Source organism: Phaethon aethereus (assembly GCF_964289735.1).
Source record: "Phaethon aethereus genome assembly, chromosome: 6".
Taxonomy (NCBI): Eukaryota; Metazoa; Chordata; class Aves; order Phaethontiformes; family Phaethontidae; genus Phaethon; species Phaethon aethereus.
The window spans coordinates 21,068,461-21,212,639 of record NC_138580.1 but is presented as its reverse complement, the minus strand read 5'-3'; the positions used below and the strand labels follow the sequence as shown (position 1 = coordinate 21,212,639).

The window sequence follows — 144,179 nt, the reverse complement described above, 5'->3', positions numbered from 1 at the left end:
ATAAATATTTATTACTCTGGCCACAAATATCTCAGTTATATGGATCATTAGTCATAACACTGAAATGCTATACTTTCCCTTACAGATTTTATTAAAAAACTAAAGTATTTATTCTGTCAGCTACAATCAAAGCTTATCATTACATGCATGTATTACAAATTCCAAGTTTCTCCCCTGAATTACTAGCCTCCTTTGTATTATCTGTGTATTCACAATAAAATTGTTGTTTTCTATGTGGGTGGCAATGACTGATGTAAAAGGACTGCTTTCATTCTATGATGAATAATCACCTAAGTTCTTAAACAAATGCAAAAGCTAAAAGATCAACATGCATATAATATTGTCACCAAGCTATTTCTTAATACTACTAAGGAGATTTACTGGGTCACTTACTCCTTTGCGGCATTTCAATAAAATAGGTCCCTACTAGTACTGCATCTTAAATATAACATACCACATCAAGATTGCTACATGTAAATACATTTGAAAAGTTGTGCCTGTGTAACCCTTTGCACAGGGTGTTCCATACTAGAGCAAAGAGGATTTGGACCCTCACATCCAAACCCTAGCTCAAACTGCAGCATGTGGTGGATCAGTTGCAAGAACATTCATACTGCATGCTACAAACATGATTTCTAGGCACAATCTAAACCACATAGTTCTAAGGATGACATTGTATATGGGCAGTGATGAGGAATCCCACCTACTCCTTGGCCCACAGTCTTAAGAAAACAGCTTTATAGCCACTAACTCCAGTGGGGAGATCTATATGCAACAGAGTTGAAGGAGGCAAACCCCTGCTTTTTCAAACACGCAGTTCACTATTAAAACAGTATAACCACCTAAAACAAATATCATAAACTACAGTATAAACCATAAATTCATTCTTCCTAGATACATATGCTGCATACATAATCTACCTAGCTTTGCTAACTTGAAACCAAATTCTTATCGATACACAAAACCATTGCCTAGTACAGAGAAGTCTAGTCTCCTACATGAAGACTAGAACTATTGCAGTAATGTATCCCATACACAATGTTCCTCAATTCCAAATAAAAGAAAGCTTATTATTTTATTTGGAGAAGAACTCTCACAAATACAATAGTATAGGTAGCTGACAGCTACATTACACTTATCTACGGAAAATAAATAAACTTTCCCTACAGTACCTGTTTGAAATACCTTCAGCACAACTCCCAACATTAATTACAAACAGCTACATAATTCAAATAGCAAATAGGTAGGGGCTTCCAAGTGACTTCAAATTTTTACAATGACAAATAGCTTTATATAGCTAACAAAAAGGCAAAAGTGTGCAAGTTTGCTAAGTCATTTTGAGCAAAACACAAAGTGAACACCAGAGTCCATTTTATCACCTGGTTCAATTTAAAATCATCATGCTTATCTAACCATAAAATTTATCTTCTTTTGAGGAACGGAAAGAATTCTTTACATACTCAACTTTAGTACTTACGGGTAAAATGATTAGAAGTGGATGGATTGACACTATCACCACTGTCAGCACTTTCACTGCTAGAAATGTCATCATCTGATTCCCGCACAGAGGAACAAGGTGAGGAGCCATCAACTTCTTCAAACTTCCTCTTTAAAATGCCACTCATCGCTGCAATGCTGTCACATGCACCTGTAACAGGAACAGAGGCAATGAGGCACTGAAACGTCCAACTGCAGAATATGCAGTCATAATCTCCACAGTAATTTTTATTTAGAAGTACCAGTAAGTTGCCACTTCTGGTCTTGAATAACCATTTAATATGAAATTAAATACAATTAATTAGGAGAGAGCGAAGCCATAGGAAAGAAAACAACATCAAAAAACTCTAACTTGAAATGTGTGGAGATGGTTATTTTGCTAGAATAATGTGTAACAGACTGCTTTCAGGGAGTATTTTCACCATTTTGATGTCAATAGCACCCCTGATTTCTATGTTATGTTGTGAGATTTCAAAGAAGGAAAAAATGGGAGTTTCTTTTCAAACACCCTCGCTCGGTCCCTCCCTTGGCTGCCACAGGAATAAGAAATGTTCACAATCAGGGATGAAATTAAATAAGAAATTCTGAACACTACGGTTCTCATTGCCAAAATATGTTATCTAATCAGTGTTCACATCACTCCTATAAAAAAATCCATCTGATAATTCCAATATTGCAGACAGATAAAAACAATAAAGTCACAAAGACCAAAGACCAATTTAGTGCTCAATAAATGCCTGAAATTCAGAAACTGCCCACTCCAGTCAGAGATACCAATTGCCTCCCAAACTCTCTCCTTCCCACATAAAGAAATTAGGTGCCTAATATACTCCTGAGGTTGAGTAGAAGATTATAAAACAATGTATTCAAGCAGAAATTTAGCATCAGAGGTAGAAATACAACATGAATTGCACATAATTAAGGAGAAAGTGTATCCTTAACTAACCGAGAAGAGATCAAGGACAGCTGGAGCTTGCTCAGAGGACACACGGCTGCCACCATGCCGCCCACAGCACTGCAGAGCAAGCAGTGCTGATACTTACCCAGGCAAAAAGTTTGTCTAGGCTTGATGCCATGCTAGACTTGCTGAGTAGGACACACAACCTAGCACCACCAACTAACCACAGGGCTTTGCCAAATCCCACTGAAAGCAAGAAAAAAAAAATTTGCATTCCTCACTGAAACAGAACAAGGGTATTTATCCCTAAATACTTTTAGGACTCACTAATTCCTAGCCAGCTGCATTCTGCTCAACCAGGAAGTTGGACTAGATAACCTCCAGAGCCCCCTTCCAACCAACATTTCTATGGTTATATGTTTAAAACAAACAAACAGTCTGTCAAGAAGCTAACAGACACTGGGCTAAATGACTACTAGTAAGTAAGACAAGTTCAAGGCAAAGACTCCAGTACTGGCCATACTGTTTAACAATTAGCACATTTCAGAGTTTTGGCCCAGGCCACCTTGCACTCTCCTGGATAATGCAGGATGAAGCAGGTGCCAGAATCATTCCCAGCAGGCATGCTGGATGAGGGCACCCAGGTTTTGGCAGAAGACTGACAGCTTAGCTACTGTTGACAAGAACCGTACCCTGCCACTTGGCAGCAGAAGCCAGAGAATGCCATCCTTAGCCTGCATTTTTTTATCTTTTTAATTAATATAGAGGTAGTCTCAGTGATGTAGCTGCTACGTTCTGACCCTGTAAGCACTGCACTTCAGGAGATCCTCTGGTATCTTTACTCACGCTTGGTCTAGTACCAAGTAGTTTCAATGTCTCTTATGCATCCAATGGCTCACTTCAAGCCCCAGCATCAGTTTCCTTCCTGGAAAAAACATAGTGACAGTGTGAAGAGGTTTGCAACCAGCTTTTGGCCTGATACGAAGCTAGAACAGGATAAAGGTGGGTATACAAAGCTGAGAGCTACAAAAAAAAAAAAAAAATTTAAAAAATGATGGGCTTACCAGGTTACAGAGTCTGTAGGAGTAATTCAAAAATCATAATTTAGCAAACACTGAAGGCCGTCTATAGGAAATCCTGGGAACTGAAGTGGCAATAATATCATGGTTTCATCACAGTGCAACAGGAAAGTTAGTTCTAATTACTTGTTTTGCTTTGCTGACAAAGCATTTTACATTGTCTGCCAGCTCCTAAGCACAGCAGGAGGGAGTAATGGGCAGGTTTAAACTTGCCTTTAAGTCAAAACTAGAAATTATGGATATATTATACAATATTTTTATGATATTATTTAATTACAAGGACTAGAACGGAAGTTTTATAATAAGGGAGTTCATTCAACTCTTAGGAAGTAAAAGCTCCAAGAAGCACATACACGATTGCACCAAGTTTAATATCCTGTCTCCAGCAGTAGTCAGTATTTAACGCTTCAGCAGAAAGCAATGGGATGAGAAATCCAGCCACAACCACTGCAGATACATGGCTCTGCTTCCTCATCCTTGCAGTCAATTTCCCCTAAGCATAAGGCTGAAATGTTGCTATATAAGAGGCTGCGCACTGTTGTAAATTCATTTGACTTGCTCTCCTGAGGCAACAAGTTTCATATTAGTTTATTCGGGGGAAAAAACCCACAAGAAAACACATCTCCCAAAACTTTAGCCACAGACCCTTCAAAGTCACAGCAGTTCCAGTCTTTACAATATTTTGGACAGTAAACAGCAGCAGAAACACACCAGTGTCTAGCAGCATGCTGTACTAGACAGAACTCCACACCTACAAGTACTCCCCATGAAGTGGAAATAGCAGAAAAGAAGTCACTGAGGTCTTCACACTGTTTTATAGTGGTTTTTCCGTTTCAATCGCCAAAAGCGATTATATTGCAAGGGAGGTGCAGTGCATCTGCCGATCCTGAACGGAATTAGGAAATGCCTTTATACTTGGGAGGGAATAGCAATGGAGACAGAAATGGAACTGCAGCATCGAGTTACTCATCCCAAAGCTGAAGAGTCTGTCTGAGTGCTGCAGTTGCCAGAAAGCACCCAGTGTGTTACTGCCTACGCTCTCAATCTCACAGCTGTGCAACCCTTAGCAGCCTGCCTCTGGGGAACTCCCCAAAGCAGCATAGCCTCTTGCTGACACTATTCCACTTCTAACGTCGTAACTAAAGTGTTCATCAGCCAGAACAAGGAAGAGAAAATGAGCAAAAAACTGTGCAGGTCTGAAAATACTTGCGCACTCAGTTACTATGCAAACAGATTCTTCTCAATTCTGAGTTAATGATTCCCAGAACAAGACATGAATTCCCATCAGAAGGTATCCAACTCTTGTGATTAATGTACAGGGAGCACTGGTCCCCAACACAGCTGTCTTGAGTCTGCTCTGTGAGCTGGTGCCAGATTCCCTAGGGCCAGAAAACAAAAGCAGGGGCAGTGATGTGCAATCTCAACAGGTATGCGTTGCCACACAACACGGTACAGCCACCACCAGTTGCAGTTACATCTGCTCAGTCTACGCCCTGCAAGGGCAAAGGGGCATACAAATGGTTGATTACTGTCTGATGACTAAGAAACAGCTGCTTTCAGTTGAGAAACCAGTAACTTTTAAATTACTCCAATGCCTTGTCTTTCAACAGTCCTCAGATCAAAACCCCTTTCCTAGAAGGCTCTGGACACCCATCATCAAACTGTCTTCTTCAAAGGCATCTGAGCTTTTTCAGGGTCTCACTTTCTCCCTTTGAAGTTGCTCTAGCATAAAGGCTGCTTCTGCACATACCCAGCAGTTACAGAGACTTGAGATGCCTGAATAACTTCATGTCCAAGTCTCCCCAGGAGCCTGAAACTTGGTGTTCTTCCAAGTAAGGTGTCTAACCACAAAAGGAAAACGGAGTATGAGTGCAGAGCATGTTGAGAAGGAAAAGGGACGGAAAGGTTGGGCCAGGCCCAAACCCATGAGTGACTCTTTATGTACCCAAAGGCTGGTTAATACGGTACAGCACTTGGCATGCTACCTGTGCACGCTCTCTTTGGACTATGAATCTTGGCATTATTTTCTATACAGCAAAATGGTCTCCATCTAAGCAGAGGACTAGGGTGCTCTCCGCTAAGCTATAGCTTGGACGCAGCAATTACTGAACAACAGGTTCAGCTCTCCAGCATCCTGGTGAGTTCCTTAGTGGTTAAATTACTATGTAAGTTACAGGAAACCCATTCAGCAGCAGATCTTTACAAGAAAGATGTTTTAAGAGGAAGAGTGGCCTATGCTCTGTTCTTGAACAGGAGGGTTCATGCACTTGCCTTCAGCAGAGGGCACCAGACTGTGACTGTGGAGCATAGGGAGCTTCAATAGTAAACAGCTGAGCTGTAGTTCCATGCTGAAAGGTAGCCACCCAGATGTTGGGGATTAAAACATTTAACTCTCAAGCATCTAACCTATAATTGCCTTGCTTCTTATTTCATTAAGGGGACATGACTCAGGGACTAATCCTGAAACCTTACTCGGAAGTAAAAGACTTGCAGTCCTCAATGACCACAGCCTATCCTTACTAGATTAAAAAAAAAAAAAAAAGCCACCCAAAACACATTTCTGCTCAAAGAGAGTCATTGTAAGGACAGGGTATTTTACAGACATCTAGGCATTGCTACGGAACACAAGCTCCTCCCTACAGTATGTTACTGGACCTCTGCATCAGTAAGTGAGCTCTGCTGGCACTGTTAATTTTGCCTTGTCTTCAAACACAATGGGATTCTGATCAATTCTATAACACTTCAAAAGGAAACGTTTGAAAAACAAAGCAGATGTATTAAATAATAGGATCTCTGGGGGAATAACAGCTTGGCCTGTTCATTTTCAAAATTCTTTTTGTGAACATTGAACCCTCTCCCCTTCAATAAAAGGCAATTGGATTCCTTAAATTTAACTTCTGGCCACTTTAAAATCAACTTGGCTCTCTTAACACCCTTAATTACATCTTTAAAACATTAAGCTTGCATATCACAGCTAACATAATGTCATGGTTACAATCTAAATATTTAGTCAGAACTTCCCTATGAGGGAATATACCTTATACTACACAATGCTTGCTTTAACCGAGAAAGCATTAACACTTGGCATTGAAGTGACACAGTATTTAGCTGTAGCTTACACGCTTTCTTCCAAAAATATTTCCAGCCATTATGATTTCAAATGTGGAGGAAGTGAAGTGTAACTGTCAACAATGGGACTGCCACAGGGATGGTCAAAAGAAACGGCCACAACAATTTAAATGGCTAAATAAATACAGGCTAAAAGTCAAGTCAAGGGTAAAGATATAAATTCATACTGCCTCTGGCAGGAATCAATTATGCTGGCTATTCTGACCTCTAAATATGTTCTTCTGGAAAGGGGAACATGAAGAGCTTGCTCTTATTCTCTCACTTTTTGCCCATTTTTTTCTCATCTCCTTTGCAATTTTTATACACACCTTCATATATGCTTAAACTTGGCAAAAATATTTAAAAAGTAAAAAGACACAAACTGCTTTATCTGTATTAAAAAATAATGATAATTAAAAACATCTTCCAACTACAGCGGTTGAAAAGCACTCTCACTCCCAAGAACTTTAAGGAAAAGACTTGAAATTTTTAGTGGCTAATTTTAGTGACCAATGTCAAAGATGTGCCTAAGCATGTGAAAATTTTCCTAAATTAGTTTTTGAGAATGACAATAAGGACTGGATAACAGGACAATGGAAGAGGTAAAACTGGAGAGAGAAAAAAAGATGAGAAGGGATTGAAGGCTTAAATAAAAGGTTATAAAAAAACCACCTTTCCTACAGAAGTTGGAGTCTAATCCAAAACCAGTCAGTTTCAAGACTCCTTCACTGTTTAAGAGAAATATAAGTGAAATGGCAAAGCCATGCACTGTCATGATCACTGGAGGCCGCTTACAAAGGAGAAGGTAAACAAAGCAGATATAAAAAAACACGTGTGTCCTTGAAGTTCAGTGTTATCATGCAGCAGGTATTCATTTATGCTATCTATCTGATCATATAGCTGAAGATTTGTACTAGCTCACTTTGAACAAGCCAGCACAATCAGCAGAAGCAGATCAATTGTACTAATACACCCAGCTTCTCAGCAGAACTAATTTGTGAAGCAGAATGCTACCCTAATACAGTTAGACCACTTGCAGTATCCTTGTGAAATGTATTCTTAGCTTCAACAGCCATCTCTGAAGTGTAAATATACATTGCTTTGGATATCAAAATAAATACACAGTAAAGGGTCATACGATTGCAAAAATTACGCTAACTATTCATTGCTTAGCTCTGCAAATTTTGTTGCTCTTTCTAACATAGGTTTTTTTCTGTCACACACTGATAAAATTTAATTATGTATATATGTTTAATGTAGATGCTTAATATGCCTTAAAAATACTGTTAATAAGAATTCATCACATAGATAGCATGAAAAATGGTCTTAGCTTATTATGCATCAAATCCTGAGATATTAAAGAACTGCCTGTGCACAGCCAGCAGCCATTTGCGCTTTAGTATTTGCTGCAGCGTTATACAATAGGCATGCTCAGCATGTTCCCTAATGGAGACTGTTTCAACTTTCCTCTCCTTAATTCAGCGTTCAGATTCCAGATTGGCAGGTGATTTTGTCCAACCCGATGCCTTTGTCTTGTCACATCCACCCAAGAAAAGGCACAGCTGCATGAACACCTTCTCCTATGTAAGCCTATACAGGTGTGGAGCCCCCCCATACTACAATGGTCAAATCACATTCTTCCAGTTTCAGTAACAAGTAATTTAAAACTTACAGTATGAGCTTTGTTCTTTGCCTCTGACAACTTAACAAGCAACCAATCAAAAGATTTTGGGTTGATGGGCTTTTTACTTTTTCCTTCCTTTCTCTTTTTTTAAACCCCAAAACCATAAAAATCTGCCAGACTACCTGTTTTATCCTTGTAGGAAATATTAAAATTAGAAAGAACGTAATTAACCCAATTCTCTAATATGCTCACAGGGCTGTGCGCATTTTTAAGATACCAAATAAATATTTGGCACAGCTATCAGTAGCAACTTGGTGCTAGACTGGCATCTCTGGTAGCCTAAAACACTCCTTGAAGAGGTTACTCTCTGACTTTTTTTCTACTGGGAAACTAAAAGAAAATGGTAGAAACTAAACAGCAACTCAAAACTACCATAAAACCTATTATTTTCTTTAGCAGAAATATTTGAGGAAGAGTGTATGAAACGGGCCCTTATATATTTGGTCAGCAGGAGCCAACATTCAATTCCCACCAATGAAATGGATATATCTCCATGGCACGAGAGTAAAATCATGACTACATGCAAGAAGGCTTGGCCTCAAGTGAAGCCAAAATTAGTAAAAAGATGTTTAAGTGCATCTTTCTCCCTGGAGAACAGAGTCAATAAAACTATTTGTACTGGAAAATATCAATTATTAATATCTACTGGAAGGCTGTGATGTTTTGAAACTACTGTCTTCAAAAATAGCTTTATGGCTATAGTATTTCAAGCTTTCTATCTAAATCAAGGACAATGCACAACCAACATATAATGCTACAATCTGCAGGTTTAAGGCACACCTGGGACAGTTCTGAGCAGGCATTCAGGCCCACAAAAAATGACACCTAAAAATAAAAGAAATAAAATTTTGTTTCTATTATTCGCTTTCTGACTTTTCACCATACAAGGCGCACCTAATTCAACCAGGAAAACCAATATGTTTATATAAAAAACCCTGGAGATTTTAGCAATAATATTATTTCAACAATAAACAGTGATGGGGGAAATATGCCAAAAAAACCCCGCAACATGCACAATTACTGAATGCAGGAAATAGTGAATTTTTACAACACAACAACCGAGAAGATTCCTCCTGCCGCTGACACTTATGAGAGTGTTGACAATTCACCTTCTTTTCTAAAAACAGCACAACGTAAAAATAGGTTACTCTGTTATTAGCTAGAAACTACAAGTAGAATTTCATTTCAAGTATACAACAAAAAGTATTCTGAGAAACCAATGCAACTTGATTATGGCATTGCCTCTTCTGGATGGATTACCTGAGGCACAGTAGGGGGTGTGGTTCACTGATGCTCTTCCCCAGGGTCACGGTGTTTAAGTATTCCTCTATGCAGTCACTTTGATAATCAGGGATTTAGTCATAGTGCAAATTTTTTTTCACTGGTGTGAACTAACAGTCTCTCTCTTTTCCATCTCACCACTCACGTGCACCATGCTTGAAGATCTACTACTTCTCATTCAAGCTCAGCTGAAATGAGGTAACAGGTTAAAAAAAGCTAGCATGGAAAATCTGATAGACATATCAGACAATATCATAGGCACAGAGAAAGCGTAACTGCATAAGCCTAATTTCCTTAAGAAATCAGTCAAAAAGATCAGCTACACAAAGATTTCAAATCCCAAATTTAGTGACCACAGCATCACAGAATGAGATGTTGATCTTTATGAAGAGACAAAACATACGTAGTCAATAAACTAAAACATTTCTCTGTAAGCCAGTAGTCTTCTCAGTCATTTCAATAACCGACAACCTCGAAAATGTAGAATTTTTAAAGTACATATTCAATTACAGCCAATCTTTCCAATAGTAACTTCACACTTTTGGCCAGCAAAAATTATGCATAGGATCTTACCCACCTGTGCGTGTGCACCTTTGTGTACTCGACACAAAGGCAGAAAAAGGAAGGGTATATGGTGTTATCACAACATGAATGTGTAAAGCTACAGACCGCAGTAAGACTGACCTAAAATAAGGTCCCGATTGTGTTAAAATTGAACATTGACTCTCTTCTCTTTTCTGTAATACTAAAGAAAATCTGGAGTTTATGGCTGTAGTGACTTGGCATCATAATAAACGTGTCTAAAAATTCCTTTCTGTTCACTTCATAATTTAAAGCTGAAAACTCTTCCAGAAGGCTGACAGAAGAGCTTCAGGTCTAATAATAAGTATGCACCCATCCCATTCCCAAGGCACTCTTGTCACCGAGACAGTGATGAAGAAAAACTAAGCAGCTAGCCCATTCCCATAGCATTACCTGTCTTGTAAGCAGCTTATGACCACTCGATGACTTCTCAGCCAGAGGACTCTGCTGGGACAAAATTAATCACCTGCCCTACACTCTCCTGAAAAGCACTGTTGTGAAGGTATGCGGCCTACACTTTCAATCCAAGGTAGTTTTTTTTTATTTGATATATTTTATCATATTTTGCTTTATTAAATCTCTGATTATTCTGTCTTTTCCAGAGGAGCTGAGATAAGAAGATTAATACTTCACAATTTTCACTTTTCCATTTTCTTGTTAGAAGAAGTTTTTTTTAGAAATAAGAGTGAATGACGAGGGCATAATGGTAAACAACTGAACGACTTAACTGAAAGCTACAAAGTTAAACCTCGAGCTACTCTGAAAGTGAATCCTTCAATAAAGATCCTGGTGATACAAGAAAACAAAACAATGGCAGCTCTCAAGTACTCCAAGTCCCCTCAGAGTCATGGGGTTTCCCTCCCCCCTCAAATAAAATACTTCAAGACAAAAATGTTTGCTTGATAATAGTCTGCTCAGCTGTCACAGTTCATGTTGGAAGTAAGCAGTGCTATTGTTTGTTGTCTACACTAAAAACAATGAATAAATACATTTTGCAGCTTTCAACATTTTTTTGCTTACCCTTTCACCCCCACACAAACGGCATTTGCTAGAGATCGCTATCGCGTAGGATGTACAACTGAAAACATCTGCAATCCAGCTTGCTTTAACATATTCACACTACATTAAAAGGAAACTTTGTCCAATTATAATAAAGAACAGATTCTAAATCACTGAGAAGTTCATAATCAAATTCAGATCCCTATTCAAAAAAGCCCAACCTCTTTCTGAAGTCACCTCAATGTCAGCCTATTTCATCCTCCCAGAAGTACCAGCCAGCTGCTCCTCAGGTGGGAGATGCCCACAGGCACCGGAAGAGCCCCGGCCCCCACTCACAGGCAGCCCAGGGAGAGGAGCTTCCTCAGCTGCGACCCCCAGCAGGGAAACGTGCACTCGGTGCTGGCCTTCCCTTCCACAGCTCCTGTGGTCGTGCGACACCGGTTGCAGAGACACCACAGCAGTTCCCGCTGCTTTCGGCGGACAGCACCTTCACTGCACAGTGCTACAGATCCCTGGGCCAGCTAGCTGAGGTGCTGACACCAGAACAGCTGCAGCAGCATGGAGCTCAGCACAGACCAATCCACCCTGATTCGCAGATGAAAAACATTACTTATTTATAGGCATGCACAGAAATGATTTATCAGTATGAAATAAATAAATGTAACGTGACCCCAAATTCCTCTCGCTGCCCTCAAAGGGGCAGCGTGCTAACAAAAGCTACAATTACCACAGAGGCTTACTTACTCTACAGCCTTACCCTAAATAACAGTATCACTTGATTGCATTTCCTCATCAAAATCCAAGGACTACACGGGATGGTGAAGCTACGATCAGTAAATGATGTTATAGTTCCTGCCCACATCCCTCAGAAAGACTGATGAGGGTCAGGCTCATACCACGTAGCCCATATTTCTTACTTCACACTAGACAATAAAATAAATATGCAAATCCCTCTTGCTTATGAAAGAGCAGGGTACCAACCAGCCCCAAAATGAATCAAGACATCAAGTTAAATATTTGAGGAAATTATTTATGAAGCAGTAACCAAAAGTCATCTATCTTTTCATCAGAAAGCCTAAATGCAAGTAGTCCAATGCATGTCAATGTTAAGTTTTAAGAAGTATCTTTATACTTTTGCATTTAAACATACAAAAAAACTAAAAAACTCAAGCAGCTCCTCTTCCTTTTACCTGTAATTTTGCCTTTGGAGAATTACATATTAAGCACATTTTCCACCCAATTTTTATGGTGATACACATTTATGTTCCTTTTCCCATTTTCCCTATTTCATTGTGGGGAAAAAGGGCATGAAGCGATATGAAAACTGAAACAGAGGTCATAGAAATGCAAACTTTTTTGGAAGATGGGGTAGAGGAAGGGGAGTTGTTGGAGACAATTATATGTAAATCTGAAAGAGGAAAAAGCCTGTAATTTTCCAGGTTGTGTGGAGGTTTTTTTGTTAGCAATTATTCACAACTCCCATTTATCTCAGGTTTCATTAGAATACTGTATCCATATTTGTGGAGAGATGGTGAATTAAAGCAATGCTATTTATCCCAGAGCTGTTTTAACCTCGTAAATATTTTTGGCTTGTGTGCATTTGTACATGAGTCATATCTGTCTTTTATCTACATTCAATCCCTTCTTCAGGGCAAAAAAAACCTTACAAAAGAGCAACAAATCAATAGTGATGAAAACTCACTGGTAGGAACTTCAAATGGCATGAACATTTTAAAGATGTGATATTGTTTGGTGATGTTTTACTGAGGGAATGGCATGTTTATAATCCAGCTTTTCTCAGCATCATAGCTGGTTCAGAGCAAGGACAAAGACAGATACTGACAGACTACATATAAATTTATCTTTCAGACAGCTTTACCAATCTTGCCATAGATTATTCCTGCCTTGCTTCAGCATGATCTTCCAGCTGCTTGTTTGGGGGGAAAAAACCCTAAACTTCAAGGTTCAGCTACGAGAAGTACCTTTTAAGAGCAAGTAAGAGTTTAGATGGCAGAATCATCTGTTGCTATTTTAGGGAAAATATTTAAGCTTTAGAATGAATTTCCAAACATTTAATATTGTGTTCCCCAAACCATGACTTATATGTCTTCAATTAATATTAAACTTTATTTTTCTACTATAGCATCTGTCCAATGTGTTTTCCAAAAAAAGTAAATTCCCCTTTCCAATAAACAAATGAGACCAAAAATCAAAGATACACAATAAAGATTGTGCATGCTTAAACCAAAACATCACATGCCAGACTCAGGCTTCTCAGATTTAGAAGTAAATTAAGTTCATTAACACTGAACTTCAACAATACTGGAGATGAGAATCATGTCTGTCTCCAAAATGTCTGATACATACAGAAAGACTTAGTTCTATTTAAGGTGCTTAAAGGAGCTCAACATCCAGCATTTAAATTGCACAAAACATTTATGTAAACCATAGTTTCAACCGAGTTTAGGTGGGGAAAAAAGTGTATTTCAGAATTACCGTAACTTGGCAGCAACACAGAACACCTGTTTGCTTCAGGAATTCTTTGGATCTTTCTCTTTAAAGGTCTTTAAATAACTTAGTACTGGGAGCGCTTTAGGACACGAAGTACCTGATCCACAGGAAAAACGTTTCGTTTTCCGTTTCCTGCATGCATATACGGAACAGGCAGGTGTATCTCAAAGTTGTGATTCCATTGTAACAGTGGGATGTTCCTATTGTTATTTTGGTGCACACTATTAATTTTATCTATGTATGTACTTACTGTAAGTACCTAACTGCCTCATAAATCTAAACTTCAAAACCACTGTACTCCTTTGAGAGTGGTAATTATATGACAGCAGCATGACTAAATGCTGCTTTATTTTCTCCATTTAAATTAGTATCGAGTGACACGTTCAGTGTATCTCATCCAGTCCGATGGTAAATATAGCAGGTGCTACTACAACTCTACCAGTGTTCTCTGTTAAACAAATTGTTGGTTGCATATGAGAAGTATGACAAAATACATACTTTAACACACCCTTTCAGATCTACTGTCTAAACCACAAACAATCCTGTTGTCTGAGAGATACCAAGCTGTATCTGTATTTTGATATAGCATTACTTATTACAGGAGAAACATTTTAATACAGGGATTGTAAAGTGCCTTACTTTAGTAATACTTACAACTGGAAAAATTTTGCACTTAAAAGACACACCAAATTTCTGAATCTGAAAGAGCATGGGGTAAACAGCCCCCTGCCGCAGAGGAGCCATACAAAGAGATCGGTAAGGGTAGTGGTTCTTTCGCACAGCATCCAGCAAGGCGCAGGCCCGCACCGCTCCCCCGAGAAGCAGCAAGGCCCGAACGCCAGCGTTCCACGTTCCTGCAGGTGCCTCCCGCCCAAAGAACGGTCCGCCGCATGGCTGCCGCGGCCCGCCCCCACATTTACATGACCCCGCCCCCGCCGCACGGCATGCCGGGAGCGGCGGGCCGTGGGGGCTATTGCACCACCCCCGCCTCGGTGTACCGGCCACATCCCCCCCCCCCCGCCCGGAAACGGGCGCGAGGCAGGCCGCCCGCCGCGGCGGTTGCCAAGGAGACACCCCACCACCACCCCCCCCCCGTTCTGCAGCCCGCGGCCGGGCTTCCTTCTCCTCTCCCCCCCACTTTTTAACTAAAGAGGGAAGGGAGTTCGGGTCCCATTCACGCAGCGCTCCTTTCAACTCACCCACGTGAATTAGCATCCCGCACAGACACAATAGCCAACCGCCGCTGCGACGGCAACGGTGCGCGGGTGCCCGCGCGCTCGCACCCGCAACAGCTGCGGACGATGCACCCGAACACGCGCCCGGGGCCGGGGGCCGCGCCGAGATGTATTACCCGTATTTACACAAGAACAAAATAAACGTTCTTAAACTGTTCAAATCGGTATTTACAAAGAACATTTCTCAGCTGAAACGATGAGTTCGCATGAAAACGCCATCTCGTTCTCTGCCGTTTATTTTTTGGTTCTTTATTTCCCCAACCGCTCCCTACTGCTGAAATAGCCTCCAAAAATCAACAGCTCTATGTCTCTGAGGCACTGCCAGCATACCTAGTTCCCCATTTCTGAGTGCTGAAGAAGAAAGAAAAACACTACTGTGAAGAGATTTATGGAGAACAACTTCTACATGGTTAATTTCTGTGTGGTGTGATGCGATATGACTAAGAAATTAAGTGTCTACCCTCTGTAAGACAAACAGGCCACCAAAATGTTTGGGGGCAGTTTTCAGAAATATAAATATTATGTATAATTAACTGGAGAACTACTATGAGAAATAAATACTTGCTTGAAAAATAACAACGTATTTTGCATTAATATTAGAGTGAAATAAATTCAGAGGGTTATAATGTATCATTCCTGTGTGTATACAATTGCATTAAAAATAACACAAAACACCACTTTCAAAATTATCCAAGACACATGTGGAGGGGAAAAAAACAAATGTAAGTGCACTGTTAGATATGCTCCAATGTTAAAATTATATTTAGCCAAATCCAGACACTACAAATTTCCTACTGTGAAAGAATTAGTCTTGAATACATAGCGGAATAATAGATTGTTGTTACTAAATATTTTATGATATTGGTAAATGATCCATCTAGCATAAATTTAATTTTACTTGCTATCCAGATTTTCATGCACAACTGAAGTTTGAATTGCATAGGAATAATAGTAAAAGCATTTCTACAATGAATCTGATCACAGAACTTAGACAATTTATTTAGCTCGGTATCACATTGATGTGATGCATCCTTCCAATCCCACCTTACGAAATGCAAAAAACCCTGGCTTTACTAATAATACGGAAATAGCAAAAATCCCACTTATATTTAAAATACTGAAGTGTGTGAAGAATCTATAAAACAACTGACCTGTTCAAACTGTTGTTTTTCCAATCCATGCACTCTTTTTATTAATTAGGAACCAAACCAGATTGATCATCATTTTATAACGTTTGACATATTCACTGTCTTCCTAGTTCCAGCAGAATCTTCTTAAATTTCCCAGCACTGTGTTTTATTGCTGGTACCATATGCTTTATTGTTCAGCCACAAGAGCTTTGCTCTGCACAAAGACTCATTACCTACTGCTTGCTGAGCAGCTTCAGGCTCACTGAGGCTGCCTGTGTGATCACATGGGAGTTTTGTCTGAGAAAGCCAGGCATGCCTCTGATTTCACCAGCTATGGATATTTTTATCAGCTGAGGTCTACTATGAGGAAGGAATAACAAATTCTAAAGCTCTTCACTTCATTAAGAGAGCAGTCGTTATGGAAATCCCCTCAACTTTTTTTTTAATTATTAGGATTATTATTATTATTACTCTCATTGTAACATAGGTTCAGGTAGAAATTCAAAGGAGTTGTTAAAAGTAATGTTTTCTTGCGGGGAGTGGCAAAAACCGTGCATTGTCTGCATCGCTCCACACACAGCGCAGACTGAAATTAATATTCTGAAGTGGTAATATTTTGCCAACACTTAAATCTGCCAGTGTTTATCCTTTACATAGAGGACGAGCTTCTGAATGAAAAAGCGTTCCTAAAAAGCAGCCCCTTGATTTAAATTTGTCTTATCAGTCAAGGACATTATCCTGTAATCTTTGGTCATAAAATTAAGTTTTGCTGGCTTCAGTGAGACTACTCAGGTGAATAGGAATTGGCCATTTGAGCAAGGATTAGTCTCAAATAAAAATGACAAATTCTATAGTACAATGAAGTCTAATCTCTTCTTGATAACAGCTGGTCATACTTGGGGGGAGGCTGTTGGAGGGGGTTGGTAGGTTGGTTTGGGTTTCGGTTTTGTTGGATTTTTTTAAACACAAAATTAGAAATTTAAATAACATTTCATATAGATTAAAAACTTAATATTTACTTAAGCATTTTATACTACAGTAAGTGAATATCTACATTCAAAATTACAAAAGCACTTATATAAAAAGATAAATATTTAATGATTTTTTTTACTGATACATTATCAGTATCAGGGATCTATTTTGGAATATTTGAAGATAGCTTAACTCCTACTGCAGAATGAACTCCCAGAATATTCTAATTTAAAACTCTTAACATACAGCTAGTGATGACAAATGAACATTTCTTCTCCACGCTGAAAACTGGTACTGAACACGTAATTATCCGTAATATTAACATTGCAAAGATGCAGCTTTTTTATGAAATAGTCAATTATCTCTGGAATAATTCATAGCATTTTGAAAATACAAGATGGCAAAGAAAAACTGTTTTCTCATTAATGTCCCAAAAACAAAATACCTACTTATTCTACTTAAGATCTCCCTCATTAGAATAAATGACAGCTTGTTGCTCATTGTTGTCATTATTCTGGTCCTATGGAAGTCAGTGGAGGTTTTGACACTGATTTGCATGGAGGAAGGGACAAGCGTGATGAACACAGATTCATGCGCTTTACTGTGTCGTCACGCAAATTAATGACAAAACTCCCTGTTTCTTTATTGTTCTCAGCGTCTCGCTCATCAATTATTATTAAGGTTTTCTAACAGTTGATATGCGGTCTCTATGATTACACTGAATTATAAAAGATGGGTAGTAAAGGATTCAGAATTACCCACAACTAAATCCAGCGATAAGTATCTTCTAGACTCTCACATTCATTTTGTTTAATAAAAAATTCCATCACCTAGAATGAGGGCAGTTTAAAGTGCCACCATTTTTATCTACCCAAAAACACAGACTGAGCAGATGGCTCATGGCTGAGAGCCTTCCACATCTCTTAAGCAGGAAGCACTACCATGTATACGTTAATGAGAAGAAACGAAAGCAGACTAGATGGGTTGCTAACGAACAGCTGGTTTAGATACAGCTATGCATATTTTTTTCCCCTGGCGATATCACTGATGATGTCATGATGCTAGTGTAGGAAGACATAAACAAAAGACAGGCATTTTTGCTGCAGTAGCACTAGGGGAAAAAAGAAAAATGAAACATTTGACAGATAGAAAGAACAAAAACTGATCAGGAAAAGAGTACTACAGTCACGTTTTCTGTGTGTCATTATATATACTATGGAGCACTTCTCAAATCCTGAAAGGAGATTGGAGGAAAACATGTTCAAGGACACGATACAGTTAAACCAGTTATCAGGAAAGTGGTGTTTCTGCAGGAGACAATAGCAGCAAGCAGTCTTCATGCTGTAGGAAAGGCAGCCTCCCTTACTCAGTTCTTCAAGGGGGGGGAAGACGGGGGGGAGGGGAGAAGCTTCAATCCTCCATAGTGGAATTTGGAATTTCCTAATTCTAACAACATTTTTAGGTAGCTAAATTATATTCCATCCCACACTCTCTTCTTACAGGTTTACTAAATAGAAGGAAGTCTTTGTCAGAGCCATTTTAATGAATTTCTGCCCAAACATACTATTGAGAAAGTGCTTTTCTGCCACCATGAAAGGAGTTAAAGATCACCCAAGAGTTTCACAGTAGCCAGAAACCCAGACCTCCCTTGTCTCTCCATGGTAGGAAGAGCTCCAAAGGAGATAATCAACACTTTCTGGTATCCCTCCTGTAACAGAAAGAACTTCTTCAGGAGAATCCAAATTCACCTCTCTGAAACAATAGTGGGAGAATGATACGCAATTGCTTAGCAGTCTCTGCCACCCAAGGTCTCCCATGGGAGTGGAGGTAAGCAAGGGCTCTCTCTTCTCTAATAAAAGGTTCCTTGTGAACCCAAAAACAGAATCAAGAACCTGCTGCTGACAAATTGCAAATAAGGGTAAACTGTCAGATCTTGCATCTGCTTTGTAGGAAAAGCAACTCACAGGAACATTCTTATGCTTTCCCATTCTACAGAAGCTACAGCAAAAGGGAACTGCTAAGGAAATTCAGACTCTGAATCATCTCCATCATTAGTAAGGAATAATTACGTAAAGCCTGGTTTATTCTACCCTATATGCATTTAAACTTTGTTACTTTTACACAAGTTATATGCACTGAAATACAGCTCTTGCACAGAATTAAAACACAAACAGAAAACAAAAACAAAACCAAAAAAACCCACCAACACCACCGCCCCAAAAACCCCAAAAAGAAAACCATCATCCCCTCCAAAAAAAACCCTCAAGCCAAACCATAACAAACATCCAAACCCAGCCATATATTACAAAACAGACTAAGCCTATAATTTGAACTTCAAATCATTCCCACCTTACACAACTAAATTATTTTGTTAGGTATTGAGCTTAATCTGCTGTTCAGTATCCTGTATCACAGTTGGATGAATCAGATATGAATCAAAACAATTATTGGGACAGCACTGTTCAATTTCATTAAACAAAAAGGAGCAACTTGCACTCAATGCTTTGTTACTCCAAAGGGCTGAATCCTGTACCTGGCAATAAAATGCAAGGCTCCTGTTTCTCCAACTATACCAGAAATGCAACAACTTCCACGCTAGCTGAGAAAACAAGGATTTTGCTGGAACTCTTTTGCGGTCTAGTGCCAAAACAGATCTGAAGTCCAGGATTTATGAAACGTGTTCGGTGGACCATGCATGCTCTGCTCCAGCTCTTAGAAAAAACATGGTTCATATGCCATGGTTTGCATCTCATGAGCTACAGCAGCAGCAACTCCAAATGCCTCAGCATTGGTTTTCAGGTTTGGAAGTAGATGGCAGTTACTGTCAGTAACACTGGGAGAGGATAATCTTAAATATAAATTCCACATATTTCTTTCCAGACCAAGTACAAGTTAATCAAATAAATTTCCTCACCCTGGCTCCAAATGTCTTGCTTTCTCTGGATACATCGCAGCCACAGCTAAACTATCTTCAAGTAGTGCCACATTAACTACTCAGTTTCAAATACTGGGGCTTGATGGATTTCAGTAGTCTGCCAGGAATAACAACATACTTTGGGTTCCTGAATTATACAAATACGAAAAACTTACTTATTCCTAAATTACATTTTCAACAAAGTACAACCATATTTTGAAATAAGAATCTAGTCAGTGAAATGCAGGAAAACAGACAAAATCTATTTGAAGGGTAAGACGACATCCTCAGCTCAACAGATGGATAGAGAAAGCAGCTTATAACTGAAGGACAGGCCTGGGAGAAGCTGTTCTCATTTCTGGCACCTTAACAATCTCATCTCCAATCTTCATACAGTGACCCCTAGCATGTCAATGTAAGGCTGCCAGTGCCACTCTTCACTCCTACTTCTGACATATATGCCCTGTCATGTCAATATGAAGGACACCGTGTATAGTTTCCTTTTTAAAAAAAGTATCTCCTTGACCAGGAGCAACTTCCTAAATCAGGTGGTACAAAGCAGACACAGATTAACAGTAAATTCTCTTTACACATACTGTGAGGCATACAAGAGCATACCACTTCCTAACAATTTTTAGCACAAGAGCTCTCAAAAACAACCTCCTTTTTAATGATACATTCTTGCTACATCTTACAATACTTGCATTTTTCTAAGATAAAATCTTCGCACCAGGGTGATATCTTAGAAGAAAGTGCACTTCCTTTCAGAAAATACCATTGAACAGTACTATGCATTAGAAGACCTACTCCATGCAAACAAAAATACTCCTCCCTAGTAAACATACAGGGTTTCTTTCTCCATTCACAACCTCTCTCAAAACTGCTCTCTCAAAACTACCAGACCCAAAAAAAACATACTAACTTTGGCACACAAATTAATGTACTGAGAAGTGTACAGCAAGCGGCCAAAGAATCTCTTAACTGCCGTTGCATTAAATGATGTGAATAATGAAAGCTATTGATTTTGTGTAGCTGTAATGCTTGATACAGCCATTGTTGGCCTTACGCAAGGTCCAAAACACCAGCAGAGCATGGAGCTTCTCCGGTAAAACGAAGTAAGTTCTATTTTAAAGAACAAACTTCTTGTTATCTGTTTAAGAAAAGAAAAAAAAAAAAGATCTAGAAGGCATATACTTTAAGAAGAGAGATTGCCTGTGCTGTCTTGTATGTGCTTCTGTATTTGCTGCAGCCAGTTTCCATGACAGCTCAGACATAGCAACATGATCCATGCCGGGGAGTAATTCACAACACAGAGCTATGCTTGGTGCAGTTACAAATTGCAAGACAAACAGAAGAAACAAAGGTATTTTTTCATTTTTAGTTAAATGGCATACTCCCTATTCCCTGCCTTTTCTCTTGCTTGGTTACTAAGCACACCTCTTCTCATAGCACCACTTTCCAACTTAATAAATTTCACTTGACTGTTGACCAGCAAAAAGCTTAAAAATAAATAAGAGATATTTGAAGCAAGCATAAGAGCTAGTATTTTCTCTTTTTCTTTTTTTCCAACTACTTGGTTCTTCTAGTCTCCCTTATACCAGAAAGTTTACTGAGTCAATGCAGTTGAAACAGGAGTAAAATCCAGCCAGGAGCAAGCAGACCAGCTCTCCTTACTGGACTTGTCATCAACAGAACATTCTAAAGCACCACTGTAACCAGCAACATTGCCTCGTTCCTCGCTTTCCTATTTCCATAGTGGAGCAGACAAGCTCTTTAGTTTCGATCTCCCACTGGAAGATGAATCTTTCATTGTTACAGTCGTCAAATTTGTTCCTGTCTACCATGAACACAAGTATTTTAATTCAAGCAGAGACAGACATAAAAATATAATAAACACACAGATCTAAGCAGCCAACTGAACAATTTTTTACATTTTACAGCAGTTAGTAGTTTATGAAGCATCCCAATTTACGACACAAGACACTTTCAATGCACTATTTAGAATAAAATAGATAGTGAACTTTTAATCTTATAGACAATAAGGTATCTAAATTCTAAAGTAAGGTGTCTGCCTTGAATTGCTAAACATCAGTTTAGGATCTCATTCCACAGGACATGAATCTGCTGCAACACTTCTTCCCACCTTTGTACATCCCACGTACCACCTTAGATCTGTCATTTAAAGCTTAAGGACACTGAATTCTAGGTTGTATGGTAACTTTCCACTGTTTCAAACAGCGTTTAAAGTCTAGAAACTGATTCTCCTTTAATAATTCTGTCCTTTCTCATTTGGCTGCCATTGATTTATTTCCCTTCTGTGTATCCAGTAAAGCTTTGTGTACCAGCACCACTGAATATGTCAGCACAACACTGGGAATTTTATTGCTTATGTTGAGTCTTCTGACCAGCAGAACAGAACACATTTTTCCCCAAATGTTCCATGATAGCAGACTACTTTAAGAAAGTAAAAGTATTTTGCAGAAGAGTGCCCTCCTCATATACCCTAAAAACATGGTAATGATCTTACTTCCCCTGAAACCAGTGTTAAAGAAATTAAATGAAAAATCCTATCATATCTTTTAGCATCCAAAAGAAATCTCATAACATATTTACAAAATCTTCATCAGTGTAAAACCTGAACCACTCTATTCCTACAGCAAAATTTTTACTATGTCATTCCACTGTTCTAAAGCTTCAGAAAGTAAGCATCTCCGATTTAGAAATATACTTTCTTAGGAACACTGACTGCCATTTCTTTCATATAGGAAGACTGATTAGCAATATTTAAATAACCACATTCATATTAGCAAATCAGCAGACAGTTCGAGGATGCACTGGTATAAATCCATTACTTCAATGATCAAAATAGACTGCTAATTTACAATTTGATTACACAGTTTTCAACTGGTGTTCAAAGATACACTGTTTTCAGCATAACTTTCTGAGAATACCAAGGATAACTGCAGTAGTCACATGCCCTGAAACCGTGCAAGGATCAGCATTTCTGCCAATGTGCTCAGGTTTGGAAGTTCTTTTGTGAAGTGGTAATCAAGGGATCGCTTTATCTAGGAGTTCTATCTAAAAGGCATCAGGACTAAAGGCTTTTATTAAAGCAGTTTTATAGCCCAAGTGTCTTTCAAGATTTCAGCATTTCAGAAATCTTAATGAATTTTTTTTTAAGTTAAACTGCTTGATACCTACCAACTGCGGGACTTAATGTTCCAATTAGATTTTTATTCCCAATATTAAGTAGATGTACTTCAGTTGGAGTGATAAGTGTAATAGTCATGGGTTGAGTATGTCAGTCTACAGTCCCTAAAGACTGCATTTTTTCCAGGCTTTTTTTAATTAAATCATTATTCAACATTTTTTATAGTGAATTCATTAAAAAAACATAAATAAGGCTTCCAACCAGGATTATATTCAAATACTTTGAATAAGGCTCACCAATTTAAGACACAGACAAAACTTGGACTGTAGGGACCACTGATACTACCTGATAGGAAACTATCAGATGATGCAACTCCCTACGTTGCAGAAAAGAAGCAGTAACTACCTCAGTGTGATTTTTGGCATCCCTGCAATGAATGTGGTTCCTCAAGCAGATTTATCCCTTTGGTCTGGCATTTTTAAGCACTGAGGATAATGTTGTCTCCATCACAACATTTTGCCTTTTAGGAACATAAGGACTCTGTTTATTTCTGCTATAATAAGTGAAGATAATACTAGTCTTGTCAGATTTTTAGAAAAAGTGTAATCGACGTGTCTGTTTTGACCTTCCAGGTTACAGCAAAGGTGCAAGCTGACAGGGCCAGCTGTCATTTGCTGTTAACAGATATTTAGCACATCAACAGCTCCAAGCTCATAAAGGAACTCACCAGTTTTGTGACTGAAGAGCAGGAAGTCAAGGTCCCATCTCCTGGGATGGACGGATTTCAGTGACCCTACCACTGTTGTAGCTGCATGCCTGTAACTGCTCTCCTGCCCCGAGTCCACCGTCGGTAAGCAGTTATGTAAGTCTCCAGGATACAGGATCGTAAATGCCATTGAAGAGTTCAATAAGTATAAACGTTCGCCAGGGCCAACTGTTCTACCTTTCTAGAGCAAAAGACATTCTCACTGCCCTGGATGTCTTGGATTGAGAGACAGGAATGGGCCCATTTACATGCAGAAAACATATTTTCTATCATTCACAATAGCAATGAGTTCGTAACAGTGCATTGTGTATCCTGTGGTTTTCTTATTATTATTTCCAGTACTGTGAGAACTCCTGAAAAGTTGTCATATTTAGCTTGTTACATACTTAAAACAACAAATTGGTACATGCTCTATGCTGATCTTCTTATTCTTTTCCTGCAGTTACAAACAACTCTCAAAGAAATTACATTCATAATCACAGCGGAAGAGACCCAGATCGACAACTGCTAGCCTTGTCGTGACATTCAGTGTGTTAAGAAATGACATAAGCAGAGCTTGCAGAGAAATGCAGTATCTTCAAGTAGACCAGCTGAGATGACTAGGAAAACTGAACCCTTTGAGGACATGAGAAAGGGGTTCTAGATACAAAAGCCTGCCAACTTCTCTAACTGTAGAAGTTAATCTAATTGAAAAATACTAATTTCCCCCTGCAAACCTTGCTAAGAATCTAATTTTTAGATTATCATAGCACAATAATGACAGTATTAACAGCCTTAAAAGCTATATATAACCTGATATACAGCCTTAAAAGGTTATAACCTGATATACCCTTGGAAGATAAATATCTTAAATGTCAAGCAGGAAACAAAGGTGGATTCAAAGACGTAGAATTGCAGAGAAAACAAAGAGATATCACTTGTCATCTCATAACAGTTACATGTACTTGTATTTTATACATATAACAACAAAGGCAAGTTTTGCAAAAGAATGTAAAAAGACAATGAAATACGTTTGCAGGAACTGCTCCAAAATATTAGAAACAGTATGGGAGTTGAAAATTTCAAATTACCAATATTAATGAATGCTGACAGGTAAGTGGAGAGTAAAAAACCAAGAACTTGATTCTATTTCAAGAGGCAGGGGCAAAGAATATACATTTATGACAGTAAAAAAAGTGTGATGCTAAGGGGAATTCAAAGAGATGCATCAGCAGGTCAAAGAAACATCACTTTTGAAGCGCTGTTAGATATACATAAGAACACAGTAAGAATGTATTCATTAAGGCCAGGATTTTGTGATACTTGAGATGGAAAATGCTAAAAAGTCTGCACAGGATTTTTCTGCTTTACAGCTGAGTTAACTACCTCGGAGGGGAGATAAACTGTTCACTGGAAAATGATCTTACTGTAAAAGTCTAAGCGGGATACATCTATTGTTAGCACAGACATCATAAATTAACTTTTTTTTTTTTTTTGCCAGAGAAAGTACAGATGTAAATGAAAAGGCCACTAAAAATATAACTGTATAGAAAGTTGTAGGATAGGGAAAGAAAAAACGAAGTGCCTCTTAAAAAATAAAACTGAGTAGCAATTAAGGAAAAGAAGAACCAAGAGTGGAAAAAAGTACAGGCACGTCAACATTTCAGAAGATGAAATATGGTAAACTCTTGAAGATGAGTTGTGGAAGATGAGGCCAAAATGTTTATTTTGAGATCTAGGAAATACATTTGTATCTAATGTATTGTTGTGGTTTAACCCCAACCAGCAATAGAGTGCCACACAGCCACTCCCTCACTCCTGCCACGGCAGGATGCAGGAGAGAATCAGAAGAGTAAAAGTGAGAAAACTCATGGGTTGAGATGAAGGCACTTTAATAGGGAAAGCAAAAGCCACTCACAGAAGCACATCAAAACAAGGAATCCATTTGCTACTTCCCATCGGCAGGCAGGTGTTCAGCCCTGCCAGGAAAGCAGTGGCTCCATCATGCATAACGGTTACTTGGGAAGACAATCACCATCACTCTGAACATTCCCTCCCCCCTCCCCCCCAGCCCTTCCTCCTCCTTCCCCCAGCTTTCTATGCTGAGCGTGACACCATATGGTATGGAACGTCCCTTTGGTCAGTTGGGGTCAGCTGTCCCAGCTGTGTCCCCTCCCAGCTCCCTGCGCACCCCCAGCCTGCTCGCTGGTGGGGTGGGGTGAGAAGCAGAACAGGCCTTGACTCTGTGTAAGCACTGCTCAGCAGTAACGAAAACATCTCCGTATTATCAACACTATTTCCAGCACAAATGCAAAACATCGACCCGTACTAGCTACTGTGAAGAAAATTAACTCTATCTCAGCCAAAACCAGCACACATATATGCAGAAAAGGCAGTACACGGGTCCTAAAGTAACTGAATGACAGAGTGAAGTAAATGAATGAGAATACCCGAAATAGCATACTGTGACACTGACTACCAACACTTGCTAGGAACATAATTCTATCCATTAAAAAAGAAAAAGTAATAAAAAGCAACTCCCTTGCATCCAAACCCTCCAGCAAATAGAGAGGCAAAATTCACAAAGTGTAATGTGTGCTGAGCAAAAAGTGGATGATATGAAAGGTACCACTTTGCTACACAAAATCAGAGAATTTGGTGAAATTATACCAGTCACCTCAGACTACTATGGATGGGGTTGGGCAAGCCAAAACCCAAAATACCAGCCAGGCTGACAGCTGAGTCAGATCTAGCCTGAACCTGAACTGGAGTGAAAATTCCTGCCTGTCCACACATCCAGTGTTTTGTTCAATCTAAACATACAAACAAGGTGATTCTGTCGGTCGTAGGAGCACTGGAACCCTCTAGCCAACACCCAATCATCAGCCAAAACCAAACCTTCAGAAAACAAAGCCAAAAATTTGGAGGCCCACATATACCTTAAATGTCGAGTACAATATAGGGGAATTTTTACTAGACAGTGAGTAACCAATGAGGACTCTCAAACCATAGCATAATTGTGTACAATCCAAGAGTAGGAATAAAAAATAGCAACAAATAGCACACATTCTTATTAGAGAAACATCACAAAGAAACTGCCAAGCACTTATTAATTTATACACAACTGTTATTGTTACTATACAGGTGTTATTAATATGTCAACTATTGGTTAAATTTCAAAATTTTTCTCTGGATTGTAAAATGGAGAACCTATCCAACTGCTAGCATTGGACTGGCAGCAAAGACCTGAAATCTGTTTCCATAAACAGTTAAAACCCTGAAAGCTATTTTTAGTAAGTCATTTTGTGAGACCTTGAGCAGTTTAATTATTCCATGTCTAGCTTCCCCATATGAAAAAAAAAAAATTTCAAACAACATCTTATTGTTACTTATCCCGTAATTGTGCGCTTAGTGATTAAAAGGTATGCCTCTAGACCACCACTCAGAATCTGTCTCATTGAACAAGTCAAAATAATTAGAGGAAGAAAATCAATCAGGAGTTATTTTGCACTGTTGTCAATAACAAAAGTTAAAGAAAAAAAAAGGAAAATTATAGTGTCAAGTCTGAAAATTTAAGGCCGATACAAGCTTTACAATTCTATTCCTAAGTAATAGCAGTAAGTGGATGGGAAAATACCATTCCTTCTGATGCAGGGTGATATTCTGTCACTTGAATTTAAAAAAAAAAATATTCTTCAGACGGGAAAAATTTAAGCCATCTAGCATTACTTTAGTACACACAAAGCAATTAAAAGCCATTTATTTCTCTTCTCAAAGATAATCCCTACTAATTGCTCCAGTCGTAGAAATACATTCTGTGGGAAAGGATAATGAAAAACTACTTGTCAAATCGGTCATGTCATTATTTCGCTGCACAATCCACACAGTAGAGCCTGACCCATTCCCAGCATGCTGAATATCGGCCTACAGAAAAGGACCCATGCATAAGCCATCCTGACCTTTCTTGGGAGTTTCTTCTGACCTTTCTGACCTCATTAGACTGCTATAAAGAAAATAAAGGAGCTGTTGGGTACTCTTGATGGATTAAAAATAACAGGAAAGTGTCTAGGACTTAAGTACTAAACTGGACCACTGAATTATAATGCTTTTCAAACAATCAAAATGATAATAAGGATGATGATCAAGAAACAGAGGTAGGGAGAAATAGATTGTTAAAATATTTAAGCATGAATAATGTGCTCTTTTTGAAATTGTTCATCAGTATCATTAACCATTTATTCTGCTCTAATTTTAGAAGGTTGAATTTTTAGGGCCCCAGTTGAGTGAGAACAGATATTAAAAAACAATGGTCCCAGCACAATTATTCTCATTAAGCATGAATATAACTTAAGCACCTTACTGAAAGAGGGCTTTAATCTCTCCTGGACAGATTTATTTAATGAATTCTTCAAGTTCCCAAAGGAAAGAAACTCTAGAGCCTAGAATACAGAATACAAGTCTCTGAAGTCCCTGTGTCTCATTTCAAACACTACATAATGTTATCAACAAAATCTTATCTTCACAGAGAAAGGGTAGAGATAGTATGAAAGTGCTTATTCTTTACGTAATACACACCTTCTCCAGTGGAATTACTTAAGATTTTTAAACTGGTTCCCAGTCCTGAAATAGACAACTCATGCATTTTTATAGCTTACACAGTAAAAAATACAAAATATACAAATTAATTTTGCTCTCTAAATACTGGGTTTTAGCCATTCCCAGTAAATAATTTTTTTTTAGCTAATACTGGTATCTGAGCAAAACTCTCAGAAAGGAAACCACACCCCAACAACTTACAATACAAGCCCCTAGTACTACAAGAGAAATTTTACAGCAGTTGTTCTCCAAGTTGGAACACGGGACACAAGCCCTTTTATCTTTTCATTCTGCATTTCTAGCTGTGGTGGGTTGACCTTGGCTAGGTGCCAGGTGCCCACCACAGCCACTCTATCACTCCCCTCCTCAGCTGGACAGGGGAGAGAAAACATAATGAGAAGCTAAGGACAGGGAGAGATCATTCAGCAGTTACCATCACAGGTAAAACAGACTCAACTCAGGGAAATTAGTTTAATTTATTGCCAATCAAAATCAGAGCAGGATAATGAGAAATAAAACCAAATCTTAAAACACATTCCCCCACCCCTCCCTTCTTCCCGGGCTCAACTTTTCTCACAGTTTTTCTCTACCACCTCCCTCCCTGAACAGCACAGGAGGACAGGGAATGGGGGTTGTTAGTCCATCACATGTTGTCTCTGCCACTCCTCCTTTCTCAGGGGGAGGACTCCTCACACTCTTCCCCTGCTCCAGCATGGGGTCCTTCCCATGGGAGACAGTCCTCCACAAACTTCTCCAACATGAGCCCTTCCCATGGGCTCCAGTTCTTCATGAACTGCTCCAGCCTGGGTCCCTGTCACGGGGTGCGGTCCTTCAGGAACAGACTGCTCCAGTGTGGGTCACCCACAGCATCACAAGTCCTGCCAGCAAACCAGCTCCAGCATAGGATCCTCTCTCCGTGGGTGCACAGGTCCTGCCAGGAGCCTGCTCCAGCACAGGCTCTCCACGGGGTCACAGCCTCCTTCAGGCATCCGCCTGCTCCACCACTGAGACCACCATGGTCTTCACCCCAGGCTGCAGGGGAATCTCTGCTCCGGTGCCTGGAGCACCTCCTTTCCTTCCTGCTTCATTGACCTCAGTGTCTGCAGAGTTGTTTTCACATATACTCACTCCTCCCTCTGGCTGTAGTTCTGTTGCACCATTTTTTTACTCCCTGCTTCTTAATTACGTTATCCCAGAGGCGCTACCACCATTGCTAATGGGCTTGGGCTTGGCCAGTGGTGGGTCCATCTTGGAGCCAGCTGGCATTGGCTCTATCAGACACACGGGAAGCTTCTAGCAACTTCTCGCAGATGCCACCACTGCAACCCCCACCACCAAAACCTTGCCACGCAAACCCAATATACTACCTTCTAGTGAGAAAGTGCTATAAGGAAGTTTATAGCCACATAAATCTTCCAAGTTCCCATATATTGTGATTTCTGGTTAAAAACTCTTGTACTGAACCACTGGAAAATAGGAAAAAGGTAAGAGAAGATTTTTTTTTTCCTTATAGGCTCAACTATTCCCAAAAGAATACACTAGTACATAGGCTGACCTCAGCCAAAGGGTTCAGGCTTTTTTACGCCATGCATTAAAATGCAGGCACTGTCACATAAAATAAAATTATGTCCATTTTAAAAATAAGAGTATGCCATTTGTTACTGAAATATCCTCTGTTCAGTTGTCCTGCAGTTTTATAGATCCTGGCATGGGAAAACTGTTGCATTTGTGACAGTGGGGATCATCCCCTTCAGAAATGTATAGCCTTTGGTAAATCTCTGCGTGTCTCGCATCTCTTCTGTGCTATGTGAGTACACATGCTAGCACCAAGCCAGCACCACCGAAGAGGACATATATACTGCATTTGTGCAGTAACTCACACCAGGTTTTATCACCACCAGCTAAAGTGTCTTAAAGCAGCCACTGGATCCAGATACTGTGATACAGCACGTAGAGCTAAGTTAGATGACACAGTGCTCAAAAAACAATTTAATCAGGTTTCTACTACAGATTTCACAGTTGCTATATCTGGGCAGCTGTTCCAGCACAATTAGATTAGTGATTTATGCTGTCCTCTCTACTCCCTCCCCCCTTAAGACAGTGGATTGAGATTTCAATATGTACATTTTTCACCCCCATCACCACTCAGACCTTGTAATTGCAGAGTCATTTCAAGAGTTGTAGATAGATTTTAGTTTGATTTTTGTTTTGGGGTTTGTTTGTGTGTCCCGCCTCCCACCCCCCACTTTGTTGTTAGCCAGAGATTGGGGTGTGGAGATAAATAGTGCACAGGAACTTTGTGTGAAAAGGAAAAAATAAGATACTCAAAATCAAAATTGTTATCACCTAGCAATTCCTCCCTTTTATGTATGGTAGAGGCAAAACCTGTTTCATCAAAATTGTATTTGTCATCTTACAGGTATGCAGAAATTTCTATCACCTATCTGTCCTATAACTGAAAGTCAAATCCAGTAAGATACAGACTGGGCAAACCACTCCAGAAATAGAAAAATGGCTTTGCTTGATGCATCGAAGTGTATACCTTAATACACTTGCTCTTTTGAGGCTGTGATGACTGTTGACAATTCTGAGGAAGGCTGATCCACAGGGAGAAATTAAGTAGAGGCTGTTGTGACACTGTACAGGAAGGGAAGTGTAGAGGGGGTTGTCCACAAAGCATGGAAAAGATAGCTTACTGCCTGAGGAAGAAGGCAGAGAAGTGACAAGGTGCTTGAACTGGCAGACTGCAGTCTGTCACAAAACAACTGCAGAATAAACACTTCTAAAGCTACTTTAAACTTAACTGGTTAACACAAAAGCCTTTGCAAAAACTTTTCATTGTAATTCTGTGCAGATCCCACATATCTGAGGTTAAATTATTTATTTTCCCAGCTTGTCCTTGGTTTGGAATTCACTTATTCCTGTGAATTAGCTACAGCAGTTACCCTGCCATTAAAAAAGCACATAGAATAAAATTCCCTTTCACAAAAGGGCAAGGAGGAAAAACATCAAAAAAATAGGTAACTTCTGTTATGTTGTTTATTCATGCTGTATTAGATAGGTTACTTACACTATTTACTACATAAAAGCTGGAAAAGGAAACTCTTGTCAACTGCTCTCTTACATACAACCCGGTTCAGAGTACCAGAGGGAGAAGCGGGGAGGGGGTGGGAACTTTTATCCTTCCTCCTTTCAAATCAGAATAATACGACAAAAGCTTGGCTTCACACTGCAGGATTACAACAGCAGATATAACCAGAAATTAGTAGTAGGCAGTAAACGTCTTCCAGTGTCTGATGATGACCCAGAATTTCAGATACAATTGTATTGACAAGTTTTGCAAGTTCGGTAACATTTAGGCATCTAAGAAATTAATTCCAGAAATCTGATGCATGTTTGCATGCTTACTGAAATAAATGAAGTATTTTGTTTATGAAAAAAACAATTTTTAAACAAGTCTAAGATTCTTATCAAGTTACATGGTAAGTCAAGAATCACAGGTTCTCCTCTTATATGCATTATTGGGAGAATTAGTAGAAACAGGAGGGAGAAAGTTGTCACCTTATCTAAATGTTTATTCGTGGCAGTAAATGAGAACACAAGCCCTATACCTGGTGGCTGCAGGTTAGTAGCAGGCAGGCAGACTACAACAGTCCAGACTGCTACAAGAATCAGGTGCTCCTCTACAGGGGCGGCTTAAGGTCCTTCTCTGTATCCACAGATTTGGCAGTGAGTGAAAAGCTCTCCTGGATATTACCTGTACAAAAGCAGGTAACAATCTTTCTTCTTTGCAAATATTTTGCAAGTGACTCTAAAACGCACCGAGTCTGCAACACAGATTTTCCAAGTAAAATGGCAGCATGAGGCCCACCTGTCATGTGCAACTGCATTTCACAAACAATTTCACTGTTTGCATTTGGTCTAGGTTGCTTTGCAGATTTTTTTTTTTCTTATTTCCTTTTTCAACAAAACAATGCTAAAAATATGATAAGCAAGATCAGGGCAAGTATTATCTAGTAAACTGAGGTTATGTTAGACACTGGTTCCTTTACAGTACCTTTGAGCTCTAAAATACGACTCTTACCAAGAAAAGATTGAACAATGTGACACATTATTTTACAGAAATTTGATAAAGTACACAACTGAATGACAAGCCTCCATTCTATTAAAAGTGAGGCTTAGATTCCTAAATCACGTACTTTTAAGATATCCTAATACGTTTTTCCTTTTATGTAAATATTAAAGATTTGAATTAAAATGAATTTTAATATAAAATTATGTTACAGATTGTTGACAGAACAGAACGTAATGCATTGGTTTTGGTGATTGCCAGTGTTATGCTCTGGAGGAACAATGCAAAGGATTCTATATGTTTGCATATCTATTAATTGCTAAACCTCTTCACAGATTTGTTATTGCTAGTAAGTCCTGGCCAAGCTTCCCCTGATCTCTAAAACCCATTAAGGATTAATGAAGTCAAGGGAGGGGAGTGGGAGGGGAGAGGGTAAGGGGAACCACCAGAACCCTGAAAAGACAGTTACACATACAGTATTATCATGTAGGTATTAAGCCTAATTTTCAACAGTTTTTCTTCAATAATGATGGTATGATTAAGCCTTATGTTGCAAGATTTATTTATATGCCATAACTTAAGAACAGTTGAAGTTGTTATTATTATACTGCAACACAAACATAACACTCTTCTGAAGTTTTCCTCAAAATTTTACATAGATAGAGATATATATATCTCTCTAGAAGGGCACAAATTAACAGTGAACTATTCAGCTTGTCTTGATGTAAATTACTTGGTACTTGAAAATTCCCCACAAACCCCCTCTCTGATGCAGTCACTAAAGGAATATTGCTCTATTACCTTTCCAAATCACATTTTTAATTGCACCCAGCAGTGGAACAACAGTAACACCAGGGATCATTTGGAAAGTTTTCCTGCAGCACTGACCAATTTAACTTCATAGGGCACCTCTAAAGTCAGCAGTACTGTTTTCTGGTTTGTTTGGGTTTTTTCATTGTAGTTCCACCTTACTGCTTGCTAAGCACACAAATAAGAGGAACACACTTCAGATCACTCCAGTATAGTGACAAAAAAAAAATATTTTGATATTGAAAGTGTTGTTCTTTCTTAAATTAGTATTACGCAAAAATTTTAATGAATTCATCTTCACTTATGCACTAAAAATGAGGAAAGTTGGGCCGAGTGAGCCTTCATTAAGCAGTGTGCATCCTCCTCTTCACTACAGAAACTCATCAGATAATAAAAATCAGACACAACATAATATATAGCTTAAGCTAGTTGGCTTAAGCTAGTGAAAGAGAATCCACTGCCAAATGCCTTCAGTAATGTGCAATAGGGTAATCCAGATAAGGTAAAAAGAAATCATATAAAAAATTCATTTGAGTCAGGCTATAAAAACATTCAACAAGGTAAAGAGGAATAGGAGAGCAGTAACTCTGTGGTCATGGACTATTACCCTACATGCGTATATCCACACAGTGCTGTACATAACCAGCGTACTACTACATTTAGACCCACAGCCATTCATGAAAAGCCAGGTTTAATGTCTGCATTCACATCATGCTTAACCCATAATCCAAACAGACCCTTCAGTATAAGAGTTAACTACACTCGGGCTTTCTGTTTTTTCCTTCATCAGTACATGTAGCATTTAAAAATAACATTCTAATAACAAACACCTAAAAGATAACAATTATACACGTCTTCCAGTATCCAAGCAAGGCTTACAACAAATTATGAACATACTATCCAAAAGAAGATGCCATCATCGTTTTCTTGCTGTTTATCAATAATTTTAAATTACTCTGTGATGTTTTAAAATATCATATTGATTACACACAGTTCTCTGAACACATATACTATTTGAGATGTGTTGGCTAGCTCTTTGTGGATGAATAAATCATATCCATCTTTGGATACGATTTTGGAAAAAATATTCATCTTTGGAAAAAATAAATCACATCATGATGTGACAAATTAAAATACAAGCTTTGGAAGTACTTCTTCAGATAACTTTGTGTTCCCTTTTCCAAACTATTAAACAGCTTATACTTTTGCAAGCAAGTGAAGAAAGATGCAAATATGCAATAATTTAATTCATTTACAAACACAGGCAACAAGATAGACACATTTTTCCTGTATAAATCTAATTACACTGTAAGCTCCTGATGTATACTAATCCAATAGCTTTTAGCATGAATTTTAAGCATTTTTAAACATCAAGTTGCAGCTGGAAATTGGAATTTTTTTTACTAATGTTGTTCTAAAGTTGCTCATAAAATCTCTGCAGAGATGTAAAATATAACATCATGTTTTGTACCATCAAATGGTACAAAATTGAAATTGAGCCTGAATAACTGTATAGATATATGCATGTGAATAACTGCTACTGTACTACTGACCTTGTGATCTCAAAGAACACCAGTTTCTCTCAGGAGATTTTTAGACTCTGAAATCACGTTTTCAGTCTGTAGACATTTCCTTAATCTGTCCTTAAAAAAATGAAATTCTTGTCTCATTACTGTTAAAATGGTGTTAAAATACTGTTAAAATTCTACAACAAACTTGTAGAATGTCTACCAAAGTATTAGCAATGCCTTATGCATGCTCACAGAACAACCACACAATTCAGTTTGCTTGCAATGAAACCAACTGGGGGGGGGCGTGTCAGAACAGCATGAGTCACATGTATAAGCCACAGAAGTATTTTACCAAAATATTTAATTATTGCAAACAATTATTGACTAACTTATAAAATATTTTATATTTCAGAAGAGCAAACCTGACTTTTTAGTATAAATGATCATACAACCTTTGAGCACATAGCCTGTATGCACATTTGGTTTCTGGTACATGAGCTACTTCTGCTCCGACACAAAGGGGATTCTGAAAACCTCACTGAAGAGAACAAAATTCAGTAACAGCAAGGACAATTAAACTCTAATCCTGCTTACCAAGGCAGACAGACTTGCCATCTGTTGAAGTCCTTAAAGTAAGGTTTGGTATCTTTCTAAAAGACATTTTTGGATATAGGTTTGGAAAATAACATTTGAACCATACTACACACTTACGGATATGGCTGTGGTAAAGGGAGAAGGGACTGGTGGCACAAGCCAGCGACAGTTCTGGCTTTGCCATTACAGATACCTGTTTGTGCCACTTGCCATTCCAGCCCCCTAACACTTGTGATATTGCTTTAAAATAAAGTCAAAATCTTATCTTGGTTCAGTATTCAGCTCAACTTGCATAGAATTAGAAAGGAATATTCATTTCAACATTCCTGAATGTAGAATCTGGTTTCTACGGTTTGACTGATCATTTTTCACCTTCTTCTGTGGCACTGAAAATTGAGCACAGCCGGAGACAGTCTTATGGCCAGAAGCAGTACAGAGACACTTCAGATGTGCCTGGAAGGTATTTTGTGCTCACAGCTAGTTCATAACAACATGATTACAAAGAAGCTGTGGTGCAGACTCTAGTTAGACCTCTGGCAATTTTCATATCCTCCTTCAACACAGGCCATGACTCTCTGGGCATACAAGTCCTACACGCTGTCTTTGCTATGATCTTAAGCTTATCAGCAGTGCAACACTTGCTATTGAGCCACTTTCTATTTAAGGCATGCCTAAGATTTTTTAGGATCAAAATAATTTGAGAAAACAAAGTTTTTGATCATTATACAGGAAGTTTAGGCAATAATTAAAAATCTGCATCATAAAGGCAAACTAGACCAACTCCCAAAAGCATTTAGTCCTGGCTGCTTTACACAATTAATATTTCTTGCCAATGCTACTGCTGCTATTTGCATGTATCACAGTGTAGGCAGATGGACATAGTGCATACAACTCGAGCTTTCTGGAGCAAGAAGAAGGTAACAAACAAAAAAATGTTTTATTTTTTGAGGTATACAAATAAATGAGTTGGTAGGTAATCTAATAACACAACTGCCATGCAGCACAGATCACTCTGAGCAGGCTATATGAACTTCAGAGCAATAAACAGGACTACAAAAGAGGCATGGGCAGAGAAGAGAAAGTGGGAAATATAGGAGAAATCAGCAGGTAATTCCATTACCAGCTGCAGGATGCATATGATCTTGTACACGTAAACAGTGAGGAAGGACTGCAAATATGAGCAGTTATGGATTTGTATAGTCCCACCTCAGCCTCTAGTAGTCCCACCAAACGTCACAATAAGCTCTGATGGCTACAGGAAAGGGTTTCAGTAATTAGCAGATGGTCCATAAAGTAATGAGGGAAAAATATATTTGGTTCCAAACAAGTCTATATTTTAATTTTTCTCTATCCTTAATTTCTGTGAAACCAAAAGATTCCTTCACACTACAAAAGTACAATAAAAAAATCAAAGTAGAACAGGTTTTTTATCTAAATACCACTAAAGCCACCCAAATAAAAAACATTAGGTGTATATCCTTTCTCTGAGAACCTGTTTCAACAAAATTTTCTGAAAAGCAAGGCCTGGCTCATCTGCAAGCCAAAGTTCTAGACAAATCACAACATTTAATGACTTCATTAAGCACATACTCTAGCCCAACACCCTTCTGTGTTAATCTCAACTGTGAGAAATGTATATTTAAAATGCCAACTCAAGCTTTATTTCAAACATTACACATTGTCATCTCTTCTGGCTGCTCTTTCCTCTAACAATGTCTGCAGTATACTTTCATTTTTTGAGAAAATTCTCACTTCCTTAAAGGCAACTACAAGCTGAATTTACTAAAGCCAGAAGCATTAGGCCACACGTCAAATACTGTGTTCAGTTTTAGGCCACTCCAAGATGGACATTGAGGTGCTGGAGCGTGTCCAAAGAATGACAGAGAAGCTGGTGAGGGGTCTGGAGAACAAGTTTTATGAGGAGCAGCTGAGGGAACTGGGGTTGTTCAGTCCGGAGAAGAGGAGGCTGAGGGGAGACTTCATCACACTCTACAACTGCCTGAAAGGGAGTTGTGGCGACAAGGGTGTTGGTCTCTTCTCCCAAGTAACTAGTGATAGAACGAGAGGAAATGGCCTCAAGTTGCACCAGGGGAGGTTTAGACTAGATAGTAGGAAAAATTTCTTTACGGAGAGCGTGGTCAAACATTGGAACAGGCTGCCCAGGGAAGTGGTAGAGTCACCATCACTGGAAGTATTCTAAAAACATGTGGACATGATATTTCAGGACATGGCTTAGTGGGCACGGTGGTGTTGGGTTGATGGTTGGACTTGATGATCTTAAAGTTTTTTTCCAACCTTAATGATTCTGTGATTTTTGATGATTACTCAAAGTCCAATAGTTTGAGTAACTTTATTCATACAGTAGCCTACTGACTTGTAATGTTAGCCAAGTAATTCACAAGAATGAGTCTTCCCACTACAAGCCATTATAGACCATACACTGTTAGGTATATAAATAATACATTATTCTAATTCACACTGTAATTAATTAAATTGTGTTACCTTCTTCCTAAGAACAATTAGACATGACAAAGGTAACAGATTCTACTAATTTTAAATAGTAATGTAACAATGAAATGGTATCTCTGCTCTAAGATTTGTGTGTCCATTCCACACTCATCACTCAAAACTAAGAATAGTACTTGAGTAAAACAATGTGTAAAAGATGAAAAACAGTAGTAGAAATCAATAGGTCTGCTTCCTTTAAAAAAAAAAAAAAAAATCACACAAACTTTATCACTTTTCGGTAAAATGTAGGTCACCTAAGGTTTCCATAGTAACCACTGCTGAACTACAGTTCAATTGGTCATCGAACATGACCAATGCCTATGGCTGCTTTCTTTGCTAGCAGGTGATGTACAAATACAGCCACGCCTCAGTTAAAATACGAAAGAGCTGAAGAAGCACTTGGAATTGCCATTTGTTTACTTCCAAACATAACCCCTGCTTTAACATTTCCCTTGCATAGATTAACTACTCTGCTAACCAGTTAGAAACACACAAAAACTAATTTTCAGTACTAAAAATCTACTCTTCATCTGCATCTCAATCCTAGAATCTCCAAAATGGAGACAATCAACTTCAGAAGAAGTTGCAAATAAGAAAAATATTTATACAGAGCAACCCACTAAACATCAGTAATACATAATTTCAGAAAGCACTCACATGAGGTTAAGCTGTCTTTGATAAGCACACAGCGAGTTCTGCGACGGTGTATTCTGTACATTCATTGTAAGTGGAGTTAATGGGTTGGCTTATTATTATTTTGCACACAAGCACGCAGTGAAACCCAGTCATGTAACAAGGCTGGAGCCAGGGATAACAGCAGTTAAAGCCTCACTTGGGAAGAAGGGGTATAGTTTTCAGTCAGTCTGATGGTGTAAATCCCTTTCTCACCACTATGACTCTAGGGCATACATAGTTGATGATGAATTCATTTAAATACAAGAGATTCCGCATTACAAAAAGACTCTAGTTGGATTTGATACTGAACTGGGAAAAAACAGGACAAATCAATGTCCTTGACATCTGCTAACTGGTTTTCCCCTTTAGACAGGTTCATTTCACTATTGTATGAGTTTACATTAAATCAGCTACTAACCTATTTTTTTTACAAGTATTACAAAAACTCTGAAATATAATCTTCAAGGTCTGGATGCTACACACACAGCTTAATGCTATTAGTGCTACAAATATATTGTGGTAGGGCAGCATCAGTATTCACATACATAATCAAAACACCAAAAATTCTACGTATTTAGTGACCAGAAGATTGATAACCAATAGCTTTGATTAGCATCAGTGAAGAATCATGTCCCCTTCGCTTGCTTTAAACCCTTGCAAGCTCAAAACCACTGCTAGATGAACACAAACCACCACAGCAATATTGCTGGGAAGCTAAACAGACAAGTTGTCATGGTATGGAGAAAGTTGGAGAAAGCTGTCTGGTTTACATCAGAGCTTTAGCCAAAACCAAACAATCTGTATAACTGTTTTTAATTCACTAAATTGGCAAATTCCAAAGAAATAATAGTTTGCATATATTCTCCTAACTGGAGCTGCTGAAAGTGTCACTGTGGTATTTTTGGGGTGATTGACATTCAGTTTCTTTATATTCCTGTAAGGATCAGGATCTTCAATATATTTCATGCTTGGTGCACACCAGTAGACTGCCATGAGCACGAGGACATCTCAGCAAACAGCAGGACTAATACACGAGAAATAAAGCTGGCCTACAGAGGAAGAACAAAACAAGAAGCCAATACAGCCTCCAGAAGGCAGAATACTTTTCTTTTTCCCTAATGTTTCAAAGTTCTTTAATTTTTTGCTCACAGGTCAGTAATTTCCATGGATCCATCCCCCTCTACAGGTCTACATTTAGTCTTTATGCTTGCTGTCTTCTAAGACTGTAAGTTATCTCAAGTCTGTCTATATTTTCTGTATGCAGATACAGGCCTTCATCTTAAGCAGGTCCAAGTCTAGGCTCAATAGGGCCAAAAGGCTCTAGTACAATACAAATAACATAATAAAAGTGAGAATATAAGACTCCTGATCACTGAAGGTTGATAATACTGAAAACACAGACAAGAAGATAACTGTTGCATCTTTCCTGTAAGCATTAGAACAGTTTCATCATGAAGCACCAAGAAAAGATAAAACTCCTAAGTTCATCTGCTTGTTAATTCTGCTTTGCAAGCACAACTGCTAGTCCATTTTAAAAACAAACAAAAACAAAACAAAAAAACACAAACCACATAAAAGGCTGTTCCCAGCTCACTGCTAGAGACTTAGTATCTCTCACTGCATGGTCACACAAACAACAGATTTGGAAGCTGTATCAACCGATAGGGAAAAAAACCTTTGAGCAGGAACAAGCTACTGAATGGAAGTAGCCTCTAAAAGAAGATCCACTACAAGTAGAAACTGCGGCCTTTATGTCGCTGTCCTTCTAGTGTTAACTCCCCTCAGTCGTGCCTACTGCCAAATCAATTGCTTGCATGAGCCAAGAACAGCAGAGCAGCATTGAGCAAGAAGAATACCCAATGGCTCATGTATTGAGGGTGGTACATACTGAAATTAATTATAAAGTTTACAGTAATGGACAATAAGAGAATATAATTTGTTAAAAGCACTAATTCTAATTTGGCTTTAAATTGCAAAACATCTTTAAAGCCATCTTTAAAGACTGGTAGTAAAAGCTGTAAACAAACCAGTATAAAATGCAGAATATGTGCTAAACATATGAAACGAAACATGGCACTAGATAAGAAGAGAGGATATTCTAAGAGTCTTTCTGAAGCTTTATTTGCTTTGTAGGAGCACACAAAGCAAATTCAAAGCAAGCTGCTGAAGGGCCACTGGGACTCTCGCTAGGAATAAAAGCTAGTGTTATGATAGAGCAGTCTTGAGAAAGCAAGCCTGAAGAAAATGTTTCAGACAAAAATGAAGCATTTGAAGTTATAAACTGGTAAAACAAAAATCCATTTTTCCCTCCTTTATGATTTGATTCATCAATGATTTCCCCACAGAAGCTAATTTAATAGTATCAAGCCACCCGTAGATTTCACTGGTATCCAAATGTTGGACATGAAGAAGCATTGTGACAAAGAGCAGGACTGCTACTTTTAGCACACAAGATAATCTAAGGTTTTTACCCTTAGAAACACATTTTAAAATTCTGATATTATTTGCCAAAGACCATGGAGCAAGACTTCACTAAAATAAAGCCCATCTACATCTCAACCTTATGGTTTCTCCAGAAAAGGATGTTGGGTAAGATTAGTTCAAATCTAAACTAGAAGTTAGCTGAAAAGAACTTCTGGAAGGATTTTAAAGACCGTGGGCTTAGATACAGTCCTCTTTATCAAGCAAGCCATGGTCATCATGATTTTGTGTTTCTAAAACTGCATACACATAACACAAGTAAGAAAAAAGGAAACTTCACACTTTAAGTTTATAAAATAGACTGTAAAATTATTAAAATTAGATGCTATTGCAAGATGCAAAATAAAGACATCAACTGCTATAAAAAGTCTAAAACTAGTGGCTAAGACTCAATCTGGTATACCAGTCTAATTGTGATTTTTTATTCTGCATAACAAATCAAGGACAAAATCCAACCATCATGTTTAATTTTTAGCAAATCTCACAGACAAGAACTAATGAGCAAATACAATTTCATACATCGTGTTAGTATCATTCTGAACTAGGCAACCCAGATTTGCCTGCAAAAGATGGTTCCAGACCCGCTGACAGTACATACTCTTGAATACAGACCAGGATTTATACATACGTTCTTAGTGTAAGGTGCTTTTCTCTAATAAACGCAGAACAGATCCAGAAGTGCTACAGAATACCAATCAACATTTCCCAGTTCCCAGTTCCATATTTCAAAAACACATTTGCTAATATGTTTTTGAAATACGTTCCACACATATCAATGTAGTGAAAGAGGATGAGTCACTTTCACCAAGTAAGAATTTGCAAACTGCTGGAGCATTAAATTCCTTTGATCTTGATAAGCTGGCTCATTCTCATTCTGTTCATTAGCCCTCCCTCTTCTCCCAGTTATGAGCAAGCCAGTCTGTAGCCCTTTCTGCAAACTGACATATTTACTATGTGAAATCTGTTACACTGCTTTTTTTCTCTTACTGAAAAACACCCTGTTGCTTGTCAAGCTCCTCGTGTCTCAGGGAACCTCCTTCTCTCTTTTCCTTCAGAAATGACACAGTCAACAAGCAGTCTTCCCACCCTGATAAGCTATTAGCTCCTCTCTGTATTTCCCCAGTAACCACTAATTGTTCACCTGTGCATTCAGACACCTCTGTTCTCTTATAATCCAGCAAGTCATGTTCTTGTTCCTCTCACTTTTTTTTGACTCCCACCTGATGAAATTCCATCATTAGTTCCCAAGTACCATTTTCCTTATGACTTGCAAAAACTGCCAAAGAATCTCAGAAGACAGCCCAGTGTGTTGCTTTGAGCCATGCCTTAAAAAGTACATTTCTTTAAGGGTTAACATGGGAATGTAAATAGATACATGATTTGAAAAATAAGAATGCTATAAAATGTAAGTATAAATCATCACTAATTTTCCAGGAAGTTATTTGACAAATGTAATAGGGCTATCTTCTCATCTATTCTATTTGAAAAATTAGTGTAGGTAGAGTCTGCTACAAACAGGTATCCACATTTAGGCAGCAATTCAATGACACTACTGATGAGCAAAAACCATATTGATGTTTTCACTCTACTCCTTCGGTGGAAAAATACAGGATAGTCCAAAAAAAAAAAAAAAAAAATCTTTTAGCACTTTATTCTTTACCAATCAAAAATCATGGTTGTCATAGAAACTGAAAAAACTGAAGTCAGTCATGACGTAACAGGATAATGGAAAATGTCTGCTGGCTCAGGTTTTCATACTGGAAATGCTTCAGTGAATTTCACTAGGGAGTCAAGCAGTTCCCCAAATTTAACACAGTCTTATAACAACAGGGACCATTACTGTTTTTAATAATCTGGTCACAGTCTGGAAAGTAATACTATGTATTACTCCTGCTCCACACATGGGCTACATTTACAGTAGACAGACTCTTCCCAGAACATTCAGTACAAGCCTCTGGTTAAGGGGACTGAATTTCTTTGATTACACATCTGAGATATCCTGGAGGGACTTTTGGTCAGTGTTCTCAACATTCCCAAGATTCCATTTTTTGGTATTTTAAACTGAGACAAATCACTGTAAAAATCTGCATTGCCATTAGTTTCTGTGTCTCACATACACTGTTGAGAAAAAGAATTGTAATCTGCAGGCTTCTGCCCCAGCCCAAGGTGGTCCAGCTCCATACCAAACATTATTTAAGGTTCTTTCCCTACGACATGAAACTCAGCAAAATAAAACTCTACTTTTGACTAACAAAGGCTGCAAAAGCCTTTCACCCTCCGTCTCCCAGAGACAAATCATGGACCAACTCCACACACCAGAGTTCCTCCTGCTTTTTACTGGAAGCACCTGACACTTCCTAATTCCTGACAGGACTAGCTTACTGCAACCATTTGCCATTTAGGCAGAGACCATGCTGCTGAAAAGAAAATAATCATAATACACAGCAATATTGTTGGGCTGGTCTCACTGCAGGTGAGCAAACAGAGTAGCTTAACCATGAATAATATGAAAAGCAGCAATGTGGAAATATTCAGATCTTTTAAAAAAAAAAAAAAAGATCTCAGAAGCCTTGCGTTGACTTTTATGGAGAAATTTAAGGGACTTTTTTTGGTTTTCAGCTAGTTTCCTTATGACATATTTTCACTCTGTAGCTCTAATTTATTCTTTCAAATAGCTAGGTACACATATTTTGAATAGAGAGTAAACAGGTACTGGCGTTCCCTATGCTTTCCTAGAATTATCTTAAATATAAAACTGTTTTATCATGATTGCATCTAGCAGTTTCCAGACCTGTTAACTCCACTGACCACCCGCCTCCCCCCTGCCTTGCTTAAGAATTACATTTAATAGCAGGGATGAGCACAGTTACTCTGTAATACACTTCAGCAATCCACAGAAGGTGAACTGACATAACTTAGAGGAACTTTCCAGTTGCACCTGAGAAATTTTGGGCCAGCACAAATTCACCTATCATCTTCCCTAACCATTAGTTTAGAAAAAAGTTCTGATTTAAAACAAAGTGAAATCCTGATTCCAGTAAAATGACTAGCAACCAATCCATGAATGACATAGTAAACTTTCTTCAAGGAACAAAGGAACAACCACAAATCACCTCTCCTTAACAAGAACGACATGAATTAATTTGTTTCCTGCATATATTGTACAGGCTCCTTACTGGAAAACAAGTGCCTGATTCACACAAATTGCTAAACTTTAGGGGGAGACAGACAGATACATTTCTTCAGTTACCATGACTGGGACCCTAATCAACAACATGTATAAAACCCTGTAGCTTCTCACTCTTCAGTCTGTCACAAGATTTACATTCTATAATATCACTCAACATTTCTGTATGCCATTACCACATTTACTGCACTTGTACATATTTATGTACACAAAACACATATATATGCTTTTTCAAATTACATACATACACACATATATAGTTACGCTTTTTTCAAGCTATAAATATATGCACACCTGTATACACATACACACATGTATATCTATCTTTATTCATTGAAAAAGGCACATTCATTTTCATGGATGCCATTGAAGGAATGAAAAGCAATATAATGCTACTGTATTAACTGATTGGGATATGCCCAACATTTATTTTTTAATAAAACATGCTACCACAGGAAAATAAATTAAAGATTAATGTAAAATGTCAAATATTAATTATTAACAACAGTCTTAATCTACATGCAGCTTATAAAATACTGTTATAATATTACATTCCACTATCACAAAGAATTACTGTGTACTGACAGGGATTACTGGAGCTCATGGCATAATAGAGGCTTTTTTTAGATTGCTGTTGTGTGTCTCAGCAGTCCCTTGGAGAAGCTATGAATCTGCACAAGTATTGATAAAGAAGAGTGAGAAGAATTTATATGAATCTTTTTAGATTTTTCTGAACAGCAGAATTGCTTTGGGCACACAGTAGGAGTGTACAGAATAAACTTTACTGCATAAAGTGGGCTGAGAAGGAAAGAATTTGACACTGATCTCAGATGAGGCCAGAGCAAACATGTCTTACATATTCTAAAAGCCTTCTGTTATGCATATAACATATGCTAGTGAGGATACAGTTCACTGCAACAGCAAGGCCTGTTTTCTTGTTTTGCCCCTTATTCAAACATTATGCAACCCAATGCTACAACTTTATCACACAAATCATCTTTATTTGCAAATATTCTTACTGATTTCCATTTTACATCTAGAGATTTTGGACTGTTAATAAATTTGTCATTTGTTTTTTGCAGAAGCTGATAATTAATAGAAAATAACAAGAGAGGACAGGAATCTGAAAACCAGTACTACCGGTATCCAATTGAAATGAGTTCAGATACAAAATACGCAATTCCAGAGCCTCTGAAAAACCTTTAGTAAGTAGTAATCTGTTGCAGTAATCACTCCAGTAAACCCATTCTCCCCATAAAAATATAAAATTATATGTCCAGAAACCTACGGGTGCTAGTAATATTAGGAAAAATAAAACTGCTACATAAGAATTGCCAAATTTTCTTTGAGATAACAAACAGGAAAATAGCCAAAGTCCTCAGTTAATTTACATGAAATATTACATTTTCTTGGGCTATAGATCTGATTCTTCACAACCCTATACAAATACCACTGTAACAAGTAGACGTGGCTTCTATTTTGACACCACTAAATTGTACAAGATTCAACTATGGAGAGCCAATCTCCTTCACTCTTTGTTGTTTATTTCTGCTTTACAAAAATACTTGAACTGGTTTATTTACTTTGTGATTTATAAAGTCTGCTGTCGCAGGAGGAAGAGTTTGGGGTTTTTTTGTTGGGTTTTTTTTGCTTTTCCACAAAAATCTGACAAAGTACTTGCCTAGGTAGAGCTGCATTGAAAAGAGTACTGCCATTGTCTACAGAAACATGAGCAAGTAAGATTGTGGCTTTGTCCAGAATGAAACAATGAAAATTTAAAAAAAAAAAAAAAAATTAAAAACAACCCCACAAACCAACTACAAAACCAAAAAACACAGAAAAATGGAAAACAAATGAAAGCTAAGTAAAATAAATGTATCTGCATCATGCCCTGAGGCCAATTCAGTAGACAAAAGTGCTGGCAGAGTGCCAAGTTGAAGAAATCCCAGGCTGAAAATCCCATAGCTAAATTTGGAGAGTTCAAGTTCAAGAGCCAACAGCAAGAGCCTCAGACGCAATCAAAGCAGGGTAATGAGTCAGGGAGGGTGAGTGGGTGGGCTGGGGTGAGGGGGGGAACATCTCACATCTACCTGTGTCTCATTCCAGTCTTTGTTCTTCTCATTAGCATTCTAAATTCGGCAAGAGGACTATAGAAAACCTGAGCTTTTCAAAACCACTCAGTACTGGCTGCCATCTAGACTTATAGGTGAGTCAGCAAAACTGAAAGTATCAAATTGGAACATGGGATGTAAACACACGTTTGGCAGTGGAAAGGGACAAACAGATCCCTGAGCTAGCAGAGACTTGAGCTAGTAAATTGATGAAGCAAAACACAGTTCCCTACAGACTTAACAGAACAGGTCCAAAAGCAGTCTAGCCAAGGTTTCACAGCAATATACAAACTGCTTCTGGACACGTGCTTGCTGCTACCACTCTACTTACCAGTGAACTCAATTCTGAAACAAGAACAAGCAATGCTACTTCAGCTCTCTCTGAATCTCTGATGCACACAAGCCATAAAACCACAAAATAATTCCAGCTGGAAAGGACTTCACCAGGTCTCTAGCTCAACCTCCTGCTCCAAGCAAGGTCAGCAAAGTTACCAGACCTGGCTGCTCACAGCTTTAGCCAGTCAGGTCTTAAGAACCTGCAAGGACAGAGACTATGCAGCCTCTCTAGCTAACATGTTCCAATGCCTGACTGTCCCCATGGTGAAAAGTTTCTCCTTACATTCAGTCAGAACATCTCGTTTCAATCTACATCCATTGTCTCTCACCCTCCCATCACAGACCACTGGAAAGCGCCTGCCTACATTATACGTAAGCTCCTTATAGGTATTGCATGGTTTTTAGCAGGTCCCCCCACAGCCTTCCCTTCTCCAGGCTGAACAAGGTTAGGTCCCTCAGCCCGTCCTCACAGGATGAATGCTCCAGCCCCCTCATAACCTTGGTGACCCTCTGAGCTTGCTCCACTTTATCAATGTCTTTCTTGCATCGAGGGGACCAAACCTGGACACAATATTCCAGGTACAGTATAGTGAGTTGTAGTACAGTCTAGTACAGTCAGCTGAGCTGATGGTCACTTCCCTCGCCCTGCTAGCTGTGCTTCTCTGCATGCAGCCCAGGAGGCTGTTGCCTTTCTTGGCTGCCAGGGCACACTGCTGGCTCACCTTCACCTTGCTGCCTGTCCACCAAGACTCCCAGTGCCTTTGCTGTAGAGCTGCTCTCCAGCCGGTCAGCTCCCAGGCAGCCTGTATCATTGCGAGGGGTTCTTCCTTCCCAGGTACACAACTCTGCATTTTTATTTGCCGAATTTTATGTGTCTCCTGTCAGCCCAATCTTCCAGCCTGCCTAGGTCTGTCTGAATAGGGGCTTTTCCCTTAAGGGCTCATCAACTATTCCTCTCAATGTGGTTCTCCACAAACTTGATACAAGTCACTGCCACCTCCTTCAGGTGATCGATAAAGATACTAAGCAGAATGAGTTTCAGGACAGACCCCTGTGGTGCCCCCTCAAGGTGGAGTACAACCCCTTCACCACCACCCTCAGCTGAACTGATCCAAGTCCTCAGTTTGCTGTAGAAAATTCCACTGAAAGAGAAGGCAGTACAGAAGTGTCCTTTACCCAGAGAAGCTTTTTTGCTTTTCAGATAAGGACCTACGCTAACCCTATTGGCAGCAGTAATTCACAAATAGCTCTAGCCTAGCTTTATTAGGCAGACAATTAGAAAAAAAAGAAGATACGCCCTTCTAGCTGCTACATGTGAATTATTACATGAAGTCCAGATCACTTATTGCTACTCATTTACACACACGGTTTGCTGCAAATATAAGGCTTTACATAGATTCCACAAATTATGTTTCATTACTGCTAACCTCAAACTGAGAAGTCAAAAGAAAAATATGCTGTAAATTAACTGTTCATGTTCAGCTGCTTGAGTGGGAACAAGAAAAGGATTTCTGTTCTTCAGGTGTCTCATGGAGACATCACATATGTATCTAACATATTCTCAGGAAGAATTACACATTTCTTCCTCTGTTCACTCCTGTAATGTGTGGAAGAAGGACTCAGGGCTGTGTGGTTGTATTGGCTCAGGTGGCAGGATGAATGATCAGAGGCATCAGCTATTCTGTCACAGATCATGCAGGCTACTCTCAACTCTGAACAGACAGGGACAAGCAGAAGCACTAGCCTTCAAGCTTTGTTACTGCCCATTTTCCCCCTTCCCCCAAATCATGACCCAAAATGGAAAATGTTCTCCTATATCCGTAAAACATTTCACACTATCTAGATGTAAATGATCTACTGTAAAAGTGGAGTTTCCTCTGAAACTCACTCCAACATACAATTTTTTACATGAACAACTACCAGCGAAAATAGTTCTTTTTCAAAGAAGAAGTACTTTCTCACAGTGTCAACATTTAAATGTAATAAAACAGGAAAATGCTTCAAAATAAAAGCAAATAGCATACACTGTATTTCTTCCAAGAAAGATGAACCGTTCTTAGCTTGCATAAAAAGTAGTATCATGCCTTACACATCACTTTAGTACTTACGAGTAAAATGATTAGAAGTCGATGGATGGACATTACTTCCACTATCAGCACTTTCACTGCTAGAAATGTCATCATCTGATTCCCACACACAGGAACAAGGTGAGGTGCCATCAACTTCTTCAAACTTCCTCTTTAAAATTCCACTCATCACTGCAATACTGTCACATGCACCTGTAACAGGAACAGAGGCAATGAGGCACTGAAACACCTGTCTGCTGTCCAGGTCTTCAAATTCATTTACCACGGGGGAGTTCATATATCAATCAGATACTCCTACCTGTAGCTAAATGGCTCCTTACCAAGAGTTTTAAACAACTTTTCCAGGAAGGAGTAAAAATACTTATCATCAGTATATTAATCATCTCACTGACTTTTTTTTACAGGCAGTCTTTTCTTCTAAAGACAGAAGGCTGTATTCTACCAGCGCAGATAAAATTCTGTAACCAATCTCACACGTTAAAAAAATACATATATATTTCAGTTATGCAGCAAATTTGGGCCAAGCATAAAGCGTATATACAATCCAATATAACTCAGCAGAAATGCACCTTTATGAAACACCTAAAAACTTGGCCCAAAGAAACATTACACAAAAAAAAAAAAAAAAAAAAAAAAATCAGTGTTTACTAATAAATATAGTTCAGAAAGAAAATATTTTAAAAGATTTGATTTATGTAATACTCAGTACTATCAAATGCCTACATTCTCAATTAGACTTGAGAGCATGAGATATATCGCATCTTTTCAGGCCAGGCCCTGAAAACACAGTTCTGGCTACTGGCACACACGGGTGAACGGAAACAGTCTACAAGTAAAGTATCAAGGGACTGAATCTATCCTTATGAACTTGGCTTCCTAATAACACTGCCCAACAAAACCAGAGTCATGTTGAACATTCCTTATTGCGTCCCTTTCATATATAACAGCTGATCTTCTTATCTCCATTTATGAAATAACCAAGCAGAAAAAGATCAAAATATTTTTAGAGCAATTCCTAGATCATTTTAACGCATCTAATAGGCTGAAACAATTTTTTCCTCTATCTTTAATTAAAAAAGTTCTTAAAGTTTACTGTCACCATCGTTACTGATTACATCCTACTGAAGACTGAAAATTAATTCTAAGATCTTAATTTAAAAGTTACAGATAATATCTACTCTGACTACACTAATCAGTGGAACATTGCTGTAAATAGCTGGGGAAAAAGGCTGCTGTTTGATGCTTTCAAGCATATAGTATCAAAAATTCTCATTCTTCTGAATGCCACTTGCCTTCAGCTTATTAAGCTGCCAATTCAATTCACTGTATAACAAAGTTGATTTCCTCCAGTAAGTTTCATTCTACCTTTATGGATGTGTCTAATTTAGAGAAAAGATTTCAGTATAGATGTAGAATCATGACATAATACTAAGAACAGATGCTGCATAACATGATCTTCAACACTGAACTTGTTTCTATGCAGAGCACACAAAAAATTAAGTAATGAATATATTCGGTTTTAGTACTGTCAGTCACACAGTTTTAAATGCATATGTGTGTCATGGTGTTCTCAGCTTGTTTTACTATTTATGAAAACAAAACACAAAAAAGCTTCCCTGAAAGGTATTTCTTCAGGCTAAAGACATCATTTAAGCAGAACGTGCTTAGATCTCAACCTTTGCCCTTTTGTCCAAAAACTAATTACTATAAACTGCAAAGAAAACATTTTTATTCTGAGGACAAAGAAAGGAGCATTTAGCATCACTTTGTAATAATCTTTGCAAAAAATGTAAGAATACATGAAATCGTTAAGTTTCAACCTTTAATAAAAATCACACTTACCAAAAAAAAAAAAAGAGAGAGAGAAAACAAACACACACACACACTGAAAACCCACAATAAGAGAGGGGGCAGAACCCCCCAAAAAGACAGGTTCAGAAACAACTCCTCTGAACTGGCCTTCACATCCTCACTATGTCTCCTGCCAACCACCTTTTCCACTGCCTCCTGCAGTGCTTAGAGAACTGAAATTGTGAAATCACCATTATTTCCATGGCAACAGCCTGCAATATCAAAACCACAGGATTATAGCTTTACTGCAGAAGAGGGTAAGGAAGCAGCTGGAATGGGAGAAATCAAATGCTTACACTCAAACATCTCAGTGAAAAGTGAGAAACAGGCTGACAAAGAGCATGTCGTACAAGTGAGACCTAGGTCAAATGCACGTCCGAGCCCATTGAAATGGTGGCTACAGGAGTCATGAAGTTCCAGGTCCAAAGAACCTCAGTCATAACTGCACTGCAAGGCAAACCCAATAGCTGCAATCATCACTAACATGCAGACTGTCAGAGAGCAAGAACTAATTTCACAGCCCGAGATGATTTCCAGACAAAAGCCCTTTTGTCAGACATTGTCTTCTGCAAGTATCCCACACAGTGACTGGATGACTAACATGCAGCTTGCACATTAGTAAAGCCGTTGCAAATATGAGTCTCAGTAGCCAAAACTGTTTATAGCTAGTAGCAGAAACAAATATTTTTCACACCAAAAAGTTTTGAATTTGCTTGCATTTAGCATAGCCTACATTTGCACCAAGTGTCACAACCTACTAAGCAGCAAAGCCATTTCACTAAGAAGATTCATGTAATGAACCATAACAAATGATTCCCAGGATCCTTGGAAGGGGCATACAGGTTAGGTCTACACCCAGCTAGCCGATCAAGATAAGCCAAGAGGTATGGGAATACTGAAGAATACTGACTATCGCCACAACACATAAGGAAGGCATAGTTATCCATTATATATATTTAGTATCACTGTTGCCCAATTTTTGTTCTGAATTTTTTCCAGGATGATTATCAAGAAGGTTGTTTGACAAAGTAGTTGTGCTAAAATTTAGGCATTGCCACTTGCCTGAGATCTGTCAATTCTAGTCTCTCTGCTATCAAGTCTCCCCAGGAAAACGCTACACAGGGGAAAAGACACTTCCATTACTCAAGAGCTTGGCTATCACAGAGAAAAAGAGTATCTAAAACTGTTTGTACACACCATGTACCAGCAGGAAATCCCTTTAAAATAACATCTGTATAAACAGCTGCTGCTCCATAAGCCAATATCCTTCAGAAAGAGGCACATCTGCACAGTAGCACGAGGCATGTTCTATCTGATACATTTAACCCACACCTTGTATAAATAGGCATCCCGTAGTACCTTGATGAGATCCATGTCTCCAGGAACTAAAAGATAATAAGGATGGTGACACACCAAAAAGCATTATTTTGCACTCTCTGTTGATGATGTGATATACCCCAATGGAAGACAGAGACCAACAAGAAAAAGCAACAGTCAAACTTCTAGCAGCCATGTGGCCGCAAAGTTTGTGGTATCCCTAAAGGTTCCCTAAGTACAGAATCAGGGAATCAGGACAGGGAACTTGAATTGTTCTTTCTCCTGCACCATAGCTATGACTGAATCAGTAATCTCAAGTTTTGGGGAATCAAAATGAAGCAACTGCAATCACAAAGAAATCCAAATCCAACCTCATCCAAACTGAAGACTCTACAAGTTTAGAGGACAAGGCACCAAAGACTTACATAAGTCAAATTTTCAATATACGAATGGAAAGTAAAACTATAAATAAACCTTGTCTCTGATAACAGGAATGGTAAGGGTTACAACTACAAAGTGGTACAACTTTGCTAACATGAAAGTCACTTCTGGCATGCAAGACAGTACGTCATGTAAGATGGGAGTAATCTGAAACACACAGAAGTACTATAGCAACATGAATATTCTGAAAAAAAATGAGCAAGTGTGCTTATTTTTGCACAGAATCCAGTACACAGAAGTCCATGACTGACTTTTAGTAATGTGATGTTGTTTGGTTCCTATAACAAATGTACAGAGCGGTAAGTCAATATTCACGGACCTCCAGTAGGACACTAGCGAGGTTCTTCAGAGGAAAACTCTGAAAACAACCATTGGCTACAGTTAGAGAACTGCTACATGAAACCGTCAGTTTAGGTAAAAAAGGGAGAAAGTTGGCTTGAAAAGTTCAGTTAGACCTTTCTGGATAATTATTAAATAGCTGTCTAGTAGCTCAGATTGATTTGGAGCAGCATCCTGCTGATTCACACAACTGAGTAACAAGCAGGCACTGGAAGATTTCCTGTTTGTTGATGTATCCTTCACAACAAAAACTCCCTGCACAGTGATGTGATACATTATCCTCTGCCATGCTTCTCACCATGCTAATATGGCATTAATCCACAGCAAAGCAAAACCAAGTTGAAACAGAGAATAGTACTAAAGCAAAGAAAATCAGCTACACACATCGCTGTGAGCTCTAGGTCAAACACCAATTGCATGACACAGTTAAGGATTCTTCAAGGAAATGGCAACTTGCCACAGCAGAAGTATATCATAGATGTGGGCTGGGAGAAAGACGTACCTTTCTTGAACACCTCCTTTCTTCCCTAGTTTTCCTTTACTTTGAAGAAACTACTCCCACAAAGAGATCATTTAACCAGTTCTCTAGCTGCAGGTGTACTGACTGGTGAAGCAAGTCCTCAAAGCTCCATGGCAACAGGCTTTGCCTTGCTACGATGCCAGATAATTGGCAGGTACCATACATGAAAAAAGTTCAGAGGCAACATGTTATTACTAGAAGACAAAAATCCCATGTAAAATGTGGGGGATATATTTAAAACAGTCACAATACTATTTGGAACCTACAACGTAAAATAAACTGGAAGTCTGGCTGGATCAATTTTCTCTTGTATCTGAAAAGGCTGTAAGTTTTAGAAAACCATGGTAACAATCTCACTGCAGCAGTCATTTATAAAGCAGGTATCTCCAAATCCCAGTGAAAAGCCCAAAAAGAGCAGTGGTAGAATTACTGAGTGAGTGAAGGCGGGGGCTGACAGTGCCCTGAAGAAGAATCTTCTCCATAACACACAACGCCAAACTTGCTCTACAAAACCTAACTTTAAGTTGCCATATCCTCCATGTTTCACTGACAACCATGGACAGAAAAAAAGTAAAACAAAAAATAATCCACAAAACAAAAAACACCAGCACCACATTAGGGAGAGGCCCATCACTATAGGAAGGGGTAAAAGCATTTCTCCTAACATGACTTCAGCTATTCCTTTGAAATGTGCTGAAAGGTACTAATAAAACAGACAAGCTGCAATATGGAAATAGGGGACTGACAAAAATATTTGTGCAGTGACAAAGACAAATCCAAAGACATTTTCATCCTAGTCAAAATCTTCAAATAAAGTTTTGCAAAATTCAGCACTGTAGTATACAGCTCATACACCACCACATGGGAAACTGAACAAGCATGGAACATACCTGTGAAGACATAAACATCAAGTATGTACCATATGCAGTAAGCATAACAAAACAGATATAAAATAAGATAGGACTCTGCCTCAGATTATATATCCTCATTATTTAACGCAAAGCCTCACTACAAGAATTAGTTCTTGACTAAATCTTAGGAGAAAGAGTCTAAGAACACATTAGCATTTAGGGGGAAAAAATCCAATTAATGTCTTCTTTTGTTCATTTATGAAGCCTTATTTTGTACTAATTCCTCTTGAGAGCTGATCACATACCATGATAAAAATCTACCTGGGTAAAAATTCTTACCTGAAAACAAAAACAAGAATAAAAATAAAGAGGCTGGCATCAAACAAAGACTTAACCTATGAGTCACACTGCATTTTGCCTTGTCTCAAGTGTATCAGCTGAAAGTACAGAAAAAATTTAGACAAAGTCTGTAGTAGCAATACAGATTTTCTTCTGAATAAAAAACAATTCTGTGCAAATGACTGCAAACTGAACAGGAGGATGCAGAAAACAGATGTTACACACAAAACATTACTGCAAAGTACTCATCACAAACAACTCCCACCCACTAGCCAGTCAGCATGCTCTATAACATGCTAGGGAGACTTGGCAAATAATTTCACAGTTAAAGCATGAATATTGATGCTCACAAGCAGAGATGTTTGGACTATTTGTTGTGATTAATATTCTTTTTGAATTTAGATCTTTTTCTTAGCTTGCAAACAAAGCTTGTTTTTTGTAAAGACATTTTTCTTCCTTGCTGAATAAATGTCAGCAGCAGAGATGGTCATGAACTAATCAAGGTGTTTGCCTGGTTCCATATATTGCACTTAATTATTTCCCTCTTTGTATAACTGACAGTTTTAAAGCAGGGGGAGGGGTGGGAAGAGTCAAAACCAAAAGCATCTACAGTGACAACATCACTCACACAAAGAATATCATTTGCTTGTGAAAATGACTATTCATGTAAAGGACTGCATTAATGCAGACAAAAATCCATTTGCATGAATGCTTGCAAACAGTGAACAAGAGAGGTACATGAACATGAATCAAACAGCTGTTCAGAATTCAAATTAATGTTTGCAATACATGTTTTGCTGTATTTGGCAGCTCTAATCAAAAGCACCAGTTGCCAGAGGTAGGCTCTGATAGTTTCACAACTACAATACGTAAAAATTAAACACACATAGTAAACTAATTCCACGTAAGACACTGCTTTGTATAGGCACAGGGAATACCATCAGTATAACCTTACTCAAATTTGTGCTTACAGCAGTGGTCAAGTTACACAGACATAAAGTAGGAAAAGTCTTTCTCTATTTGTTTGCTTCAGGCTAGCTAAATCCATAGCACTAAGTAAATCCTGCAAGATAAAGCTGTGCAGTTCAATCTGGGGATTCTAGTCTGGCCAGCCAAATCCTGCCAAGTCTGCTCTTTGCAGGGTTTCTATACTATCACTTTACAGAACCCTTGATTTCACACTTGAGTATTAATCCACTAATCTAGACTGCCTACACATTGTTGTACACTCTAACACATGCCAACTAGCTCCACTGGCAATGAATTTTGAATGCAGAAAGGATGTTGGCATATGCTCGCCTCTGGTCTCTATATGCAGTAGAGATGCAATGGTAGTAGATCTATCTCCCTTAGTTCTCCAGAAGCATCTCATAAGGTCCTACATGCATCCATCATCCAAATAAAAAACTCCTGCATACAGCAGCAGTGAAACAGCCTTCTGATGCCCAAGTTCAATTCTTGGGTACATCAAGTGATGTCAACAGTTAAACGAAACACTTGTATAATTTGGCCAACAGAAGGAAATTCTTAGGCTAGTTTTCCTAAGTCTTCTCTCAGCATGCTCCCCAGAGAGCAAAATGAGATAGGAGGCATGGATAATTCAACCAGGCATCTAGGAGCTTAGCACTCAGGTCTCCAGTGAGAGGTGCAACCTGGTAGAAGGGTATTCAGAGGCATTCAGCGAGAGGGCTTTCTTGTCAAGATGAGATTTGCCATTTAGTTTGAGCTTGTGTTTCATTTATAACAATTTTCTAAGCTTGCTACAAGCAAGAACTGCTTCTACAAGATGAAAGATGCATGAATGATGCCGAGTCCTAGAGGCAAACAGGAGATTCAGGAGAAAGTCATGCTGAAGCTAGGTGAAACTCAGGTTCATAATGCCTAACATCCAAGTCATCTAGAACACTTTTAGCTGGGCCTGTCATGAAGTCCTTTCCAAAGTCTTCAGGTAGCACTGCTGGAGACCTGATATTGGCCACTTCTCTTCTAGGCTTTAAGCTTTGATGATGAAATTTCATCAATTAATCTCTTCACACAAAATCTCTGTGGAAGATTTTCCTTTTGCTTCTGTTAGAAGAAAAAAAAATATATAGTGCAATGTATTCGGCCTCCACTACAAAAGTATCTGTATCCCAGAAGAAATTTTTAAGTTTGTAGGCTCCCAGAAAAGACTTACTACTTCTTTGACTGTATTGCAGGACTGCTTGCAGCAGAGCTCCAGCCAGGAGATGTCACAACTCTTCATAAAATTGAATGCAAAAACATAAAAACACTGCCACCAGCCCTACTGACTTCTACAGATACATAGCCTCTCTGAGAAGAGACCGAGTATGCTGGCGTTGGGAAGAACTGGTCCATCTGCTATATGGGAGACAGTGTACTAACAACACAGCCTTACTGCACCTCCTTGCAAAAGGACAGAGAACATTTGGCTTGCTTAGCCCGCCCCAGCAACTGGAGTGAGGTTCTAAGACTGGCACTAGTGTCTTCACGTGTTTTTGGCATAGCGGCTTTGCATTATGCTGCTCCCAGCTACAAAAATGGCAGTATATATAGTGGAGATTGGAAATGCCATCAACTTACAGTGCTGGAAATAAGTGGTCTTGAATGTAAGTTTTGCCCAGATTTAGTCCAGGTAGTAATATTAATTGTCATGCTGTGACCTGTCTTTGTACTATTTCAGTACAGATCTTCTACGCTGTTCTTTCATTAACATAATCTCGTGCACTGCCTGCTAAGGAACTGCACAACATGGTAGGATATCTTGCATATCTCAGTATGGTTCTGCCAAAGTACAGCACAGTCAAGATTCCTGTATGCCAAAGGGGCCTTTACACCTCTACAGCCTTGATAGCATGCAACAGGGAGCTAAGGAGCATGTATTTAGCACGCAGCCTGGCTGCTCATTCACCATTTCCATCAAAGCCAGCAGAGAGCATAAATTCAACAGCTCTCCTCTTCTGCCCTGCGATCTCTGCATCTTTACACAGAGTCAGCCATTCTCTTCTCTGATATCTGTACTGTTTAACAGAGTTTCAAAAAACAAACAAGCCCACACACCCCCAAAAGCAACACATCTGAACTCCAAGAAGTGCAATGTGAACTGGTGACACAAACATGTACTGGAACACACTTGCAAAAGTAACTCTTAACTAGGTTTTCCTCTTTTATCTGAAAAGACAGGAGCAAACTCATACAGATAAACAGTTTATGTATGGAGGGATGTGTGCCTGTGTCTGCGGAGGGACAGGGGAGTGTAGATGCAAATTTTAGATAACAAGGGACCAAATCCTTCATACCTTGCTCTCGCCTTAATTATAAGTAGTATCATTATGATGAATAAGTGACAAGAGAAAAAAGTCTAATTTTAGGAGATCAGAGTTTAGAAACAGGACAAATGGATAGTTGGGTTTGTTTTTGGTTTTTTTGAGAGTGACAAACATGGTGAAATAGTCTGTCTTGACCTACATGGTCTGATATTAGCTGTATAGCACAGTACTCTTTCTTTAGAAATGAACGAATAATGATGAAAATTGCTGGAAAAAACCTAGCCTGGCAGAAACCTCAGTTGATCTGCCTGCAACTTATTAAAAAAAAAAAATCAAACCAAAAAACCAGTACTTTCTCCATGTTGTCATCATTATCTTCCACAACCTAGACATAATAACAGGCAATGTGCAAGCTTTCTCATTTTTCAGCAGATGAGGACTTCTGTTTCTATATCCAGAAATCAAAGGATTCATGTCAAATTGGCATAACTTGACTACTGCTGTAAAACACACAGATGCTACTTGCAGCAGCTTATCACACCTTTACTTCCTCAAATAATGTTTACATTTACTTATCTCCACAGAACCTTAAATTACATACTACAGGAAAGGAATTTTTAAAATTAAAGCACCCTGAGTTTATTCATCTTAATGCAGAATAAATTATTCTCAATAAGAAGGCCTGTTATGATTAAATTTTATTGTTCTCATAGAAAAGTTTCTATAATCCATTTAATAATCTGCCTTATTAATATGTTAATAGTCTCTTACAGAATGAAAGATGCCAGATCCTCTCCTATTACTTATTTCAATTAATCAAAACCAAGCATTCAACTTTTATTTTAAATGACCTTTGGTACTTATGTTGTCAGCTAAAAATGGATTTTAGTATTAATTAGCAGAGGATTAGTTATTTATGTGTGTAACAATACTTTGTAATATTTTAATGTTGTCTTTAAGACACTGTAGAACAGGAAAAATGCCTCATTCAATAATGGAAAAATTAATCAGCGATTTTGATCTATGCTACAACAAATCACATACATACTAACAAATGAAGAAGAATAAAAGAAGTGTATTTAGATGCAGCACTGAGAAAATGTTTGCCATTTCTTCTGTTTTCTGGGCACAAGCAGGAAGCCATCCAGTGGAAATGAAGGAAAAAAATAGAAGTGGTATTTTTCATACAGTCTGAACAACAGCTAATAACAAAAGAAGTTGTAATATGTAGAGGGAATAAAGAATAAAGAACTGGATAAAAAAGTAGTGGCTACACTTTCTTAGTTGAAAATAATTAATTATTTAAAGGATGACATTTCTTAGGAATGCTAAGTAATGTAGTGCTATTTCTCGCTTACAAGTTCTTTAATTTAGGTTTTGGCTTTTGTTTAAGGTAATTTAACATCCCACAAACCATTTTAAGTCAAATATTTGAATTGCCTACACATATAACTGATAAGGAACCATTCACTAAAGGTTCCGCAATAAATAAAAGACAAGTCATCCTTTTATTTACAAATTGTTAACTTACAAAAGCAGGGCTTAAGCATACTCTTCCTACCACTGACTTCCCTGGGAATAAGCCTGTATCCTCAAATATTACACAACACACACCTGCACCACCACGAACCCTTTTTTCCAACTTTCTACCTGCTTTGAAACTCTTAGTCTAGTTTACCTCCCACTCACATGCTCCCTTCCCAGTAGGGTCTCCAACCAAGGCTAATGAGCTTATCTGATTTCCACCAAGCTGGTGAGTGCTGGCAGCAGCTGATAGGGAATATTGGGCAGAAAATGCAAATCTGTAGTTCACATAGAATACCTGAATCATTAGGGAACTTTAAAACTAGGGACAACACAGTAGTTTTATTCAATATCTTTCATGCTGCCATTATTAAGCGGTAGATATTTTTAGACACCAAAAGCCAAATCCATCTGCAGCAGCAGCGTTTCCAAGGAGACAGAATAATTTAAATACATGTGGAACTAGATCTCTGTTTTTATCAACTCCTCTCTGTTACTGGAGCTGCTTTGAGTCAGATTTCTCATTTGAGGGGGGAAAGTGATTGGAATACATAGATTTGAGATTGTAATTCAACAGTTGTGCTTATGCTTTCGGATATATACCCATTCCCTATAAATAGCAAACGTTAGGATGCAACTCATTATTTTCCAGTCAGTGTTATTTACCAGTGTTCACATTCCAGTATAAAAAAAGATACAGTTTGTCAGTCTTTTAGAATATTTTTCTGAATTGCTGACATTTGCTCTAAGTGACTAATTCTTTTGTTTGTTTAGCAAACATATTAGGCTCCATTCTCTGAAGAAACAGCTAGGAGAAAAGGACACCACTCCAGATGCCTGCAGCTGGTAAGGTGTATAAATAAGTGGATAGAGAATGAAGCTTCTTCCAGTCCTCTTTAGGACTCAGTAAGAGTTCTATTGACTTTGTCCAGTTTTGCTTTAATAACATCACTTTTTGGTCTGCTCTAAGGGAATTAATTCAATTAATTAATACAACAAGAACAGATACACACATTTACTGATTTTAATCTCCAAAATCTATTAAAATCAAATTCCAGCATTTTAGCTTTATAAATACATTTTATTACTATATGCTCTCAAACCAAGGAAAACACTTCTAATGTTTTCCTGTATTTCAGTGGTATATAAATGGACTGTGACAAATAAATAATCCCATTATTATATTTTTCAATGCAGTATAAAGATGAACAATTAACTAATTAAAAACTATTTGTTCACAAAATAGCATTCCTAGTTTTTATATCAATGGATTAATTTAGAATACTGCATTTGAAATACCTGGACAAGAGTTGCAAGAATTAAAAACTGTTTAATATTATTTTAAAGAGGAACCTCTTCCGTAAAACACATATACTGATGATTGCTTATAGATTACATATTTCTTAATTATATATTATAACAAACTTCAAGAAATTCCAGAAAAAAAGTCACATTAGAAATATGTAATGGTTACTTAATTATCTTAAAGGAGCTACTGCAGATATTCAAGAGATTAAATACACCAAATATATACTTATCTAAAACGTAACTTTCCACCATAGTGCTATTTCCATCACTAACATTAAGTAATGCAATGTCCGATTGCTTTAAAAAAAATGTATACATAAACACATTGGCAACCATTTATAATCACAATTAATTTATTTCAGCGAGGATTTCTGCTTCAAACCAGCAAAACAGGGTCCTGTAGTATAACAATTGTTTGCTACACCTAAAATATAGAAATAAGTCAATAGAGAGCTGACACATTGAAATCCTTGCCAATATCAAAATCTCCAATTCTTTCAGTGGGGCCAGGACTTCTGCCTACAGTCCTATAACCTCAAATAATGTGGCTTGATAAACAAATCAATTTTCTGCACCAAGTTATTTGCTACTTGCCATCCCAGTGTCTGTGAACTAACAGATTCTGATAACATGTAAACTCAGCAGAACAGGTTTCATACAAGCTATTTCAGCAGTTTATTAAAACTGGTACATAACTGCTGTAGGTACTACAAGATTTCTCTCATACACATATGCATCATGGTTTTTCTTTATGACAGTTTTATAACTGAATTATAAACCACATTCATTCCAAGCCTAAAAATAATACAAAAATCCACAAAAATCCTTTAAGAGTTGCTCTGAGGAGGCGTTCTTACTGTATATTCAACACTAAATAAAACATATACAGTTCTAGAAGCAGTTAATTCGTAAGTCCTTTTCCTATCCAAACTCAAAACATTTTTAGATCTTCCAGCACTGTCTTGCTGCTGGTAGCATACACTGTATTTTCAACAACAAGTATTTCTGTCACACAAAAGACCTCTCTTCCTACAGCTTACTGAACAACTTCAGCGTCAATGAGATGCAATGCCTATACTGTCACAGGAGGAAGTTGTCAGATAACATCAGGCATGCCTATGATTTCACTGTCTGCGGATCTCACATCGGTTGAAACCTCCTAGGCAGAAGAAATAATAACCTGAAAAGCTGCTTCAAAGTCATTAATGAGGAACAAACAATAAGGTGCTTGCACAGGCATTTTTTTATACCCAAAAAATGTTGCAGCAAGGATCGAGAATAGCTATTCAGAACAGGAATTTTTTTCACCCTTACCTGTAAATCGGGCTTCTGTGTTTCAGCTCCGCCAGTACAGACTGAAAGGTTTACTCCTCCTTTTTCCATCCATCAGGCAGCAGTCATCCAATAACTGAAGTCATCCTGGCATCCTCTGGAACATGCTCTCTCCCTTATTTCCCGCTCCCCACCCCCATCTGCATGCTAGCAAAATGGGAAAACAGCAAGAAGAAAACAAAACAAAAAGCACACCTAAAAACCAGTTTTAATGAGCTACTTAGTAACCAGTGAGGACGCTCTGTACTGGAAGGTAATGACAAAATTTAAAGACAAGAAAAAAAAAAAGTCTCTCTATTAATAACCTTCAGCTCCACTAGTGAATAGCAATTTTTCCTTTCAGCTTCTTTTTGCAAGGAAAAAACAAGCGAAAAGCTGTAGGACCATACTTATTGCCTATATACAGTCTTTGAGACTGACTCAGCTATCCAGATCTTCAGTGAAGAGCACTGCTGTGCATTTAAAAAATTTTGTGATTATCAAAATAACAGCAGTGCTTTTATAGAAAGCAAGAATCTGGAACCTCAGTGCAAATTAGAGTAATTCAGAGATGGATGCCAGTGGTCTCCTACTAACTATATTTTCTTTCTGTTTGAGGCAGCATTTATAAGAAATCTGCAAGAAAATAATTACTAGATACTTTTTCTTTAAATTCTACCTAGATAAAGCCCTACCTATATAATCTGTGTGTATGCATTTATTTTACTGTATTTATAATACAGTAGCCAAATTCCAATGTGCTGCGTGAACTCTGTCCACACAAAACTTTCTACCTAAATAAGAATTCAAATGCAAAAAAATTACTGGGAATTTTTTTTTTCTATATATACACATATAATCAGGTATCAGCTCAGCTGAAGACAACAACATAAGTTTTGTTTTACAACAATTTAATGAAAATTAAGATCAAGAATGAGTCTTCAGTCTTAGCTAAGGTAACGTTTACTGCCACATCAAAGCATTTGTACTGCAGGATTTCCCCTTGAAAGGGAAATGTTAAGCAACAGACACTGACAAATACCTTTGTGTTTACAAATTTCAATCTTCAGCTATGGCTTTGCAATAAAATTAACTGTGAATTCCTTTAAATAAGAGCATCTATCCTCTTCACTGAATTATTGATCTTTAACCACAGAAAGACTATACCAATTAGCATACTTTGACTATAACATAATAGCTGTTTTAGCTTCTGAAAAAATTAGCTGTCAGTCTCATAACGAACTGCCAGCGGATCCTGTGCATAACATTGAGATTGTGTCTTAACAAGCAAAATAGGGTGTCTTTTTAACCAAGTTACTTCAGTTTAACATAAAACCTCTTCCCAGATGCCTAGAAAAAAGAAAACCCATTCCTGAAAGCACTAAAAAACTAAAATAACTATTAGGTTTCAAATACAGACTATCAATACAATTTTGTGGGGAACTGTGGGGAACACTGAGGAAAATCTAAACAGACATTTTGTCCTGATAAGCCACTGGCTGGAAGACATCTGCAGCTTTATTTTCTTTATCTGCAGAAAGAAATTTGGAGTTGAGCACCAAGGCTTCACCTCTCAACCAGTCTGACTGCTGAGGGAGATGCATGGACATACAGAATTGCAGTCTCATAACTGGATTTAATAAAAATCTTTTCAGTACAGATGCAAGGTGCAACACTATTCCAGCCCTGAAGCACTATTAGAGTAACTAATCACAGAGAAACAAGCAGTACAAACTAGTAAATCAGAATGCCTTGCAAAATCTACTATGAAACAAGGAGGTTATTAACAACAAAAAACCTCTAAAATAGTTCCAGAATAAAGCAACTCTAATACAGGCAGTCAGTGTTTCTAAAATGAAACACAAATAGCCTTGCTACAAAAAATTATTATCATTACATAGGCTGATGTTTCCCCCACACTCCACAAGCGCTACACACACAAGCATACCCAGCAGAGTGGTTTCTGTGCAATCTCTGTAACCTACACTTGCCAGTTTCTGCAGAATTCTACGTAGCATTCAGACAGCCCTTGCAAAATTTGCAGACCAAAAGTTACATAAAGCCATTTACTTGACAAATGCATTTTAAATACATGAAATTCACTTCTGCTAGTGCGTCAGGCCACTGAGGACATTCCTCTGTGCAGCGTGGTGGGTATGGCTGCCTGGGCACAAGACCAACTTACAAACGATGCAGCTGGTGGCCTTGAAAGAGCAAGGGAGCAGCAACCCTACTGTGGGCCTGCTCATCCTTCGCCAGGACGCTGCTTCCACATTCAGTCTCTTGCCCTTGGCCCCTGCCTGAGCTATGCTACCGCTCTGCTGCAGCCATGCCTGGACCTGGCCAGGCACCCCCTTGACCCAGGCCCTGAGGCTGACCACAGACCTGCCTGCCAGCCTGCCTCAGGGGGATCTCAGACCTACCCCTCCACTACGGATGGGACTGGACCACAGATTCCTGACAGCCTGGCAGCCATGCCCAGCCCTGACCCGCTCGGTACTGTTGGGCTACCCTTGGCTTCTGGCTCACCTGCCCCTTCCAAGCCGCCTACTGCCCTGACTGCTCACCGGCACAGTGCCTGAACCCAACTGTCCCTTTCCAGAACCAGCACCTGCAAAGTCCTAGCAATGCTTTCCAGCTCTGAAGTGCTATTATTGGACTACTTAATTGCATATACACAGAGATAGAAAAAGGAAAATTGGGTCCTTTCTGAATCCACGTTTGTACCTAGTGCCTGCTGTGACTCAAGTGATTAGTGGGTGTGATTATATTAGTTTTGCTGTTTCGGGTTTGTTTCCCGCCCCCCCAACTTCTCTATATGTAATACTCCTTACAACACACATTTTAATTTTTTTCTCCAGAGCTATTACATTGGACAAAAGGAAGTCTGCATTAGGAAACAGATTCCTGCAATTACTTTCTTCATTTTTCCTTTCCTTGATTATGTCTGTTGCTACTAAAATATTTGCTTCCATCTTCTCTGACTACAAAGAGTGAAGCTTCTTTTGGCAATGCCTTTATGGAAGAATAATATGCTACAGGATCATCTCCTTCCTGAAAAAAGGTTCAGAGAAAAAAATTTAGAAAGTATATGTAAATTACATCTCAGTAATCCACTCTGCCTTACCATAGAATGGTATTGACCAAGTAAATTAAAAGCATAAGTAAGTTGAAATCAGAAACGGCAAGGCTGCTGGTGTCCTTTGACTAAATCCATATAGCTATACCACCAAGGCTGAAGGCATTTCCTGACTTGGTTTGGTTCATTACAAACCATTCATGAATCCCAGTTCAGGTTTCACTTACAACTCACAGTTCTTTGTAACACCCAGGCTTATCAGTCAAGATTTTTACTTCCCAGTCCAGAGTTAATGATAAGCTAGGGTGGACACAAAGTTGAAAGGTGCTGCATGACACTCATACAGTGCAAGTTATTTATTATTAAACCATACACACTTCCACACTCAGGGATGCTGGAAAAAACAAATAAAATCTTTGTTTATCTTAACACTTCAGACAACCCTGGCTGTAAAGATGAACTGACACAGCTTAGTAAATAATTAGAACTTCAAATCTCTTGTATTTCATAACATATACTGCTAAGACTAAACATGATCCTTCCCACATATCTGCTTTCAGCTTCTTCCCTTAGCAGAGCTAATTGTTCCACTCCCCTCCCTTGGTAGGCTCTATCAGTAGTCCAGTTATAATTCTCTTTAGTCCTGCTTTTTTCACTTTTTTTAAATAAAAATAAATATTTGTAGCTGTTCTATTTTATGCGATTATTTTTTTTTCTCTCTCTCCTTTATTTTGTCCCATATCTGGTTCATACTTGCTTCTTTAGCGAACATATACCAGTTTCCTTCCTAGAACCATGAAGGATTTACTTAAAGACAGAGGAGTCAAAATTCTTCAAAGCTAAATCAATACAAGAAACTGTTTGCGCCAGTGTGTGGTATCAAAGAGGATCCTTGATTTAAGTTCTGCACTCAGTTTTCTGTTAGTGGACTTTATTTCATATTTTGGAAAAAAAACAAAACAAAGTACATAGTGAGGTGAGGATGAGAGCTTATCAGTAAGTGTAGTTCCCTATGGTTCACATATATGTTCACTTCAAAACTAGACCACTTTCTCTTTCTGAGAAAAATACGTATAGGACGTGCTGATTTCCCACCCGCTGTCATGTTTAGGGTAATGGGTAGCACCTTCTGCATTTGTTTCTCCTGAAATGCAAATTTTTGCAAATAGGAGAGAAGGAAAGGGAAAAAATGGCTGGGAGGCAAGAGGTACTTGCAGATTTGCCTATCTCAAAGAAGTCTGATTACCCATAGGTAACGTCACTCTAGATGTCCACTGTGTAATCCATGTAACTCCCAGCAGCTATCCTCAGGTTATGAAACTTTGTGAGAGTTGATCACATCACCCTTCGTTAGAAACCAATTACTGTAGATCTCTTCTGTCAAGCGTGAGATCAGCTCTAACATACTGCTTAATGAAGACGTTGGTGGAGCTTGATATTTTAGAGAAAGCTACAGGCAGACATTCGAGACTGTTAACAGTTTGTTCACCAGGCTATTGACTGCAGGATCAGGTGTTTTGCCTTAGAAAAAACATGGTTACTGTCCATCTCAGAAGCAAGAACTATCATCTCACCTATTAATGCCAGAAGACGTCAGATCTCCTACAGCATAACTTTCAGGACAGTGATTATCAGGACATTAGAACAAATTTCTCACACATAGTCTAGAAATAAGGATCTTATTCACCATTCTGCTAGCAAGATCTGAGGAAGATACGTCACATTCCACACACTAGATGTACTAAATCTCCTGAATGGAGAGAGACATTGTAACACCGTGTTTCTCAGCATCCTGGACCCACCTGTACACCCACAAGTCTATGGGGCCAGATGGGATCCACCCAAGAGTGCTGAGGGAGCTGGCAAAGGAGCTTGCCAAGCCACTCTCTATCACTTATCAGCAGTCCTGGTTAACAGGGGAGGTCCCAGGTGACTGGAGGCTTGCCAACATGATGCCCATCTACAAGAAGGGCCAGAAGGAGGATCCCAGGAACTACAGGCCTGTCAGCCTGACCTCAGTGCCAGGGAAGATTATGGATTCATCTTGAGGGTGCTCACAGGGCATGTGCAGGATAGCAAGGGATCAGGCCCACCCAGCACAGGTTCATTAAAGGCAGGTCCTGCTTGACCAGACTAATGTCCTTCTATGACCAGGTGACCCACCTAGTGGATGAGGGAAAGGCTGTGGACGTTGTCTACCTGGACTTCCGTAAAGCTTTTAACACCATCTCCCACAGCATTCTCCTGGAGAAAGTGGCGGCTCGTGGCTTAGACAGGTGTACTCTTTGCTGGGTAAAGAACTGGCTGGACGGCCAAGCCCAGAGAGTTGTGGTGAACAGAGCTAAATCCAGTTGGCAGCCAGTTACAAGCAGTGTTCCCCAAGGGCTCGGTTTTGGGGCCGGTCTTGTTCAATATCTTTACTCATGATCCAGATGAGGGGGTCAGGTACTCTCTCAGTAAGTTTGCAGACAACACCAAGTTGGGCAGAAGTGTTGATCTGCTCAAGGGAGGAAGGCTCTGCATTGATGGGCTGAGGTCAACTGTATGAGGTTTAATAAGGCCAAGTGTCAGGTCCTGCACTTGGGTCACAACAACCCCATGCAATGCTACAGGCTTGGGGAGGAGTGGCTGGAGAGCTGCCTGGCGGAAAAGGACCTGGGGGTGCTGGTCAACAGCCAGCTGAACATGAACCAGCAGTGTGCCCAGGTGGGCAAGGCCAACAGCATCCCAGCCTGTATCAGAAATAGTGTGGCCAGCAGGAGTAGGGAAGTGATTGTGCCCCTGTACTTGGCACTGGTGAGGCCGCACCTCGAATACTGTGTTCAGTTTTGGGCCCCTCACTACAAGAAGGACACCGAGGTGCTGGAGTGTGTCCGGAGAAGAGCAACGAAGCTGCTGAGGGGTCTGGAGAACAAGTCTTACGAGGAACAGCTGAGGGAACTGGGGTTGTTCAGTCTGGAGAAGAGGAAGCTGAGGGGAAACCTCATCATTCTCTACAACTGCCTGAAAGGGGGTTGTGGTCAGGTGGGTGTTGGTCTCTTCTCCCAAATAACTAGCAACAGAATGAGAGGAAATGGCCTCAAGTTGCACCAGGGGAGGTTTAGACTAGATATTAGGAAAAATTTCTTTACGAAGAGAGCAGTCAAACATTGGAACAGGCTGCCCAGGGAGGTAGTAGAGTCACCATTGCTGGAAGTATTCTAAAAACATGTAGACATGACACTTCAGGACATGGCTTAGTGGGCACAGTGGTGTTCAGTTGATGATTGGACTTGATGATCTTAAAGGTCTTTTCCAACCTTAATGATTCTGTGATTTCTATGTCTTGGAGGGATGGACCAAGCTTGTAAAGCAGCAACAAGGCTATCTGAATTTCACAGCCACTGCCAATTCCATGCAGCAGCTCAGCATCCAGTGTCATTAAGAAATGTGCCAGCATGGTCCCCAAGCACAGTAAATTCCAAAAGAGAAAAAAAGAAGAAAGTGATGAATAAACTATGTACTACTTACTGGTGAGCACTCAGAGCTGCTGTCCTGAAAAAGCCTGCATGGTCAAAAGAACTGAACCCACTGATGTTTGATTATGAAATCCAGGCCAAGGTTTCCTTAATTTAAAGCTGCTGCCATTGCAAGGAAATTACTTACAATTTATAACTGAAAAACAAATGGAAATTTGAGGTTTCTTTCTCACAAATGCTGGGCAGATGCCATCATCTACTAGCCTTAGAAATCCCTCAAGGCATGCAGGATTCCAGTAGTCTGAGGTTTAAAGAGTGAGAAGCTATCAAATAGGACGTGTGTGATACAGTTTCCAAGAGTCTCTGAACAAACCAAACTCCAGTCAGAAATAGCAACGCATTAAAATGCGGAGGCCATGCAACAAGCTATATTGGCTTCAATGCTCTACTGACTGTATTTAATGAAGCCTGAAGGGATGACTGTTCGGATTGAAGGAGAAGCTGGATAATTATGGGTGATGCACAGTGAAAACACATCACCCTATAGTTTAAAAATTGAAACTGCTTCGGGAAAGAAGAATAGGAACAGCATTCGCACATTTTTACTCTTTAATAGAGCCTAGAAGACTCTGCTGTCTCTGAAGCAGCTGTGACCATGTTTGTTCCAGTTTAAAACAGTAGCAAACCAAGCCCTTTTTGTATGGCACACAAGGATACTAGAAAGTGACCATACTGGTTAGTGGATCTGACACTTGAATATATGTTACTTTAGGAGGAATTACCTATCAAGGAGCTGTAAACATTATTCTAAGATGTTGAGAAAAAAACAAACAAATAAGCAAACAAACCAACCAAACTACACCGCTTGTTGTGCGGCTGAAGGCCAAAAGCAGAGTGTGTTAGTTCCTTCCTTAGTTTTAAGAGAAACAGTACAGCAAGCACCTCTGATATAATAGCTAAATTTTTCTTTAGTCCTTGATAAACAAAACCAAGCAAAACCAAAACAAATTCTCCTTTCCTCTTAAAAAAAATATAGTTCATGTAAAAAAAACACCAGAAAGATCCATGAAAATAGTGCCATGTGGGAACAAATCTCAGGGCAAAAACTGAGAAACATATTGAAGGTAGACTAATTTTCACTTCTTAGAAAGGCAAGTTACATAAATTTCAACTTCCTCAGACTCCCACCCACTTAACATCCTTTTGTATTCCTTCAATCAACTCAAGCGTACAGTCATCTGCTTTCAGTGAAATCGAAAGCGGTACAATATATGACACAAAAGAGGCAAAAGGTAAGCAAAGAACTTCTGCACACGACTATACATGGATTTCCATGAATTCATCTGTGACTATCTTATAAAGCAGCTTTCTAGCATGGAAATTATTTAAAATTCTAATTATTTACACACCAACACCTAAGTCAGGTAAGTTCTTCCCAAAATCAGGAATCAACTTCTCATAAATAAGTAACAGTACACAAGCCTGAAACAAACTTTAAAACCAAGTTTCTTTTGAACCATAATCTAGACTTCATGACTGAAAAGCAAAATTAAGCAAACCTGAGCAAGTTTACTAATCCAGTTTTTATTAGCTGTAAAAAAAAAAAAAGTTCTTGTTTTTCAGCCATATCTGCTCCAGTGAGGAGCATAATGCTGGCACAGCACAGTAAGAAAAAAGATGAGGTACTACCCCTTTTGGAAGGAGCACAGACAGAGACTTGACAGCTAGGTCAGGGAGGAATACCACTTTTCATTGCTATCACAGGGGCCTCATGAGATCTTACTTAGTCACCACAGCTGAGTACCTGAAAGATTAATAAGGGTTCTTTTTCTTTCTGTTTATTTTGCAGGTTAGACAAGTTTCTTTTATTTATATTCCTTCTTCCTCTACTAATGCACCTCTACTACTGATGAAACCTTTAAGCTGATTTTGAGTCAAGCCAGTTCTGACCTAGCTGGCAACTATGCATAAAGATGCCTAAAAAAAAATGTTTCCAAACACCCCAGATTGCCTGGAATTTTTAATTATTTTATTAATAAGTACTGTCATAAATACCAAAGTTCATACATGGAAAGTATATATTTCCCCCCGCCCCCACCCTTCAGACCACAAATAGGGATTTTACTGATGAAGGAACTACAACATAAGTCTTAATAGCTATATTTCCGTCATGGGATCAAAGTTCCTCTTCAAAAGCAAGCATGTTTTACATGGAATGTGCATGGTAATCGATTCCCACAGATGTTGTTAGTGAACCTGCATTTAGAGAAAATGCTTAAAATTGTATTTGAGATATGTGCATGTGTGCATATTCAAACATTTTTGGAAGTTTATTAAATAACAAAACAGACTATATAAATATTTTTCCTTTTTTGACACTCTTCAGCAGTTCTTTCAGAAATCTTCATTGCAGTGCATACTACAACATAATAAAATGTCCAAACACATGAACATGTGAAGCCGAATATTCTAAGCCTAGGCAGCTACACTGCAGTATAGACACAAACATCTAATTCAGACAGGAAAGGTGGAAAAACATTGAGAACAGGGATAATAACAAAATACATTTCCTCCAAACATTTAATGCTGACCCCAAGTTAGCATTCTGGGCATCTCTCATTTTTCAGAGAGCAAAACTAAAAATCAACTTAATTTATATATGATAGGTTTTTCCCTGTGTGCTACCATCCTGATTTCAACCATATGCACAGTGTCCTAGCCCTCGTAATTTGGTTTTCCCCTACAACCTTCTGCTCCCTCCACCCAGGCCCAGCTTCATGCATGACACCCATTCCCCAAGTGACATGAACTTCAGCCACACCAAAGAAAACTGTGTTCTGCAAACAATCCAATATGCGTCTCCACATACAGAGTTGCAAAAGAGTTCTAGAAGAGAACACTCCCTTGGGAGGGAACAGGAGTCTAGTCCCCATTTCCAAAACAATCTTGTAAACAAGAAAGCCTGGGTATCCCTCCACACAACTGAATAACCCAATATTAGAGTCTCGTGCCCCTTTTCATCCAGTGTCACGCAGAAGAAAAGACAGACCCCTGCTCAGCACTATCTTCCCCAAATAATTTTATAGCTTGTCAATTATGGTACATTTCTGGAAGATGTAAGTGTGGATCCGAACACTTTCAGGCCAAGGAAAGAACAGTAACCAAGTCTCTCACTTTCTTAGGAAGCACTCTCAACTACAACAAACAAGTACATATCTATCATTGGTAAAAGAAAAAATCCTATTACATTAAAAGTCTACCATATAGTCCTGCCTAAACTCTAAAGCAGCTCAGAAATTCAGACATCCTACCATGCTAGTACATCCATTCCAGCAAGATACAAACCCCAGTAAAATGCAGGATGACTAAATTTCTCTTTGCGTATTTTGCACAGACACAAGCTCTATTTTCTATACTAAAAACACAGTATGGATTATTTTAAAAGTTGCAGCTGCAGAGAACCATCAAACCTATTTCCTGAGTTGCAAATGCCTTTTTAATCACCTTCAGTGCAGCAGTAGGCCTACAAGAAAATCCTTAGCAGAATCATGAACTTCAAAGGAACCATACCAACAGAACGTCACAACTGGCAATGAAAAGCAGGACAGTAGAAAGCAAATACCAGCAATTATTTTAAACAAATTTCCCAATATGTGTCAAACAAGGGAAGATAAAAAATTTGTCTCTAGGCAGAGATCTCTCTTTTCAGACAAATCAACTTCTGAAGACAAGTTGTGGAAGAATCACAAAGTTATCATTAACAACAAAAATCAGCATTTCTTATACCTAAATTGTTAAGCCTTAGTTAGGAACAATTTTTAAGACAGTGACAGAATCAGCATCATTATGATTAGATAATAATTCTGGTGAAGTTAATGAGCAAATGAAGCTGGAGAACAGGCTTTCTTTCAGTGTTCAGAGGCACAAAGTCAGAGAGTCATATGCAATGAGAAGTCACTCAAACTCTTTCATATTTAGAGCTCGTTGTACATGTTTATATTCAGTATGCCTGTGTAAGGGAGAGGTGTATGTTAGACAATGGTCATCTTAATCTCTGCAGTCTTCCTACCGTATCCTGTATGAACCTTGTTATACAAGGTTGACCAGAATTTGTCTCAAAATCTAGCCAGGCAGGTAGCTGTGTCCCAGGAGAGATGCAGTGCTTAAATGTCATTGCGTGATGTCAGTGGAGGGACACCGGGATGGAAGAAATATGCCTTTGTCTGATGATCAGATAGACACTATCTGACAGTTAAGTGGTATGAATAAACAAAGACAGCACCAAAGATGGTCCTCTTGCACAGCTACAACAATAGGGAAAATACTGAAGGTCAGCCATCGAACAATCGGTATTTGTGCTACATACTGAATATGTAGCAATATAGTGCTAAACATCAGTTAAAAAAAATGTGTATTCATAACTAAACTAACTTATCTATTATCACAAGTAATAACACTTCCCTTAGAGTACCAGGGAATAGTGCTAAAAAAGGCCTCACTTGTAAATAGATTAGATATAAAAGGGTAAAATGTAAATGTTTTTACCAGTAACTAAGTGCTATGGATTAAAATAGAATAGGAAAAGTTCAGTACGAACTGGAAAATATAGGAAAACATTTCAAATATTTGCGTTTATCAAGTGAATGACTATTTCTGCTATTTTAACCTACTAATGTACAGTACTTGCCAAATCTTTCACAAACAAGATAGAAAAAAAATTTCCAACAATTTAAAACTCTGGACAAATGCTAATCACTCTATACAGATTGAAAAGATACATTCCCTAGGCATCTATCACTAAAACTAGGCTAAATATTATGACCTTAAATCTGCTTAAAGTATTTTTTTTTTTAAATCTAATATTGAGATGCAAGTAATACAAGATATTCTAATAAACATGATATTTCATTCTAGTGACAGGATATGGCAAGAGAACAAGATTTTCTTACAGAAAACGAGGCAATTTTAGCTATATTCATGGGGTTTTCCTCCACTTTGACTGACATTTACAGACTTGATCTTTTACATCCCTTACAAAAAACATTGATTTTGCTAATAATTAAGTGAATGTGTTCATGTTACAGATAATGTGTCACTATGAAAACTGTAATTTTCCTCATATTAATAGGAAATTTAGTCACACCCAGGATCAGCAGCAGTATCACCTACAGTATTTGATCAGTAGTATACCAGCTATGGACAAGAAAGCTAAATAATGATCAACACAAGGGCTATTCTAAATCTTTAAATTACCTTCATTAAGCACAAAACTTGTTTCTTTTTAAATCAGCATTTTTATCAGACTGCTCCTAAAAACAAGACTGCATTAATTACTTTTAAGCATTAGTTATTCTTAAATTTAATCCACACTACACTGTGGAGATAAAAGTAGGAAAATTCTTATTCATAAGGAAGGTACCACAATCAAAGAACACAGCAAGAACATCAGTTCAGTGTGATCGTGCACTGACACCTAGTGAATACTTGCAGTTAAGAAATCCTGTTGCTTATCTTCTCATTGCCCATGCAGGACAAATGTTACCCATATATTCATGCCAACAAGATGTTTCGCATATAGGCTATGTTTGTCTTGTAATTAGAGACATTAGGATGTGCGGTATTTCTTGTACACAAGCATGAGAACACACGTAGAGGATGCAGTATCTGATCTGCTCAAAAAATGTGTATGTCCCTGTAAATGAGTCACTACTTCATTTTATTTTTCATCCATGATGTCAGCCTAGTGACTGGTGCACAGTAGGTCAATGAGACCAACCAGACAAGCAAGTTCTTAGAGACAATATGTATTTTGCAAACCTCCATTGCCACTCGGGGAGTCAGCTGGCTCCACTCACAGCACAATTGTTTTGTTCTTATTGTGTAGCAGATGGTGATGGAGATGATCTGAAAAGCCCTTAAATGTGTACGGCACATGCTGAGGAACAGTGGAGACTGCAGCCAGAGGATTTATAGCTGAGTACAATCTGGGGTCAGTGGTTATGTCATTGCATTGTCACTCCTTCTAATGCATGGCAACAGAGATGCAGAAGCTAGCCATTTGACCTATTCATCCAGCTTCGTGCAGAATCATCCGGCTCACATCCCTGCCGTATACAATGGAAGGGATCTGACACTGCAACTCCCAACTCTTCTTATTCTTTAATTGCATTTAAAGGATCCCTGCTGCTAAACTTCGCACATTTCTCAAGTGTAAAGCCCAAGCTAGCGACTCTCTTGAATTTTCAGGGACCACTGGACAAATTATTCAGTGAAAAACTGCACTGCCTAGTATTAGAAGTGAAGCCAGAAAAACAAATATCAAAATAAACCTTCAAGCTCTTACAAATGGGCTAAGGTTGTGTTAGGAGGCAGGGGAGGAAGTGGGATGCAATGCACTTAAATCTTTGCAGACCCATGTTCAAAATTCTAATTTTCATACCCCAACTTTCTTGAACTCCCAAACATAAGGATGCCCCTAAAAATCACATACAGCTTTCTGAATGACACACTACTGCAGGCTATAAGCTTTTTTCAACATTACCACTGAACTGATCTGAAAGATGTTTTTCATGAGAAGTATGACAGAGAGGTCTAAAGCTCCATGCATCTACCGTGTTCAATCCATCTCCCTAATAAAAATTAGTTATTTCAGAGTTTCTAGCTTCACTCAGAAAAACTGATGCTGTTGCATACTTCAATGTGTCCAGGGTATTCATGCCTGAGTATGGGTGTGAAGCTCAAATTCTCTCTCATGTATATGTAAGTTATTTTGTCACAGCTATGACATACACAGATAACTTAATCCAAAAACCTGTTTGTAAAAGATTTTTCACTTGTGTTATTACCTAAAGTTGCCCTACTCCTGTACACCTCCAGCAGAACTGCATGTTTGCACTAGTAGCTTCAGTTGCAGAGATCAGTGTGGTGTTTTCTCATTTTCATGATTCCATAATAATCCTACACACGTGTGGGACCAGTGGCAAGGGAAGACAGACATCTCCCAGCCCAAAGCACATGAGGACCAGTAGGCCACTGGCAGACTTTACTTTCCACGTTTGTTTTTAATGCATCTCTAAGTTGCCTTTCAGATGAAGATATCTTAGTTGTACTATTCAGAAGCTTTTACAACATAAACAGTAATTGTCTAGTTTACCTATGCTGTTTCAGTAAATATATAATTCCCATTTTCTTTTTTACCAGGTTAAAAGAAAACGAAACTAACAGGGGGGAGGGTGGAAGGAACTTGACAAATCTAATTTGGCTTTTTTTTTTTTGGAACAAGTGCTCAAGACCACCACCACCACCACAGAAAACCTATCCAATTCAGAAGAAAATCACCCATGCCCTAAGCACAGTTATCCTATCAAGGCTTCTCCTGTAAATATTTGGTTCAAGATACATGCCAAACATCCCATACCACCCACATATTCATCTGAGAAGGTGAGGGATAGACACACACACACAAGCTTGTTGCCACTGTTAAATTTTAGTTTGTGAGTCAGGTACAGTATTTTGAGATTCTTTAGTTAAAATGTATAAATCCATTTAGAAAGTAAATATTTTATGAATGCATCTTGGAAACAAGTCCAAGCTAAAGTAAACATTAGCAGAAGCCAATGCACATCCTGAGCAACTTAACTCTCATTACTTTTTATACGCATATAGAAGGTTCACATATACACATACAAATTTATATGCATATAGAATGGCCTCCTGTTTATCAAGACACCACCTGGAAGATGACACATTTTCCATGCTACCACTACAGTAAGCCTTTGCAAATTTTCCACCACCTCTTATGTCAAAAATTAGAACTCGTAACTGTATTCTTGTCAAATAGAAATTCAAATTTACATGTAATCTTACAGACCAAACACAGATTAATACAGGGAGGGGTTGGAGGGGTGGACAGCAGGATGCCTCAGCAGCTTTCACGGATCGAAATTTCTTCTGTAATAAAGAAAATTTAAATGCCCCCAAACCATATACAGTATTCTGCTTTGCAGATCAAAAATCCTTGTTTCCATGGGAACTGCAGAGAAAGCCAGTCATGACATAGCAAGGCTATAACAAAAACACGTCTGCTGGGAAATTGCCAGTAGTCCAAGTTTTAATATCAAAAATGCTTGTGTATTTTCAACCTGAAAACAAAATGCCTCACATCTTACTTCCAAACTTTCCTTCCCCAAATATTTTGCAAGTTTTCACTAAAAATTGCTCACATTATATATATTGTTTATACAAAGTAAGGTCAGCAAATTAGTGTTTAAGATGCACTATATGCAACACAAGAATACCAACTTGCATATATGTGTTTTCCAGATATAAAGTGTGCAAAGTACACACTAATGATTTACATTGCTCAGATCATCTACACATAGGACAAGATACAGATAGTGAAAAAAAAAAAGACTAAAGCACTTGATGAGAAGCACACAAAAAAATAAGACAGACTGTATAAAGCAAGATTTATAATGCAATTGCTTAAAGCAATATTTCAAAGTTAGCTATACATGTAATTTGCCCTTTGTATCTGCATTCTCACCCGGTAATAAAAGTAACATTTGATTACAAAAACAGAATATCATGCCTTTTGAGAAAGGCGTTGGCACTTCAAAACAAAGTGAAAAATCAGTGTCAAATTTAGAGTCATGCAACTCCCACTTGAACACAAACAGTTCCCAGAAGTGTGAAGAAAAGAAACCCAACACACTGATCAAAGGATCATTATAACAACATGGCATTCATACTATCAAACATACCCTTTTCAGCACTCCGTTATAATATTACACAGGTGCTAGATTTATTTTCCTGTCAAATATACATATGATATAAAATGTCTTGAGAAGACCACATGAGAAGTACCACACAGAAATGCTATTAAAATTATGTGACCACTAGGTCATATGCTGATTTGTAACACAACGGAAGAGCCGGGGAGGAGGCGCGAGTTTTGCAGAACAGTATCTGCAAAAATTGCTTTTGCACTTTAAAGCAGTCTCAATAGGAGTGTTTTTTAACATTTTTCTTTTAACATTGTAACTACTTGAGTATCAGATTACAACAAACTACCTTAAAGAGAAACCTTGGAAACTAAGTACAAGTCTTATCTGCAGACTGGTTCATAGTTCCAGATGGGTCTGCGGAACCATTAATTAGGAAATACATTCTTTTTTATCTGTTCTAACACCACCTGCTTATCAGACAGCACATTATAAAGAACATAGTACCATTCAAACCACTTAGTTTTGATTAACTCTTCATTTCATCCCCCTCCCTGAAGCGCAGATCAGGGCTACCTACAATTTAGCCATGCCCACTATCCTTTTTGAGCTAGCCTGCATACCTTGGCACAGAACGGCACAGGTCTTGTGAAGCGCTTGGACAAATCATCAAATAAGTGAAGATACTCAGAGTAATGGAAAGCACTACTCACCTGGGAAATGCAACAAGCTTTTTTTTTTTAACCTGTCAAAGCCACACAGTAAATAGGATGATGGTGGTTGGGGAGTGAGTGATACCCACACCTTCATTACGGCTTGCAAAAAAAAAAAAAAAAAGTCACAAATGTATTTAAGTTGGGCTCAAGAAGTCAAGCAATTTACAACAAACTGAAACAGTTAAGTGTGTAATACTTTACAAAAAATAAAATTGTATACTCATGATAGTGTGGCATTATCCATTTGACAAGGTTTTAGAATTAGCAAAAATACAAGTGCCATTTCCTCAGAGGTGACTTGTGATAAAAAAGGACTGTACAGTAAGAAAGTAACTAATATAATACAAAAAAGTATACTCTAAACAGTAAAAAATGCATAGAAAGTATTTAACCTTCTAGATCATTTTATCTGCATGTATCAGTTCTTCACTTAACACCGCATCTATTTGATGAGTCATTATTTCGGTAGTATGGATGGTCTGCATTTCTCAGATTCATACAAATGTTAGGCAGACATCTTCACTGCCAGGGACGTCCAACTCTCCTTTTCCTCCAACTCAATGTTTCTCTAAATTAGTCACCCTCAACCACCTGTAGAAGACTGCCCTATTTATAGTTAGCTGTTTAGAAAAGAAACCAAACCACAGTTCAGGCCCATTCACCCCGCTCTCCACCTGGAACAAACAGATCCATGTAATACATCAGTGCTCTAACATCTGTCTGTGGTTAAAGCAAGCTGCCACTTGTACTACTGTACTACCAGCATGACAAACACCAAACCAAGGCTGCGTTCTGTCTATAGCCTCTCCGCAAGGCCACTTGTTTCCAGAGTGCAACAATTTACAATCGTGAATGTGTGTTGTAACAACACAATTACAACCTCCAGCAGTTGTTTATGGCTTGTTTCCCCACAAGCCGTTGCTATGCAATCAAAGGTAGGAAATAATTTTAAATTGCCATTAGAGTGACCTGACAGAAGCCAAAATCTAAACAGTAAGGCACAAGACATGTAACAACAATAAATTCACAGTCAGGTAACATTGCACACTGCAAACACTTCTGTCTATTCTAACCAAGGTCCCCACAGAGTGCAGAAGCCAGCCTACATTCCAGTGCTTTATATTCCACAGAACTAAGACTACTTAATTCAAACTACATAGAGATTTCTCTAGGTTCAACCAAACTTACACCACATGCTGCAGAAAGTTCTCTTTATTTCATTATAAAAGCTAGATATATCCGAAGAGCTGGGATATCCAAGAACATTTTAAAGTAAAGGATGCTTAGTCACAAACACAGATAAATAGAAACAATCTCGGAGTTCTCTAGTTTTCCTGCTCTCTATTGCATTCTCTATCTTAAACAAATAATAGATGAGATTTTTAGTGACTAGTCCTCAACTAGTGAGGTATGTTGCTGGGCTATCCGGAATTATGCTTCATACAACAAACACAACAGACATACAGACCTTTCCTTATAATCAGTTTTTAAAAGTGGTAATTTTGGAGACGACAATTACTATAGCTTGCTTTCCTCTGCAAAGACTAAATAGAACATAAGTCATCCTGGAGACACCCTGGGGTATGCCACTTTAGCATCTTTGCTCTTGTGGCTTTATTTACTTTACCACTTCCCAGGGTAAAGATATTAAAATTTACAAACTTTTTAGAACTTTATTTTTTCCATACATACTATGTAAAAAAAAAAAATCCATTCTCCAGTTTGGACACTGATGAAATGGAGGCAACAAATGTAGATGTGAAATCATTTGCAGTGGACTTTAGTTAACAAATCTTCCCCCAGTAACACATCTTCACACAGCACTGCAAAGTCAGGTGGGTACAATTCAGAACTGTGAGTGAAAGAACATGGGAAACGGAGCATGTCTTTAATCCTGAAGCAACCTGTTTGTTCTTTCGCTCTACTAGTCTGTGCCAGCCACTGCCCCTGCCCGACGGTTTGTCTTTCCTGCCTACTTAGACAAAAAGGTGTTTGAGGTAAAGAGTGAGCTGGTGTTCCGTTGTTCTAGAGTTTGCTGCGCTAAGCAGATTCAGAACATGGATTCTCACACAGGACTAGCACAGTCTTGCAGCAGCACAGGATTTATGCAGAACCACAGAAACCCCATGAAACGTTTCCCATTTATTCCGCTCTCCCAGCGGACGCCCGTAGCTACACCGGCTACCGGCAGCCGCCTCACAGCGCTCTGCCGCCACCAGTGCGGCGAGGCAGGCAGCCTTGGACGCCCGGTCTCCGCAGTCCCCAACACGCCCAGTCCCCGGTCCGGCCAGCCCAGCAGACCCGCTTCCACACCAAGGGGCTCTGGGTTGCTGCGCGCAGCTGGAAGCGAAGGTGCAGGGGCACGTGCAGGGCCTGGGGATGGCTAAAACCCAGCGAACCCTGAAGGGGTGCCCGCAGGCCACCTCGCCTCTCCCCCCATACGCCTCAGGTATCAGAAACAACAGGAAGGGCAGTTCTATAGGCGGGGATCCAGTAAACCTTTGATTTGCCGACAACTACTCTCTGGACCTCTTACAAACCTGTGTACTAGTGGGGTTTGTTCTCCTCCTCACTAACAAACGCCCAGCTCCCGAGCTAACAGTGGGTGTACCTTTGCTCCACACCCTCCTCCGCGATTACAAACACCCAACGCGATTACGGGTCCTTACCTGAAAAACTGGTATTTCAACTAATCCTGCCACCGCCCAGGTTAATGGGTCCTGCGTTGGCAGCTACGACTACGGTAAGTAGCGGGAGCGCTTGGCCCCCTGCCCTCCATCGCCAGCGGAGGGTCCGGCGAGCGGCGCCTCCCGGGCTCCGGGGCTGGGGGCCGCCGCGCGGTGCCTCAAGGCCGCCGCCTTCCCGCGCCGTCCGCGCCAGCCGCTGGGCCGGGGGCGCCGCCTTCCCGCGCCAGCCGCTGGGCCGGGGGCGCCGCCGAGGGCCCGCTGCCTCCCCCAGGAGTTCAGCAGCCTCGGCCCGCCGCGCCCTCCCCGCGGCCCCCGCGCCTGTCCCCGGCGGCTGCAGACGCGGGCGGGTCTCGAGGCACTCGATGGCCGCCGGGTTCGGAGCCTGCGCTCGCTTACCTGACCGCCCGGGAAACGACCCCCGCCCGTCGCTCCATGCTGCGCCGCGCTCGCCGTCTGAGCGGAGGATGGGGCGGTGCTGGCCGAGGCGCAGGGCGGCCGGGGAGCGGCGCTGTGCCGAGGGCTGCTGCACCGCGCTCGGCCGCGGGAGCTGCGTCCCGGCAGGCCGCGAGGAAGCGCAGAGCCGCCGCCACCACCCTGTCGGTGCCGCTAGCCTCGCCAGGGACCCCTTCCCTGGCTCGGGGGGCCCAGCCTCACGGGGTGCTCACTGCGCCGCGGTGGGCAGCGGCAAGGGACAAGCTGAGAGGACTGCCCGAACCCTCACTTCTCACAACGGGCGCTGGGTAGAGCTCCTTTTGTAACCGGGTGGGTAAAAGTGCAGGAGATTGCTGTGGCGAAAACACCTGTGCATAAGTGGTTTTCAATGTGTTAGCAGGTGTTTTTAGTAAATCTGCAGATATGTTAAAAAAAAGGGGGGGGGAGGCGGAAGAACCCAAGCAAAGACATACCTGCTTATCAGTTCGGAGGAATTTAATTACTTTTTAAATTGTACTAGCCTTCTGTTAAGTATAAATCCATGCAAGAAGCATACTGATTATTTTCTGAATGGTCTAATTCATACTAATATATTTATCTACATCTTCTTCAGTATGTTTCCCCCCACAAAACCAACCAGCCAGCCATAACTTTGGTCTGTAAATGACAGAATTTCAGATTCTCTCATCTCTTCATATTTTAGACTCTATGCTGACAACTGTTTTTTCATAGGCAGAGGTAAAATATCTAATTGCAACACTGTGGCCGAAGAGCTTGCTACATTAGCATAGCAATACTCATTTTTGGAGTAAGCAATCTCAAGTAACCATTAGTAGTTGACAACTTGCAAGAAGAGATGAAGGGCACCATCCTACTGCTCCATTTGGAAATGTTTCTCCAGGTCCGGGGTCCATACCCATAGCTAGGACATTGCATACATGATTGGATATGTCTAGTATTCCTGGTATTCTACAGAGATAGGAGTCTGCAGATCTATGATTATTAGCATTTGTGCATGTTTTCCTTAGCTTTCAATTTGTTCAGTGTATCCTACCTTCAAGGCATTACTTTACAAAATGATAAAGTGTCTTTTTAGAAACAGCACTCAAATGTGATTGCTACCTATGAATTTGGCTCTACTGCTTTCAGTGTTACAAATGCTATTTTATTTAGAACCAATTTTAGCATGTTTTACAAGATCACAGATGACTTTGCAACAATGTAAATGAAATCTCATTTTAATGCATTGAAAAGATAAGTCACATGTCATAGTCAAAAGAAAGCCTAACAACAGTTTCTTGTCCTTCAGTTTTTCAGGAAACTGCTTTGTGTCTCAAAGTATAGGAAGCCCTGCTAGGGGAAAAAGAAATACTTTGATACCAGGCATTTTTCCAACATACTTCCAAGCATCTCATGAGGGATTCTGTAAAGCAGAGACAGATTAGATAATTTGCATGACAAGACTGACACAATGAATACTTATATTTCCCCCCAAATTCAAAATTCTTCTCAATTCTACTCTTGCAATGCCTGTTCTACACCTGCCTTCTGCATTCTGGTACCAGCCCTTCCATGGGCATGTACGCATCACTCAATGTGTATGCCAGCTCCCTGACAGTGAAAAGTACTGTCCGTAAATTCACCATAAAAGTTTAAAATTATAGTATTTTTCACCTTATAATTGATTTCAGCACCCTAAGATTTAAAAGAGCCCTATAAATTTGATGCTTTACCAAAACTTCCCGCAAAGTTTCTGCCGACTGCTACCCCTCATCTTAAAGCAAAATAATAAATTATAAGCATTTTACAAACTCTGTAGCAAACAAATTTTTTTCTTATAACACAAAGATAATTCTTCACTTCAAATGTAAAATATCATTGAAATTATACATACTGCTTTGCAGTCTTGATAGCTAGATAGTTTCTTTAACATCTGTTTTTCTAGTTGTCTCACAATACCTGATATGAGGGGTTTAAGCATCATGTGTATATAAACATTATCCTACTATAGAATAGTTTTAAACAGGATTAATAACCTGAAGAGCATATGTGCAAATCATATTAAAGAACTTTATGAAAGCATACGGCTTCAATTTTTTACTTTTTGCAAATCTATTACTATAACGTGTTTTGATCACTACTCATTATTTCTAACATTTTATATATTCACATTTTATTTTCATAGCACCTCTTGATAGCCAGCAGTTTTTAGTGATGAAAACAAAGACAGAACAATTAAGTACAATAAAAAATGAAGTCTTTATTCTTTTGGCTCAACTGTAATGTGGTTTACTGTTCTTTATGGTAATAGCATTTTCCTGCATGCAGTTCACCGACACACAAGTCAATATTTTTGTAAAAGGAGGAGTCAACATCGAATTTTTGTTTGTGTAAGAAACACAAAATGTCCTGATGTGATCAATTATACAAGTTTGCTATTTAATTCCTGTGGAAAAAAAACCATTGTGGATCCCATACTATATTTAGAACAGTTGTAGTGCAGCATGAATCAACAAGAATAAGAATAGTCTATGTAAACAAACACTGGTAAAGATTCCATGAATAAAAAGACTACCTTGAAACTTCTGATGCAGGCAGTGCTAGAATTTTAAACAAGTCTTCCCCACCACATTTCAATTACAAGTTATATCTATTTGGAAGCAAGTGCATTTTGGACTCAGTTTGAAACTTATTTCACGTTAAAATGTGTGCAAAAATACAGTACTAATAAAAAAGCAGAAACCTAAAGCTACCCCATTCTTTCCTTTGTTTCTTATTTTGTGAAGTTCTTGAATTAAAAAGTGCTATGGATAGAAAGTAACAAAAGTGACAGTGACATCAACCTGAAGATAATTCTCATTTCTTATTTTATGTACAAAACGCTGAAAAATAAAATAAAATGGTATTTTTTACAATATTTATATTTTCTTAGAAAATTCTATCCATGTATTTTTCAACAGATTGAGCAGATTGCAACATACCCTGTACAGTCTGGCTATACACCGTACAGTAGTCACTTAAAATTTTAGAATGCAAAGCAAGAAGCTCTTAAATAGCTGCAAACTATTGCTTGATGTCATGAAAAAATGATGACCGATTGAACAATTTGTTTCACTTAACCACTGAGATATGGCTTCCCATATTAGACTTTTAACAGTGGAAGGAGTAAAATTACAGCAGCAAAGGCAAGATAAACATGCATCAGTGATAGCTTCCAAACTATCTATAATGGTACAGAATACTTCATATTAGCTGTTGAAAGCTTGCAAACTACACTTACTGTGGTACATATTTGATGCAATAAATGTTGTGCACGGGTCATTATTTGTTTGCTCAAACATGCACCACGGAATAAAATAACTATTTACATAGACGGTACTTTTTTAATCAACACATACAATGTCAACCTTGCTGAGAGCAGGAGATGGCTAAACGATACTGCAGGGTGAAGCAGAACAACTTTATAATCTTTAAGTTTTATGTTTTTTTGGTAAATTCAATTTCCTAAGTTCAGGTAAGCTGTTTTCTACAGAAGAATACTTAAAAATGGACTCTATGTCCCTCGGTAAATCTTTTATGTAGAGTTCGTTCAACTACAGTTAGAGGACGTATGAAAAAATAAAACATCTGTTCTATTATTGTAGACTCTATGGGACTTTACAGGCACATTAAGATTTGTCTGGATGAGATACTAGATGGATACTGTTATTAAGCACCTCAAAATATAGAGCCACCCTGAAACATGGAAGTAGTCAGACTCTGCTGCTTTGTGCGACGTCATGTTTTCCCATGCATGAACTACAAGTGCAGCATGCCTTCATGCAAATCACTTCTGTCTGTACATTATAGAGAATCCGAGAGTAGAACACCTGGTTCTCATACCCCTTCCCCAACATAAAACCCATTTACAAAAATAGTCACATATAATAGTAAACAACCTGTGAATTAAAAAATGATAAGTTCACCAACACTGATTTTTGTAGAAATATGGCAAATGTGGCTGTTGAAATGCAAACAGTGGATACAATTTTTGTACTGCGTGTTTCATGTCAAACACAGAAATTCATAGGTTCGCACCTTTTTTTTTAACTGGTCCCTACAGTCTGATCGGCCATTTTATCTTCTCTTCAGCAGTGTCAGCTGGTAATAAAAACAACAACCTCTTGTCAAGATGTTACCCTGATTTACAGAGTTGCAGTTTGATGACGAGGGGTCACTGTCTTGTTATAGGCACTGACCTTTTATATATATATAACTATATATATATTTATATATGTAAAAACTGTCAGTTTGGCATGTACCTCCTACAGGAGTCCTGTTGACTCAAATACATACTTTCTCAGGCTGTAAACAGTTTATCACAAACATAATTCTGTGTTACTTTTTACTTTCCCTGCTGTCTTTACCTTTATCTTCTTTTTCTGATTTGTCTTTTTCATATTTATCCTTCTCTGGCTTTGTTACACTATCATAGGATGGTGGGGAGGTTGTGGATGGGGTCATATCTGTTTTTTCTGGAGTGGAGTTCTCATTTAGTTTATCCATAATCATATCTTCTTTCATGGGCAGATCATCCTCATCTTTACCTTTATCCTGATTAAATATACATGAAACTTTTTTGACTTTCTGCCTTAAAAGATGACGTCTGAAAGCCCGCTGAATAATGACAGCAGATACCTCCTCCTGTTTTCGTTTTAATGTGGTTGTAATTGGTTCATAGGAGACTTTAGAAGGATTGGCTGCCATAAACCGATCTTCCATCTGTATTCTGAGGGCGTCCATCTCCCCACTTTCCCCCAAAACACGCTTTGTGAAAGCAAACAAGATGTCAAGGCAGTGAATTCTGTCACCGCTTACCATGGGTAGATCCATTGCAATAAGCTGGACTTTGTTTGGTTTTGCTATAAGAAGAGGAGGATCTAAGGAAGCTGCAAAATCTGACAACTTACTGAACTCTATGAATTGTGTTGCATCAGGATCAAACTTCTCCCAGACTTCATAGAACATCTCAAAGTCATCCTCGCTCAAGGGTTCAGCACTTTCTTCAGTAGCAACACTGAAATTCTCCAAAATCACAGCAATGTACATGTTCACCACCACCAGAAACGATATGATAATGTAGCTGACAAAGAAGAAAATCCCAACGGAAGGGTTGCCACAGTCTCCTTTCACAGAGCTCCCCGGATGGTCTTTATGGGGGTCACAGTCTGGCTCCCCACTGTTAAGAATTGGGGCTAGCAAACCATCCCAGCCAGCAGATGTGGTAATCTGAAACAGGCAGATCATGCTGTTGCCAAACGTTTCAAAGTTGAACATGTCATCAATCCCAACTTCCCTCTTAACATAGGCAAAGTTGGACATGCCAAATATCGCATAGATAAACATGACCAGGAAGAGCAGCAGCCCAATGTTGAACAGAGCAGGAAGAGACATCATCAGAGCAAAAAGCAGAGTGCGGATTCCTTTAGCGCCTTTAATGAGACGCAGGATTCGACCGATTCTGGCAAGTCGGATGACTCTGAATAGTGTGGGGGACACAAAATATTTCTCAATCATCTCAGCTAAGAACATACCTGTTGAAAAACAAGTTAAATTAGTAAAGAATATTATCACATTTAAAAAACATTGCTAAAGATTTATGCTACAAACATTGTAGAACTTGAAGAAGAACAGGGTATTTGAACAGATTTTAGAAATTAGCCATTCAGTTGTTTTTACAAAATCTTTACAGTTTGGTATGCTTTGGAAACCCATAAATCCCAATAGAAATTCTGAAGTAATTTGCAGGATAATGAAAAACTGCACCAATGATATTTGTAGGTACTAATTGTATGACTATGTATGCAAACAGGCACACTAATAACACAATCTTTTTTAGGACAAACTGATAATTAGTGTATGTAGACTAGCAAATGCTGAGACGAGAGGAAAACTGTAACAAAACTAATCTCAGTTAATCTGCAGAGAGATCATATCTATAGTAGTATTAAAATTCCGTGTAACCAAGTTGCGGTAGTCAAAGAAAATACATATGTTTGACAAGAACTGCAACTTCTTAATCACACATGAAATAACACGACCACAGTTTAGTATTAATGACACAGGAATTCCAAACATAAACAAACTGATAACAAAAAGGCTTCTTAGAACTCATGGAAGACTAGAAGAATTGAGCATTTTATTATGTGCCTCAAAGCAGAAAAATACATATATTGTGTTTCCATACAAAAATGTCAAAACCAATTTGCATATTAAGGAGTTCTGAGAAGTTAAAATGAAAGAATTTTTACTCAAGTTCTTTCAGGTTGTCTGCTCTAGATAAAGCAAAGATTAGCGGAACTATATATTTATTGCTACATCTACTTCAGCTCTGCTTCTCTGGTTGCTCAGTCTAGCTCAGGCTAAAACCTTTCAGGATCAAACAAAACTCTGAAGTAAGCTTAGGGTTTTACCGTGCTGTCTGGGGTGCTTGCAAGCTAGCCTAACAACAGTCCCATGCCGATTTTGCTCTTGGATTTTGGATTGCTGGACTCTCTTCCTGCAACTGCCACTGCTAGTTTATATCAAAATTGCCTTTCATGTATGGGTTTGTTTCTATGCTGAGGAATTTCTACTGAATTCAGAATAAACATCTAATTTCAACTAATAGAAAACTGAGAGTGTATGAAACCTATTGCTAAAAAAATTCTTACCATACCGTTCAGTTATTTTATGGATAATATGAAATCAGAAGAAAGAAAAATTGTGGTAAGACTTTCTAGTGACAACTTTGAATCAAAATATAATTAGACTTTACATGCCAAAAATGTTTCAGTTTCCACAGAATTAGCTATTTCATAAAAATGAGTTCTTACCTACTATGGAGAGGATGACAACCACAAAATCAAAAATATTCCAGCCTATAGTGAAGTAGTAATGGCGAAGTGAAATCAATTTCAGGACACATTCTCCAGTGAAAAGTACAATAAACACGAGGTTAATCCAATACAAAATGTTTTCCATGTCTTCACTCTGGTCATCTGTTTCTACCATCATTGTGACCATGTTAAGGCAGATAAGTATCATGATACTGATATCAAATGCTTGTTTTGTTACAAAATCAAAGACCATGCCTTGGAATTTGTTCTGGGGGGGGAAAATAAGATTCATTATGATATGCATTGGGTAAAATTTCTTTTTTTACATTTCTGCAGATTATTTAAATCTATTATGCAGGATATTTCATGTCTTCCATGAAGTCCTCCAGCTGTATGAATTTTCCAGTTTGTACATGTGAACACAAATTAAATAGAAATGCAACTATCGTGTTCATAAGCATTAAAGGGAGATTTCAAAACATGCATAGTGCATTTTTCTGAAGTTGCAAAGGAGACTTTGCTGCCCTGAACCAGTTCACTGTAACCTTTTGTGACGCAGAACTACTAACTGAATGCTTAGCTTGGCAAAATTTGGAAAAAAAATAAGTGGGGGTGGGGTGTAATCAGGCTGAGAGTTAATAGCACTTCATTTGCCAGAAAACTTACAAAGTTTTCAAGCCCTGAGTTCAGTGCTCTTCATGCCACCAAAATAACCTTTAAAACAGTATCTTCCATTTTTCAGCTATGGCTGGACTGGGCACTGAGCAGGTTCCACAATCCAAAGTAGAACTGCAGAGCTGGAATCACTCTCTGCCTCAGCCAAACCCTGCTCTGTAGTGCTAGGGTAGCTTTGCTCAGGAAAGCAAACCATTGTATAGGTTGTACAACAGGAATGTGAGGGGCAAAAGGACTTTTTTTCAGGCAATGATATGGTAACTTGTCCCCATAGAGAAGCTTCAGAGTTTTCCTCAATGACTGAAAAAGTCTGTGGCCTAAGGCTTTCACATATTTTGACAAATACACCGCCCCATTTAATTGTTCTATTCAAACCTGTGTTTTGAAAAAATGCCACATAAAATGTCATTGCCATCAGCAAAGAGAAAATGAGGGGGGAAAAAGGAAAGGGAAGAGTCCTCCATACTCAGACAACAAAAGAGAAAATATTTGGATTTCAAATGGATAAGGCTTTTCTTATATCACTTGGTTTTTAGCTTACAACTTAGTTCAGCCTAAGGCATAATTGAAACAATCCCATTTTAAAATAAAAGTAAAAATAATAGAAAATATTTTTATTCTTACTGCTGGTCGAGGTATAGGCTTTTGTGGTTTCTTTGAACCCAGTTTTTTCATTGCATTGTAGTATTTCTTCTGTTCTTCTGTCATAAAAATGTCTTGACCTCCAAAGTAAACCAAAGAGACAAAAACTAGTTAAAATCACATGTCTCGATTACTTATAAACAAAGATACTGAATAGTAATAATCACTCTTGTTCACATTCTTATCTGGGGGAAAAGTTAGAATACACATAAAAATCCCCTTTTATCAAGATTATTATTTTATCAAGTACTTTGGTAATGGAAGAATTGCTTCATATATCCCACTCTTAATGTTTAGGGTGTTTGTTTGAGAGGCTCTTGAACTTGCACTGGTTTTGGTAGACCTCTGCTTTTCCTTGGGGAGAGGGGAGGTGCAGAGGAAGGAGAGGTGCTTTTTCTCTGTTCTACTAAATTCCATCAGTTATTACACAGGCACACCCTAATAAAATATTCCAATCCCCTTCTCTTATTTTTCCTCTAGAGTAACTTTTAGCAACATTTCAGAACTGACATCTATGATACCAAAGGAGAATTAGAAGGTATCCACATGGTCATATTTCACAACCTTTTCTTCTCTCTCCACTGGGGCAGGACTTGAAATAGGAGATCCTGGAACTACTATGTGGAACAAGTAAGAAAAAAAAGCCAATTTCTCTTCATCTCAACCCATTTCAGCACATGGATCCAACAGCACTTCCACCACTCCAGTAACACTTTGCGCAGCCAGATACTTTAGTTAAGTTCTGCAGCTGAAACACTGATACCTTTTGAGGCGGTGTTGACAAAATACGAAGATTAAAGAGAGTACAAATAAAGATAATACAATGTTTATTATTAGAATTCAGAAATCCACACTGCTGAGCTCTGAGACATGAAGGCAGTCTAGCTAAGACTAGTCTAGCTTCAACGGTTAGCCTCTTTATGAGTCTATTGTAGACTCCATTCCCCAATCCACATCTTTACAGATATGACATTGGGTATTTCACTAACCATGGACAGACATATGTCGTCACTTGTCCATCAAACCCTCATCAAGCCAAATTGTAAACTTTAATAATTTAACATATTTAATATGCACAGCACGTATTAGTTCATCATAAAATGAAAAAAATAGAATCTTATTAATAAAGTTATTGTGTGTAGACCAAAAATAAGCATTTTTTAGCTTTCTTTTTAGAATAATGATGAAGTACTTATCTTCTTTTTCTGCTGGTTGAAATTGTCTATGATGACACCAATGAAAAGGTTCAAGGTAAAGAATGATCCAAAGATGATAAAGATGACAAAGTAAAGATACATGTACAGGTTATCTTCATACTTAGGCTGATCCAAAACCTGCAAAAAAGGCATAGAAACTAAGCCTTAGTTTAACTGTTTGCACAGAATCAAATATCTGCTGGATAGAATTTAGGGCTCTGTCATTCTAATCTTTGCTTCTTATGGTCAAGTTCTCACATATCCATCCCACTGACCTTCAATCTATAAAGTTATATTCTTCAAAAAGAACTTTGCTATCAAACTTGATATTTCATTTTTAACAAATGTAACTGGCCTGTATGAGCGTAAATAGTGAAGTCACAATTTGTTTAAACTAGTATAGTATCATCTGTCTGAGTCTATAGACAACCAGAAACACCAACTCATAGAGCTGCAAACTTTTCTGTATATCTTGTGGGAGGTTCCTGGTGTGGGCTTGTGGAGCTTTCACTGCTAAAAGCACTTAGGAAACTGCTCTGGATTATGGGAGAGGCATCCAAGCCAACTGCTCTTGATTATGGAAGAGGCATCCAAGCCATGTTTAGAGTAAGCATATTTTCTTGGGACAGCTATGCACATGTGCTACACTACAGCAGGCCTCCCGCTGTGAGTGTAGCTTACCAAAAAAGCTGGAGCTTTACCAGTGTATTTTTTTCAGTTGTCTACTTAGAACTAGAGGACAGCTTGCACCAAGGGAGCAAGTGGAAAGCAAAAGGGTAAGAAAATGTACAGGCCAAGTTAAGAATAGGAACTGTGCTGTGAAGAAAGGAGTCAGGTGGCTTGCAGAGCACAGTGGAAGTCTCAACTTTAAAAAAAGTTCAGTGTTACAAAAAATCATCTCTAAGCTGTGTACTGGTGCCTGTTTCCAAATGTAAATAATGCCTCAACGCACATAATGAGAGGAGGAACAGGCATTTCAGAGTGATAGTTAAGTCTGCTGTGGAATTGAGGAATTTTGGTCCAACTGCACCATAGAGAACATGGAATCCTTTAGGTCTGCTCCTCTGCTCTCTTTGTCTCTTGTATTTTTCCTATGGTTTCCATTTTCTTTAACCACAAAACTATAACAACTCCTTGTTCTCTCATTTTTACTGTTATTCCTGAAAGTTGTTAAAATTACATTCTTAAATCTTGGAGCTCATACAGTCAAAACAAACGGAGTCATGGGATTATACTTACATTACGAGAATCCACAGCTGCATACATGATATCCATCCATCCTTTAAATGTAGCCTATAAACAAAACACTGGTGTTTACATCATGCTTTTCCTGGAAAATGGCTTGTCAGAAACACTGTTTAAGAGCTGAAGACTAAGTGTCTTTAGGGCTCATCATAAACACCAGCACAGTGCAATGTTAATACGTGACTATCGCCTTCTATTGTATGTTTTATTCATATACGAGAATTGCAAGTGAATTGTAATACCTGACTGTAGGGGACACAGCAACTATTAAGAGCTTTTATCAATTATGAGTAATACCTCATATAAAAGTTATTTTCAGTATATGAGCAAAGTAGGTGTACTTGATATAGATTCAGTGCAGCTAAGGTGAATTAGGTTTAAATTATATTTTTTTTCCTCATAGTCAGCATAGCCTCTATGCTTTGTATTATTTCTGTGCAGATATGGATTTATCCCACACTTTATAATTCCAAACAAAGAAGTAAATTTTTAAATTTTAATAAATAAATTTAATAGATTTTAATAAATAAATTAATAAATAAAATTTATACAATTTATAAAACCCAAACCAAGAAGTGAGAAACAAGATTTCTAAATTAAAGAACCAACAAAAAATTACTTTTTACTGTTACAAGTGAAAAATAGAGCTATAGAAAGAAGAATAGAAATTAAGGAGTGGTGACTTACCACTTGAAGCAGAGAAAGGTAACCAAGGCCTACATTATCAAAGTTAACCTTCACATTCTTCCATCGGGCAGTTTCATTGTTTTTTATGAGCTCCTCACATTGACTGTAGTTGTTGATTTGGCTGATATCAAATCTCTCATCAGTTGTAGTGTTAACACAGTAGTAAAATTTGCCAGCAAATAGATTTACTCCCATGATACTGAAGATCAGCCAGAATATAAGGCAAACAAGAAGCACATTCATAATGGATGGAATTGCTCCTAAGAGGGCATTCACAACCACCTAGAGTACAAATGAAACCAAAGAAAGACCATGTAAGAACACAGGTACTAGTATCTTACAAATGCTTCATCAGCCTTTCTTAAATGTAACACTCTATTTTAATTCTAATATCTACCTGTGTTATGCTTTTTTAATTGTTCAGAGTAACAAGTAAAAAAAGCAGTATAGAGGAAAGATAAAATGTCAACCTAATTAGAAGGAATAACATACAAACAGTAGCAAATGGTATCTTTAAAGAATGTGAAAAAGAAGAAAAAGCAGGTAAAACAAACTAAAAGCCCCACAAACAGAAATAATCAGCATTTAATAATTCTTTTTAGAATATTTACTGAATGTATGTCTGCAAAACCATATCCATAATATTTCTAATCCATATTACTGAACACATTTTTAATTGAACATAATTTTAAAACTTCTTTTAAATAAAAGAAAACTCAGGGATGTATGCATGTTCATTTGGATGGTTATATATAAAATCAGAAAAGCAGACATGTTCAAACCAGGAAACTAGCTGAGTGTCTGAACACAGACAAGCTGGTAGTGTTCAGGCAAGTGGCAGTTAAGACTTGAAGAAGGAAGAGACTTCACTTAATTCCCAAATGAATTTTGGGGAAAATCAGGCTTCAGGAAAGAAAAATATGAAAGTGGGTTCATGTATGATGATGAACAATGATTAAAAACATGCCAGAATAAAATAGTAAAGAAAATAAAATTAGAGAGAAAGTAGGTCCATTACGAATGAAAATTATTAATTTAATGATGAAATTGATGAGTTGCTAAATTAGTTAACTCCTAGTGTCTAAGTCTAACAAAATAAAATTTAATAACTATGGAGCACCACTGCCAATTTTCCCAAAAGAACTGAATGAGATCCTTAGAACTTAATGAAGATTTTGTTTAAAAAATGGAGGCCATTAGGTATTACATAGATGTGATTATTTGTAATTGATTTAGTTTATATGATGTAGGTACTACAACAGATAGTCTAGCACACTATGTTACTTGTTTCTATTTGAAATACAAATATAGCTTAAGCCTGTAAAATATTTTGGCATTACATTTATATCTACAATTAATAGGTTCCATAGAATCAATTACTTGTAAAATTAGTCACCTAGGTAGATCATCTTTCATTCCTTGCCATTTTACAGAATAGAAAATAAAACCTTTGAATGTTAGAGTAGGTGATGAACCACCACCATGTATATGATATAGTAGACTTGGTCTGAAGGAAAGGAGAAATACTTGTTTTACTTTCAGGGCTCCGTTCCTGTGAAAAAAAAAATCTCTTTGGGGTGACACATACTTTGGATAATATTAGAAATCCTAGAACTTCAATGAAATTGTTATGTTAAATTTAGAAGCTGGACCAAATGAGGTTCCTTTCAATGTAAATTACTCTATGAGTCTATAAAAGCATAGAATGGTGGATGAAGTCCAAAGTTTCCATGCTTTTTTTTGCCACATATTTTAAATCACATGTTGTAATAAGTGTTTGTTTCTAATGGGGAAATTAAAAAAAAAAAATCAAAATAGTTACTTACTCATACTAAAAATCTCCTTAGCAATACCTATGATAAATCAATAAGCAAAAATTATACAGCATTTATCACTCATCAGCCAGGCAGAAAGGATTCCCCAACTAATGGATAAATCTGTTCTGACTATTTCAACAGCTCTGTCTTGACAGACCTGTACTCTCAGCTTTGTCAATGATGGCGACTATGGAAGGCCATGAAGAGTAGTTTGACCTAAACGAATGACTTGATTCATAATAAAGCTGAGTTAATTTAAATTGGAAATCCATGAACTCACTGATTTTAGTGGGAAGTTTGACTGGAATAATAAACAGCGACATCATTTTTTCCCAATTTGGGAATATTTTCCAAATATATATTAGCTATTATTTTTACGTTATTTTTATTTAAAGTTATGTTAATTCTTCTATTTAAAAATATAAGTAGATTTTTTAAACATAGTCGTATCATCCATCAGGAATAATTATGGAGACATAAAGGGATAGTTAATGAAGTGAAAATATTTGTCCTCAAGCTTTCAGTCTCATACTGATTTCTTCACCAACTTGAGCTACTGTATCTTTCAAGATGTTAAGCCTGAAATTAATTGTTTTAAATAAGGCAAAATTCATTATAACCATAGGAAAATTTCAATGGTTAACTGCCTAACTAATAAAAATATAGGTTGTGTTTCTTGTATGAAGTTATCTAACTTCATCCACTACTTTTTATTATATGTTCTGCTAAAGTCATAAATCTCCTCCTTATCTGGGTATTTTACCATGAGATACAGTTAGCAGATGAGGATCAAATCAGTACGTAAAGTTTACACCAACATGGAAGTTATGGGATTGACAATTACCCATAAACCTTCATGACAAAGTGACTGTTTTTTCATTGCCATATTACATTGCCACTTAAGCAATTTACTGTGTATATAAAATTTGTCATATTTTGCATTCAGGTTTTTTGCTAATCATTCTCATAAAAAAAAGCAGGTAATGTGTTTTTTAGCATGATACTATTGAGGTTTTAGATAGGCTTTGTATCTGATATAAACATCCCAAATTGTCAAATTTGCTTGAGCAAAGTTCCAGAAACTTGTTGGAGGCAAGGAAGTGGTATTTTCCATTTGAATTTATCACCTTTCATCAAAACTTGTTTCCTTTTTGGTTGAAGTCGTCTACTTTCCAAACACATAGAGCATCATATTTTCTTCAGAAGCTCACCAATTTGTAGCTGACATAAATTTGCTAATCAGTTTATAACCCAGGGTGCCAAAGATCAGTGATCGCTGTAGGGAGCTCACAGAAAGATCCTTTTTAATTACAGCACCAGGGTTTCAGCTCGGGTGCATCTGATTATTAGATCTATGGCAATATGTCCAAGGCAGACAGATGGACCCTGAAGGTGTAAGTCGGACATCTTCCTGTGGCTAGAGCTAGAAATATCTACCATCCCCAGTTGTTGACTACTGCCCCTAAGAGAAATATTTCTAGAGCTTTCATATCATAGCAGAATACATAAAGTCTTTGTCCATTTCAGTGCACTGAAGAATTGATCTAAACTAATCAATCTGAATTTGCACTGGAATAGACTGAAGGTGCCCAGCTGTGCAGCTGAGGGTCTCAGCTGTGGTAACCGATATGGTGAAAACAAACATCTGGGGACAGTAACTTCTCAAATATACCCAACTCTATCAGCAAAAGTCTTCTGTTAAGTTTTCAGGCCACTTAGTGCTCTATACATTATAACCAACATTTTAAAATCAATATGGAAAGCAGTAATCAACCAATTGAGGCCAGAAATCATAAAACCAGTTTAATATACTAGAAAAGTTGTCTTAAATGGAATGTAATAGTTCTAGTCTAAAAGACAGAAGGTATCAATTTAAACAATGTCAATTTACTTATTAACATAGGAATTCATTATAAAATTTTTAAATTGTAAGAAATTCTAAATTAATATTTACAGAATAGGACGTTAAAAGATATTTGATAGACTATGCATGATATTCCATACTTGTATGAAATACACATGTGCATATATATGTGTGTACCTGTGCACACACTTTCACAGGAAGTATTGCTTTTTTAAAACTGTTCTGAATATAGCATGATTTATTTGTATGGGATAAATTCAGTTTTGTAGTAACATTGCATAGATCCATGCAGTTGATAAATCCTTGGACCCTCCAGGAAAATATGATACAGGGTGAAAGGCCAAGGAGCCTAAGTAAGTGTAAAAACGTGTGCAATAACACATGAATTCATATAAGCAGATGAAGCCTTTTGCTTATATGTTAGTGAAAAATGTAAAATATATAGGATGATAGTGTAGCATTTCTGCATGGATTTGTTGTTGATTGTTCTGCATGCATTGTTTCTGCGTATGCATGCATTATTTCAGGTTCTTTCATTTTGTCTTACCCTCATCCCTTCAAATCGCGACAAGGCTCTTAGAGGTCTCAAAGCTCTTAGTGTCCTAAGGGATTTAATCGCACCAAGTTCTGAGTAGCCCAAGGCATTAGCTGTTAAGCTAACCAAAGAGACCTACACAAAAACAGAAAGGCAATATTGCTCATTCATCTTGTATATCCTTTTGATACATATGGTGGGAATGATGTGTGCCCTGAACTTCTCAGGAAGATTCAAGGCTGGACCTCTTTCTCCAAGAATCCCTCTATAATGCAGAAAGATCTTTCAAGTCAGACAAAGTAGAATAAAAGTATATTCTAGGTACCTGTTGATGAAATCATGTTGGTAGAATGGTATAAAAATGCCTTCTAAATTCACATAAACCAGTCAACATTTGGTGGTATTTAAAGAAAAATGAAGTCACATGCAAAAAGAAAACACCCAAAAGTTGGGTGAATTGGAATGGTCAATTTAGGTCAGGACTTCCCGTGATATCTTCAGAACTTGATGACAATGTAAAAGCTCTCAAAAACCACATCCAGACCTGGCTTTTGGTCAAATGTAACTTTCTAGTGTCCAGAAAATCTTATTCAACAGCCATAGCTACCAGAGCTGTTCAGATTTAACCAGACTAATCAAGACTGATAACCAACTGTTTGTTAGACAATGGTAGAAGCTTCATTGTTAGGCATATCCACACTTCATTACATTCCCTGTGACTCCTTTAACCACTTCATCAATTCTGGCTTGCATAACGCTGGTCTGGTCTGCAGGCAGATGAGTAATTAAACTAGAATAGCTGTAAAATAAATAATACAATTATCTTTCATCAATAATCCTTATAAATGTATTTATAGTAAACCATTGGGAAGGAGTGGCCCTAGTAAAGAAAAAAAACCCCAAACCATCTTGTATTTCCCTCCATTTAATGCCCTTCCACTCCATCCTTCCTGTTCTCTTAAATCTTTCATTTCCAAATTAATCTTTTTGCTTCGTTATCTTAATCCTCTGACTAAAGATTAAAAAAAATGCTTCAGAGATTATTTTTTTTCATTTAAAAAATTGCATCAGGGTAAGGTTGCCATGAAAAACTGATAAAATTATTTATAAAGTTCACAGAAGTAACTAAATCACAGATTATTCAATAAAAGTTAAAAATTTGTTGATAAATACAATAAACATATAATGACAGTGTAAAGTATTGTCTACAGAGTCTCTGTAAAGCTCTACTGGTCATAGTAATTTACCATTAAATCTGATGACTGAGCCAATAAATGTACAGATAGTAAGAGTATAATAAATAAGGGTACAGACCCAACCATGGAATACTAAGTGTGCATATAGTCATGTTTTACGATAGGATCAGCAACAGTGGCATGGATTTAAAAGTTACAATGTTTTCCAAGCTCTGTATAGAAAAGACATTATGGTCTATCATATCATTGTAGTTTTAGGGAGATACATAGCAATTTCTGTAGAATTCTGCTGCTTTTCAGAATGAGTGAACAAGTGATTCAAGACACATTCTTACCTTGCATTCCATGGGAATTACATATGTGGAACTGAGAGATGCCCTATTAGCACAGACACTTGTAGTTATGCTATTGAGTATGGAAAGGAAATGAGTGTCTGCTATACAGTTAAAGCTCTGTAGACTTCCGTTTATGCTACTCAGTACTGTGTATTCATTGTTGAGCATGTAGACTTGAAATTACAATGCACTTCTCACTAGGTCTCCTTCAGGCAATGTGTATCTGTTCCTGGGTGGTGCAGCCTTTTGAAAATAATTTGGAAACCCTTTTTAAGGGAGCTCATCTACAGTTCTCCAAGTGCCTCTTTAAGGTCGCCTATGTGATGCATTGAAAAGTGCACGAGTACTAAATAGTACAATGGAACTGAGAGTTCCTAGCAGTATTTTCCTTTCATATTACACAGAGTAAGTTACAGGACAGTTAAAGTAATTGATTAGAATGTTAGAAACCTTTAAAGAAATTACTTTGAAATATTTGAACTTCATATACAGCAAAAACTGAAAAGAATGAACAACATCCTTTCCACACCACAAAAAAAATAGTAAAAATCATCATTTCAGTAAAGCATTACAACTTCATAAAACTAGAGAATATCAACAAAACATCTCCAGAGTAGTAAGTATATCTAAATATTTTTTCTTTTCTGAACAGAGTTATAAAACATACCACAGCAACTGTTTTAAAATAGAGTTTCCTCTGAATAGAACAGAAAGCTTATCCTGAAAACATAATATTCTGATTTTTAGAGTAGGTCATATAGGACATGAAGAAGAATACATACATCAACAATCAGGAAGTCCAGCCAGCACCACGCATTAGTGAAATAGGTTTGAAAGCCATAAGCCACCCATTTTAAAAGCATTTCCAGAATGAAGATATAGGTAAAAACTTTGTCGGCATATTCCAGCATGGTCTTGATAGTTTTACGTTGCTCTATGTATATATCTTCAAATGCCTGTGAAAAAGATTTTTGAAGATTTAATGAAATGTCTTCACAATTTTCAGTGTGGTATGTAGTAGTCAAGAAAGAATTTGAACTGGAAAGATATATGTGATGATAAGGCATATGTCCTTCCCTCAGGCACAGCTTTTGCTTTCACTCCATACTGTAGTCTTTTCATAAAGCTGGGTCCAAACACAATATTCAGCTTTCAGCTGAGCTGAACAGTGATCCACAAACTTACTGTAATACCATTCTCCAAATCTCATTTTCATCCATTTCCACGGATACCAATGGCTTATTGACATAAGGATTTCCTTTGTGGTATTATATGAGGAATTTAATAATGTATCTGTGATACAGAACTTTTGAGGAAATAATAATTGAAACCAAACTATACACACTAACCCAAAAAGCAATCCTGAACAGAGATTAATAACTCTCTTTTCAAAATAAAATGTCTACATTGACAGTGAATCACAGTACATTAACCCAAGCGTAGCAAGTACACTATATTTTGCTCCTGCTGTGAGGATCAGTACTTACTCAGCACACCTGATTTAACATCAGTCTGGTAAAATACCTGACAGAATCACATTGGCAACTTACATCTCAGTTTGACAATTCAAGTTGTTGTTAACTTCCTAGCTCAGCTGTGGTTTATTTTAAATGAGTATAAGACAAAAAAAGCTATTATCATCAACATGTGAATACCAGTCTGATATAACTAATTTCTTATTTCCATTAACACTACATTTTGAACTTGCCAAACAATGTTTCATAGCCTGTGAGCAGACTCTTATGTATCCTACAATACACGCCAAGTACTTCTTGATATATGTTGACATAAAAACATTTACAAATTGGATATTAAATTCTGCAGCTATATAATTAACTGTAATTCTAAATGCCTGCTGCTTAAAATAGACATGATAGTTCCACATTGAATTTACCAGAGCACCGCTGCTGAGAAGAATCATGAAGACAATGAAGGTCTCAAACCAATTGTGTTCAACAATCTTATAACAGGTTTTCCTAAGATTCCACCAGATTTTCCCTTTCCCATCTTCCACACTGACTTGACAGCATTTGAATCTCCGCACACAGCCTAAGTGCAATAATAAATTTTGAGATGTCAGAATAAGGTAAATATTTATTAGGAAGGACAATGAACAGAAGTAATTTGGCTTATTTCAGTAGTACTGCAATGCTTGTAAATAAGTATCTTCAATTTGAGGATTTTAATTTCAATATCTGAAGTTAAAGAGCTTTGTAACTCTTATAATACCTTCCAAGGAGAGAGAGCATGAGAACAATACATCTATGGCAGTACCTCTGAAGGAGTTACTAATACAAACAAAAAATACAACTAAGCTGCTTCTTGATTTTGAATAAAACCAGAATCCAGTCCAAATAAACACAGTTAGTTCTAATCACCTTACATATATTTTGTTTCACCTACCTTCTGTAAAACAAGCCTCTGGCTCTAGAGCTTCTTCAGGTTCTGCTTCTGGCTGTTCCCCTTCTGGAGGTAGTCCGATATCAACTGTGCTGCCTTCTGATGAACTGGATGCATTTAATTTCTGTGAATGAAACCCCACATATTTTTTTTTTAAATTTTATTTATTTTGAATAGAAGTTCACGTTTGAAATGCATACCAAAATATTTTGCATGTATCCCGTGCTCTGACATAAAACTAATTTCTTATCTACAATCTGTAATGCCAAATTGCTCTACCACAGGTGAGGTCACAAGATTAGAAACTACATCATGTGCATTTTCCCCATTGAAAATATTTTTATATTTTCATACAAGGAATTGCTGAAATTTTTAGACTACTATTCTGAGCCACACACAAGAATTCTGAAATGAAATTTCAGTAAGTTAGGAATGGGTGCCTTCCACACTTTGTACTGTTTAATTATTCCAATCATGTGGCTGTATTTTAGATTACACTTCAGATAGCCTGTGTTAATACAAATAATTTTCCAACGTCATGACCAAACCAACAGCAAGCTGCACAGATGTATTTTCATGTCGCAGGTAAATATTATTCTACCAAGCCTGTAAAATCTAAAAAGTTTGAATATAAACTTTTCATTATCATTGACATGAAAACACATGTTACAAGTTGTATAGGACTGTTTAATTCTCTTTATTTCCAAGAGTAGTACATTACTTTAAGAGCAGTAGCTGATATTTTGCATTCTCACTTGCCAATGCATTTTCTGAATTTATTGTGCTTTTTGAAACTACTTATTACTTTGGTACAGTACACATACATGTCCAATCACTATAAAAGCCCCCCAAAATCTTTATTTTTTGAAGATTAAAGTGAAACCAAATGCTTTTAAAACAATACTGTAATAAAACAGTACTGCACCAATGAATCATCCTGATAATATAATCCAAATCTTTGAAATGATTCTTTCACACCATCACATTATGTTGGCAACAGACAAATATGAGTACTATAATAAGTAAAAGTAGTTTGATCATGGCATTCTATGACTCTTCTAATGTTATCACTATGTGGAGTATAACATCAGTAAAATGGCTGCATTGATAAGTAGCTAATTTTATAAAGGGAATGATGTAAGCAGATTTAGAATAGAGTCTATAGGGAATTAGTATTAGACAGAGAGATGGTCCATGGTAACATTAAAGATATATCTTTACTGATGCTTAAAACTTAAGTTAGAGGCATTATTCCTTTAAAATATGTTTGAGAATCTGCAAACTCTACACAGTTTTTTGTAAAGAAAATGTAAACAATATTAGTATGCGAATACAGAAAGTGCTGTAAGACTTTAACGCAATTTTACATTGCAGACAATATTAAGTATGTTCTTCAAACAAAACTAATTCCTTTCTCCTCCATTGGTTTTATCAAATCACACTGACAATATATCATGTTGTGATTTTGACATAGGCTTAATTTTGATTTTTGTGTACCATGGTACACTATAGCCCACATTTTAGAGGAAGACCAAACAAATGGAAGCCTTTATTGTAGCGTATATTATGCATGTAATTTCAGTGATATCTGCACACCCATTTCCTTTATGTTTCTTTGAAAATTCCAGCTTATATATTCATGTCTCATGTTTGTGTGTGACCTTTAGCATCTATGAGGTTAGGTCCAATGACATGGATGCACACTTTTCTGCAGATTATTACTTACAGATTTCCCATTGCAACGTATTCAAATTAGAAATAATGCATGGCAGTTTGGTCATTGTGGAATACTGCCTCTAAAATAGAGAAACTGCAAATTATGAGATAAATACTGCAGACCTCAAATAAGGACCACAGCATTTAAACATCAGTGGAAGTCAATCATCAGTTGGAGGAAAGGCCAGAAATACCATAAACACAAGGTATATTCCAAAGAAATTTACATATGGTGTTAAAAATTAACGTTTATCAAGACAATACAATAAATAATTTTTAAACTGAGAAGCGACTGTATTATATAGAGCTTTCTTAAAATGTTGCTTGCATCATTCCGATCTAGACAGCATTTCTAGCAGAATGCTGTAGTAGTAGCAGAGCAAACAAAAAAATATGAACTGGTTAAACCATAAATTTGAAAGACCTACTGTCCATTCTTTTACAGGAAAATGAAGAGTTCAGTAACTTAGATATTACGCAGTTAGTGTAATCAGCACGTTCATTTTAAGAAGGGGTAATGAATTCCTATTACTGAAATTGCGTAAGACTAACAGTTAACTCAAGATGGAAGATTAGAGATATCCACTAAAAGGAGAGATCAAAAAGATCAGGTAGAAAAGGTAGAAAATGATCAGTAGAACAGGCAATTATCAGGAACATCAGAAAGCCATCTTTATTTTTGTGGGGCAGTATGTATTATTAGTCTCTCAAGAGCTGTAATAATAATCCCAGAGTTCAGCTAAACAGAAAAATCCTAAATTGAATCAACAGCAGCTGATACTTGAAACACAACAATTAAATGCCTTAAATCCTCCTGAGAATTCAGTTATTCTTCTGTTGTTGTTGTAACAGAGCTTTTCCTTAGCATGCTGTTCTAGTATACCTGAATTTAGCCCTAACCTGATCAGTATATGAAGAAGCATACTATAAACATTATTCAATAAATTAAATCTGTAATAATTCAGTATCATTTGGGGAAGACAAATTTAAATAAATTAAATAAATTAATCAGAAATAATTACTACTTTTTATGTTTGTTTCTTTGTTATTTTTAACATTGAATTTATTCTATGGCATTCTATACAATATACATAAAATTTAGTATGCATTACAAAACAGCTAGGAACATTTTATGATACAACATCTTCAGATTTTTCCAAAACAATTAAGTTCAGTATGCTAGGAAAACCTTCATTAACAATCACATATTTCCACAGCAAACTTCTTCTCTGGTATAAAGCAACGGTTCAACAAGACCAAGGGCAGGGTCCTGCATCTGGGTCAGGGCAACCCCCAGTATCAGTACAGGCTGGGGGATGAAGGGATAGAGAGCCGCCCTGCTGAGAAGCACCTGGGGGTACTGGTGGATGAAAAGCTGGACATGAGCCAGCAACATGTGCTCGCAGCCCAGAAGGCCAACCGTACCCTGGGCTGCATCCAAAGCAGTGTGGCCAGCAAGTTGAGGGTGTCAGTTCTGCCCCTCTACTCTGCTCTGGTGAGACCCCAGCTGGAGTCCTGCATCCAGCTCTGGAGCCCTCAGCACAGGAAAGACATGGACCTGTTGGAGAGGGTCCAGAGGAGGCCAAAAAAATGCTCAGAGGGATGGACCACCTCTTCTGTGAAGAAAGGCTCAGAGAGTTGGGGTTGTTCAGCCTGGAGAAGAGAAGGCTCCAGGGAGAACTTATTGCAGCCTTCCAGTACTTAAAGGGAAGTATAAGCCTATAAGAAAGATGGGGACAGACTTTTTAGCAGGACTTGTAGCGACAGGACAAGGGGTAATGGTTTTAAACTAAAAGAGGACAGATTTAGACTAGATCTAAGGAAGAAATTTTTCACAATGAGTGTGGTGAAACACTGGCACAGGTTGCCCAGAGAGGTGGTAGAATATACATATTCAGAATATACATACTCCCTTTCATTTTCACAGATGACAGTAAGGGGACAAAAGTACTTACATAGTTCTAAAGCATCAACATACTGATTATCATAGAGATATTTATGTATCTTTTACATCACACCTACCAACAGCCTTGCCAGTCATGCTTTAGTCAGCAATACGGTACAGTATGAGATACAGATTTTAGTTTAGCTTTCAAGATAGAAACTGAAAGTGGAAAGCAGCTTGCCTATCAGAGCAGCATCACAAAAAGCAGCAGCCAAGATTAGGTCAGGAAGTTTTTGACATAATTACTTTCTGAACCTCGACAACATCTCATAGATTCATACAATTCTGCTTCACTTACAGCCAGGCCACTCTGATCTTCTAACATTTCTCTCTTTCTTTCTTTCCAAGATGACTACCTGAGAGTAGCTGAACAGCTCTTAGTTTAACATTTTTAACAAAGCCTGAAATTTCATGATTGGGCAAGATGCCACTAATAGCTGTTGAAACCATAATTTAAGGGACTGAAGGAGCAAAGAGCAGAACAGACATAAGCAGGAAGATGGTGCCAAGAGAAACCATCATTTTGGTTTTGCTTTTAATTTCCTTTCCTCCCAAATACCTGTGAAAATGTTAAATAATGGAAATTATATTGATTTTATTTTCTCAGTGCTGTGTGGATGTCAGCATGAAAATTAGATGTTCTGTGATACAAATGGCAATATTATATCCAAACTTATCCAGTCTTTTTCAGTACAGATATATCACCTGTAAAATTGACCAAGTGGTAAATATCATTGTAGTTCCACTGATATAATTAAGTGGAATCTGGATATCACTCTTTCTAGTGCTTATATAGTCAGGCATAATAATCAGTTCAAAAAAACAGAACATTGTAAATCAAAGCAAAATAATTCTGTTATGATTTTTGTTTGCAAATACTGAAAAAATAACAGGATCCCTAAATTATAGTCCATTCTGTACTTTATTGCTATTCATAATTCCTTTGATCTACTTGTTTATGAGCATTTCATAAATGAAAATGTTTGCAGGAATGTTGGATGAAAGCAAAAGCATCATAAGTAGCAGTGGAAATATTTGCAAAAGCACTCCCACTGGAAGCTACTTACAAAGGCTCTTTAATTCACACATGCAATAGTGAAAGGATATTTCTGAAACAGAGCAAGGGACTGCTGTTTGTAAAGGTTAATTAAGTGAACACCAATTAACTTCAATATTAACAACTTAGTATCACCCACTATGAATCACAATATGCCAATATGATATGAGAAATTCACAAACAATCCAAAGCCTAAATTCTTGATAGTATCAAAGGATGAATATTTTTAAATCAAAATATGACTTATCAGATAAAATATTCCTTATAAGGAAAATATATACAAGACAAATAAAATATATAATAAGAGACAACAAACTATGCAATAAGTATTTTTTAACTCCAGTGATTTACCAAACTGAAAGCAGCATCATACAACTATGGTGTTGTAAGTATTATGACAATGTTTAATAAGTGCAATGTAAATCATACTGAAGCTGGGGACCTTTTGGTCCAAAATTGGTAGCTTATTTACTAGACTGCTGAACTTTATTTATTACTGATAAGATGAGATGAGAATAAGTTTAAGTTTCTCAGGACGGACAATTTTAGATGTTTGGGGAGGTAGTCAATTTGTGAGCATAAATTAAAGAGCTATGGTAAGACTGAATTGGGCCAGATTTTGCTATCAGTTTTCTCTTTGCACCTCTACACTTGTAAGTAAGAGCAGAACTGATCTCTGAATGTTTGACCAGCCAAATACCAATTTTGTATGAATTTTTTTTAACCAAATGATGGTCACATGCTTTAACTGTGGAAATTAAATTAATTTCATGCTTAATGGTGCTTCAAGTACTGCATATTAATCTCCAAAATAACTAAATGTTTATACAAGTACTGAAGAAAAGCATTCTAAGTGAAAAATAAAAATGTAACTATCAGGAGTTTGCAAGTTACCTCCATTGTAAGCTAAAATACAATAGTATGAAAGTTTTCCAAAACAGCTAGCAGCTTTTCATTATCAACACAATTTACAAACGGACTTATATAAGCTTCTGATGAGAAATATAGCTTACATGTTACATATTTAGTCTTCCTTCAAAAGGAAAGAAAACCTTTCAAAAATAGAATCCTGAAAACTTTACTATCACGATTGAGAAAGGTACATGGCATGCACTACAAAATACTATTAATATATCATGGAAAGTACAGCATCTGAACTACAGAAATATAGGGGCTGCCAATCTTGCCTGACCATGCTGTGACGTAAGTCCTGTGACTCAGCAGAGAGCAGCTGTGCATGTTTGTACTTTATTGCAATGAATGGGACAGGATCATAGCTGAATAGCATGCAGGCCAGTCAATATCCATTAAAAAGTGATTATATAGTATATATATATATATAGATGTATAACTTGCTTAGGTAACCTGTTTAAAATTGGTGACACGATGCTCTGCCTCGCTAAAAGGCACCAGAGCTGCCCGCTTGACTGATCCAGCTTGGTTCTACTCCTGTGAGAAGTAAGAATGGTAGGAAATGAAGTTCAGGACACAGCACCTCTGCCTTTTTGCGCTGAATACTGCTTAAAGTAAAATATACATTATTAAGGTGTCTGCAACAGCATTAGGAGATCCCATATTTTTCAAAGCATTTAAAAATATCTTGTAACTTGGCATATGCTGGAGTAATTACTAGCCTAGAAGTCACACTTAGCATAAAAATCTAATCATTACACAGCTATGCATGCACTACAAAATTTTCTGTATAAACCATCCCCATAGTACTTAAGGACCTAAAAAGGAAAAATTATTTTTATAGTTTCTATGCTGGACAGCAGTAATGCAGCTCATGTCCATGGACTTTTATGTATAGGACATAGCACAGTGGACTCATATTTGTTAATTGCCCTACTTCCATGGTAAAGTTTTATCTAGGATTTTTTATCTAATTCCCGTATTACATTGTATTCCCCCACTACCATTATTATGGACATAGCGATCTCATAATTAATTCTATTTTAGGTTTCAGGCAATTTTCTAGAAAATTCCTTGTAAATTTATAACTACTAGCATGTACAATATTGTATGTATATTGTATGTAGAAAGGCATAATCTAGTTAACATTTCAGACAAAATACTGGAAAAGATGTATGTTCGTAAACAAATAAAGATAAAGAATTCACCAAACTTTAATACACTTAATTAATACTTGCTAATAAATGATAATTACTTTGTTGAAATTCAGCTTATTGCCCTATACCACAGTGAGTACATGTATGCATGGGTATACACAGAGAAAAGCAAAAGCACACAGACACACACTCATTAGCATCTGGCTATCTTGAACAGAGTGTTCTCACAGTACAAGGATGTCTAAGCTGCCTTTCATTTGGGATATTGCTAATTGAATGTGGTTTGGTGGCAGTTTCTAACTTCAGTTCTTTTAATTTGTGGTATGAGCAATGAAGTGACTGGCAGATCAACACTTGGCAACAGCAGAATCATATAAATGGGAAAATATGAGAGGACAGAAATGCAAGGTACATTATGGCATGACAAAAAAGAGGAAGCCTTGAACAAAAAGCCATTTGTAGTCACTTTTTTAATTTAAAAAATGCCTTTTCTTGCTATGGATCATTTTAATGAGAAGTGGGTTATTCTTGTGACTAATAAGCCATTATTCTATATCAAAATCCATGGTGGATAGGAATTATCTAGTGAAGAGTAGGAACTAGGCTTAAGAATTAAAAAATGCACTTTTGTGATTAAAATATATTTGAAATTTAGACTCTCAATTAAGAAATATGCTCACAATGTCTTTGCTTAACTGCTGTGTCTCTCTTGAAGGTGCCTGACATTTATAAACATTTCCCTTCAGTTTTTCACTTTCAATTTCTGCAAGAGTAAGACATTTCAGTCCTGAATATGCTCAGGAGAGTTTTGGGCTTGACCAGTCAAAAGTGCTTGGCACTAGCTCATTCCTGACTGAATATGCACTTCTTTGTCTTATCACCTGATCAGTTTGCAGTTCCAGAAGCATGATTAACACACACATTTACAGGATTCACTGCCTCCAAGAATGCAATGAGGACACTGTCTTCTTTTAAATATTGTATCTGGAGGAGAAAGCTTTTCTTTTATGGTGGAAGATTAATGACTGGAGCTCATGTTTCAAATGTGGGATAATCTGATTTAAAATTTTCCCTATAGCAATTGAAACCACTATTCTTGTCACCTTGTAGAATAACACAATTGGAGTCCTTCCATTGGGAAAAGAAAATATTTACCTAATGAAGACAGTCAGCTGTTATACAATGAAGAAATAGATGCACCATTGTCACTGTGGTCATACATCTGCTAATCACCAGCCTATGGATTTGAATAAGGTACATCCTCCATCTCTTCTACTGACGTTGTGCAGTAAATAGTTAAAGATTGAGCCGTTTACAAAGAGAAGCAAAAGGAAAAATGTTGGTGATCAGGGAATTCATATGGGAAATTCAGGTTTCAGTCCCTATTTCAAGGCAGTTTCCGCATTTTTGCCACTGACTATTGACTGTTAAAAAGCCATAAACAGATTTTGTAGCAGGGAAAGATTTAATTCTCAAAACAGATGCCTTAATCATTAGGCACTACCAAAAGTCATGTTCCTTCTTGCTGCCACTATTCAGTGAATCACAAATTATTTTCTGCACAACAGCTGTAGCTTCAGTTTAAGAAATGGAGAATACTCCACCAGTACAGAACAGTCCTGTGACTACATTTATAAAACAGACTTCAGCAGCTAATTAATTTAATAATCACTAATGAAAATATTTAAATTACTTCTTTCTCAATCATTTTAATGACATAGAATATTTAAATTAGTAGAATCCAATTACACTCCCAAATTACGTTTTGCTGAGAAGTTGCCAATTAAAAATTACCAGAGCTATAATCTACTTTAATAAAACTTCAGTTAATATGTGCATAACTTCATAACTTTTAAAAAATAACAAGCACAGGACAATTTAAAACATGGTTTACTACTACCATGAGTAGTGGTATTATCAGAATCAATAGCATTATGAAAATTAATCTGACATTGATGGCAGGGGAAGGGAAGGGAGAAGCAAGAGATGAGAGAGGAAAGTTAGAAGAGAGAAGAGTGAGAAGAGAGAAAAGGAGGAGTTTTCTTGAGTGCGTATTTCTGATCATACTGGGACTTCATATTCAACATCTCAGACTGTATCTGTGTCAGAAGATTTTCTTTTGGTGTTATTCATACAGTAATATCATCTGAAGCATCATTGCCAGTTACAATATGTCTACAGAATAACAGTATCTTCTTCACACTTTCCAACTGAGGCATTTAGAATTTTTTATGAAAAATGATTAGGTTGACAGCACCCTTGAAACTGATAAATACACTATTAACTTTACAGACAAATACAGAATGACAGATAGGTATTTGTTACTTTACCAAGATAGCAATAAATATTTTGTGATGAAGAAATCCAAAGTATTCTGTTTCCTAGTACTGAACTTTAACTTAAGACACTTTATTCCCAAACTTTCAGTACATCCTCTGGCTATCACTAGTTGCTAAGCAGGGAAAAGGCTGAAAGCGATAGATGGACTTGAACATGATTAGCAGGAAAAAAGAACAAACCCAGAAGGACAGGCCTAGACCAAGAAACTATGTGATTCACAAAAAGATGAAAAATAACCTGTGCCATTACCATCATATACAATCATTATGGATGATCTCACTGATAGGTTGAATTTGACCAGATTAGCATTAGAATTTGCTGCTCCTTTGGCAGCAGTAAGTTTTGAAACAGTTAACAATGGGACAATACAACAATGGAACAGCAGAACAATGGAAGGACAGCCTTGTGTGGTGTAAAGGTGCCTAAAGAAGATTCCTTTTCTTATCCTATGTACAAAGATACAATAGAACCAGCCAAAATCCTACATTCAGACCAAGAAACTTTCATAAATCACCCTGTTTGTTACACAGAACAATTAAAGGTTAAACTACAACTTCTGCTTTGTTCTACACCCAAGTCATGGTTTTGAGGAGTAAGATAAATACTAATAACAACAATCTGCAAAAGATTTAAAGAACAATAGAGATATTTCTGACAAGAAACAAGAAAATATGACTGTGTGATGCAGTCTGTACAAAAAAGGATCTCCCAGTGAGAATTACTAGAATCTTATCCATATTTGTACCCTCAGATTCAAGTGCAAGGAAATCACTTATGAAAACCTTTATGTTAGTTTATGTCTACACTGTAGCATGCAATACCGTTCAAAAACACCCATGCTAATGCTGAGTGAACTAGCATCAGTATTAAGCATAGCATAGACCTACTGCACTTGAGGTGGTGTGCCTCCACCATGTACAATTGTGCAGGACAGAGCACTGGGTTAACACAATAATAATGGCTTCAGCATCCCCTGTAACTCACTAAGTGCTAGCGCAGATTTGTCCATTTGGCACAACATTGTGCCAGAAAGAAGTACATTTATTACAGTCAGAGTAGGTAACAGATTCAAATACCTCAAAGCTTTGAAAATGAGAATGGGTAGCCATATGAAAGGATCTTATATTGTGATATAAATCTTCATACTTTTTTTACCATAAGGCCATTACTTCACTTCTTCAGTGGATCTGCTACTGTCAGATGGATTATTAGTGATTTATATGAAATTGCTTAGTGATGCTGGTCCAGTATTCAAATGTACTTACGATGTATCTAGATTTACTTTGACTATATCAGAAAGGTTAAAAGCATCAGAACACATGGTTAATTTGCCAGGAGGCACTCCAGAAAGCAGACAAAAGAGTAAATAAACTGCAATGAAGAAATAAGCATGGTAAAACTTGCACAACCCCCCCCCATTTTGTAAGACTTTTGATATCCAGGGCTATTAATTGGTTCATTTTCCTGTTAATGATTTAACTAAATAAAATAGGAAAAAAGTATTAATTTTATTAAAAATTGTCTTATGCATCTTGATCATTACTGTAAATGCAATACTGTACTACCATCTCATTCAAAACTTGCAACCTTACATCAGTTCCTTTAAATACCATTACGAGTTTGTATATGCTGTTATACAGGAATTAATTAAAGATTTTAATTCAAGACTAGTAACCTTAGGAAAAAAAGAAAAGCATCAGAGTATTTTAAATATAGAAATAGTTTTACCTCTTTGCTTTCTTCCAGGTCTGACTCGCTGCTGAACTCCTCTGTATTTAAATTTTCAAAATCTGATTCCCCAACAGCAATTGGCACTGTCACAGTGAGACTTGGGTTGTTTATGAATGACATGTAATCACTTTCATCAACAACATATTTTTCCACGCTGCTGCCTATGCCACTGGTAGTTCCATTCCCTTCTTTAAGATAGGCAAGGTTTTTACCTATTTCTACTATTGTGTGGTTGGAAATACAGCTGTCTTTTTTGTTGTTTAGGTCTTCAAGAGGTTTGATTTCATCTAAAACTTTCTGCTTTCTAACAAAGGCTTTTTGGATGAATTCACGCACTTTTCTCTTCACATAAGCTATGCCTTTCTGAATCCTTGCCACAGCAATCTGTAGATTGTTCATTTCATTATCATCGTCTGTAGCAGCAAGGTTGTCTGAACTAAATGAGCTCAGCAGCAAGGCCAAAAAGAGGTTGAGTACCTAAAAGACAGTAAGGAGAAAATATAGGGGATCTCTTATTTTTAAGTCATAAAAGTAATTCCAATATGGGTTGTTCAATATGACATAATACTTATTTCACAGCTAGCACTTTATTTCAACGCACCTTCCTGCTATTCTTTCCAGTCCATAATCCCTCTCCCCTATATTTTATTATAACTTGCCCAAAACATTTTTAGCTTGTTTAACTTGACTAGTATAGGTGAAAATCTGAGCTGTTCCTTGCGTTTCTCGTCCTCACTGGAGGCAGTGCAGGTCTACTCCTCAAAATGGAGAAAGACACAAGGAGGCAGGATACAACATGATGTAATTCATGCAAGCTACACCTGCTGTAGTGTCCATAGGCACGGGGAATGCAGGAAGACTTGTCTTCTACGGTTCTACAGACCATAGCTTCAGTGTCTTTAATTCAGAATATAATAAACTGCAGGGGGGGTGAACTAGATCACCTATAAAGGTCCCTTCCAACCCAAAGATTCTATGATTCTATGATTTGCCAAGAATACATCAGTGTATTTTTGTTTTGAGCAGGAAAACTAGGTAAGAGATAATGAGTCCACAGATGTGATACACCTCAATTTTTAAACCTATTTCAGACTTTCTTGCATGGCATTTTATAAACATGCAAGAGAAATTTGGAACAGATGTAATTATGACAGACTATGTGCAAAACAGATTAAAAATCATTTAAATTCTATTTGTCAATTCTTCCTGTTCAAAATTGCAGAATATTTTAGAAGGTATACCACAGGAGTCTCACACTAGTCCAGTTAAATTTGGTATTTATGCCTGTGGATAAGCATATTTATAAAATTCATGGATGATACCAAAAAAAGAAGGGATGCTAGCACTCAACAAGAAAGAACTATAATTAGGCATAACCATGGTAAATTGGTGAAATGATTCAAAATCAATATGGCATTTAATTCTGAAGTACTAGAGTAGAAATGTTGGTTATGAAAAATGAAAAGTACATGTTACAGAAGGTATGAAAACCGGCAAGGTAGAAGCACTGCAGAAAAGGGCATATAGGCTGCATCAGGAAAGCAATGCTGGTACAGAAATTTCATGTGTAATTTTGGGATGTAGCACAAGGAATGTTGGGTTTAAGACATGGAAGTGTAATTACTCCACATTACTTGGTACTTTTGTCTATCCAAAATGCTGCTTGGGAGGAATTCAGAGGCCAGCAGCAAAAGGGATAAGTAGTTTAGAAATCATCATCTGTGAGAAAAAATTGAACAGCTAGGCTTATTTTGTTTCAGAAAGAAAAGACTGGAAGTGGAAACAGTAAGCCTTTAAGTATCATAAATGTTGTCATGAAGACCAACTATTTTCCATTACTGAGACCAGTCAGTTTAATTGGTTGTAAAAGGTGATTTAAGTTAGATGGTTTTTTAAAAGGCATTTTTGACTATCAGCATAATTCATCACTGATCTTACAAAAGTTATAAATTTACTGAAGATTTAAAAGAAAAGGTAGACAAACATTTTTCATCAATGATCAAGTTATATTTGAACCTGGTTTAAAGAAAGGGCAAATGAACTACATGATCTCCTAAAATCCCTCTCCAGACTTCACCTCCGATTTCTAAATAACGAAAAATAGGAAATATGTTCTAATAGTTTTAAAAAATCCCCACTGATTACGTACCACTAGGTTTCCAATCACCATGACCATCATGAAGACTGTAAGGCACATAGTTTGGCCTGCAACCTCCATGCAGTCCCACATTGTTTCTATCCATTCTCCACACAGCACTCGAAATACAATCAGAAAAGAGTGGAAAAAGTCATGCATGTGCCAGCGTGGAAGTTCACAATCACTAGAGATCTTGCAGACACATTCCTTGTAGCTTTTCCCAAACAGCTGCATCCCAACCACAGCGAAAATGAACACAATGATGGCCAGTACCAGGGTCAGGTTACCCAAAGCCCCCACTGAGTTGCCAATAATCTTAATCAGCATATTTAGAGTTGGCCAAGATTTTGCCAATTTGAAAACTCGAAGCTGCAAAACAGAAGAACAGCATACAGTTATTCATGTTACTAATGGTAATGAAATTATTGCTACACATTTCATATTTGAGTTACCCTGTGTCTAAATCATGCCTCATGTAACGTTTAGAAAAATGAAATTTGGAAAGATATAGCAAGTGTTCTGACAATTGAAAGAGGAGAATACTAAAAGGAATCTAAATCTAAACATTATTTCATGGGATGACAGATAAATAAAATATATAGATGCAAAGTTAAAAACAGAATTCTATTACTGAGGGAGAAGTCAATCCAGGCAGATACTAGACTTTTTGCAAAGTGCTATATAATGCTATACTGAGAAGCAGAAAATGGACGAACTTAAACTCCCTCTTTTTTTAAAGGGAGTTTATTTAACTTTTATTTAATGTTAAGTATTTTTTGCTTTATTTGAGGCAAAAGTTGAGCTTGATAACTAGCAACTCTAGCTTTATGTCTGTTACTGTGTAGGTCTTTTCAGAAGAGTGTTTAAACATCAACTTGCATGCTAGCCTAGTCTTCAGCAAGACCAAGGTTATTCAAGTTCCTATTCATGACAGATATCTAATAACAGACAGACAGTGGATGGACCCTTGCAGAGGATGGTAAGGAGAAGGCTGGTAGTGATGAAAAATCCCTATCCAAAGAAAAATCCCTATCCAAAGAAAAATCTTAACACTACTCTCTTCTAAAACTAACCATGCAAGCAAACTGGTAATGGAAGCCTATCAGCTAGAACTGTCAATAAACTTTTTTTAACTAATCCATTATTTACTAAGCGATTTACTAATCTTCAGTCACAGGTAGTGAGGGTCTGTGGCTCTTGCACTTTTTATTCCATCATCTAGTGAGAAAAAGACTCTAAGGGATACTACTATTAAAAAAAGTTAATCCTTAAAGCACACTGACTGCAAGAACAGAACTGATGTTGACAATGTCTTGGAGAAGAAACAGATGTTACTAAGCTAATATGTAAAACAAACTTGACATAATAGATACATGCCATCTAGTAGGTATTCAATTTTGTATTTTCTAAGTTTTTATTAAAAGATCTCCTGTCTTAGCCAAATATATAATGTAAAATGAAAAAAGTACAACATACATGCATAAATACAGAAATATAACAGAGAAAGGTATTCTATTTAGTATATTTACCAATCGGAATGATCGAAGGACAGATAATCCTTCTACATTTGCAAGACCAAGCTCCATTAAACTAAGACTCACAATAAAACCATCAAAAATATTCCAGCCCTCTTGGAAATAATAATAAGGATCCATAGCAATTATCTTGAGAAACATTTCTGCTGTGAAAATTCCAGTAAACACCTGCAAGGAAAATACATTAAACTCAAATACTCCAGTTTAATGAGAAAATATTAAAAACATAAAACTAAAGGTATCAGCTCTTGGTGAGTTATATCTTCAGCCAGCAATCCATGATAAATCTAAATAGCTTCTCTGCATTGCCGTACATTTGGGTTAGGAATTAAATTCAGAATTGAAGCCTACATATGCATCACAATGTTTGGTTTCCAAAGAAACAGAGGTAAATGGGAAAAATATGGTTTTCATCTAGCCTACTAATATGCATGTATAAATACCAATACACACAATCTCTTCTATTTTAATGCTCAGTTTTTCCTCCTTAGATCTCATCATTGCCCTTGGGACATATTTTTATTTGTAGGGATAAAGAGAAGTTTATGAGAGGGACAATTATTTTAGTAAGAAAAAAAATTATGCTGAAAGTTGAGCACAACTATTCTTCTTCAGGATGACCTGCAGAATACACTGTCATGCCATTTCACCACTTCCTGCAGAGCTGCAGTAAATCTACCATGCTTACTGGGTCTTTCCCCTCTACAATTCCCTGAACACCCAGGACCTCAAGAGGTGCTAGTGAGGAGAGGAACAGGTGTGGGAATGGAACTGAAAGTTCTTATGATTTGTAAGTATCCATCCAAGAAAAAATACTAGATAAATTCCTTTACCCAGCTTCAATGACAGAAGCTGAATGTTTTTAAAAATCAAAATGCATATTGACTCAATAAATCTTACTATCTTTTGCTCCATTAAGCAAGAGTGGCGAAATCCACAAATGTTGACAAAGAGGGATTCAGTACAGCTTAAATTTAAATTCAACCATCCCAAGCTTATAAATACCTGCTCAACATTTTCTTTTAAACATATGTACATAGGTCACAAAAGCATTATTTAAGAAAAATGCATTTCACATGGTACATCGTGAAAGACTTACAAGGTTTCCTACTGAAAGCACACCACTAAACTGTTCTGTCATTGGATAGTGCTCCATGGCCATGAACAGGGTGTTCAGAACAATGCAGATAGTAATGGCCAGGTCAACAAATGGGTCCATCACAATCAAATTTACAATATGTTTGACTTTCAGCCAGGGAGTACAGCAGTCCCAAATCAAGCAAGTGTTAGCAAATTTGTACCAGCATGGTGGACATTTCTGTCTGGATTCTTCCAGTTCTAGAGAAAAAAAATGAAAATAACATTTTAAATATATTTCTCTACTCCAGTATCCCCTGAGTATTTCCTTGAAGCCTAAATGCTGTTTTCTAAGGTACTGTTGATGTTGTAGACCTTTTGAAACCAAGGCTATTGTCAGTCAAAAGAAATCACCATTAAAAATAATCTGTCCCACTATGTTTTAAATTTGATGTAAAAAAGAATACTAAATATTCAAGAGATAAAATAACCATTCACAAGCGAATGCTACATAAGATGCAAAATAGAAATTTGTCTTAGAAATCTGGCATACAGGCTGGGTGACGAGTGAATTGAGAGCAGCCCTGCAGGGAAAGACTTGGGGGTATTGGCGGATGAAAAATTGAGTATGAGCTGGCCACATGCGCCTGCAGCCCAGAAAACCAATCTTATCCTGGGCTGCATCAAAAGAAGTGTGTCCCGTTTACTCGGCTCTTGTGAGACCCCACCTGGGGTACTGCATTCGGTTCTAGGGTCCCCAGCATAAAAAAGACACGGACCTTTTACAGCAGGTCCTGAGGAGGGCCATGAAGATGATTAGGAGTCTGGAGCACCTCCTGTATGAGGACAGGCTGAGAGAGTTGGAGTTGTTTAGCCTAGAGAAGAAAAGGATTTGGGGATACCTTATAGCAGCCTTCCAGTACTTACAGGGAGCCTACAGGAAAGATGGGGAGGGACTCTTTGTCAGGGAGTGTAGTGATAGGATGAGAGGTAACTGTTTTAAACTGAAAGAAGGTAGATTTAGATTAGATATTAGGAAGAAATTCTTTACTGTGAGGGTGGTGAGACACTGGAACAGACTGCTCAGAGAAGTTGTGAAGACAACTATTTAGACAGTATTGTGGTCCACATGTGCAAAACTGCTCATTATTACCTACAGTGATTTAAGCCTCAAAGTAATGTTTTGTCCTTTTTTACAAGTAGTGGCTTAACTCCATGATTCAGATTCGTTGTATCTAGCCTTGCAGAAAGAACAACGTGATCCTTCCTTTGTGAAACAGCATGTCTGTTGAATTGGTAAAAGGGGATTTTTCTACTGCAAGAAGCATAGCCATTTCAGTAATCTAAAAAGAGCTTTTACCCCAAAACGTAACTTCTCTAGAGAAACACTGCATTTATCAATTGCTTTCTGCTTGCATTCAACTTGGAGGTTTGCCACTTCTCCCTCAAACCTATTAAGTCAATTGAAAGCTTGACTGCTTTTCCAAAAGTATCAGTCCATCTTAAAAAAAAAAAATACTACCTCTATATACAAATCTCATCTTGCCTGTACCCTTTAGGCTGAAATAGTTGCCTTAAAACAACAGTACTACTTAATGTATCATATATTTAATAGCACTTTATGGCATTGTCATACAAAAATTCTGTGTTACATACCCTCCATTGTGTTTGTAAGCATGCTGGCTATACTCATGGCTCTTTGCCTTGCACTAGGATCTGTTAGGTAGTCCATAGGAACATGATAAGAACTAGACCGTCTCTTTCTTAAGTCAGTTTCTGTGGTAGTGCCCTGAAAATAAAACATTGATAAAACAGCCTATTGATTGTTCATTTAATAAGAATAACACCGTAAATTATTATAGAAGTACAGGGGTTTAAAATACTCTGCTGTCCTGCACCATGCTACATTTATGTCATGGTTTTGCAATAGACTAACGTATGCCTAACTCTCTGAATAGCAAATAGTCAAATACATCAGTAAGATTGCTCTTGTGCTTAAAGAATATTTTTTAAGTATTTTGCTGAAACAGAGCTCAGACATTAAAACAGATTTTAGAATATAAACAGGTTTTAGACTATAAAAAGTTCCACAATGCTTGTCAATGAACTCTGCCATAAATATCTTTCTAATTAAGCAGTGAAGTCTTTTTCCAAACATGAAAATGCACAGCTAGCAGTAAAAGCACAAAGAAAAAGTGTATTTTTTTAAGATAACTCTTAATTTAGAATAAATTATCGATTTTCTAGCACATGTTTTCAAACAACATGAAAGAAAAAAATATTTAATAATGTTGACATCACCAAAAAAAATACCTAGAAAAATTAACTCTGTTGAAGGAACACTATCACAACCCATGTAAGTTTTACTATCAGTGTTACATGAAAAGTTTCATATATGGTCAGCAAGAAGTTAAATACTCATTTAATATATTCCATTAAGTAAATATAATTGATTTTTCTTTTTGATATCATGTCTGATATACAAATACAAAACCTTCCAGTTAAGTCTTCAGTTTGCATAATGAATTAATGGATGTAAGACTACACATACTACATTTATTCAATGGTTTACTATGCTATTCTGTTAATTCCCAGTAAATTAGCATATATTTTCACATATTTAGTTAATGAGAGCTAGACAATTTCAGCTTACTTCTGGAATTAAGAACTTCTACTTCAGTTTACAACTGGAATATATGAAAGGAGCATTCACAGCTTGGCTAGAAAGGGAATCATTCCCAAGTGACTAAATTTTGTAGAAACAGTAGCTGATCATACAGGGAGAGGACATCATGCCTGAGCTATTGCAGACTTCCTTACATTGCTAGCAGTGGCTGCTTTATCAATCATCACCTCTGGCAGAAGCTGTCCAGTAGGTGACGTCAGAGCTGGCGGCCCACCAACTAAAGAAACTACTCCATTGCAATCCACAGTGCTGTGCATCTTCCCATTTGCTGGAAGGGCGGGTACTGTCCTGGATGACCTACTGGCCTGACTAATGTTACTGTTGCGCCGTTCACCGTGTCTATGAGGAACAAAGAGAGAATCTCTTCTGCTCTCATTGTCTTCAAAAGTGCTGTGCTCATCATCAGCGAAGTCATTTTCTGATCCTACATCCTTTGCTCGACCTCTGAAGCTGAAAAGACTGGTTCTGCTATTGCGCCTTGGGGAAAACAGGGAGCCACGAATGCTCAGCAAAGACTGTAGGCAAATAAAAACAATGATTATCAGATGAAAATCCTTTTAAATATAAGGTTTTCATACAGAGGAAAAAACCACAGTGTTAATATGTCTTAAAGGGTAAGGTCATCTACAAAGAAATGAACTGGTACAGCCCCCCCAATACATTCCCTTTTGGGTAGTAAACAAAGAGCACATAAGTGACAGACAAAGACTAGTTACTTTACTAATTCAACTATGTGAAGTCATTTGGTTTAATTAGAGTAAAAGAAACTGCTTGACGGAATTGTTTCCTCTGCCATTCTGCCTGTTTTATTACCAGCTGTTCATAAACTGAGTAAGCACATCTAGACACTACTTAACCAAGGTTGGCATTACTCTGACAGGCTGAGTAAATAACATCTTAGGCAAATTTTCCATGACTCAGTCTGCACACAGAGGTAGCTCACAAATACTGCCTAGTTTAAAAAACATACATATTTTTTCAGATACTGGTCAAGTAGGCCACAATAAGGTTTTAATTTCTTTTTTAAAGTCTTAGCTACCCTGTATATGCAAAGATATGATTGTAATTTGGTATGAACAGTCTCACTAATCTTCATCAGTTTACTCATGTGAGTAGATGGTCTGTTATGGGAGGATCTTTTCAGGATCAGAGTCAAAATATTGCTTTAATCTTGCAAATAATTACACATGCTCTTAACTTTAATTCATATTAGTGATTCTCTTGATTGATTAGTATTAGCACCTGCTTTCACCCAAGACCTCTATGAACAGCAGAGGTGATACATGACAAAGCAGTGTCTTTGTTTCTCTTCTGCAACTTATCTTCATGGACCTGAGCCCCATTGTTCTAGGTACTGTAAAATGCAGAACAAAAAGGCACTCTGCAAAGAACTTATCATCTAAGTGTAACACAACAGATGGGTACAAAAAGAAAGAGAATACAAGGAGGCAAAATTGATGGGTATGATAAACAGTGGTCTTAGCTCACCTGAAGTCACTTCCCTGTCAAGCTTTCTTTAGGCAGCATGGTAAAAGAGAGTTTTAAAGAGGGATTTGAGGAAAGCAATGAAGTGTTCTGTGGAAACTCATGGGAGCTTCTTCCAAGCGTGAGAGGCAGCACACCAGAAAGAGCTCAAAGAAACTAGTTTGAAAATTTAACAGGAGGTTATGAATGCTGGCATGGGTCACTCAAAGCTGGGACTTGACTAGTTTACTGTTAGTAGACAAGGTGGGTTGGGAAGAACTTTAGGCACGTACATTTTATGGTGTTAAAAGAATATCTTTAGGTAGATATGTTTACTGGCAGATTAGGTAAAAGCAATGAGATAGGTTAGTGGTCTTTGCAACAACATTCTTGATGAATACAGCAGTAATTGGGACATGGAAAGAAGTCCAAGTTAAAAATTATTCACAGTCGTGGGTCCAGAGTAGAGTTAAAAAAAAAAAAAAAAAGAGAAAGAAGGGAAGTAGCAAAGGGCCTTGTGGAAATCCCTTAGAAAACTGTCAAAGGGGTAAAAGGACCTTCTAAAGCACAACTAAACCAGGAGAATTGAGAGGAGATGAAATCATGAATGTTAGGAAAAATAAGTTTTCAAGAAGAACATAATGGTCAGTTACATTGAAGGCAAGTGAAATGTCAAGGAAAATGTCAAAGGTGACATATAAACCTGAGTTTTATCTAGGAAAAGGTCATTAAAAACTGGTGAGTGGAATTTCTGTTTAGTGGCTAGAACCCAGAATGAAAAGGAACTAGGGTTGGAAAACCAGAGGGGAAGTGATTGCTAGACTGTCATAATAAACAGCTGTATATGAAGTTGGAGATGAAAAGGTAAGAGAAGCAAGTTGTATGAGGAACGCTTCATTTCTTACAAGATGGATGAATTGAGCTGCAGATGAATAAGGCTGCAGTTTGAATGAAGACACAAGCAAGAATATGCACCTAAGGCATCAGATGGGTCTTCAACATGAAGTTGAAGTCAATGGATATAGGTGTGAAGATTTGTATAAGGAACAGAATGAATCATGGACTAACTGAATTCAGCAATGAAGTCTTACAGAGATTAGTTAGATACTTAACAACATAAAACAATGGCAGACCAGAGGTGTGGTGGTGGTGGTGATGCAGTACTGTTAAAAAAGGAAGTATGTTAGGAAGCGAGTGGAAGGAGGAGTTAACTTGGCAGAAATAGGAAGCTAGAACTACTGTATTCCCACCACAGTCTGATCTAAGGAGGACAGTCCTTAATAAGAAAATATTGGATGAAGAGGTCTGAGCTTCTTTGAGAATGGGAGCTGGAGAAAGCGATACATGAAGAGAAGATGAATGCTCATGATCTGTTTAGGGATGAAACAGGCTTTCCAGGGACAGTAATAGAAGAGGATTAAAAAGGAAGGCATGAGTTTAGTAATAGTGACTAAAAAGAGGGAGAAAGCAAGTCATAAGGACCAGGGACAACTGAGAAGGTGGGGATAAAAGGAAGAAGCATATTGAGGCACACAAAAGGGCAGAAAAAGGACAGAATGGATATGAGATCTGGACTTGAAGTGCTGAAAGAGTTGGAGGTGGGCAAACGAAGAGCATCTCTGAAAACTATAGAAGGGATAACATAACAAAACTATTAAATTATATAAATGTCTGGATGGGAGGTGCAGATGGCACTCAGTCACCGGCGTTTCTAAGAGAACACATGCAAGGACACATTGCCACACATATTTCGAACTTCTTTAAGATAACACAATTAATGGTTGCACATCAATTAATTTGCCAAATTTCACATGAGCATTTATGCAATTTCTACTGGGTTTTTTGCATCCCAAGTTTAGTACTTTTTTCATTTAAAACACGAAATTCCTTTCTATGTGTGCGCTGAATATTGAAGCCACTGATCATGCTGAATACATCTGTCTTGATGGGGAGATAGGTCCATTTTCATTAAGAAACTTAAAATACAACTAATTTTAATTAATACACATTATTTTGATTTTTTACGTATAAATTCAGAATAAAAACAAAATCTCTCAAATTCTTATAGAATCTTATAGAATCAAAATCTTACAAGAATTTGAGAGAATTACATTCTTATCTTTGGCTGCAAGTATTCACTTGGTCATACTTTGATTTAAGATATTAAAGAATCTGTGGTATCTTTTGCAAGAATTGACCAAACTACTTTACAGGATTTTGTTTATATGATGAGTGGACAACAAAAGTGCTTAAGAGGTAATAATACTATGGTACCTGGTGTGGGGAAGAGAATCTCTTTTCATATGTCAGTCTGTTCCCCTCAATGGAAAATCGGAAACCTTTCCTTTTGATGCTGTCCTCTGATTCAGATTTGTGACATTCTTCCCCATCCTTCTCCTCGCCTTCAGATTGTTCCTTTTGCTTTTTTTTCTTTCTTCTATTCCTCCTCTCTTTAGCACTCTTTGAGCTCAGTTTTGACGCCTCAGAAGAACTTTCGGAGAATCCACCTATTCCACCTACTCCACTATAATCTCTTGAGTCAGCTGCCGCAGCTGCTGCTGCTGCCTATACATACAAGCACATATGCAATTTACAACATTTATACAAACACACACCACACTCTATTTTAAATTTATTGCCATTCTTAAAAAAATAATGATTTTGAAGTAAAAGCAATGGTCCCACTTCACTGAACCCAGCATATCATAAGAGGCAGAATTTGTGAAACACCACAGGAACCATAATTTGCCACTGCTCCGTAAACCAGGAGTTAGAGCAGTCCAAGGGAAAACTGTGCTGTCAGAGCACCAAGTTAACAAGCATCTGTTTTAGACTGGAGCAATATGTAGCAATGAATTTTGCACCAGTATATAAAAGTAAGGAATCAAGGCTCAAACAGGAAAAATCCCTGTTAACAGGAAGCACCACTTTCTTACACGATTTTGCTGGATTTTGAATACTCTCTACTCTATTAAAGATCTGGTGTAACATTGTTTATTTCAGTTTTGCAAATCAGAGATTTCAGTTAAACTGCAGGCTATTAGAGACCTGTTGCTGTTTGAAGTTTCAAACATTTGTGGAGGATTTGATTAACATTTATTTATAAGTTGTGGTAAAAAACCACAACAGATACCAACTAACCAACCAACCAAAAAAACTCTACTACTGACTTTAGTCATTTGCTTACATGGAAGACATACATTCTGCTCTATGTGGCCCCATGCCAAGCAGATATTAGCAACTATTATCCTATTAAAGATTTCATAGTCTTCAAAAAAATGAAAAGTAATTTCAAAGCAGGACGTAATCATCATGTCTGTACCACAGAAGTGTTTTGTCCAGTTTCTCCACTTTTTCCAGTTTTTTTTAAAACTGGAACACTATGGCTTTCTGCTGAGAGAGCTGGGGAAGGAGTAGAAAAAGCCAAATGTTGCTGAAGCAAAATATTTCTCGCACAGCACCTACAATAGTTTTGCTTCTGTTACTTAAATAAGCAGAATTACTGGTGGTTTTTTTCCCCACATCTCCATCTCCATTTTACAGAATCACAGAACGGTTGAGGTTGGAAAGGAACCTCAGGAAGTCATCATGTCCAACTCCCCATCACAGGCAGGGTCATCTAAAGCAAGCTGCCCAGGACCATGCCCAGATGGCTTTTGATTATCTCCAAGGATGGTGATTCCACAAGCACTCTGGGAAACTTGTTCAAGTACTCAGTAAAAAAGTTAATTTCCATCTCCAATTTGAAAATCCAGTATTATAGCTTATTGGTTATCAGTTTTGTCACAAATTAACAGGTTCACTCAAGCCAGCAGAAACAGTGCAATGGAAAACATTAAAGACTGTTTGGAAAATGAAGGAAATATATTGTTAAGAGTAGGGGATTAAGAGTGTTCTCGTATGTGGACATAAAGCATCTGATCACAATTACAAAGGGAAGAAGGAATTTTACTTTACAGGGATACCTGAGCTTCTTCCTGTTGCTTTTTCAGTTGTTCCAGCATTTGCTGAAATTCTGCTTCTTTCTGTTCTGCTTCTTCCATGGTTGCTTGATTCTGTTCTTCATAGGCCATGGCAACCACAGCCAGGATCAAGTTAATCAGGTAGAAAGAACCCAGGAAAATGACCAAAACAAAAAATATCATGTATGTTTTCCCGGCAGCACGCAGCGTCTGGAGAAAAAGAGATAATATACATTTTTAGCAGATTCTTAAATACTGTTGCATAATATGGTAGCATCTATGTTACAATCTAGAAATACATTATAAGATTGCTTTGTGTTAGCACAAGAAAATTTAGTTACTTTTTCCATATACAAATAGTTATATCCTGGCTACATGTGCAAAAATCCAAGTTTCATGTCTACTATGGTCAAGGTAAATAAGATTCTGTAGCTTGAATACTGCAGAACTTCTACCAATGAGAATCTGTAGTAGCAGTTGCTGCCCCCACTATACATCTACATTATAGCCTTTAAATCTAACAGTAGTGGGGCCACTCCCTGGCATCTTACCTTCTTGTCTCATCAGTCCCAAACTACAATGCCACAAAGACAGTGCAGTATACAAAATGTCACACCGCACAACATCACTGTCCTTCAGGTTAAGGATATGTGTAGTTCAGGGACAAGACATAAGCTTTTCAAAGACAACATATTTGTACTAGACTGCAAATCAATTTAACTAGCATCTATTTACAGCATGTTTGGGTAAGCTTTAACAACTTAAGTTCATTTACTAATTTGTAAAAAGAAACAATAATGCTTAACCACCTTCATAAAATAGCAGCTATTTCTTATTATATATTTGAGTAGCACAAGGAAACCTAAATCATGAACAAAGGCCCTATTGTTTTAGCTTACATATATGAAATAAAAGATGATTTCTGTCCCAAAGGCCTTAGGGACACGTGAATGAAAATAACTATGCAAGTACTATGTAGTAATGGTATTGGTGATGGTGCCGTTTATTTTAATAAGTCCTCACCAGCTGGTAAAGATTCTCCCAAAAGTCCTGAGTCATCAACCGAAACAGTGACAAGAATGCCCAACTGAATGTATCAAAACTTGTGTAGCCATAGTTGGGGTTTCTACCAGCTTTCACACATATATATCCTTCTGGACATTGACTACAAAAGAAGAGGAAATGCTATTTTTAACAACTACTCTAAATTACGATAGGCTATAGTAAATCATAAAATTGTTCAGGAGTACCAGTTGCTAATGAAATTATGAACAAGTAAAATTTTATTCTACATACCTAAGATAAAAATACATTATCTTATTGGTTTTCAATTTTTAATTCCATTTCCTAATGATATTTCAATGCTTTAATAATAAAACTAATAGTAATCTACCCTTCCCCACAATTTGCCATATGAACACATCTCCACTAGGACAAGAGAAGAATGTCAACTAGCATGGCGGATGATAAACAGTTGTCAGCAGGCTGGCAGCAACATTTATGCACATAGCGTTCATGTGGTTACCTTTACAAAATTAGCCTAAGATGCTGACGAAAGCGCTTGTGTAAACTCAAATCATATAGATGGTTATATTTAGGTATAGCTTCAAATGCAAAACACTGGTAAGTTGCAACTCTATGGTACAGTTGATATTGAAGTTGACTACCTGAGCTATTCTAGAGTAGGCAATTATTTTTCTTGATGTATAATGAAAAATGATGACCATTTTCTTACCCTGCATCTGAGCTATTGCCACACAGTAGAGCATCATTTTGTCCTTCCAAGAAGTAGAAATGACCTGTTTTAAAAAAAAAAAAAAAATAAAAAGGTGATGAGAAAGACATCATTTGTACCTAATGGATATAGACTTTTACACTTTAAAGAAATAAGCAGAGCTAATAAACAGTTTAACTGCAATATAGAATGATTAGGAATGAAAAAAGCATGGAAAATACTGTTTTGACAGGAAAATTACTTTCTACAGTGTCTTGAAGTTCTCCTTTCTTTAGAAAATAGAAAGGTAGTCATACAGCTAATTCTCAGTAACCTACCCAAATGAATAAGATACAATGGGTGGAATACCAAATTGTGTATGTCAGCAAATGAGCAAACAAATACCAGGAAAATGAGACAAAGGATGAGGGTGATTCCCTGCCTTTGTTCATGCATTTAGATATACACCATTTAGTGTTATTCATTTATAATTATTCATTACATGCTATTTTGTCCATATATTACTTGAAAAAGTACTGAAACTTTTTCAGCAAGAAATTGCTAACTGGATCTTGACTTGAGCAGCTGAGGGAGAAACCAAGCTTTTATTGTACATTACAAAAAATTACTACAGAAAATTCTATAGCAGTAGAATGTACTTGAAATATCTATATGTATTTTGTTAATAGGCTAACTATTAAAATGAGGTAAAATATAATTTAAAGAGATGGAAGTCTTAAAAGCCCCCAACACATTCTTTTCTTTTCTTTGTCCTGCTTTGAGGCAGAAAGGAAAAACCAATTTGCCATCAATTCCTAGTTTGGGATATTTATGGTAAAATGGGAATCTCTAGTGGAGATTTTTAGGTCAGGTGGCATATTAAGCTAAAGTTGCCAAAATTAGGTATGTTCTGGCTGTTCCCAGGAAGCAGATGGTTCCTTGAGAGTCACTGCCAGCTGGCATGGACTAGCTTAGCTGGCATGAACTAACTGAGGGCTAATGTTAAAGAGACAAGCAGGGAATTGCAACCAGTTCCTGTTGACTGCTTCTACTTTGTCACCACCAGTATACAATAGAGACAGCAGTAAATCCACTTTTTTTTTTAGAGAGATATTATGTGCATAATCTATGCATCTGCAATCTATTCTCAGGTATCAGATAAGAAAAAAGTGGATTTTCAGACATTCTGGTGCTCATACAGTCATGCCCTGTGAGAGATCTAGCTGCTACTTAAAAAGCTTAAAAAGTTTAAAGATGCAGATAGGCTCCAAGAAGAATTTTCAAAAGTGTCTGTGGGCCTAATTCACATTGTTATATGACACAGCTCCTCCTCTGGTAAGCAGAGCATCCAGATAAACCATCCAGGCAGCTCAAGTCTTCAGACCACTATTTTGGAAAACATACAAATAATAATTTTTCAATAAGAAGATGATAATGATAAAGTAACAAAAATCATCAATATGAGTTTATAAAAAATATGACATATATAAAAGTATTCCTGTCTCCTGCCAACTTATTAACAGGACAATAGTGATGGGTACGAGTCCTACATGACACTTTCATAAGCAAATAAAGAAGATATGTTCTGGCTGGACTCATCACAAAATACTTGAAAAAAGATTCTCAGAGAGCAGTTGCCAGTGGCCCTATGTCAATTCATAAGGGCATCTTTCTGAAGATCCTCCAGGGATCTGTGCTATACACGGTTTTCATAACAAGTTTCATTATCAACTCCAGACATGAAATAATAGAAAAAAACGCATCAAGTATTCTGAAGACATCAAGCTAGGAGAGAAGATGATTGAAATTTACAATGATCTTTACAAACTGACAAGCTGGTCCAAAAGCAATTGGATTTACTTTAACAGAGACAAGTGGAAAATGTTACAGTTGACAAGGCAAAATCAAATACGTGAATGCAAAATAGGCAGGATCTAGCTGCAGCCACTGCTGTACAAAACGATGCAGTGACTGTCACGAACCGCAGGTTGACTATGAATCAACAATATGGTGCTGATATAAAAATGATGTAATTTTGAGATGTGTTAATAGGAATGTTGCATATATGGCACGAGGTAATTACTTCTAATTTGTACCTTTATTAGAGGAGTAAGTACCAGATTTGAGCATCTCATTAAAAAAAAAAACAAACAAACAAAAACCATAACAACAAAAAAAAGAAAAACCAAAATTGCATACTAATTGGAAAGAGTCCATTAAAAGCAAAAAAATGTGAAAATAGGTATAGAAAAAGCAAAAGAGAAAATAGGATTGCTTGGTTTAGAAAAGACAAGAAATAAAGATAACAGTTTTAAAATATCATAAAGACTAAAATAATGTAGTGTACAATTATCTTATTTCTAAGGCCATAGGAGAAGTAGTAATACATTCAATTGGAAGTTACAAAAAATTAGGTTAGATACTTAGAAAACACTTTCTATTTGTGTGATGTAGTACCAGAAGCAGCTAAAGGGGAAAGGACTGGAATCTGTTCTTCAGATGCCTTAAGAATAGGTTATCATCCCAAATCTTCTCCCAGATGACATTTCTATGATACTACAAGCATGCTGAAATAAGTATATTAATAGATTATAAGGCAATGAAACTTGTATCCAAAAGCATTTAGCTGTTAAACTGAGGTTTCCTAACTTTCAGTGATGCAGGCATCAGTTAAAAGACTTATACAGACTTCATAAAAAAGCTAAGATTATGCCTAATTACAAAGTTAAAACCCTAAATACACTAAAATAAATAGGAGAGACTGAGTAGATAAATAGGAGAGACTGAAGCTATTTACCATTATGAAAGACAGAATAGCAATCTAATATAGATATGTTCTGAGTTGTTCCATCTATATTTTAAACAATTTTTGTTAACATAGTAGTGACATTAAATATCTTAAAATGGTGAAAATACTGTATTATGAGGTCCAAAGGAGACCAAAATGCTAATTTCTTTGTTTTCCACAGATAAGAAACAAATTGAAAGATACATAATATGGAAGCTAGTTCTTATTTTGCTAGAATAACAAGCATGGGATAAATCACCAGTACTCTCATCAAGGTGTGTCTGTGCTGTGCAAGGGAGTATGGTGCCTCACCAAGTTCCAGAAGAAACAATGCAGCTTCATTTACATGCTATGGCAGGATTCATGAGCTAACTTACGTTCAAATGTGGATTTATGATATCGGGCATTATCTTGCACTAATGTGGCTATATGATTTCAAATGCCGTATTATGTCATGATATTTCAGGAGGCTTGAAGCTAGCATGGAAATTTCTGCTTTGTGCTGCAGCGTGGATTTACTCTAAAAGTCGTATTCAGTAAAAGGTAAAAAGATATTTTGGTACCCAGTACAGTATTATGAGTATGTTAAACTACATTATGACTGTGATTTCATTTATTACACAAAACGACTGCTTTTATGTCTCTTGGTCGGATTACACAATTTAAAATGCAATGGAAAGATACTGATGTTTTTGCATCTGTTTAAAAAAATTCCAGAAAATCAATGCAGTAGATGATATAATTAACTCTTACTTTTGTCTTCGATGTACTCATCCCAGTTAAATGTTGTCATTGTTGTATTAATAAATGTACCATTTTCACCTATAGAGCTATTAAAGTAGGAAATAACAGTTGTTTCAAAAGTAGAGTTGTCTGGAGGCCACTGCAGGCATTTATTCCTCAAGTTGCCCATGAACAGCTGTAGCCCTATTAGTGCAAATACACTCAGACAAAACACAGTCAGGATCATAACATCTGAGAGCTTCTTCACAGACTGAATTAACGCTCCCACAATAGTCTTCAAGCCTGCAAAGAGAAAAGATTTTTATTATGATGTTGAAGAGATACTAAACACACAAAAAATTATGTGATTTTTCCTGATAATTTCATGCAAAATGACAACTAAATGAGTCTAATATTTGTGATACAGTAGTTTTCATGAAAGCCTTATTACTTGTGAAGATGAATGAAAAGCTGTAAGTTTATGCTTACTTTATAGTGAATGAAAAGCTGTAAGTTTATGCTTATTTAATAGTGTACAGAAATAAAAAGTAGGTAATACCAAACACATTGTTTATGCCAAAACAAGTGATTTTATTATTCATGCTATATCTCAACCCTACATAGAAAAGCATTGTTTACTTTTGCTGATGCTTCTTGCCCAAACCTTTCTTATATGAACCTTTTAAAAAGTATTCTGCATTAGTAAACCCATTACAAAGACATTCCAAGTGCATATTTGAATATCATAATAATCTTCTTACAATATAAGAGGGGTGATGGTTTGGAGAAGAAAGACATCTTTAAAACAATACCCCATGCATGGCCCATGCTATCCTTTAGAGTTTAATTTCTTATACATGACTTAAAACTGAATTAAGTTGCTATATCAAGTGCCTGAAATAAATGAGAATATTTGCATCAGTATGAAAGCTTAAGATTAACTTGTATTTAAAACATGTAAAGGAAAGCTTGATGTCATAAGATGCAAATCACATAGGCTGTTTACTGCAAATCTCATGCAAGAATTTGTTAAACTCAAAGGCTGATTTTTTTTTTAAAGAAAATACAACTAATATAAGAAAAGCGAGAATCAATTTAAATAAAATTACTTGTCTTGATTCCCGCTTTTTTATTTTGTTAATAAAGTGTAGCAAACAAGGCTTATGCTTTAAAAACATGAGTACAGCCTTTTGTAGAACAAAAGTCAGCCTCAGTGTTTAACCTAGCTCTCACCTGGAATGACTGATATTGTTTTCAAAGCTCGGAGAACTCTGAATGTTCTCAACGCTGAGACATTGCCCAGGTCCACAAACTCTGTCACATATCTGTAATAGGGGAGTTCACACACAAACACAATGACAGCACACAAATAACAGTTGGAGATACGAGGGGCCTAACACCTTACACCAACTACTTCTTACCTGGGATTACAGAAATAGTTTTCAAAGCTCTCAATACTCTGAAAGTTCGAAGAGCTGAAACATTGCCTAGGTTTACAAATTCTGTTACATACCTGTAGGATTAAATCACAGTTACTCAGAATTGAGGCAGATTTTATCCTATTTGCTTGTGTCTTTGATCAAGACCTCTTCACCGTTCACTGTATTTTGCCTGTGTTATAAATATGCTTCTGACCATAAATTAAGTTAAGTTTTATCAAAATAAACCACATTGACTTGATGTTTGAAGCCTAATCTGGTCAGCTTATAGCAGGAAGTCAAAAGAATTCCTTTAAGACTGGTATGCAGAAAGGAGACAGGATATGAACAGTTCAGGCTTGATGGCATTCACAATCCTAAGGGGCTGTCACACCATGCTGGCCTCTGCAGCCCATGGTTAGTTAGAAATACTAAAATGTGTAAAAGAAGCAGAAGAAACATATTGAAACTGCAGGAAGTCCAGGCTCCAAATGTTCTGGCTGACAAAATATGAGGCAAATTTTAGTCACTAACTTCATGCTATCAGAAATATTTTTTTATTAAAAAAAAGTGGAAGACTTACGCAAATGTAATGACAGTGAAATCTAGCCAATTCCATGGGTCTCGAAGAAATGTAAAATCTTCTAAACAGAAGCCCCTTGCAAGAATTTTAATAAGTGATTCAAAGGTATAAATTCCAGTGAATGTGTATCTGAGAAAAATATGCAAGACAGAGTTTATAGAAACATACACATTATCTTTACACATTATATTCTCTAGTTGCTTTATTCTCATTTTCTTCTCTTTAAATGGCATAGGGATTTAATGGAAGTTACAATCAACTTTAAATATCTGCAGAATTTATACCATAAGGAAGTAGGAATGAAATTATGATTAAAAGACTAAATGACAACCCATAGCTTAAGTTCAAATTCTATAAACTATACCAATGAGACAGTTGCAAAATTCCCAGTTACTTCATTGGGGCATGTTTAAGTCCGATCTGAATCCATGTTATAACAAAACACATGGATGGATTATGGTAGGATTTCAGAAGTTGCTTCCAGACTAAAAATTTGTTTCTTCAATGTTATTTTTATGCTGAAATGTTGCTTAGTATCATGAGCTGGCAATGTGTCAACCCTTATCAGTCCTCATTGACTTTGTTACAGAGTAGGTGTATCCAGTACCTCACTTTCAGCAAGACAGGCATAGTACTGGAACAAAACAAGTGTTTTCAGATGCAAAATCCTGTGCAAGAACAACCAAATATATTTACAAACGCCAATAAAATTCAGCTGATCACTTTGACTAAAGAATGTGGTTGAAATGTAAAACGTAAAAATATTTAATTCTGGCATTCTGAGTAATTTCAATTTTCTATCTCCAAATGATGTCATCTTGAAACTTAGTTTCATTTATAGCTTTAATACAAAAGAATTAAAATTAAACTGCTTAATAGGCTTGAACTGGTTTTCAGACTTAAGCCAACCTGAAACCAATTTTCCAATGTGAACTTTTTTAGTTTACTAAAAAATTTCTTTCCTGCACAGCTTTACTCAACAGGTGAGAAGGATTTCTGTTATATATCTAAATGGCATAATATAATGACATGAAAAACATTCAAGCTAGCTGTCTTTATTTGTAAATATTTACTATATGCTAGACATCCTGAATACATATATGTTCATATTGAACTCCAAATGAGAATGCCTCCACTGACTTTAATAGCCCTATGATTTCACTTTTGATTAGTGAAGATTAAACAGGTACATACCATCAAAAGCAATTAGGAATAAAGAAGAAGAAGCGGAAGCATAAAATGCTATTGCAAAAATGAAGCACCATGAAGAGCAGTGTTTCACAATGTGGTCTACAGTCCTGGAACTATGACAAAATATATGCCAATTGTATATGGGCACCAAGTAGTTGACATCATATTGGACCTTTTCTCTTCCTAAGGGAAGATTAGCCAATCACTTAAATACTTTTTAATAGCTTATTTTTCATACAAGCTTTCCATTGTTAGATTGTCTTTGGTAAAGGAAAGCTGCACTATGGTGAACACAGCCATCCATTAAACAGTCCCTTTATCTGTAACAGTTACTGCAATAGAGATGGAAGAGTGTATTTCCCCACATTTTTGCACAGATATAACATAGAATGCAGTGGAAAATATTTATAATGCACTTTTTTGCATGGTTATAAGAATAGCTTCTCTTCTTACATTCCCCATCTAGTACTGCGAACAGAGGGTGAACATTAAACAATAAGGGAAGTATTGTAAAATATATGTATTTAATATTACACAGAAGAAACTAGCACCAGAATAGCTGTTGAAAGGATATGCCAACAAGGTAAATGCTGCCAGTGTATGCCATCCTAATAGAAAATAATTTACAGTGGTTTATTTCAGATTACTGAATATTATTCAAAGAAAATCCATTTAACTTACTCTACATTCTTTGTCCAGTCTGGAGGGTTACTCATGGTCATAAATACACAGTTGGTCAAAATAGTGCACATGATAAGCATGCTGAATAATGTAGGTTAAGAGTTAAGGAATGTAAGCCAGAAAATCTCATTAAAAGAGTATCAACACATTGCTTCAGCAGATTTCCGCTAGCAGGAGCTATTTATCCCTCCACTGCTCTGTTAACACTCAGGGAAAAGCCCTGAATACGTTAAAGATTCCATAGTCACTGCTTCATAGCTAAAAGGGAACAATCACATACTAAAAACTAAAAAATCTGAAAGATATTAAAAACCCCCAACCCTTAATATTAAGACGACCTTAGATAATTTTTTTCTTTTGAATAAAACTGTTGAAGTTTGAAGTAGTGGCTTCTAATTTAGTGGAATAACACAAAAAGCATTTGTTTTGGATGATCTAGACAAATCCGATCTACTTCATGCATACAAAACTGAAGAATACATTTTCTTCAGTTTCCTTCTTTTATGTTTCACCATAAAATTTGGCATGTATCAACATTTTTGCCTATTGTTATAATACATATATTGAAAACTAGTTATCACATAGTAGGAGAGAACATAGGAAAATTCTAGGGAGAAAAGTATTTTATTACTGTTTGCTTTATATATTGCTTTTGTAGTATAAATGTTGATGGAGAGGAAGGCACATGATATTCTCAAAAAAAGAAATCTAAACAGAACTCTAGAACAAGTCCAAGTCATAAATAATTTCATTGATTTTAACAGAACTGCTCTGGATCTACAACCTTTCACTCTCAGAACTGATGACATTCTCAGAAATGAAAATACAAACACCAAAATGAAAACTACGCTGATGATGCACAAAATGTCCTCATGATGGCACCATCACCTAAAACTAGAAAGAGGGCAAAACGATTTTGAGAATTTTGAGCTCTAGCTTCTGTAACTAAAATGCAGGTTCACACCATGCTCCTAAACAGAAATCCGAGTGTTATGGGGTGTGAAGTACTGTGAGGTTCCCCTCATGAAGTTTTCATTGCATGTCTACATTAATGAAAAAAAAAAAAAAAAAATCAAGTAACAGTAAATACCTCTGCCTTCTGAACTGTCAAACAACTGGCATTACATTCAACAATTCTTTGTTTTTTCTGCTCAGTAAATATATTTCAAATCCTTTACTCAGAATCTACCTTCTCACTGTGTAATTCATCTATGAATGGTGCAGAAGAAAAAGGTATTTAAAAAACATAAAAATTAACATGTTATAAGAGTGTTCCACAAGCTGCAGTTTACATAGAGTTTCAAAATCCTTTTTGATGAAATGTCCTCTCAGAGTCTCAAATCCTCACTATTCTTTCATCAGTGGAGAAACAACTAGAATATACCTTCCCACAATTTTAAACAACATTTTTTAACCATTCTGACTTTGGTGACTCTAGCTCTTCATCACCATATCAGTCCCATGATCTTCCATTATTCCATGTAATTGAATAACATTCTATAACATGCTAAGGAGTGTCATATGATTGACAAATTATTATTTGTAGTGACACCTGTAGCAAGAAAATACAAAACAGGCTATGAAGTGATTCTGAAGTCATTTGTAGCCTAGCCGTTGATAACATTTATCAGATTTCCAAGATTTATTCTACATGATCTTAGGATCCCTACATGTAACACTACACACAAAACTACTTCAGTGTGCTTATGTTAGACTCCTGTAAAATATAAGTGTGCAAACATTTGTATTTGTTCCTTAAGTAAGCAGACCTGCTGAAGTCAATGCTCATTGCTCATATCAGCATTTGGGATCAGATCAGTGGGATGCCTACTACAGTCAGCTATCAAAACACTGAAAAAGACAAAATAATAGGTAAGTCATTATCATCACTTAGCTTTGCAAATCTTTACCTGCAATGTGGAAATCTTACGATCTACTTGAAAACTGAAATTAAAACATCTACAAGATTACAAGTGCATAATACAACAATAATCAAGAAATAAAATAGACAGGTAAGATACATATAGGACTAAGAATGTATAATAAAACAAGAAACATAAGCTGTTTTATCAACCTATCTTTCTGCAGTTGTGATCTGAATCAAAAAATGAAAAGGAATAATGAAACCATATTTTCACTAATTATTCATGCAAGCACAAACCTGGGACCAAAGATCTGGTTTTTAACACAATGTGTCAGTGAAGAACTGAAAGTATTTTGGCAATAGATCTGCAGTTTATGAAAAATGTGGAAGAGGGGAATATATGAAAAAGTGGTGTGATGATTACAGGAAAAATAAGAGGGAAGGGAACAATTAGGTGGGGGAAGAAATAAGACACAAGAAGAAACAGTAAAGGACAATGACTGGTTGTCTGGCTTCTGATATTACCATATTAAGAGCCATTAATGAACACACACGTAAAAAGAGATTAAGAAAAAGATGACAAATACTAGAGAGGGACAAAAAACTATAGATCATATTGATCCTGGGATGTGTGCCAGAGAATGATTTAAATACTAAGTAACATCTCATTCACTACAGTTTTAGATTAACCACTTGAAAAGGATATGAATGTACCAAAATCTTAATAGCTATTTTTCTGAGAGGATTGAAAGGAGTTAACATGTACAGGGCAGAGGTGGCACTGAATCGGAATATTGCCTTCCCTTTATTCAATACTATAAAGGTCTGGAAAAAGAAACACAGAATGAAAAATAGCATTTAAAAGACACAAAGTTACAAATAAGTTACAAGTTCAAACCCAGAATCATTTTCATTTCATCATTAGTCATATTTGGTCAAACTGGAGAAGATTTCCATTTACAACTCCCCCTGATTCACAAACCCCTTGTCCAGTTCACACATAGTAGAGTCCAGCCAAATTACTGCAAATATAACTGCATGAAAACATCTGAATAAGTTTATTTAGAAATTATAAGTAATCCTGATATTGCTAGCTAGAAAACAGACAGGTATATAAGATAGAAATGTATCTAATAATTGAAGAATTAGTATACCTTTTGTACCTTATAATATATATACTGAAGTACGTAACTTTGAAAAAAAGAGCGCCATTCAAACTTCAACATTCCCTGAATCAAATAACCAGCATTAATTATCACATCAAGATACTAAGACAATAGTACTACAAAGTGATTTAAATTTCAAGAGCGAACTTCATGAAAACAACGAAACTGAGTGTTCAACAACCAGTTTTTCAACATAACGGTAATGTACTGAACACTGTTTGCTATTCTCTAAGAAAAGAATAATGTATTGCTTTTCAACTATTTCTTCTGAGAGTTTCATATCTGCAATTCTGTCTATTTTTCTTCTGTCATGCTTTACTTTTACCTAATACAGAATTCAATAATCCATGTATTTTCACTGTCTCACCACAGTTTCAGCAATAACTCATGCATACTACCAACATCTTATATAAATGTAATAGTTTTTCTTAAAACCTGCGAAATAAAGAAGGATAAAGTCTTTATTTAACATGCAGTAAGGTTTTAAATTATTCAGATTTCCATGCATTTGGAGAAATTCCTATCTGTCATCTCTTCTTTCTACATATGTGTGAAAGTTCATGCTCATTGAAGGTAAGTGGATCTAGCTAGCATTGTGGCAGCCCTGAAAAGCCCAAAGGTAACATAAGCCATGTAAACCTGGAGCACAGCCAGTAGCCACGATCTGCCTCAGCTGGAATCAGAGGGCAGCATTTGTAAAGATTATGCTTTACTTTCTGAGCAGGTGTGCCAAATACAGCACCTGAAATCCTGAAAATTTCAGTGCTTCCAAACAGAACATATTTGTATTCCCAAGTGCCCATTGATTGTCAAGCCATACTTTGATCCTTAATTGCAGAGGAAAAAGGATTGGTCTGTAATGTACTACCTTTGCTACCATTACTTTGTCAACTCTATTACTATTATTCCTAGAGTTCAAGAAAATATGCCTTCAAATCAGAATTTTTCATATGTTTTCTGTTCCCTTTACTCTGACAAAACCTCTAATGAAGCATCATTTGTATGATGCTGAGTCATCAAGACATATTAAAAAATTAAAATGGAGCCTGACCTAAACAAGATTTTCAAAGATATGCAACAAACACCATGAAAAATAATAGGAGAAATTATGATTGCAATGCACATACAGTTTGGAGTCTCACATCTCCTACTAGAAATCACTATGCTTTTGGAAAAGATCAAGACAATTGCTATGCATTCCTCAATCAGGAACAAGCAATTCAGTAGGATTTTACTCCACGTCCACGCTTAATTGCAGAATTACTTTTCTAGTTTCCAAAGCATGATAATACATGTGCTAAATTAAGGGTTTCCAGCACCGAATTTAGATTTTTACTACTGCAGGACTGGGAAAGAAGGAAGGAAAGGGATCAGCACTTTAACCCAAATTCATTTGCCTACTTCCAGACTTCAACGGGGTGAATCACTTAAGTAAAGGGAGCAGAACGCAATATTTAATTGAAAACCTTCTTTTCAAATTTAACTCACAATTCTCCACAGCATGAGTTGAGTTTTGGGAACTCTGCAATGAATGTTTCAGATACTGCTGATTTTTTTAAAGGTGTTCTGTCTCTTCAGTTTATCATGGTATGCCTATATTATTGTTTCAACATATTCATGATGAGGCATACCTGTAATTCCTGTGGGAAATATCTTAATTTGTTTTTTTTTTACTTAGCTCAAGTTTGACTCCTTAACAAGTCTTGGGGGTTTTCTTCCTTTTTCTTTGAAGTGTTTTTTTTGCTTTCATGTTTTTTTTTTTAATTCAATAGTTTTAGTTACTAGCTAATTTCCAAAGAAAAGAAAACACACAAAAAAAATATGAAGACAAGAAAAAAACCCACAACGGTAATTTCTTCTTTACTGGCAAAACAATGATGGTGCAATACTTATGATGCCAAAACCCGAGGGACTGGAATTCTGGAGGAAACCCAAGGCCACCTGGCCAAAAGCCTAAAGTTCAGCACTTTTGTATTTGGCCTCAACAGTTGTTCATTTTTTAAAAAAATAAACCCACATATTTTCTTGTTTAAAGTAACAACATCTCTACAATTACGTAACATTCTTTTGACACTCCAAGAGGAATTCCTACCTCCTCTTTATTTATGTCCCTCTCTTAAATACCTCCTCTTTGATAACAATCATAGAACAATATAAATCTGGATATGAAAAATTTTTCACCAAGTCGGATATATGATGCCTCTATAGAGTACAAAACAGAAGAGGATGATCTTTGGCATATCCTGAGAAATTACCTTTACCTATTTCTCTATTCTTCCCAGCAACAAGAGAATGCAACCTAGGCTTTCCACATGACAGTGAAGCTAGTGAGAAGGTGTGTAGCTACCTTTGAGATGGGTTTCATAGTGAAGATCTACTCCTTTCACATCTATAAAACAGCAATTAATAAAATAATAATTCTAAAGAAACCCCTGTGCTACTTCTTCAGTTCTCTCATGTGTAAAACACTGAAAGTTACAAATTTTAGTGAAGTGCCAGGTATATTAAAATAAGCTTAAATGCACCTCTACCGCAGACCAGGTCCCAACAAATCTGCCAATGAAATCAGCTGCTGGGGGAATGGGTTATATGTGAAGACCAGGTCCAAAGTACTGGAAATACTATGTGAGAGAGTTCCTTGTATTTTAATTGTCTTAAGCTCTGATAGAAATATACAGCACACTCACTTTTTTATTGATATAATACGGGTCCAGGTCTTCCAAGGGTTCCGACACCATTCCTGGAGGTATGTCACCGTAAATAAATGGCAGTGTCTTTCCTGCCTCCAAGTCGCTATTTGGCTTTGGGCCATCTTCATCATCATCATCTTTGCGTTCTTGCTTGGATTTTTTAGCTTTTTCTTCATTGACACGCTGCTCAATAGCTGCAAGTGATTCTCTTGTGAAATAGCGGAAGCTGTCAGGTCCTGGTGGTACCAGCACTGATTGTGCCATCTTTTCATCCTGCACCTCTTAATTACTGTTTAGCCTCTCTCATAAAAAAGTGCTAAAAATATAAAAAACACAGAAAAAATTTAGAGCAACACAAATAGCTACAATGTAAAGAAATATACCTTCATGAAATTTTCTGTGGGACATCTTGTTAAATTCAGTAATTATCAGCCACAAGGAGGCTGCTGTGAAACGGATGTTTTAATTTGTTTTTATGTCAAGATAAACAATTTTCCTTTGCAGCTAGCCTCTTACAGTTGTCTCAAAGGTATCAATTCTTAAAACATTTCCTTTAAAATTCATTTTGTGTTTTTGATGATACATTGCCAATTCTATAGACTGTATTTAAAGAAGTCACATACAACACAATAACATCTCCTTGCCTTTTTCAAGGGTAATGCTAGCCATTCCAGTGAATAAAGTAGGATATATTTTCCACCCATTCAGTGTGAGGAATCAACAGTTCAGAAGTATTTCTGGTTCAATGTTGAGGAGTAAGACCCCAGATAATTCCCCTCCTTATTATCTGGAAAACTGCACCTTGGACCAACCTTTCCCCTAGCTATAAGGACCATAAATTACTCCCAGAATCCACTATTGCATGTAAGGCCAGAGAGATCAGTTGAAAGCAATGTGAGATGCTCTTTCTCTTCAGGTACAAATATGCTGCCTTTGCAGAGCTGCCAGCTCAGGAAACAAGATTCAAGCATAAGCACCTGTATTCAGATCCCCTGCCTGGCAACACACTGTGCACGGGAAGAATTGCTGAATTAAACAAAAATTATACTTAATCATTACATACTGCACTTAGATCTTTTATGTCTGATACCAGATCAAATGTATATATTTTTCACAATTTTCACTAACAAGAACAGAACCACCTCTTCTTAATGTCTCCAGACAGTTCAGTTAAAAAGAACAAGTGGAAAATATTCACGATGTAAATACTTTGGTCTGAAATCATAAATGGGGTCTCTGCCACAGCCTTCAAGAATTTTTCTCAAGAGTTCTCCTGAGTAAGCAGATTAAAAATAAAGCAAATGCAATAAAAAGTAACAACTTCTGAGTAAGACAATATACCCAAGAAACAATTATCAAATTAAAATGATACCATAGTTAGAATACAATGAGCACAATCCTATTTTACTGTCTCGCTAAATACACATACTCCAGCACAGATGCAACAAATTCATATTCTTGAAGCCGGCTAAATAAACTGCAACACGATGCTTTCTCCTCCTTTTCAGCCATATGCACATTGCCATTTACACCTACACAGACATCCACACTCATCCCAACTCCTGTAGGTCTTCCTACGAGCATGCTCTTCCATTGCGGGCAAATGCACCTGGTGCATTCTGTCATGGACGGTCTGTAGCAAACTGCTGCTGGAAGCTGCACTGACTAGTAGCAGCAGATGGGTTAATTAGGAAAATGAAAGAGGTCCTGCAGCAGAATCCTCTTAGGTTTTATTGTTAATTACAGAAGAAAAAAAAAGGCAAAAAAAAAGGCATAATCCTCTTTTAATCCTGCAGGAAACAATTAAAAATTCATTACCAGTGAAGAATCTTGCATTTATGTGGGTTTGGAATAGCACCAAGGAAGATTGCAGCTAAAACTCCATCATGTCTTTTCCTTTTTCTTTTTTTCCCTCTTTTTCTCTTTTTCTTTTTTTTTTTTTTTTTTAAATTCGCCTTCTGCAGACCACACCTAACTTCCTGCTGAAGGATTCTGGTTATTGAAGTCAAATCTGGCATTTCCTGTGCGAGCCTACTAACTGCTATAACTCTTACTGCCACTAGATGGTACTGATATACAGCCATAAATTCTTGTCAGACATGGTAAAAAATTTTTGCATGCTCAAACACTTGGTTAAACTGAGACTCTGGGACTAAAATACGCGATTTTATATAACCAGACAGGTCTCAGAATTCTCAAAAATTCTTTTTAATATATAGCAGCTACTGCTGATGAGACCATAGCTGTTAAAACTCTGAAGGTGACACAGAAAGAAAGCAGGAGGAATAGCAAAGTAAGAGAAATAGAAAAATGGAGGTTGAACAGTGTACAACCAAAGCAGTTGCTGAGACTGGATTCTTGGCAGTCTGGATGATTTTAAACTATAGCTTGTATCAGTTTTCTAAAATAAATTTATACAATATATTTAATGCGTATTCTTGCTAAATCCTGGAAAGCCAGCAATGAGAAGGAAAGATGGCAGTTTTAGCATTCACTGCGGCGGTGAATTCCCATACAGAAATCACCTACGGCAGCAGGGAGCAAGACTAGATGATCAGGAACACTGTAAGCCTCTCCCATGTGGCAAATCAAGAAGACATCATCTTTGGGCACCACTCCATCTAAATGCCATCCTACGTCTTTTTATTCTCCTGCCTTCTCTGCATTTTCTGTGCTTACTGATTTTCATACTTTTTCTCCTGCTGCACTAATATCACTTTTTTAGCCTCTCTTTTTCCCCACCATTGACCTTCTGCCCTTCCCTCCTTCTCTCACACACACACAAATCTCTTTCAAACTTTTCAAGCAACACATTCCTGTATCTATAGATCCAGACCTTCAGGCAGTCATGTCGCTCTGCCTTCTGTCCCTTCCCTGCCATCTCCTTTCCTTCAGCTGCGAAGAGGCCTAATGAAGCAGTGGAAAGTAGTAAAAAGCAAAGAGTCAGTCTGAAGTGAGGAAGGTTGGAGAAGGAAAGAATACAGAAGCTGAAGAAATGCCATTGTGACTTTGAAAAAGGACAATGGAGAGGGACAAATATTAGAAATTTGATTCTTTGATAATTGTGGTGAGAGAATGAACAGTATAACTGCATCAAAATAGTGGTTTTGAAATTTTCAGCAACTAAGAAAAAATGTGTCTAATGAGAAATACAACTTAGCCACATCAGAAGTATTGATTTGGTTTTGAATCATTTAAACATTACACAATATTTTTAAGTAATGTTAAAAGCCTTTTTAGAAAAGTCTTTTATTTGATAGGGTTTTCTAATTTCACACGTGATTCAATGAAAACAATAGCAATTTTGCAAACAGTTCCATGTAACCTTTTTTTTTGTTGTTAAAAAGCTTTGGATGAAAACTTCTGGCTGGCTCTAATTAGGATTGTGGTTTACTTGGAGCTGCTCTGCAGTCTCAAAAATAAGAGGATTATGAGGCAGCACAGGTTCACAGAAGGAGCAAAGGAGCTTCTAACTAAAAAAATATTTTGATTTTTTATACATGTGGATATGTACATATATGTTTATGCAGCTACTTATGAAAGTTACAGTACCAAGTACCTGAAAAGTAGGGCTAATTCACACAATGTGGAAAAGGAGCCTCATTCTGCCATTAATGGTGTATTAAGTTAAAGTGTCTGACTATTTGTTTCTTATCGTATGGGTCTAGAAATTACCTGAGATCTCAATTTGATTTCCACCAGTGCTATACAACCTACATGCATAGTGTTAGGAAGGACAGTGAAAAGTAAAGACAAAAAGGAAATAGCCAGTGGAACATCATATCCCACTGCCTTAGATGCTTGGGTCTACAGTCTTACTAGGCTGTAAGGTGAAAAGAACAAGTATTTTAGAGACAGAATAGGCAGGAAGTGCAATATGATCTCTGCAGTCTAAAAGAGAGATATACATCCTTCTGTAGTACATATAAAGAAGCTAGTAACAATCCTTAAAATATATTAAAATAATTAGAAACTACATAGCTGTAGCAAATGTAATAAATAAAATTAGTAGAGGCTGGGAGAGAAAATAATTGAATCAAATAGTAAATATCACTCAAAAACAATCCAACATAACCTACATCTAAAAAATATTGTTCAAACATGGTCAAAAATTACCTAAAATATAAACATGGAATAATTCTGATAATAGGTAACTTCTGACTGCTGTCTAGCTTCCTGCCTACAGCCATGGGTACATTTTATGAATAATTTTATGACCAGTGGTATCCACCTTCCCTCTACTATGGCACATCTGAAACCTTGAAGTGGACTTTGTCTTTTAATCGTTTGGTGAAACACTCGTGGCCCATATAAAGGGTTGAGTTGAAGAAGTGTTCAGTGTCTCATATAAAGAAACTCTATATGAGGGTGAATGATTTTTGACAGGACAGAGCTGAGAGAAACTGATGAGTCTCTTCCTGGCTGTCTAGGATCCTTTCATGTACAGATAATCCTGATTAATACAATCAGAAGGAAAACAGATTACCAGCTTCTCCTCAAAAATCTGTAAAAATTAACTGTCTTTGTTCAATGTTAAAGCAGAGCATTAAAATGCACAAGTGGCAACTTGCCATCATTCTGTGGTTCTGTGATCTTTTTACTCTCCAGCTGTGTGTTCCTGTACTATATTAGAATTGTCCCTAAGTGCATGACTTTTCATTTATAGTTCCGAATTTCATCTCATTCCAGTAACACCAGTCATCAAACTCATCTAATCCTTTGTGTATAACAGCTTGCTTGTTCTTTGACAATGCCTCACAACTTTGTGATAGGAGCAAATTACATTGGCATAGTTCCACTTTCTTTGCTGAAACAATTAATTACATCTTAAATAAAATCTGTCCCAAAATTATAATGGCAATGAGCAACTTTGGCCAAAATGGAGGTTACTATGGTATTTGCTGTAGTTTGCAAAATATGTTAATGCTACTGTGAGAACTTTAATCTTAAAAAAAAATCTGAAGTTTATGCTTTAAAATTAAATAGTATTTTTTTCATTTAAAAAAGCAAAAGGGGAAAAGAAAAGTAGAAGAGGGAAGAGAGAGCTTTTTATTCTTATAAATAGCATACTTTTAATCAAATTCACTGAAGCTAAAGAAATTTCTGTCACGTCTTCCCCCCATGCTACTTAAAACACTTACTATACTACTAAATTATTCATGGTGATCTAGATGACTGAAAAACAGGTTTGCTAGCTTTGCAGATGACATGAAACGGGAAGGGCTTACTGGTAAACAGGAGGACAGCATTAGAATTTAAAACATCCTGACAAGG

The 144,179-nt window shown here is 37.4% G+C and overlaps 2 protein-coding genes across 10 annotated transcripts in view; both read right to left on the bottom strand.

The window, feature by feature from the left end:
* The window catches only part of CSRNP3 (cysteine and serine rich nuclear protein 3), a gene marked incomplete at its 3' end in the record, with an annotated part of 73,033 nt that extends 24,083 nt beyond the window's left edge, over positions 1 to 48,950 (bottom strand). Inside the window, exons 1-2 of the mRNA XM_082001277.1 lie at positions 48,776 to 48,950; positions 1,478 to 1,648 (exon numbers count right to left, since the gene is read on the bottom strand). Coding sequence (XP_081857403.1) covers positions 1,478 to 1,648; positions 48,776 to 48,923 — 319 coding nt within the window. The 5' untranslated portion in view covers positions 48,924 to 48,950. The remainder of the gene's footprint in view (positions 1 to 1,477; positions 1,649 to 48,775) is intronic.
* Positions 48,951 to 85,296: 36,346 nt separating this feature from the next.
* LOC309406178 (sodium channel protein type 2 subunit alpha) lies at positions 85,297 to 139,177 on the bottom strand (the record flags this gene model as incomplete). Of its 9 annotated transcripts, none has more annotated exons than XM_082001236.1 (26): positions 85,297 to 86,492; positions 87,774 to 88,044; positions 89,076 to 89,200; positions 90,286 to 90,427; positions 91,529 to 91,582; positions 92,222 to 92,503; positions 96,450 to 96,572; positions 98,751 to 98,924; positions 99,863 to 100,017; positions 100,372 to 100,492; positions 111,224 to 111,703; positions 113,376 to 113,732; positions 114,893 to 115,066; positions 115,998 to 116,236; positions 117,632 to 117,764; positions 118,796 to 119,176; positions 122,400 to 122,690; positions 124,091 to 124,297; positions 125,111 to 125,252; positions 125,823 to 125,886; positions 129,343 to 129,615; positions 130,734 to 130,825; positions 131,314 to 131,442; positions 133,186 to 133,266; positions 135,723 to 135,874; positions 138,903 to 139,169. In XM_082001236.1, 26 exons carry the CDS (start codon positions 139,167 to 139,169, stop codon positions 85,297 to 85,299), a joined length of 6,105 nt encoding a protein of 2,034 aa, XP_081857362.1. The 9 variants fall into 9 exon arrangements, with proteins under 9 accessions (XP_081857362.1, XP_081857363.1, XP_081857365.1 ...); XM_082001237.1 differs by having other exon boundaries at positions 135,726 to 135,874; XM_082001239.1 differs by having other exon boundaries at positions 118,829 to 119,176; positions 135,726 to 135,874.
* Between the last annotated feature and the right edge of the window lie 5,002 nt (positions 139,178 to 144,179).